Consider the following 144,179-nt stretch of genomic DNA (forward strand, 5'->3'; position numbering starts at 1 on the left):
ATAGCTTTTTGCGATTAAAACAACTGTAATTGTTAGCTAATGTTAGCCTTACACCACTACATCAAGAAGTAGGAATGTTGCCAATATCATGATATGCATTTTTTTAACCATGAAAAAAATATAGCGATATTATCGTGAACGATACGATATGGCACACCCCTACTACCGAGCTGTTGGATGATGGTGACTTTTTCCCTGAACTGCTGGGCCAGTTTCTGTTTCTTCTGTCTAAAAATATGAGGTTGTTGTCCACAGCAGCAAGTGATTGGGATGATCAGTCATTTTGGTTCAGTTTGAGCTAGCTATGTCACAATAATGTTGAATTCATCCATTAACTAATAGAATCATTATCAAGAATTCAGACAGGCCTGTTATAGCGTACACTGTAAAAAATGTTTGTAGAAATAACAGTAAAACACTGTCAAATACATCAGAAATAGGGCGTAAAATAAAACAAAAAATCATTAGACACTTTTAATTACCGTAAATCAAAGAATAGCACAAAAATTGTACTTTTTTCTGTCACAAACTGTAGGAAACACACAGTTTTGCTGTAGAAATATAACAATTTCATGCAAAATTTATGGAGAAATACCATGATGTGTGAATGAATGACACAGTTACCCTAAAAAATAACAGGACTACTCAGTCTAAATTACAGTTTTTGCTGATATTTGCATTTAAATTTAGAACAGAAAACCCTACTCACTGTATTTTTTATGGTGAAGTTCTGGCAACCAAAGCTGCCGGTATTTTTCCGTAAATTAAACAGATTATTTTTTTACAGTGTACTTTGTTATTGTAATTGCAGTAGCTTAAAATGAACACAAGGGGCAGCACTTCATGTGCTAGATTGTGTGGCAACTGGTGTATGCTTATGTGAAGGAATAAATGTTTTTGAGGCAGACAGAAAGGCATAATGCAGTACTAAAGAAGTGAACAATGTCATAAATGTAGTGAACATTTGTTTTTGCTTTTTCATTTACAATGTGTAATGTAAACATGAACATTTACACATCCAAGACCTCCTTATTTAGGTTAGTTTTTCTGAAATGATGGCAAAACATGACTGTTTTCAACATGTCCATACAGCACTAGATCTTATAGTAGTTTAATATCTTAAAATTCAGAAACGTATACTAATAAGGTATGTAATTAATAAGAAAAAAATATCTTTACATAGACCTATCTTACCCTGGGGTGATTTTTGATGTATCAATTTCAGTGACTGTAAGTTTATAGCAGCAATATAAATTTAAATAGAATTTAAAGAAAGGCTCTCTTAGCAGCCAAGGGTTGAGGTGCTTTAAACTAATTAGCGACTCGACACAGAGGAATTAAGGAGTCTGTCCTGTTAAGCCGGGAGACGATGTTGGAAGACGACCTTAAGAGGACAGGTATGTCCGTCTGTTGAGCGTTAGATGATGTTAGACTGATGAAGTGTTTTCTATCTGGTGCTTGTAGATCATAGTTAATGAAAACTCATGTAGAATATTTTAATTATAAGCAAGGAGGAACACATGCAGCACCACTTTTTTTTACCTCCGGTATCCAGCCCATTATAGATCAAACTTGGCAATTCTGGAAGGGCTTAACTGAAGCTGTATGCTTTGTTTCATTCTGAATAAAAAAAGGTAATACTTTTTAATATATGTACTGAGATTAATTAAAAATTGTTCATCTGTGTCTTGTGCTGCAAAGCTGTAAGGGAATTTTTTTATATTTTCTCAGTCAGTCGCTGTCAGAATTGTTTCTCAAATTTACCGTCCTCAGTATGGGATAAAAATTCTCCTGTTTGTTATCAGAGGCCTAAAACCTTTTGAGATTAGCTGGTTTGAAATGTATTCTAAGTTATTCATATCGTTTTTGTTGATACCTCAAAATTATATTTGTATGCAGCTCATATTCCTCTTCACCATGTGCTATTCCAAAGCAACAAATCGATGGTGCTATCACTGTTTAGGAGTATATTTGTGGATATATTTTTCCTTTTTTGATCTGCTTCGAAGTTTAAGTGTTTTCCAGTAAGTGACACTTACTAATGTGTATATGCGCAGCTCTCCTGCTTTTTATAACCTGCCACTTACTTAACTGGGAATGGCAGGGCCTTGCAGAAGCTGATAATGAATTAGGTGTTGAAACTGTACGGGCGAGACCATGTCGACGCGGCCGCTGTAGTCCGGAGTGGCTCATAGGTCAAAGTGTCGGTCTGTTTGAGTGTGAGTGTGTGTCAGTCGCTATAAAAATAGTTTTGCCCTGGTGCTTTAATGAGATCGTTCCTAAGCTGCTACTGTGTCATGTTGGTTTTAATTGTTTTTATAAATCATTCCTTAACATGCATAACTAAATAGAAGATGCTTGTCAAAGTCCTTCTTTAGTTTTAATGCTTGAGGGTTGTGATTCAGATATTCACATCCATCAAAATCCTGGAAGGATGTTTGCTCAGATGTTGATGGAGATCTTGTTCGTCATCTGTTGTAGAGTCTTATATGGGTTATATGAACATCTACGTCAACCCCAGTAATACTTTATTACCCGTGTCTTTTTTTATCTACTGCTGATTTTAATGAGTTTTCTCTTTATTGTTTCTGGTTTCTGTAGCACTTTGAGATTTCTGTATGAAAAGTGCTTTACAAATAAAATGTATTATTATTATTATTAGAGCAGCGGTTCCCAAACGTTTTTAGCCGCGCACCCTCTTCTATGTCCCAACCGTGTTGATTAACCCCCAATCCCCCACACCTTCAAAAAAACCCAAAATGCAATAAGCTTTTTTATAGCCATATTAAAGGCGGCATGTTCAATCATGCTCAAATGACCAGAACACACATATAATTAAATAATCACTATCACAACAATGCAGTCTTGCATTTGAATTAACCTGAACACAGTTTCAATATAATGCAACAAAGTTATGCGAAAACTTCCACTTTTAAGAGCAAAGAGGATGATGACAGGCTCAGGATCAGAGGCAGAAAGCACATAAGTTGGGAAAATGTTATAATATTTTGAGCCGCGTTGAACCAAAATTGCAGCAAGTTTAAATGAGCGTGGAGCTAAACAACCCGTCATCATAACACAGGCTGGAAACATGGAAGAAGAAAACTTCTTCTACGCTTCATTTTAAGATGAAGTGCATTTTGAATAGCCTGCATTTATTTATTAATTAATATTACAGTTTTTGATTTTACATTTTACAAAGGAAATGTTTATTTACACTTCTTTATTGTGTGGGGGGAAAAATGTCATTGTGTAATTATCAGACCGCCATTACATTTTTCATCTCGCGCACCCCCAAGGGTCCACGCACCACACTTTGGGAACCCCTGGGTTAGAGGATAATGTCTAAAGCAGGGGTCTCAAACTCAAATTACCTGGGGGCCGCTGGTGGCAGTATCAAAATGACCAAAAAAAGACACAAAATTACTAAAAAAAGACAAAATGACCCAAAAAAGACACAAAATTTTAAAAAAAGACATAAAATGACAGAAAAAAGACACAGAATTACCAAAAAACACAAAATGATTAAAAAAAGACACAAAATTACAAAAAAAAGACACAAAATGACCAAAAGGACACAAAATTACAAAAAAATACACAGAATTACCAATAAAGACACAAAATTACTTACTTTAAAGTAATAAAGAGACCTTCCACACACAACACGGTAAAGTGCCATTCATATAAACTCACATTAAACTTTCATATCAAGGTGGGGGCCACAAAATATCCTCACGAGGGCCGCAATTGGCCCGCGGGCCGCGAGTTTGAGACCCCTGGACTAAAGCAAAGAGATAACTATAATAGCGAACTAAACTCAGTTGCTTTGGCCTTTCAATACTTTAATGGTCTCCTGATACTTCCCTGATTCTGGCCCTGAGGTTTCATCATTAGCACCTGTCAGTTGTCAGCTTTTCACCATACCTCTGCAATCCTTCCTTGGCACGTGATCAGAAATGACTCGGGCCCAGCTGCTGTTTGATCATGTCTGCTGACACACCAATCACTGTCATGGACTGCGTAAACCCCAAGGTCTGAAGCTCAAGTGTTTGGGGGGCATAGTTACAGGAGTGCTACTTATCATTGGAGCCATCTGTGCCCGTGTAGCTGGGATTTTTACATTACCACTTCATCACTGGCACGATGACAGCTGACACTGATAGCGTAGATCCAGGACATCTCAACTAAGGCCATCCATGGTTGATTTAAAGGTTTGCAATGTGTTGACACTTGACTGAGCGTGTTCATGAGTTTTGTGTTTTACCCTTTTAGATTTCTATGCTATAAGCTTAAAATAATTGACCCAGCTAAACTATTTGTTATGATATTCTTGTAAAAATGCAACTTATCCTCATACGAAAATTTCGAAGATATCTTACAAAAAAAGTAGAACCAACAGTTTGTATGATATCTTGAACCTGGTCTCACAGAAATCCGTGAAATAGCCACGGATTTCGCTTAACTCAAAATCCGTGGAATAGCCACGGAATCGCTCAAACTTCCGTGAAACTGACACGGATTTCGCTACAATGCAAGTTAAAGACAGTCATATCCCGTGGCCATCCCATTGATATTTGTTCCTATTGGTTTGTTCCAAGTCACGTGACTTTCAAGGTCCCGGCGGTCAGAACAAAAAACATGGCGGACAGTTCTCTCACTTTTAGTGAAAAAAATCAATATTTTGACTTCTGCATAAAAATGGATTTTGATCACATTTCTAGCGAGAAATATATGTTTTATTTTCTAAATATTCACTCAGTGAATGTACATAATCACTTTGTATGTTGGAAAAGCCACGGGATATGACTGTCATTAACTTGCATCGTAGCGAAATCCGTGTCAGTTTCACGGAAATTTGAGCGATTCCGTGGCTATTCCACGGATTTTGAGTTAAGCGAAATCCGTGGCTATTTCACGGATTTCTGTGAGACCATGTTGGATATCTTAGTGTTATATTTTATTTGCACAATTGACAGTTACCCTTAAATAACAACCACTGACTTTCACAGGGGACATGAACACAAAGCGTGAAAAGTCCTGCATTCTATGACCCGTCCAACCAGCCAGACTTCTGTCTTTGCGGTCTTTGTCTGTCTTTATACTAGCCCTGGATTTGCAAGAGAAAATGGAGAAACGATGTGCATATGTAGCCTGCAAGTCAGACAGCACTCTCAGGGCTGCTTTTTGGAGAAATAAGGATTTGGGCAACTCTATGCTTTTTCATTGTCCTGCTGATCAGCACATCTGGGTAATTCTGTCAAATGTGAGTTAGCATATTGCTTGTGTTTCCATTCTCTGATTTCTGATTCACTGATTTGCACGCTAGCTCGCCAGGTTTGGGCTTACCTAAGCAGTTGCTAATGGTGTATGGCTGAAAGTTTTTTGATGCTACAGGGAGTCATAATTAAAAGTTTGCTTAAAATTAAACAATACATTGTCTTACCCTCCTGGACAACAACATTATTGTTCCTTTATATATCTGTCCTTCAAGTTGTTACGACCCAGCTTGATTTTGAGAGCTGTAACATGTGAAAAGGTATAGAAATGAGGGTGGAACGTAACACTGGGAGGTTCTGGTTAAATCAGGTGTTTATTTAACCAGTAAGAGAATGTTATACAACAAAATCTAACAAAAAGAGGCTGTATGGGGCTGACAATAGGCAATACAATATGCAAATAAAATAAATTACCAAACTCTTGGCTTAAACAAAACTCTAAGAAACAAAAGGAGATCAGCACCCATAAGCTTTCACAAAACCAACAACACAAACTAAGATTTAACAAAGGGTGTCCAAACTCTTGGTGTTCTTTATCTAACAAAGTGACAAACTACAACATTTACAAAGAGTCCAAGAAAACATATTGTTGATGCGAGGGGGACCTGCCCCTCAATCTGAATGTCCTCTTCTCTGCTGACATATTATGTGAATGCATCTCTCAAATTTCTCGACTTCTCTCTGATATTCTAGAGCTATTATTCCAGAAATGTCCTGCTATTTCCTTTTAGAATATCTCTCACTGACATAGTTGAAAACGCCATATTAGCACACAGCATGAACAGCCTGAATAAAGGGTCCATTTAAGATGCGGACCAACTCAAGTTCTTTTCAGTTATTAGTATGCCATTTTAAGAAAGGCTGTGGACTAAGAGAGATGATGTCACCTCAGGACTTCACAAGTAAATTGAGACTAGGCAGGAAAAGTCTCAACAGGATGATGACAGGCTCAGGATCAGAGGCAGAAAGCACATAAGTTGGGAAAATGTTATAATATTTTGAGCCGCGTTGAACAAAAATTGCAGCAAGTTTAAATGAGCGTGGAGCTAAAACAACCCGTTATCATAACACAGGCTGGAAACATGGAAGAAGATAACTTCTTCTACGCTTCATTTTAAGATGAAGTGCATTTTGAATAGCCTGCATTTATTTATTAATTAATATTACAGTTTTTGATTTTACATTTTACAAAGGAAATGTTTATTTACACGTCTTTATTGTGTGGGGGGGAACAAATGTGATTGTGTAATTATCAGACCGCCATTACATTTTTCATCTCGCGCACCCCCAGGGGTCCACGCACCACACTTTGGGAATCCCTGTGTGAGAGGATAATGTCTAAAGCGAAGAGATAACTATAATAGCGAACCAACTCAAGTTCTTTTTAGTTATTAGTATGCCATTTTAAGAAAGGCTGTGGACTAAGAGAGATGATGTCACCTCAGGACTTCACAAGTAAGTTGAGACTAGGCAGGAAACAACTCAACAGGAAGCAGCAGCAATAAGAGTCATAGCTTGAATCACAGTTGTTTTGTCTATTTGTTTTTGTCGAGAATAATGAGTCACCACTCAGCAGTCTTATCAGCATTAAGTTGCTCCTGATGGAGCCACATTACCATATGTTAATGTTACCCACTGTAGACACTGCTGAACTCCTCCTGAACCCTACTACACAGTCATTTGTTAGTTGGTGATTTTTTTGCCTGTTTTATTTATTGTCGAGTATGGGTGTGAAGTGATCCAAATAGCATATTGCACAGTAGCTGCCTGCTTGGTTTTAGGTATCCAGGCTCTAAATTTGAGATGCTAATAGCAGTAGTTACATCATCATTCTGGGAATAGCTGGGAGTCTGGGGTCTAGAGGTGCCTCTGGCTGACCTCTCTGCTGTGTATATTCAGCCTATGTGTGTATGTGTGTGGTCATTTCCAAATATACATTCCCATATGGATTACACAGCAGTGAGATTATTAATGACACAGGTGAGTGGACACATAATTAGTCTGTATATATTTACAGCCTGATATGAGTCTGACTGCACGTGATATTAGTGATAAAAAGAGAGAGTCGGTGTGTCTGCTTCTCTCTGTGCACTGTAAAAAAAATCTGTTTAATTTACGGTAAAATACCGGCAGCTGTGGTTGCCAGAACATCACTGTAAAAAATACAGTGAGCGTATGTAAATGTAAATATCAGCAAAAACTGTAATTTATACAGAATAATCCCATTACTTTTAGGATAATTGTTTCATCGTGGTATTTCTCCATTAACTTTACATGAACATTTTATATTTTTACAGCAAAACTGTGTGTTTTCTACAGTTTATGGCGGTAGAATTTAAAGTTTTATACTATTGTTTGATTTACAGTAATTAAAAGTATCTACTACGGTGATGTACAATGTTGAATTTTACGACCTATTTCTGATGCAATTTGACAGTTTTTTACTGTAATTTAAACAAACATTTTTTACAGTGTGTGTACATTTGCACATTTATGAGCAAGCCTCTTCACAGGCAATCAACGTGTCAGCAACAGGACAGTGAAAGAAAATCTCATGTGAGGACTATTTGACACTTCTGTCAGTTTCCGTGTGGAGTAGTTCACTTGACATAGCTCCACGCTGATGACATTGGCTGCTGTGTGACATTAAAGTCCTGGAGGAGAGATGGGCGTGTGGAGTAGGGGTGGGCAATATGGCCCTAAAAGAATATCACGATATTTCAGGCTATTTTTGTGATAACGATATTCTTGACGATATTAGGAAATACTTAAAAAGATATAGAAAACATGATTTTTTTTTTTAGTCTGTATAAATAATTAAAAATCTAAAATGTAGTTTGAAGTGCCAAATACAAAAAAATTTACTCTTGACTCTTGAGTATGAGCAAATAATAAAAATATCCATTTAGGGGTTTCGGGGGCATATTTTAATGACATTTTGTAAAGGAGAATAAAGGTTCTTGTATGTTTAATTTAAGGCATCTTATTTTGACAGTCTTCTTGTAAGTTCTGTGGTGGATTCTGTTAACACACCGTGCTCTTATTTTGAAAGCTGCATGTGTTTAGCGACAGAGAGTAAGTAGCTTTTTGTGATTAAAACAACTTTAATTGTTAGCTAATATTAACCTTACGCCACTACATCAAGAAGTAGGAATGTTGCCAATATCATGATATGCATTTTTTTTAACAATAAAAAAAATATACCGATATTATCGTGAACGATACAATATGGCACACCCCTATTTGACACTTCTGTCAGTTTCCGTGTGGAGTAGTTCACTTGACATAGCTCCACGCTGATGACATTGGCTGCTGTGTGACATTAAAGCCCTGGAGGAGCTGTGGAGGCGTGTGGAGGCTCCCTAACAGCCCTCTCACTCCCACAGCCATCCTGACCCTGGATCATAACCTGTCAGAGGTGTACCTACCTGATGCATTGTGAACTATCGGATTACAACGCGTGTGTGACTGTGCCGGTGATTGTGCAGTGTGTGAATGTGTGTATAGATATCTTTGTGTGCATGCTGTGCGGTATGCATGCATGCAAACATGTGTGCGTGTGGTAAAATAGAGATAGTCAACCCTGTCACTTAGCCCCCACCCATCTACACTGGTGGGGGTAACTTTCCAGTCTCATAGACGAGCATGCCTGCGTCTGAAAATAGCCGTATCTGATCACTGCTTCACCCAAACAGGGAACTCTCTCTTTCCTTGTCACTCCCACTCTTTGGCTCTCTAACTTTCTCCTCGTTCTGTTGTCTCTGTGCTTCCCAGGCATTAAACGGGGTAAGATCTGGGAATAAAGCTTGACTGGGACGAGAGACTATATCCTGAGCGGAGGGTAGAAGACGGAAAAAACAAAAAAAAATCAGAATATAAGAAGAGAAAAGGGGAGGAGAAGGCACTTGGGGTCACAGCTCACCTATACCTGACTCTTCTTAGCAACTCCAGTCTTTTGGTTTTATGACGGTAAGAGTTAAATTTCCTCTGCTTGATGGACTGCTGCACCTGCACTCTGCTGGTTGAGAGGTCAGGCTTTTAGGGTTAAATGTCATAAAAGATACTCAGACTGCAGGGTTGCATTTAATTAGTAAACAATTTGCTCATATGCAATTCCATGCCAAAACACACCACTTATTAGATTTAAGCTTTTGTAAGGAGATTGACTATTTAAATTATGGATTTTACAAATACTCCTGAAAAAACTATGTATGATTCACATAAATTTGTGTTACAAAAATGTGTTTAATGCCACGTTTCAGTACACACACAAACAGATCATAAAGAGTCGTCTCCTCCTTTGTGATGTGTTTATGAACACATTGATGCCTTAAAGGGAATGCAAATTAAAGAGATCTGAATAGATTTTACAACCCAAACACCAAAAGGGAATTGTATTTATCTGTTCTGCCAAAACCCACAATTATAGACCCGGAGTAGAATTTTTGTCTTTTGTGACAGTGGACAGGGAAAATGGTGTCAAATAAAACAGTAGTTGCTACCGCGGCCACCTCAGAAATAGCATCAGCAAATAGCTTAGATTGCAGTCTTGTGGATTGAAAAAGTTTTATTCAGAAGATTAATTTAGGCTTAACAAAAATGTTTGTGACTTTAAAACTAAAATGGGAAAGTTAAACTTAAATGTGCATGTAACAGAAATTCACCAGTCAAATTTTATTTTATTTTTGTGTAATTTGATTAACTAAATGTGGAGAAAGTTTTTATTTACTTCCTGTCCTCTTTCCCTTTACCTCTTACCTTCCCATAATTTGGCCCAGGAATCTCATTTTTGTCCCTCTGCCCCTTTTTTACATACTTCCATCTCTTGTTACACTCTTTTTCATGGTTTCTTCTTTCCCACCCAACAAAAGCCATGCTCCAATCCCTCCATTAGGCCAGTCTCAGAGGTGTTGTGGAATGTCACCTTGACCCCTTGGGTACACAGTAAGGGGTGGTTCCCAGTCTCGGTTGGTAGCACGGGTCTGCCTGCTTCCCTTTCTGCCCGACCTGTCATACAGTCAGACACTTTGTCTGGTCAGCATGGGCACCCCATTTTTTCATGGTAAATGTGACATTTATATATATATATACACTACTGGTCAAAAGTTTTAGAACACACCAACTTTTCCAGAATTTAATTGAAAATGATGCAGTTTAATGTCTCAGTGTACTCTGAAATGAATGCACATTTGCAACATTTAAAATTCTTGATTGAGCATGATAGTGTTTTGAAAGTAAAAAAAAGATTCAAAATCACATTTTATGATGGACTAAAGGACTAAAAAAAGACACAAAATGACCAAAAAAAGACACAAAATGATAAAAAATGACTTAAAAAAGACACAAAATGACTTACAAAGACATGAAAAGAATTCAAAAATGGACAAAATAGCCCAAGACTCCATAGAGTTAAGTTGTTAACCCATTTCTTGTTCCCTGAAAAAGGCCTACTTGTATAATTCTGAAATGTACATTATTTTCCAGTTTTGGTTAAGCTTACCTTTTTTTATTTACCTCTGGCAGTTCACCACTTACCTTTGTACCCTTTCAAGCTGTTCATTTGACTTGAACTGCTTGAATTTCAATAAAAAACTGGAAAAATTGGGGTCTTCTAAAACTTTTGACCGGTAGTGTATATATATACCTATATATGATCCATTACAGTCCCTTAAAACTGTATTTGTTTGCTTAACTGTACACTACTCCTTTAATACATTTTTGGTTAGACATAAGCTGCATTATTTGGGACAGAGATGGCTTGAATGCTTGACTGTATCTGTATAACCCATGATGTGGCCCTAGGAAGTTTTTTTTTCTCTGGAGAGAGACCAAAATAAATAATGTCTGAACACAGATTTATTTATGTGTGAGAATAAACTGCGAAATGTTTTGAGGTATGTGTGTCCAACAAATCGGGAAGCTTACCAGGCCTGTACAGAATTACTATTGTTTCACATTTAGCGGCTTGAAAACTTTAAATCCCCTGTTACTGCTACTCTGTTCTCCCCTCCTCTTCCTCATTCCTCCCTGATACTGGCTGTTTGTTTAAAACCTGCTGCATAAAAGGACAAAGACATTCAGAAGTTGCCTTTAAAGAATAACTGCAAACACAAAGGTCTTGAATTACACTCTCATGTGAACTTGTGATATTCTCCTTAAAAAGCCATTCCTCTGTCTGAAATGCAGAATAACGATGCTTGGTATTTAAACAAATATTTAATAGTATGTTGACTCATACTTACTGTCATTAGTATTTTTCTATGATTTATGAATATCAACAAAGCTCTATCAGTGAAAGAGGTTTTTTTGCTCCTAATTACAGCAGTAAATTAACCCATAAGAACCCAGACTCAGTTATCCATAAACGAAAGTTATGGGGGATATATCACAGACCAAGTGAACCACGCAGAACATATTCATGATGTGGGTTTTTTTGGTCATTCTGTGTCTTTTTTTTGGTAATTTTGTGGGGTTTTTTGTGTCTTTTTTAAGTAATTTAGTTTTTTTTCTGTCATTTTGTGTCTTTTTTTTGTCATTTTGTGTCTTTTTTTAAGTAATTTAGTGTTTTTCTGTCATTTTGTGTCTTTTTTTGGTCATTTTGTGTCTCTTTTTTAGTAATTTTGTGTCTTTTTTGTGTCTTTTTTAAGTAATTTAGTTTTTTTTCTGTCATTTTGTGTCTTTTTTAAGTAATTTAGATTTTTTGGTCATTTTGATACCGCCTCCAGCGGCCCCCAGGTAATTTGAGTTTGAGACCCCTGTTCTTGAATATTTAAAGTGTTTGTTACATGGGTGTCACCGTGGGTTCTTATGGGTTAAATCTCACATTAACAGAAAGTCTCAAAATTATACACGTGACTCAGCTGCTATTCCTCACTGTCAAACCTATGATGTCTTAAATTAAAGAGTCACTTCTCTGAGATACTTCCTGTTGTGTATCCAGGCAAAGTTTATAATTTCTCTTCAACCACCTGGTGAATTTTAAGAAATTGAAAATGTAAAATGATAACATTAGTCCCTGCCTTATCCCTAGAGTACATACAGATAACTCAGATGGGTTTTCCTCATGATCTGGACCACCGTAGAGGGTAAAAGGTCCTGCCTAATGTCAGTAAATATAGCGCCCTGCTAATCAAGTCCCTCTTATCTTCATGCTCGACACTTAACACTGCTACCTGGAGAATCCAGACTATGTAGGGAGAATGTAATCTTAGCCACAGCTGATAGCCATTCTGCTTTAGTCTAGCCCTTGCGTCAAATGAAAGACTATTTTTTTTTAAATGTTGGGGGAAAAAAAGGGAAAGTTTAGATGTAATTTGCTGTCAGTTTTGATATTGCATAATTCTTCAAGATACCTACATTGTTCTTCAGCCACTTATCTTTCCTGTTCACAAGGCTCCTTTGCTGTCATGCTGTAATTTGCACAGAACGACTAAAATGTCCCAACAAAACACTGATTTAGCAGTGTTTACCTCCCTCATTCTCTAGATAGGAGTTATAACTCTGCAAGTGTTTGAAGAAGCTAATTTCTGCATTCTCCTGAACACATTAGGCAAGCCTCTTAATTACCAGATAGTGCTACATTCAGTCGACATCTTAAGCCTTGTAAATTAGAACCAGATTGCATTCAAATTGGACATAACAACATTTTTCAGACTTGTTAAAGGGACTACCGTTCAATTTTGATACTCAGTCATGCTGTGCTGGTTTATGGGCAGATAAATGAGCATTATTTGTGGTGAAAATTCTTTCTCAAAGGTTTGAGCCTGATTTAGAAAACTCATTTAAAAGCAGACACGTACTCAGTGTCATCTACAATGTCTTTACTGTCTTTTTATGACCTCCTCTATGCTATGGTACTCATCTTACTGTTGATCCTCTACTCACTTGCATTAGTTGGTGCTTGTGGCATTTACCTAGCATGGATTCCTGCTGCCAAGAGGGGGAAGTGCTCATAAAGATCATCATTACTGAAGCATTTTAAGAAATGACTTCATTTGTTGCTTCGACAGAGCCTGCGCTTACGGTTTTGTGATTAAGTGTAAAATGTAGTGTTACAGTTTGTCTTCAGCTGAGAAAATTACAGTTTAATCATCACATTTTAAACTGAAAGTGTCTGAGATTCCGAGGTGACTAGCAGTTGTTCTCCCTTCACTCAAACATCTGAAAAAGCTGAAGCCATAACTGGGGCCCGGCTATAACACTAAGTCAAAATGTCCAGTCAGGAAGTAGAAGAAAAGCTCAAGCTCTTTGAAATTGCTTTGGCGTTCAGCACCATGTAACACCATGTCCCTCCATTTGCTCATCCTATCATTTCATTGTAACTCTGCTTTAGGCGTGTGCCATATCGTATCGTTCACAATAATATCGGTATATTTTTTTTATGGTTAAAAAAAATGCATATCATGATATTGGCAACGTTCCTACTTCTTGATGGAGTGGTTAAAGTTGTTTTAATCACAAAAAGCTACTTACTCCCTGTAGCTAAACACATGCAGCTTTCAAAATAAGAGCACAGTGTGTTAAGAGAATCCACCACAGAATTTACAAGAAGACTGTCAAAATAAGATGCCTTAAATGAAACATACAAGAACCTTTATTCTCCTTTACAAAATGTCATTAAAATATGCCCCCGGAACCCCTAAATGTTTTTTTAATTATTATTATTTGCTCATACTCAAGAGTCAAGAGTAAACGTTTTTGTATTTGGCAACTGTTGAGATTTGCACTTCAAACTACATTTTACATTTTTAATTATTTATACAGACTAAAAAAAATCGTATTTTCTATATCTTTTTTTATTTTTTTATTTTTTATTTTTTTAATAATTTAGACAAAACACAACACAAATCACCAATGAACAAACAGAGAAAAACAAGAACAAAACAAAAAACACAACAACAACAAAATCACAAAACCAACCCAAATAAATAAATAAAACCACAATAATAAACAAGAACCTTAACACATCAAAACTAAAACAAGACACAAACATACATCAAACATAATTACCACATAAAACACACAGTATATCAGTAAACTTGATAACCTAAGAAAAAATGTTCTATATCTTTTTAAGTATTTCCTAATATCGTCAAGAATCACAAAAATAGCCTGAAATATCGTGATATTCTTTTAGGGCCATATCGCCCAGCCCTACTCTGCTTACATTAGCTTGTGATGACTGTCTCAGTTTGTAGCCTGAGGCTCCACAGTGGTGTAATCACTGGCTCTTATTATTACACAGCTCTACATGTAGTCTACACATCTTGCAGAGGAGGAGATGAAACAGTGTCAGCTCTAGAGGTGTTGTTTACTGACGATGCTGTGTCCCTGGAAGGCTTTAGCCAGACAGCTTACATAATCCTACATGCTAATATTGGATCCTTTCCGTTTCCATTCTGCGTTTGCTTCTTCAAACTTTGCCTTTTCTCATCCTCTTTGCTTTGTTTGTTTGTTCCGTGTTCATATCTGTTTTTTTTTATTTGCCATTTTCTCCTATGTTTGTCCATCGTATATATTTTTTTTTCTCTCTGTGAACATCAGAGCAACGTGAATGTGTCTTCAGTTGTGTATAGATATGGTAAGATAACAAACCCACAAATTGTCACATGCAATTCATTCTTCTTCTTCCCCCATAGCCCGACTCACAGTAGCGGGGCTTGTGTTGCATAATTGCATTAGTGCTCTCAGGCCAATGGCTCTGCTCGTTAGTGGGGTTGTGATGCAATCTGCAGAACACACGGGCCTCTGTTGTTAGCAGTATGGGCAGTGAGTGGGCACGCAGGGTCAGTGTATTGACCTCCCCTATCCATTCATCCAGCCAGAGGGGGGTCTGCTAATGAGTGGCAAGGTTGAACAAACAAGGCTGATAACAGAGACTTTGTTGGACGTGGTTGTTGTTCAACTAGTGGCAGTAGTGTGGAGGTAGAACAGTTACATGGAGCTGATCAAATATCCCTTATGAAATGGCCTCAATCTTACTGCAAATAGCTTTGGATTTGTGTGAAAGAGATTGTTTGAATCTTTGCATGAAGACTTATTTGATGTAGACAATTAGTTCTGCACTTAGCTCTCAGAAAAGATGTTTCTCAATTTTTAGTAATTAGTTTAGTTTAGTTTATTATTAAGATCCCCATTAGCTGCAGCAAAGCCACAGCTATTCTTCCTGGGGTCCAACAGTATCAAATATACAGTTAAAAACACAAAACATAATAAAAATGAAACAAAACAAAAATTATTCACATATTAATCCATATTACACACATTTCTACATATATGTATACATCATTACAAAATCTACTAACACATAATACATATGTTGTATATACACCTTCGTTCTACAGCATATACATTATAATAACACATATCATATATCTATAGAAATATACTACATACATATAAATATACCATGTTTTCTTATTTTGATAAATACTGTTTTATTAATATTTTGAATTGCTTTATGTTAGTGGTGAGTTTTATATTTTTAGGCAGTGAAATTCCATTCTTTCATACCTCTATACAGAAACGTGCGCTTGATGGCATTAGATCTTGCTTTAGGTAATGTAAAGTTATGCATATGGTAATGCATATAGTTCTTTTATGTATACAGTAGTATTGATTTTGATTTAACCCATGGTTTGGTTGCGAGCATGGCCAAAACCTTTTAGTGCTCAGGGTTTTTTTCTCTGTTCAATATTCAATCACAGGGAACAAAGTTCTTGAAGTTACAGTGTGCTGAAACATAGCAACTCAAGCATAAGAAAGCTAACTTTTGCTTCATAACTTTTTTGCAAAACATGTTCAAAGCAATCATCCAAAAGTCTTGTGAATGTTCTTGATTAACATTTTTGGCAGGTAACCAGAGCAGGGTATAAGCAGGATAATCATTCTGATATGTGCATTACAGGATTTTAACACTGCAGCTAAGAAATACCCTTAGCAAGGATTTTAACACATGCAATAATACATACCTGTACTTTAAGCCCTTAAAGGGACAGTTCACCCCCAAATCTTTAAGATTAAGATTAATTACTTTATTAATCCCACAATGGGGAAATTCAACCTTTGCATTTTACACACAAGTGAACACACCATGCAAGGAGCAGTGGAAGCTGTGCAGGGGGGTTAGGTGCCTTGCTCAAGGGCACTTCAGTCCTTGACCTGTCAGTACCGGGATTCGAACCGGTGACTCTCCAGTTTCAAGCCTGATTCCTAACCTCTCACCTGTAGAGATATTTATACATCTAGATTGTTTTCTTGTGATTTGCTCCTTGTTGTGAGCAGTTTCATGTATGAAATTATTTATATTTAAATCTAAATTATTTATTGGATTATCTTGAGTATCCGATCATGATTTCTGGAAAGAGACATTGATGTTTATGTATTTTTTTGGTCCTTTAAGCCCCACAACCAAGGTGCCATATAGTCCTAGTAAAAATCAAAAGAAGACACACCAGTACATCTGATTTTTCCAACACTCTGCAACTTGCAATTGGATTATTATTTCCAAATTTTTCATTTACCGAATGATGAGACCAAAATGGTGGAAACTTTTTCTGTGTATGCATTTTTCAGGCTTTGATCAGGCTCTTATGCCAAGATAAACAAAACAAACAAACAAAAAAACCCAGAAAGATTTTGGCGTAATTATTCTTTTTGCTTGTATGGAAATACAAATCCAGTTGCTTATATTGTCCTACAGTGGATAGCTTGTATGCAAAACCAACCTTTGTTCCATCTGAAATTACAAAGCCCTGAAAAAATAAAAATCAGAAAAAGCCTCATTGTGCATTTAATGTATAGGCGAGATGAATAGGTCCACTGTTCCATATTGCCACGCTCCAGTAGGTTGGCTATCAGGCGAGCCAATATTATTTTATTAATTTGTCCAAAAAGGAGGTCTTGGAACGGGACACAATAAGCAATTAGCAGCAGCTAATGTGATGCTACTGCTACTGCTGCTGCTACTGCTGTAGGGTTTATAGATAAGATCAAGCTTCTGCTGCTTGTAGTTGCTTAGGTCAGCTATTCTCAACCTTGGGGTCCCGACCCCAATTGGGGTCGCGAGATGATTTCTGGGGGTCGCCAAATCATTTTGGAAGTCAGTGTTCATGTGTTAATGTGTTTTAGTCTTTTTTGGTCATTTCATGCATTTTTTGGGTCATTTTGTGTTTTATTTTTAGTTATTTGGTGTCTTTTTTGGTCATTTTGTGTCTTTTTTTGGTCATTTTGTGTCTTTTTTTGATAATTTTGTGGTCAATTTGTGTCTTTTTTGGTCATTTTGTTTCCTTTTTTTGGTAATTGTATGTCTTTTTTTGTCATTTTGTGTCTTTTTTTGGTTATTATGTTTCTTTTTAGGGCAATTTTGTGTCTTTTTTTGGTCATTTTGTGTCTTTTTTGGTCAATTTGTGTCTTTTTGTGGTCATTTTTTCTCATTTTGTGGTTAATTTGAGTCCTTTTTTGCTTAATTTTATGTACGTTTTTGGTAAGGACGGATATGAATGTAATTGACTTGATGCAATGGAAATGACTAGAGCAGTGAGTTATGTACTGTTAACATATTTGACTTGTTTGACTGATGTCTAACATGAATACTTGGGTCGTGGAAATTCCTGAAGCTGTAAAATACAGTGTTCACTTAAAGCACAATGGGTAATTACCTATATGTAGACTCTTATTTTGATTCCCAAGCCTTTCTCTTTTTCTTTTTTTTTATACCGCAACCCTGCACTCCCCACATTTTGACCACAAAAATGCACCACTAAAATAACTTGGCTCCAATTCAGCAATTGAGGAATGAAGAAATTCTAAATTCTGCCTTTTTAGGACGGGTCACTCTCCCTGTCAGTTGGGTTTCAGGCGAGCCATGTCCTGACTGAGATTTATGCTGGATCTCCAGGGACCTTCTACTCCCTCGTTGGAAAGGAATTTGTTCTCTTTGATTCAATAAGATTGAATGTTTCCCATTAATATTGCTCCTGATATCCTTTAATACTTCTGGCATGGTATGCATTATTAAGCTTTCAACGGCTGGTAATCTTCGCTATATGGAACAGCTGAACATAAAAGGTCTATCTGATGACTTTTTGGTTTGGTCTTTAAATAGATTTGCTAAGGAGCTTAATCTGTTGACATCCTGTGAGTATGTCTCAGTCTGAGTGACCACTCAGGGGTCAGGACCCTGGGCCATAGCCGGCTTATCTCCAGTGATTGTTCACTCTCTCCTGCCATCCTCCTACACACACACACACACACACACAAACACACACACACACACACACACACACACACACACACACACACGAGGGTCTTTTAAAGCTCTGTTAAAATGCCAGTGCAAAAGTGCGCAAATTAAATGGAAATATGGCATTTTTAACCCCTTAATGCCTGAATTTATATAGCTGTATATAAAAAAATGTTTTATGTGTGTTTTTGCCTTTAAGTAGATGGAAAATAATGTTGAGATTATTAATTTCACTTTTGCACAAAAAATAAATAGAAATTTTGGTATGTTGCAAATTTGCGACAACAGGCATAATGGTCAATAATAGGATAACAATAACACAGTAATATAACAGTGAAAAAACAATGTTTTATTTATTCACCCTCGTTTATTTATATAAACCTGCAACAGCAGGTATTCAACCGGCATTGGGGGAATGCAGACGCTATCTCGGCTGGTTGACTGAGTCAAACGGTTTGTCGCATATTTGCGACAGCAGGCGTTAAGGGGTTAAATAACATAGCTACACTGTACACTCAAAAGAATAACTTGTTCCCAGAACGAAATACAATTCTGGAAATAATTTCCACCTAAATAAAATGCTTTAATTTAGCGAGAAACAGGTTTGTTGAGTGAACAGAATGTCAATATTTCGGGTCAACATGATTTATTTGCATTACTGTTAATTAATTACCAGTGGTCAGTCCAACTTGATTTGTAAGGTTAATTGTAACATACTAACATAATTTTCACTCTCTCCTGCCATCCTCCTACACACACACACACACACACACACACGAGGGTCTTTTAAAGCTCTGTTAAAATGCCAGTGCAAAAGTGGGCAAATTAAATGGAAATATGGCATTTTTAAATAACATAGCTACACTGTACTGTTAATTAATTACCAGTGGTCAGTCCAACTAGATTTGTAAGGTTAATTGTAACATACTAACATAATTTTCTTGGGCCATTTAAACTTGCATGACATTATTAAGAGTTACTTTATTTAATAGTGTAGTTACAACTACTTTTTAAAATAGTGCAGGACATGAATTAATTGTGCTGAACCAACAAAACAAAGTTAGGTTGAAGTGGTTTAGCCTAAAAGATTACTTTTATCATATGAAAATGAACATAATAGTAATTATTCAGGAAATAAATCATTTTTAAACAGAGTATTATATTCAGTAATTTAATTAGGTTGTTTTAACATAAAGTATTCTAGTAAATTTTAAAGTGTTGCATTTTATGCTAAAACTACATGTTTTAAAACTGTTTGACCACAAACTACAACTTGTAACTACGTTACAAGTTGAGTTAATAACAACTTAATTCAAAATTCTCTTGATTTAGAATTACATACACATAAAGATCATATTTAATGTGATCAAAATAAGTAGATTCTATATCAACATTTTTATATTAAACTTACTTAAACAACTGCCTCAAAGTAAAGGACACATTTATATTTAATACATTTTATCAAATATATTAAGTGAAATGAAATGACTACAGAATAATTTATTACAGTGTACAACAAAGTAAATAAAACCTTGATACCAAAAGTTATAATTCCTCCAAATAGTTGAGTTTTGATATGTTTGTTTGATTTATTGGAATAATTGATATGTTTTTTTATGTTTTAATTCATAAGACATTCATTCATTTTATCTTTTTGACATTTATTTAGGGTTTACTATTTTCAAAGATATACTGGTAAGATAGTGAAGAAGGACTTAAATTATGAGAGAGAATTGGAAGACTTTGTTTTCTTTCAGCCATAGCCATGTTCAATAAGCACAAGATTGGAAAAAAAAGTTGTGGAAAATTCCTAAGTAATGCTTCAGTTTTACAATTTTTATTTATTTTCTGTTTTCATTGTAGTCATTTTTCTCATGGAAGGATGTTGACACGTTTGTTTTCAGACACTCGTTTTGTCTACACCAGGGCAAACTGCCAGTGACTAATGGCATCCCCACCAGAGCTCTTTGAAGATATTGTTTGTGTTTTTCTTTCCTTCCTTTTGTGTTTCCATTACACTGTCTGGGTTACATTTTTGTCCATGTTATTGTTTTTTCAGGACATTTTATTATAGTATAAGGACCTTCAAAAGATGTCTAAAAGCTCATTTAACGGCTGTTTTAAAATTCTAATTCACACACAAATACACTTTTTTAACATGTTCATTTTTGTTTTTAATTGTTTTTGTTATTGTCATTATAACTTGTTGATGTTATACATTTGTTTTTTCTATTATCAGTTTCTAATAACTATGACATTTTAGGTGGAGGCTTTAAATAAATAAGCCCATCTGGGTTTTCTGCCTCTCCCTGCACTTTACATTATATGTTATCTTTGTCATTTTATGTAATTCTAACTGTGCAAATAAATAAAACCTAAAGCCTAAAAACCTAAAAACTCACCAAATGACCATCTTTTGTTAACAAGGGCAAAGATAATATTCCATGACCTAGTCCTCTAGTACACTGTAAAAAAAAAACAACTGTTGTTTTTACAGTTAAAAACCGGCAGCTGTGGTTGCCAGAACTTTACCGTAATAAATATGGTAGGACTTTTTAAAATATTACGGTAAAACGATATTGGCACTGTTGATTTCACGTTTAAGATTGCAATTTTTTTTCCAATTTTTACCGTATAAATAAAACGTTTTTCCATCAAAAGAATTGCTGTTTTCCCATATAATTGACAAGAAAATACTTTATAAATGAAGCATAAATTAAATATTTTAGCATTAAATATTGCTGTCTATTTTTGTTAGAGATATGGTGTTTAGTACATTTAACAGTTAGAAAAATTATTTTTGCAAAATAAATGCAAACAATGATGGCTTGTGTGTGTATATATATATATATATATATATATATTACAGTATATTTTTGCTAAAACATGGTGCCAGTGAATTTTACAGTAGAGTAATGTATTTAAAAAAAAAAAACTGTATTAGAAAAATACTGGTTACAATACATGGTTTAGCAGCTTTTCACCGTAAAATGTACAGACATTTTTTACAGTGTAGCATTGATTAAGTTCTGCTCTGTCATCAGAGTTCTGTCTAGACAGACATTTTGAGAGATAATTCAAATGCTGCCACGATAGATTACTCATCGAAATTCCCATACACTCAAAGCAATTTATTTGAGGCTATGTCTCTATTATTGAAGTACAAGAGTTTGGTCAAGGTCAATGATTATTAAAACTCTTTTTGTGTGGAAAAATTCCCATGTTGGTGAAGGTAGGAAAATGGCCATGCCATTATTAAAACTGTTTCTGGTGATGAACTCAAATCAATGCTAATGCTCTTCTAATAAAGAAACAATGGGGGATTAGCTCGCTACCATAGCTACCCCAGTGTCTTATGTTTCTTATTTATTTTTTGTAAAAATATACTTTTTTTCACTGTTAAATGTACTAAATACCATATCTCCAACAGAAATAAACTGTAATATTGAATGGTAAAATCTGGCATTTATAAAGTATTTCTTGTCAATTATATGGCAGAGCAGCGTTTCTTTTGATGGAAAACCTTTTTTATTTTTACGCTAAAATATGGACTAAAATGGCATCTTAAACGGGAAATCAACAGTGGTAATACAATTTTACCGTAATATTACAAAAAGTTGCACCGTATTTATTACGGTAAAGTTCTGGCAACCACAGCTGCCGTTTTTTTACCGTAAAAACAGTGTACAGTACTACTTACCTGTTGTTGAATTCAGTATCAGTATTTTGTGTTGCCACGATAGATGACTCATCGAAATTCCCATACACTCAAAGCAATTTATTTCCGGCTATGTCTCTATTATTGAAGTACAAGAGTTTGGTCAAGGTCAGTGATTATTAAAACTCTTTTTGTGTGGAAAAATTCCCATGTTGAATAATAATTTCATCCACTGTAATTGTTTCGTATAGAATAATAATTTCATCCACTGTAATTGTTTCGTATAGAATAATAATTTCATCCACTGTAATTGTTTCGTCTAACAAATCGTGGTTATTGTGACGGCCGAGCAGGATGTTTTGTTTCTGATCTGCTGCTCGCCGTTTAACGTGAGCGGAACATGTCAGCGGACCAATCAGGACACGGTGTCACACACCGTAGGAAAATGGCCACGCCATTATTAAAACTGTTTCTGGTGATGGACTCAAATCAATGGTAATGCTCTTCTAATAAAGAAACAATGGGGGATTAGCTCGCTACCATAGCTACCCCAGTGTCTTATGTTTCAAAAGGATTCAAAGCTCAAACACTATTAGTCCAGTGATATGAAGCGAACGGGTCCCAGTAGGTCACTCAGCACACTAATGAGACTTGATGGGCCTGTGGTGTTGGACATCACTGCGTTTTGTGGCTTATAGCTCTGACTGACTTGGGTATTTGCAGTCCCACAGCTATTACACTCAGTAATTATATACACACTCGTCTCCAGAGTGGCCTACCGATGCCTAAATTACAGTCGGTGGATAAACCACGGCAATGTAAGAAAATAAATCACTAAAAAGAAACTTAACATAGCCAATGCCTTGGCCTGCAAAACTAGGACAAGAATTGAAAACAACTTTTTGGGAAGTCAATTCTTTGTTTGTTATCCATGTATTTAACACAGAAAGAGAAAAGTTCTGGGAATTGACTATCTGATTCATTATTAGAAATGTTAGGATATGATAAGTGTATATATTCCCACAGCTTATAAGTATTGCATTGCATTTAGATAGATAGAGAGATAGAGAGATAGATAGATAGATAGATTACTTTATTCATCCCCGAAGGGAAATTCGGTTGTCACAGCAGTCCGGTATTCAAGTACAATAAAATACAATAGAATAAGATACTGAGGTAGCATAAATAAAAACAACAATAGAAAAAAAAACAGACGGTATATAATAATAATAATTATAATAATAATAATAATAGTACAGTATATAAAATATATAATATAATATGTAATAATAAATAATAAACAATATAAAAATATAAATAAAGTAATTATAAGTAAAATAATATGATAAAATAATATGATATATAATATATAATAATAATAATAAGTAAGGCCGGTATAATAATAATAGTAGTATATTGCAGTATATAGTAATAATAGTAATGGCAGCAACAGTATATATAATAATAATAATAATAATAATAATAATAATAATAATAAATAAGGCTGGTATAATAATAATAGTAGTATATTGCAGTATATAGTAATAATAGTAATGGCAGCAACAGTATATATAAATATTAATAATAATTTATAAAAGCACTCCCTGAATATTAATGGGAACATTTGGTGCCCCTGCAGTGCTCTGTATACTGTGATATGCATTCTGAAATCGAGAGCAGCTAATGATCTTTTACCGGCTTTAGACATTATGTGATTAAAACTTAAAAAAGGTTTGAACAGACAGCCAGAGTTGTTTGGAGGTGTGGAGCCGGGCGGGTTTTCTTCAAGTGTGCAGCCATAACATTACACCATCACACTACAGCTGCTGTGTCGCCGCTGATCTGTCCCCAAGAAACATGATCCTGTTTATAATCTGACCATCATTTGGACGGCGACTGGCTGCGACGCCAGACCCATGATTTACCCCAGTGCATGTGTGTGTGTGTGTGTGTGTGTGTGTGTGTGTGTGTTTTTCAGAGATAGATTTACGAGGGCGTACTGTATGAGGCCGAGGGTTAGGTCTTCAGGGGCTGAAAGTATCCCACGGTGCAGGACTAGTCCCACAAGTAATAATATTTCCTTCTCACCAGTCCTAACTCTGTTTAGAATCCTTCACATGGTGGCAACAAAGTAATCGTATATGTGGGTAAGTTAGAGTTTAATAATGATGTGATTATTATTATTGGCTTATTATATAAGAGGGTGACATGCAGTACTACTTACCTGTTGTTTTTTTAGGGGTTTTTTTTAGGTTTAGGTTTTATTTTATTTGCACAGTTAGAATTACATAAAATGACAAAGATAACATATAATGTAAAGTGCAGGGAGAGGCAGAAAACCCACATGGGCTTATTTAAAGCATCCACCCAAAATGTCATAGTTATTAGAAAGTAACAAACTGATAATAGAAATAACATATATATAACATCAACAGTTATAATGACAATAACAAAAACAATTAAAAACAAAAATGAACATGATAAAAAAGTGTATTTGTGTGTGAACTAGAATTTCAAAACAGTAGTTAAATGAGCTTTAAGACATCTTTTGAAGCATTTTAAAGAGATGGAGTCCCTTGCCAGATGGGAAAAAGTATTCCATAATTTGGTCCCCCTATATTGAACAATAAATTGACCTCTACATGTCAGAAATCTTGGAGGATGAAGATCTAAAGATTGACGCCTTGAATAAGAGTGAATCTGAGAATTAAATTTAAAATAAGTCTTAAAGTGCTTTGGAAAGTTGTTGAATTCAGTATCGGTATTTTGTGCAAGAGAAATGGTTCCTTCTGTAACAAAGTCAGTTGTTTACTGTTGCCTATGCCTCTTTGGCAAAATAAAAGCCTACACCCCTTTATGAAATATGCAGTTAACTACTTTTATTAACTGCTTTTCCAGACAAAGCTTTAATCATCTGCACCCATTTTGAACTTTAGTACTGTGTCAGGACTGAGGTCAAGTTGTAGTTACCAATTAATTTTTACGCCTGTCAATTTATAGATTAATTGAACAGTTTAGTTTAATCCTGATATGGATTTTTTGATAGTTTAAACAATATTTTGGCCAATATTAATACTTCTGATTCACATTGAGCTGATGTACTGTAACTTTAAGCTGTTGTTATTTGCTTGTTGTATGAAAATCCAAAACTGCCTGTCACAATCAGAATTTTTCTCATAATAATGGAAAACTTTTCTTGATCCAACTAAACGATAAACATCATAAAAAAAACAATATTTTGTAACAATGACAATATCTATTGTAAGTTTTTAAACAGTTTGTAATAGTCAAAGAGGGATCCATTTTTAAAAGTCATCTTAAAACCTATTTTTCTTCCTTCGCTTTTAACCACGCATGAGACTCTGCTCTTGTTTTTAGTGTTTTATGGTTTGCTTTTATTTATTGTTTTTTAAATTGTCTTTTAAAAAGCAATGAATCTATTTATTTTAGTGTTTATTTCCTGTTTTATTTATTTTATTGTCTCTTGTTCTGTTTGTTTATGTACAGCACTTTGTTGTGGCTGTGGTTGTTTTAAAGTGCTTTACAAATAAAGTTGAGTTGAGTTGAATCTCATTAAAATGATTGTTCTCTATCTGGATGCTGTACAATTTTCAGTGTTGTCAAATACATGGTATGCCATTCATCTAGTGCCACTCAGCACCAGAGCCAGCTGCTGAGGCAGTTTACACATTCATGTGACAATATGGTTGCATACCTTTTCCAAAATAGCCACAATTATCAGGCCTTTACTTTACAACGTGCAAGACCCTCAGAGTGGCATAGTGTTGAAGCAAATGTATAATTCAGTCATGAATTGTCAGTTTTCTTTTGATACCTAGAGCTGTAACAGGATTCACCGATGTGTTCAAGCACAAATAGTGTTTTCCTCATTGCACAGCCTTTATATCTAGGGGAGATCCTGACTCAGAACACAGTTTGTGTACTATGCAAACACAAACTGTGTTTGCATAGAACTTTTTATGCACAGTAGTGTGACGTGATTTGTAGGGGTGTGCCATATCGTATCGTTCACGATAATATCGGTATATTTTTTTTATGGTTAAAAAAAATGCATATCATGATATTGGCAACATTTCTACTTCTTGATGAAGTGGTTAAAGTTGTTTTAATAACAAAAAGCTGCTTACTCTCTGTCGCTAAACACATGCAGCTTTCAAAATAAGAGCACAGTGCGTTAAGAGAATCCACCACAGAATTTACAAGAACACTGTCAAAATAAGATGCCTTAAATAAAACATACAAGAACCTTTATTCTCCTTTACAAAATGTTTTTAAAATATGCCCCCGGAACCCCTAAATGGTTATTTTTATTATTTTCTCATACTCTAGAGTCAATAGTAAATTTTTGTTGTATTTGGCAACTGTTGAGATTTGCACTTCACACTACATTTTAGATTTTTATTTATTTATACAGATAAAAAAAAAAAAATCATATTTTCTATATATTTTTAAGTATTTGGTAATATAGTCAAGAATATCGTTATCGCAAAAATAGCTTGAAATATCGTGATATTCTTTTAGGGCCATATCGCCCACCCCTAGTGATTTGCACAGATTTATTCAGCTGGCACACTGAAGAAGACACAGTCGTAACATCAGTGCATTTTACTCCTCTGTGCTGAACAAATAGACAGAAAGAATATAATTAAAAAGAGCATTCTGGTTCATCTCTGGTACATGCAGAGATTAATTAATACAGAATAATACATTTATTTATTTATTTGCAACCCAGTCCAACACAAACGCTCTGTTGCCAGGATAAGCGCATGTATATTATTAAAGTCACTCAACTTCATTTAGAGAAATAAATCTTTGCTGAAGCGGTATATTTTTACCGTATGTGTTGAGACAGTGACTTTTTCTTTGCCTCCTATTTTTTTACATTTCCTTTTCTTTCTGTTACATCTGCGATTATAAAGATACACATGTTTCAGTCGTTAAAATGTTCTGAAACCATCTACACCAGTGGTCATCAACTGGCGGCCCGCGGGCCAAATCCGGCCCGCCGAACTGTCCAATCCGGCCCGTGACTGGATTCCAAAATTGTAAATCAAGGAGAAAATATCATGTGGTCCACACTATTAAAGCAACTGAAAACAGCAACAACAACTGAGACTCTTAACTATCAGCATCCCCACCATATATGACTCCATTTAATGAGGACAAACTCGCTGCACTGTTTAAATGAACATTTATTGTTTCACATGGTACTTGTTTTTGTTTGGGTTTTTTAACGTAACTTTTCCTCATGCTATTACGTAACATGGTTGGTTTTTATTTCAAAGTCTCAACAACAAGCTTCAGACTAGACTTCTCAGTACAGGAAAAAAAAGGAAAACCAACTGGCATAACTTAAAATAGCATGGTATCAGAACAGAACAGGTCACAAATAATGATTGCACATCAAATAAAACGTGACTCATAAAGGCTAAAAATGCCTTCAGTTTTGTAATGACATCAATAATAAATAAACATTAAAATAATGTTTTGCCAAAATTTGTTTTTTTATTTCATTTTATTTGAAGGTCCGGCCCCCAAGGTGACTGTCCAGTAAAATTCTGGCCCTCCGACAAATGTACACTGCAAAAAAGCCAACTTGTATTTTTTGGCCTAAAACAGTGATTTCATTTAGTAAAACTTGGAAATATAAATTATTGACATTTAGGGCAATAATGTAAGTTAGCACAACAAAGGAAGCCAGTTGTCTGCTCAAAAACAAGTTGGTGAGTTGTTGTTACTTATATCTTTAAGTTGGGGTTCACAACAAGGGACAATAGTTCTGATAACTCTTATTTCTTTGTTGTGAAATTCGGCCATTAGCGAAAGCTAGCGGCTAACTGATGCTAGTGGCTAACGGATGCTAGCGGCTAACTGATGCTAGCAGCTAACGGATGCTAGCGGCGCTGCTTGTTACAGCTACAAGAGTAGCCATTAGCGTATTAATGCTAACTCAAAATTGTGGTTGCAACATTAGCTGACATAGAGTTGAGCAAAAACAAAACTTAAAATATTTAGTTTAATTGTCCAACTTAAAATTTTATTGAAGTTTGTTGCCTTGAAATTTTGAGTTCACCCAATTTTTCTTTTTTCGCAGTGTAGTTGGTGACCCCTAATCTACACTAACATTTAAACAACAGCTACTGTACATCACATTCCCAGAGCAATATCTACATGTATGTAAGGCAAGAGCAGCCATGTTTATGTCATAGTTATTTACATACCAGACATGTATGATCCCAACTGTAGGCTGTCACTATTACTGTCTGTCATACACACTAAGTCTTATGATGACACACATGTGCACGCATTCACGCAGCAGTGCAACAGTCCGTGTTGCTCCTTTGGCTTTTGATGTGTGCCCTCTTCATATCAATCATGCACCCTGCTGCTGCAGCAGTTCTAAGAAAAGGTCTCCATATAGAGAGGCAGGCATCGCATATGGGTACAGTTAAGTAAATATGGCATTCTGTATCATTTATCAGCGCCATTTACGTTATTTATGTTTCGTCTGTGTGCCGTGAAGCAGTTGTTAAGGTCATTAAGTCACTCAGCTGGAAGAAGTTATGTTCCCACATTTGGATTCCATGGGTTCAGGCTTTGGCTTCAATATTTTTTTTGAACATGACAGGCAGTAAGTGTTGATTTAATTTAAATGTTTGCTTTTATGTACAGTGCTGCCTAGTAACTCAAGTCAAAGACATCAGTCGAAAGTGTACAATTGACAAATCCTTTTCCACAGACAGTTAAATAGAGCAGGTATTCTCAACCTTGGGGTCGGGACCCCAATTGGTGTCGCAAGATGATTTCTGGGGGTCGCCAAATCATTTTGGATGTCAGCTCTGTCTCCACTGTGTTAAAGTGTTCATGTTTTAATGTGTTTTATTCCTTTGGTCATTTAATGTCTTTTTGGATCATTTTGTGTCTTTTTTGGATCATTTTGTGGTCAATTTATGTCTTTTTTGGTCATTTTGTTTCCTTTTTTTGGTCATTTTGTGTATTTTTTAAGACATTTTGTGTCTTTTGGTCATTTAATGTTTTATAGGGTCATTTTGTGTCTTTTTTGGCCATTTTGTTTCTTTTCTGGTCATTTTGTGTCTTTTTTGGTCATTTTGTTTCCTTTTTTGGTCATTTTGTGTCTTTTTTTAGACATTTTGTGTCTTTTTTTGGTCATTTTGTGCTTCATTATTTGTACAAAATGTGTTGTATCAACTGAGTTTGTATGATCTGAACTGTGCGTGTGAGATTCTGTTCAGTGAGCGGGGGTCGCGAACAACATGCATGTTAAATTGGGGGTCGCGACTCAAAAAGGTTGAGAACTACTGAAATAGACAGTGGCAACACAAGAATGGAGTTGTTGTTTAGAGGCCGCTATATGACTGGATCATTTTTGCATATGCATGAAAATCCTTTTTTTAAAAAGCCAATAAAATTGTTGTCAGATGATAGTCGATGGGTTCTGAGATTGCATATCAGACAACGCCTCACAGATTGTTTACCTGCATGTAACCAAAGCCCCTCAAACAAGACTGGTCAGAACTACTCGGACTACAAGTGGACTACAAACAACATGGTCTCACAGAAATCCGTGAAATAGCCACGGATTTCGCTTAACTCAAAATCCGTGGAATAGCCACGGAATCGCTAAAATTTCTGTGAAACTGACACGGATTTCGCTACAATGCAAGTTAATGACAGTCATATCCCGTGGCTATTGGTTTGTTCCAAGTCACGTGACTTTCAAGGTCCCGGCGGTCAGAACAAAAACCATGGCGGACAGTTCTCTCATTTTTAGTGAAAAATCAATATTTTGACTTAGTTTCTGCATAAAAATGGATTTTGATCAGATTTGTAGCGAGAAATATATGTTTTATTTTCTAAATATTCACTCAGTGAATGTACATAATCACTTTGTATGTTGGAATAGCCATGGGATATGACTGTCATTAACTTGCATTGTAGCGAAATCCGAAATTCGCTCAAGTTTCACGGAAATTTGAGCGAATCCGTGGCTATTCCACGGATTTCTGTGAGACCATGTTGACTACAAACTAGAACACTTCTGATACCAAAATGTCTCCTCTCATAATCTCATAAATAAGTTATTCCAAATCATCTGGATCAGTATCTGTTGGTGTTTCATATCCATGTATCGGTTTTCTTGCTCTCCTCTCCTCTCATGGTTCTTGGGGGCGTGGTCAGCTCACTTTGGCAACAACTTATATTGACAGTCAATCACAAGTCAGTGGCACCTCAACCTGCCAACACTGCAGCCTTCAGCCCAGGTTTTCTCAAGATTAGAAAAATGAAATGTGTGAATTGAGCTGACTTGCAGCAGATTGCAGTATGTCAGCAAACAGCATTCCTGCTTCTAAACATCATTAATCTCCCCCAAACTTTCCCTGCACAGAGATTTTGGCTCTTTAAATAGTTTGATTTGAATCAAAGTAAACCTAATGACCCAATGGGCAGTAGGAAACTGGCAGATTTCCAAAATAATTGCTTATATTTGTAGATTTAATTCAAAAGACTTTACAGAGAGAAATGAGTTTGGCTCCTATAATTGCAACAGTCTTGGGACGATCACTTTGTAAATCCCTGGAAAAGAAAAGAGCTTTGCTCTGTTTAGAGGGTCAATCAGCTGTTCTAGAAGACATTATTTGTTTTTCTGAAATCCTGTTCTGTTTTTGTTTTTGCAGGAAAAAAAGCCTACAACATAATAAATGGCAAATCAAAGTAGAACCCCTTTATGAAATATGCAGTTAACTTCTTTTATTAACTGCTTTTCCAGACAAAGCTTTAATCATCTGCACCCATTTTGAACTTTAGTATTGTGTCAGGACTGAGGTCAAGTTGGAGTTACCAAATCATTTTTACGCCTATCAATTTATAGATTAATTGACCAGTTGACCAATTTATATTGGGTTTTTAGTTTAATCCTGATATGGATTTTTTTTGATAGTTTAACCAATATTTTGGCCAATATTAATACTTCTGATTCACATTGAGCTGATGTACTGTAACTTTAAGCTGCTGTTATTTGCTTGTTGTATGAAAATCCAGAGCTGTCACAATCAGATTTTTTCTCATAATAATGGAAAACTTTTCTTGATCCAACTAAACGAAACCCTGGAAAAGAAAAGAGCTTTGCTCTGTTTAGAGGGTCAATCAGCTGTTCTAGAAGACATTTTTTTTTTTTTCTGAAATCCTGTTCTGTTTTTGTTTTTGCAGGAAAGTGTGTCCCCCTGCAGTAGACCAGTAAGAAGTGCTCTTCAATATGAATACAGGTATTTAAACACACACACACACAAACACAAGCTATACACTGTGTGTGAGATTGTTGAGAAATCATCCAACCAGTTTATTATTCATCATTCTTTTAATTCGGCAAAGCTGAATAATTACATTTTCGAAATCTGTCTTGTATTCAGTGGTGAAAAGTAACATTTACTCAAGTATTGTACTTGAGTACAATTTTGAGGTACTTGTACTTTACTTGAGTGTTTCTATTTTCTGTAAATTTATACTTCTACTCCACTACATTTTTAGGCAAATATTGTACTTTTTACTCCACTACATTTAGCTGACAGCTTTAGTTACTTTTCAGGTCAAGATTCAACATAAAACATATGATCAATTTAAGGTGATTAGACTTTTTTTATTTTATCAAATCTTATAACAGTATATTAAGTACTTAAATGAGCCATATCTTTACAAAAATAAAACCCTGCTTACATAAAATCATCAATACAAATCATGTAATAATATATTTAGAATATATAAAACAATCTGAGTGGGTCCATTCTGCATAACAAGCACTTTTACTTTTGATACTTTAAGTACATTTTGATGCTGATACTTTTGCACTTTTACTTCAGTAAGTTTTGAATGCAGGACTTTTACTGTAGTGGAGTAATTTCATAGTGTTGTATTTGTACTTTTACTTAAGTACTGAATACTTCTTCCACCACTGCTTGTATTACAAATGAGCTTAACATAAAACTATTGTTTACATGCAAAACAATAAATAATGTGTTGTCATTTCAGACCACAGAGCTAATTTAAAGGTGCTATGTGTGCTAGTTTTGCTCAACCACAGACATATAACAGTCTATAAATCTGACCCTGACCTTGTTTCACCACTTTGGTGACTGTCCATTTTGGGACGGCTTTATTGTGTCTGAAAGCATCAATAAATACAACGAGCCTGTTGCTTTTAACCACAGTGACGTTTCCCTCCCTTAATACATTCCCAAAGCTTTGTCCTGAAGTTGGCATTTGTCCCAAGCTAAAGTGTATATTGCAGCCAGAGAATCAATGATGAGTAATCCTTATTTTAGCCTTCACCACACACACACACACACACACACACACACACACACACACACCAGCCCTCTGTTTGGCTGCCAGTGTGAGCTTGACTCCTCTTGGTTGTTTGTCTGTATTTACAATAAGGGAGATAACAAAAAACTAGAAAGAAACCCAATAAAACTATCACAATGAGACCTGAGTTTGATGCACAGATGGTAAACCACCTGTGTTGTTGAGTAACTTCAATTGTAAAGAAGTGATTTAAGCGCTTGCGACAGGAGTCACAGACTTCACGTTTATGTGTGTAAGTGACTTCTGTGTGGAAACATTTGTGAAGAACACAAGTTTGATGATTAGAGTAGATGTAGTATTTGACGAAAGTTTAATTAATGAAGGTGTCAGTAGGACAGTAAGCAGAGATTTTATTACCTTTTTTTCAAATGTCCTCTATGGTCAATTCATGTCTTAGTCTTACTACTTACTACTTACTTAAGTCATGATAAGTTTGTGGTTTTGGAAACATTAAAGCCTTCACACACCTAGGCCAGTTTTTTCCCGTATGATTAATTTGCACGTAGCCGCAAATAAAGATACTTTTTTTGCGGAAAAAGGTACTTTGAATAACAACCAATCATGTTGTGTAGAACAAACGTACTGAAAATGTACAATATAGTGTCACCAAGGGTTATGAGTTGTACCTATACTTTATGAGGATTATAAAACAACAACACAGAGGCTCTGTAGTGTAAACCAAGATAAACTTTATTAATCCTTTCAATCATGGTAAAGGCAGAGCATTCCAGATCATCTCCTTCACTTCTCACCTTACATTAAAAACCTTGTACTGCCCTGGTTTATAGGATTCTTATAGTTGGTCCTATCCTATACTATATGATGCCTGTGCAGGTCTATTTGATTTATTTATTTTCAGTTTATTTAGGTGACCAAGTGCAGCAAAATGTCCACTTTAAAGGGATTGAAATCCTGCCGCCATTAGCATTGTGTCAGAAACGGTTAGCCTAGAGTAAACATGTAATCAACAACATCTTCAAACGCCTACTGTATCATTATATGTTGCTGTTATGCTGCAGCTTCCTCACATATCCTGAGCTCATGCAGTAAAAATCAGGCTCTTTAAATGCACGTTGCTTTGCCTCTGCTTGTTTCTGCCTGGGTGCATCTTGTGTTTATGCATGTGCATGTGTGCTGCTGCTGCTGCTGCTGCTGCTGCTGCTGCCTCTGTGATCACCTGCCTGGCTGTGATTCCTCAGATAGCGGAGGATGCTCTCGCAAAAGCGTGGCCTTGTCACTCATGCTCTCTCCCATGAAGAGGGTCCAGAGCTCACCAAATCTAGGCTCAGGTACTAACACTCACAAACACACTACAAATTAACACGTTTGAATAAGAAGGGTTACATAAGCAGCTGAAATACAGGCCACTTCCTGTACTGACTCGACTAAAACTCTCAAAGCACGAGGTAAGTCTTTAAAAAGTGGCTTGTTGTTTTGGCGTTCTTTTTTACCTGATATGGCTTGAGCATATTTGAAATACTTTCCGGCTGCCTCAGTGTGCATAAGCAATGTTTGGACTGCGGGATGCCATTTTTATCTAATCAGTTCATTTTATAATCCTTTTATTTCCTTTTGTTTAATCGCTCCCTTCTTTAGCTTGTTTTTGCTTCCTAAATCAGTCATAAGTTATATCTACATGTTGTTGAATCTTCCTTTCTTTTGGCAGCAATTATATGTCATGCTTTCACATTGCTCCATGCCATTTCGCCTTCTTTACTGGTTACTGGTTTTCAACTACTTGTTCTCTTCTGCATTACGTGGTTAGCCATGGCCCAGCTCCCTAGACCCTGAGCTCTTGGAGAATGTGGAAAAAGTTCTTGGATGGGCTTGTGTGGACTTAAATGGCACCACTCTGCCTAATTCTTCCTGATCAGTGTTTCCGTTTCATGCGAACGCTAGCAGCTATTCTCAACCTTAGGGTCGGGACCCCAATTGGGGTCGCGAGATGATTTCTGGGGGTCGCCAAATCATTTTGGAAGTCAGCTCTGTCTCCACTGTGTTAAAATGTTCATGTGTTCATGTGTTTTAGTCTTTTTGGTCATTTAATGTCTTTTTATGGCAATTTTGTGTATTTTTTTGGTAATTTTGTGTCTTTTTTTTTGGTAATTTTGTGTCTTTTTTTGGTCATTTTGTTTCTTTTCTGGTGAATTTGTCTTTTTTTGGTCATTTTGATTCCTTTTTTGGTCATTTTGTGTATTTTTTGGTCATTTTGTTTCTTTTTTTGGGCCATTTTGTTTCTTTTTTGGGTAATTTTGTGTCTTTTTTGGTCAATTTGTGTCTTTTTGTGGTCATTTTTTGTCATTTTGTGGTCAATTTGATTCTTTTTTGGGTAATTTTGTGTCTTTTCTGACAAATCCCAAAGTTTCAAGTTGTTACTTTCCAAGGAGTCTCTGGCTTGAAGCTGACTGTTACACACTCAGGAGGTCAGAATGGACCTTTAAACTGATAGCAAAGGACTTAGATTAAAAGTAACAATAAAATATAAAGTGAGCGGGGGTCACGGACAACATGCATGTTAAATTGGGGGTCGCGACTCAAAAAGGTTGAGAACTACTGAGCTCCAGCTGGTCGTCCCCAGCTGCCTGTTCCTTCACTCTGCTGAAGTAGCAGTGCTGGGACATGGACCATGTCAGCATCCAGGTTAATGGCTGCACCCATGTCCACATTCTAGCACCCTCAGCCTCTTTTTAACAATAACTGAAAACTGATGAAACTACTTTTTTAGATAGAGAAGGTTTAGGAGCATGGTAGGACTGATCAAAGCAGCACTCTGAGGACCTTAGGGCTTGCATGTGAAACCACTAGTACATATTGTGCAGCTGTCAGCTTTAGAGGGACTCGGTGTACAAAACACTTACCATTGCTGTTTAGGAAACTTCAACACTTCAAAGAATGTAATGCTGGTCCCTAGAAAGAAAGTTACCACTGTAGACTGGAGAGAGGATGATAGTCAGTTTTCTGTAGAGCAGGGATGGGCAACTTAAATGCTACAGGGGGCCACAATTTTTCATGTTCACTACCACAGGGCCACATATAGGAGCGTGCACTTAACCAGATATGATGAAACTGCAATTTTAAATATGTTTACAGTGCAGTAACTTAACATATTTCATGCTCAAATGCATGTTTAACAGTATAAATAGGAATACAAAAATACTGTACAAATGTACAGTTTGCTAATCTCAATATCCAATTTAGTATTTTTTTCATTGAACATGTGATTATCTATAGCAGGGATGGGCAACTTAAATGCTGGAGGGGGCCACAATTTTTCATCGACACTACCACAGGGCCACATATAGCAGTAGTTCTCAACCTTTTTGAGTCGCGACCCCCAATTTAACATGCATGTTGTCAGCGACCCCCGCTCACTGAACAGAATCTCACACGCACAGTTCAGATCACCCAAAAAAGACACAAAATTATAAAAAAAAATACACAAAATGACCAAAAAAGACACAAAATGACCAAAAAAGAAACAAAATGACCAGAAAAGACACAAAATGACCAAAAAAATGAAACAAAATGACCAAAAAAAAGACACAAAATGACCAGAAAAGACACAAAATGACCAAAAAAGACACAAAATGACCACAAAATGATTTTAAAAAAAAAGACACAAAATGACCAAAAAAGACACAAAGACACAAAATGACAAACAAAAACCCCCACAAAATGACCAAAAAAAGACATTAAGTGACCAAAAACACATTAACACTTTAACACAGTGGAGACAGAGCTGACTTCCAAAATGATTTGGCGACCCCCAGAAATCATCTCGTGACCCCAATTGGGGTCCCGACCCCAAGGTTGAGAATAGCTGACATATAGGACCTTGGACTTAACCAGATATGATGAAACTGTGTGTGTTAATAATTGTTAAATAATAGTTAAAGTGTTAATAATATGTTTACAGTGCAGTAACTTAACATATTTCATGCTCAAATGAAAGGCCCCCGGGCCTCCAGTTGCCCATCCCTGCTGTAGAGCATAGGGATGTGCCGATCCGATATTCAGTATCGGTATCGGAATGATATTGGCCAAAATGACTGGATGGGATAAGATAGATAGACTCTATTATAAAAGGCCAGCATACATTCTGGTGAGAGGGAAAAATATTTAGGTATTTCACCAAAGCATTTATTTGGTCTGTAGATTTGGTGAATCTAAGTATGTAATGTGTATGTGTTTTAAATAATGTGCATAAACCAAGTTGTGGTTTATCAAATGTAACTCTCCTTTAAATGACTGGTTTAACTGTAAAGAATCCAATCAGAATTTTTAAATGATAACAACTCCATTTTAACAAAGTTAGCCCCAGTAGCCCACAGTGATTGGAAATATGCCAGGTCAATATAAACAGGAATTATCCTTTAAGACTAATGGCTCCTTGAACGGTAGAAATTCTGCTGTGTAGATTTTAATCTTTATATTCAATAATGGGGCTAACATTAGTGTGCTCTGGAGGATCTTTCCCTTAATAGTCTTGGGTGTGAAGTGGTTTATCAAGTCTGAATGTGCATTAAATGCTGTAAGAACTCCTCTCCTCTTTCTACTGGACACAGTTAGTTTTATACTGGAGCCAGAATCTGATCTGAAAATTTGTGCCCATTGCACATAAAAAGCAGCATTCTAAAGAAGACTTATACAAATAATATGTTGATATATAATGTATTGATACTGGTAATGCTGTGTAAGACTATTGTCTTAAACCTGAACTTGAATTTGTGTAGTACTTATTTTCTATTTTCAAAAGATGATAGGGAAAACAGCTAGTGATTGTGTACCACATCAGGATAAGTCATTCAGTCCTTAAGAAAGTTTTTTCTGTTCTGGGCTTTGTCCTCTACAGCAGTAGTTCTCAACCTTTTTGAGTCGCGACCCCCAATTTAACATGCATGTTGTCCGTGACCCCCGCTCACTTTATATTTTATTTTTACTTTAGTCCTTTGCTATCAGTTTAAAGGTCCATTCTGACCTCCTGAGTGTGTAACAGTCAGCTTCAAGCCAGAGACTCCTTGGAAAGTAACAACTTGATACTTTGGGATTTGTCAGAAAAGACACAAAATGACCCAAAAAAGAATCAAATTGACCACAAAATGACACAAAATGACCAAAAAAGACACAAAATTACCCAAAAAAGAAACAAAATGGCCCAAAAAAGAAACAAAATGACCAAAACAGACACAAAATAACCAAAAAAAAGGAAACAAAATGACCAAAAAAGACACAAATTCACCAGAAAAGAAACAAAATGACCATAAAAGACTCAAAATTACAAAAAAATACACAAAATGACCAAAAAAAGACGTTAAATGACCAAAAAGACTAAAACACATGAACACTTTAACACAGTGGAGACAGAGCTGACTTCCAAAATGATTTGGCGACCCCCAGAAATCATCTCGCGACCCCAATTGGGGTCCCGACCCTAAGGTTGAGAATAGCTGCTCTACAGTTTGCGTGTTTTTTAAAGCTCTTTCTAATACTAAACACTACTTTAGATGCAGCCCTATGAAGTAGAGCTGACATTCTTTGCAGGGATGATTGTGATGGTGTATTCTCTCGTGTCTCTTATTGTTGCTGTGTCTTCTCTGTTCCTCAGGGAGTGATTCTCACTCATCAGACCTGGGTAAGTCCCTGTTCCTTCTGGTGGTTTGGAGTTGAGATGAGTTTTCTGGTCTCCTATGGGGGACAACCCCGTAGGAGACCAGAAAACTCAATCAAAACACTGTAGAGTGTGATGTTAATATTATTAACTTTACCTCCAGATTCTTGGCGGTCTCGCAGTGTAACAGATGGCCTTAAGAACGGAGACGCCAGCAGCTCATCTCTTGCTGCCAAAGGCTTCCGCAGTGTTAGACCCAACCTGCAGGACAAAAAGTCACCAACACAGGTAGAATGTCTCTCACATCACACTGACAGATGTTGCCATTGGCGTTTTTACATTTTTTTATGCTATTTAAAGTAGGGATGTCACTAGTGTTGATTTTAGATGCCCAGTTGGCCTCTTTACAGCAGCACATGGAGCTCCCCCCGCTCATCTGCCACAAAAAGTCCGGCAGATGAAGCGGGCTGCGTTAGCTGGAGCATCAAGGGATCAACCTGGTCTCACAGAAATCCGTGAAATAGCCACGGATTTCGCTTAACTCAAAATCCGTGGAATAGCCACGGAATCTCTCAAATTTCCGTGAAACTGACACGGATTTCGCTACAATGCAAGTTTATGACAGTCATATCCCGTGGCTTTTCGAACATACAAAGTGATTATGTACATTCACTGAGTGAATATTTAGAAAATAAAACATATATTTCTCGCTAGAAATGTGATCAAAATCCATTTTTATGCAGAAACTAAGTCAAAATATTGATTTTTCACTAAAAATGAGAGAACTGTCCGCCATGTTTTTTGTTCTGACCACTGGGACCTTGAAAGTCACGTGACTTGGAACAAACCAATAGGAACAAATATCCATGGAATAGCCACGGGATATGACTGTCATTAACTTGCATTGTAGCGAAATCCGTGTCAGTTTCACGGAAATTTGAGCGATTCCTTGGCTATTCCACGGATTTTGAGTTAAGCGAAATCCGTGGCTATTTCACGGATTTCTGTGAGACCAGGTTCCAAGGGATATAAGGCTGACTTTCACTTTTAATCCCGACAGAACACCACAGTTGAATTTTCATCCATCATATATTTTTTTCAGTCTGACATTGTTAAATTAATTAGGGCCCAAGCAGGCAATGACCTGCGAGGTCCCTATTGTATTTCGAATGATTATTCTTTTTTTTTTTTTCTTCTCCCCAAATGATCGCATTTTTCACTGCCTGAACATACCCCAAAACCCATGAAACTTTAAATATAAGTCACACCTGGTGAAAAATGTTATAATCTATTGTCATCCTGAATTTCCACCACTAGGTGGCGCTATAATAAAGGAAAGTGCGTTTTGGGTAATAACTCCCACATACTTCATCGCACATTCAAAAAACTTATATCCACACGTTCACTGAGTTGTGCTGAATCTCATGATATAGGCCACGCCCATTTTCGCCTGGAGTTTTTTTTTTTTGCGCAAATTCACGAAATGGCGCTCTTTAAATTGAAGTATTTTATATCTCCACATCGGTTGGTCGGATTAACACCAAATTTGGTATACTTATTGTCAATGCCCTCCTGAGGATAACCCTTTAAGGTTTTATTGATCGGCCCCTAGGTGGCGCTCTGGCGGCAGTTTAATTTAATAAGTGCCACTGTGCCCAGACCATGACACTTAAGGCAATGAAATTCATAGGGGTGGTATAGACTGGCCCCTGTAACGCACACACCCCGACGGCAGCATGCCCCGACACGCGTGTACTGCGAGGGCCCGTTCAGTACTGCTTGCAGTCCTAGTTAGTAATGGATTCTTCTGACCACCAGAGAAGGTCTGAAGTACCTGGATGCCACAAAGAATGAAGTAGAAGGAGAGTTACAGATGAAACTAAGGTTCTCACATTCTTTGACATCACATTATTTCATACCACTTCTGGCAGTCAAGAAGAATGAAATCTGTTTATTGTTTTTTTTTTTACATGGTTTCAAATTGGGTATCTTGAATAGTGGATATTTCACTGGTATTGGTATCTTCAACTGCATTTCTAGTATGGTGGCATCCCTATTTTAAAGTTTAATGAAAACAGGATAATTTACAGAGAACCATGTTCTATTTCTTTGTTTATATTTGGAGCAACTTGATTGTTTGTATGAAGCTTTGCACTGATGATTTCTCTTTGTTGTTGTTTTAACTTGCATTGGTTGTTGCTTTCTAATCGGCCAATAAGGACATTGATCACGTGCCATTGCCACCCCCCAGGAGAGAGAGTTTCCAGTTCTCCCCCACGGGCACTAATCCCCCAGACTACAGCTCCCTTGTTGCCCTGGCTAATGATTTTAGCCCTGGAATGCTAACATTCACACAGAAGGAGAAGGCAGTTTTGAAAGAGTCCTACACTATTCGTAGCTCATCTTCTTACTCTTACTCAGAGACAAATACAAACTCGGTCCAGCAGGCGGACCAGTCCACTGTCCTGAATGAAATTAGCAATGGCAGTGCATCCACTAATCCACAGTCCCAGGAGCGCAAGGTGTCCTCACTTAAACTAACCCCCGTCACCATCCCTGACCCCCCAGCTCACCTCAACTCCTACCTTGACCCCCAGACTAAGACCCAGACTGCGAGTCCCCCTACTTCCCCACATGGTCCCACCCTGTCTCCGCCCTCGACACAGGAAGCCTCGCTCTCCGTCAGCTCGGGCCCCGAGAATCAGAAACATCCAGAGCATCAGCCTTCAAACAATGCAGCGACACTCAAGGTCTCAGATCAATCCACAAATCAAACCAGTCCAGCTCCGTCCCAGGTGGAGATAACCAAGGCTCCTCCTGCAGTTCCACCGAGACCTTCTCCTGCACAACTGTTGGTACATAACTGACTCCATACTGTGATAACAGAACAAAAGAGAGCAATGGCTGTATCGATTTTAAAGCCCCTATTCTACAGCATCGCTGGGTTATTGTCTTTGTGACATTAAGAATGATTCAAGGGTTACACACTTGCTGCGTTACATCATTTGATGCCCACACACACACACTCAAGATGCTATAAAAACAGAAGAAGTAGTCAAGATTTAATAATCTCGAGGGAAAAATTTAGAGGCCAAAAAGTGATAGAACTGCTGTTGTTCTGGTGTTGTGGCGCATACGAACACTGTGAAGTCTGACTGCTGTTCCTTGTGTTTGACATTATAGAGAAAACTATGGAGTTATATTTGTGCCAAAATGTTCAAACAACACTTTTTCAAATTCAAACAAAAAATATTTAAATCAAAATATCAAATACGAAATTGAAACAAGAAAAAATAAAGTCAAAGACAAAATTCAAAACTTGCAATCAAATTATTTGTGTGATTGCAAAAAAAAAAAATGTCTTTAAATCTTTGAATAACTGTTTTTTTTTTGTTTGTTTGCTGCTGGTTTTGCTTTTGCGATTCCGTCTTTTTGTTCGCGATGCCAGCCTTTTTTGCTTGCGGTTCTGGCACAAATATCACGTGTGGGCGGGTTTCTCTGGGTGCATTCCTATTGGCTAATGCGTGTGTCAAAACACATTAGCCAATAGGAATGCACCCAGACAAACCCGCCCATACGAGAAATTTGTGCAAGAACCGCAAGCAAAAAGGCTAGCATCGCAAACACAAAGACGGAATCGCAAAACCAAAACCAGAATCGCATCTTTGACTTCATTTCTATTGTTTAAATTTTGTATTTGATATTTTGATTAATATTTTTTTGTTTTAATTTGAAAAAGTGTTGTTTTTTTTACATTTTGGCACAAATCTAACTCCATAGAAAACAAGAAGTGCTGGTGTTTTTATGCTCGCCATATGCTGCTTGTGTGCTTGAAGTTTGCTAGTCTTGGTGCTGCCATCCAACCAACCAAACTAACTAATGGTGGTTCTACATTATGTGTGAACTCATGCCGTATGTGTGATAACCAACTGTTTCATCTCTTTTATACCACTGTTACTGTCTGTATACTTCCACAGAGTTTGAACTAACAGAGCCTCTTCAGTTCACAGCATTAATCATGTTTCAGGAGACACTTCAGCAGCATTTCACCTTCTGTTAGGCTCACGTGTTACTTCCTCACTTCCTCTGTGACAACAAAGTGGCAAATGGGTGATATCACTAAGCACTCTCCTCCTTTCCTCCTTTTCCAATCAACTCCTTCTCCCTCCTCCAACACCAGGGGCCTCCCTCCCCCGACCCCTCAGCACGGCACTCCCCCTATCGCTGCCACAGCTCAGAGTCACTCGACTACCTGCCCGGCCTCATGCCCAAGGCCCTGTCGCCCACCCCGTACGTTCCTATGGGAGCCGGCGCAGCAGGCCGGCCGAGCCTTCCCACAATCAGCAGCATGAACAGCGGCGGCGGCTGCGCGTCGCCCTCGGCGTCCCCCGTGACGGTGTCAGCTCTCAGCCACTACTCCTCGTCCACTGCGGGTCTGCTGGACGAGCTGCAGATCTGCAGCCTGGACTCGCCCGGCGCCTCGCCCACGCCATCGCCCACGCTCAGCCATGTCTCCACCTACACATCCACTGCTGGCCCTGACGATGTGCTAACAACCTTTGCGGCCTCCACTGCTGCAGCAGCCACTGTCACTAACGTAATTATCCCAACAAGTCACTGCTGTAACACACATCATTACCATAAAACAAACGGTTCCCTCCTACCTCCACTCATTTGGATGGCTGAACCAAGCTTTCACAAAATGCAAAATGTGTTCCGATTTTTACCTTTTACTAACCATCAACTATAACCTAATGTTCCCTTATTTTGTTAATTTGTCTGTACTTGTTAGAGCTCTATGTCTATGTGCTTTTTCTCTTTGTTATGCCTTTATGCAATTACACCATCTCTTAAGGCCAGTTCACATCAAAAATTCACGACGAGACAAAACCATTTTTCAGAAAACTTGTAGCAGGGCAACGTTGGAAGCTGTTGGCTGCCAGTTTTCTGGTAATTTTTGAAAAACTGAACTTGTTCAAGGAGAAGTGGAGGGTTATATATATCGAGGACTGTTGTTACGTTTCCTCTCAGCTCATTATATTGACGTCGGAAAAGACGTACGGCCACAAAATGTGCACCTTGTTTTCCAACTTCCATTAAGTCTGAAATCTCACTTTGTTAGGGCTGCATTATTTAGTTGGACATTGGCTTGTTGTTAGCAAAATAAAATCAAAACAAAGTTGCATTGCATAGTCACTAGGGCTGGGGAACAGTCTTCTATACCTTTGAATGAATGAATGCTTTATATCGGTTACAAAAAACAACAACAAAAACAAACAAAACAAAGACAACAAAATAAAATCATGTTTTTTTACAAAAGAATCCATCAGACCAGCAACCGAAAAAGGAATAGGCTGAAGCCCCAAGGCTTATTTTTGCCTCTCCTGTACCATCTACATTATATACATTACATTAACTGAGTAATTCACATTGTTACAAAACACATGATACCTTAAACTGAAAAATCAAATTCAATCAAATTTCATTGTAACCCCTGATAATTTTAGATTTTAAAGTCTTCTTGAAAACTAACATAGAATTTTAAGGTATCTGGTGAACTAACCTAGCACCAGCTAGTATCAACATTTCTCGAAGCCAAATGATACCTGCATTTGATCCTTTTTGTACCTGTGCAGAGGAAAAAAAATACTATTTGTATATAGTTTTTGCAGCCAATCACTGCAAACGTGCCTTGATTTAATGTGCCATGTGATTGGATCGCTACCGCAGCAGCAACAATCCCTGGAGTCTGTGGTGTGCTGAAGATGGAGGGCGGTGTAGTTCAGTGTGTAATGTATTCATGTAAAAAGGATTTAAATGGGGGGTAGTGGTGGCACTTTTTGCAACTGAAGGCTACCATTCACACGAAGGGTATTGAATCAAGTAGAATATGAAAAAGCGATCAAGTGAAGAATTCTTTTGGTATCACTTCAAGGGCACTGGTATCATAATTTTTTAAACGACTGTCACTGTTTACTCCAAGCCTTGTGGCTTGTCTCTTGCATTAGTGCAATCTGAATTAGAGAAATATGTTGCTTCTCTACCACAGATGTCATTCCCATCCTTAGTCCCGCCCACAAAAGTGCTAATTGGCTTCATTGCTTCTCTAACCAAAAATTATCCATTCATAAGAGAATCACAGAACTGGAACACTGATCAGAATTTGGGATGTGGTCAGTGATTCAGAAGTCATTATAGCGTCCAGCTTCAAACCATTGGGTTTTTAAATTGCAAGCTGTGGCATTATAACCACAGCTTCGTTATCTGCCTACTGCATTGAATTATCCACGTTCTCTCGGCCTAAACACTAAACAAGGAAGAAGTTTGACAACATCATGACAACACTGAAGGCATATTGTGTGCAGCATGTTAGCAGCAGCAGCTCTGAGCCCAACACACAATCACTGATTTTGTTATTTAAGTTTTCATTCAATTTCTTATAGGTCAAACATCATACAAAAGAGATCAAACTTTCACACAAACAAATCGACCATATTAAACAAAAATACATAAATTAAAAACAAAAAATGCATATACATGCAAATACACATACAAACCCAAATCCCAGCCCATTAACAGCGCAGCAGAACATTTCCCAACACTAAACACTATGTTCGCAAAGTTAGTATATGATAACATACACTACTGGTCAAAAGTTTTAGAACACACCAACTTTTCCAGAATTTAATTGAAAATGATGCAGTTTAATGTCTCAGTGTACTCTGAAATGAATGCACATTTGCAACATTTAAAATTCTTTATTGAGCATGATAGTGTTTTGAAAGTAAAAAAAGATTTAAAATCACATTTTATGTTGAACTAAAGGACTAAAAAAAGACACAAAATGACCAAAAAAAGACACAAAATGACAAAAAAGACACCTAAAGACACAAAATGACTAAAAAAAAAGACACAAAATGACTTACAAAGACATGAAAAGAATTTAAATGGACAAAATAGCCCAAGACTCCATAGAGTTAAGTTATTATTTATTAATGCTAAACCGAATTCTGCTTTTGATATTCCTGGTGGTGACCCTGACCTGTCTCCCAGTAGGCAGAGCTGGGGGGATTCTGGCAGAGTTTTTCCAAGCCATTCACCCAGTTTTCCTATAACCTCTTTCCAGAAAGGAAAAACCAAAGAGCACTCCCACAGTGAGTGTAAGAAGGTCCCTGCCTGTGCATTACACTTCCCACACAATCACTGATTAAATGTGACGAGTCGCAAAAATACATTTGCAGTGATATAGTTTTTGCAATTGACCTATAGCTAAGCCACACCCCCAAACGCAATGAACCAATCACAGTGCGCATAGCTAACTCAATACACTCGGACACTCTCTGCTTCCACATCCATTGAAATGCATTGGAGTTAGTCCGTTTTCAGTCGTTTTTTTATGTGTTTTTTCTTGAGATTTTAAGTTTAAAATGGTCAAATGTTGACAGTTTGTCCGAGTGAGTGGAGGGGGCGGGGCTTAGCCATAGGTGAATTGTTTAAATGTGAGCCAATCACTTTTAAATTGGCATTTTTCGCTAGATAGTGACTGGTTTTATGCCATCATGGATCTTTGATCGAAACATACTGGCCTTAAAGTTAAAATACTGTGTTTTTATCCTTTGTCAGATGAGATTGTATGTTCCTGTGTCACGTTGAATGGGAGAGCGTTCTCCAGAAGAGCCACCCATTGTAACTCTATCGTGTCTGTTGTCTTGTGTGTCGCAACTAATTTCAAATGAAATGTATGTGAATCTGAAAGAGTTTTGTTGCTTACCGTCACTGTTTTAATCTCTTCTGTCTGTTTTGAAGTGAAGTGATTCAACACGTGGCCCTTCCCCTCACTAACTGTTCTTACATTGTGCAGTCACTTCAGATTCAGCTATTCCTGAATCTCATCAGCCCCAATATCTGTCCAAATGTACATTCATTTCATCATAGACTCCTATACCTCTTTAATATGAGGACTACTTACTAATGGATCTATAAAATTAATCATTTTTCTTGTTTTGTTTTTTTATATCTGCACTCATTATCTAATGTTGTAGGGCAGAACAGCAACATTCCCCACTATAAATGGAAATTTGCACATTTTGCTGCTGTTTGCGATGGGTAGTAACTGATTATTTCTGGCTTGTGGGTCCCTCATAGGGCCAGGTCCTCTCTCACGCTATGAATGGAAGTGCTCCCCAGAGGCCCCTCTCTCCTCCGGCCTACCCTCCTCCACCCACCTCACTCCACACCGGGCTCCAGAGACAGAGCAGGAGTTCAGGTGAGTCACTCCTCTTTTGTTCTTTCTATTTGAGACGAGGACACCTCCATGTTTTAATAGCAATTCTATGGAAATATCATATAAAATCATAAACATGCATGATAAGGGAGGTCATTGTGCATTGAGCTTTTAAAGCTAATCTACTATAATTTGGAATGACTTTCAAGTGCATATAAAATTTAATAAATGATTCTTCAATGTGATAATAAAGTATATTTTAGGGGCATTAGGGGAGCAAAATTCCAAATTCTAGTAGATTACCTCAAAATTTACTGTTCATACATTTACCAAGTATTCAATGTCAAGTTGTTGTATTTTACCACAACTAAGCACAATCACCTCCCTTATTATGCCATAACAAGCATAACTAAATATTAGTTTAGTGATTCACAGGATTGCTAAATCCTAGGAAAAAAAAAGTTTGTACAAAATAGTTTTGAGTTTGTAAAGTCAACGGCAGACTATTTTTTTGAACATACCCTTTTCAACTAATTGCCCAATTTCACAGCCTTAAGAGCTGCATATCATGCATGCTGGGTCTTGTTGGGTTTCTGAGAATCTACTGCACCTACTGGTACCTTGTTTACCATGTAGCAATAAAAAATATACTAAAAACCTGGATTAATCTGGTTAGTCACATTGGACTGCTATTTTATTGAACACTACTGTATATATTTTTTTTCCTTTTCTTTTTTTTCCTTCTTCATTTCTTCATTGTTGGTTTCTTATGTTTTTCATGAGTTTTATTCATGCTTGTTCTGTCAAAGCACTTTGTGAATGCTGTTTTTAAAGATGCTATATAAATAACGGTATTATTATTATTATTACTAGCTACAACACTGCAAAAAAGCCAACTTGTATTTTTTGGCCTAAAACAGTGATTTAAGTTGGTTTAACTTGGAAATATGAATTATTGACATTTAGGGCAATAATGTAAGTTAGCACAACAAAGGAAGCCAGTTGTCTGCTCAAAAACAAGTTGGTGAGTTGTTGTTACTTATATCTTTAAGTTGGGGTTCACAACAAGGGACAATAGTTCTGATAACTCTTATTTCTTTGTTGTGAAATGCGGGAAAGCGGCGAAATTTGGTCATTAGCGAAAGCTAGCAGCTAACTGATGCTAGTGGCTAACTGATGCTAGCGGCTAACTGATGCTAGCGGCTAACTGATGCTAGCGGCGCTGCTTGTTACAGCTACAAGAGTAGCCATTAGCGTATCAATGCTAACTCAAAATTGTGGTCGCAACATTAGCTGACATTTCATAGCGGCATTACAATCGTGCCAATTCAGCACATTGCAGAAGTTAGCAGAAGTAAGGATTAAAAGTTATTACAATGTAAAATTATAAGTTAGTACAACTTACAGTTGAGTTGACAAAAATCTGAATTAAGAGTTGAGCAAACTCAAAAACAAAACTTAAAATATTTAGTTTAATTGTCCAACTTAGAATTTTATCGAAGTTTGTTGCCTTGAAATTTTGAGTTCACCCAACTTTTCTTTTTTTGCAGTGAACTAACAGCGTTTCTTTCTCTTTTCTCCCCTTTTTCCCTCGTCACATCCAGAGGGCAGCGAGTCAGTAATCAGAGAGTCGGTGGTGTCTGGCCACACCAGCGTCAGCAGCACTGTGCCCATCGCCCGCTTCTCAGAAGAAGAGAAGAAGGTGTCCATTATTAAAGCTCCTCATTACGAGGGCATCGGCCCAGTGGACGACACTGGCATCCCTATCGCCATCCGCACGGTGAGCTCAAACACACACACACACACACACACACACAGCTGAACACGTCGGTGTGAGGTACTGTAGCGCTGCACAGGAGTTTCTTTTGACCCATTTTTTGTTGTCTTGATATGTGATCAGGCTCGTGAGAGGGGATTACTTTCGGCTGTCAGCAGCTTTTGACCCCATATTAAAAAGCCCTTTCTGTCTCGCTTTCACCATCTCTGTATCTCTTTTGACTCTCCCTCTGCGTGCCAGTTATAAAGATGAGCTCAGACAAGGTCTTTGCTTCAGCGCTGCAAGGTCCTCGCTGCTTACAAAGTGTCTGTCTAGTGTGTTATCTCTGTTAAGGCCTTTTTTTTTTCGCGTATTAACACTTCAGTTGGTTATCCGTTTCTTGAGGAGCGACACTTAAAGTCAAACATGTTCAACTACAGAATGAGAGAGCCAGAGAGAAAGTTACGGGAAAGAATGAGAGTCAGGCAATAAAAGTAAAAGAGAAAAGGTGGAAAGAAAAATGCTGGAAAGAAGAAAAACAGATGCTCCTAGCAAAATAAAATCAAAACAAAGTTGCATTGCATAGTATCAACATTCCTCCAGCCAAATGATACCTGCATTTGATCCTTTTTGTACCTGTGCAGAGGAAAAAAAATACTATCAGCGCTGCAAGGTCCTCGCTGCTTACAAAGTGTCTGTCTAGTGTGTTATCTCTGTTAAGGCCTTTTTTTTTCGAGTATTAACACTTCAGTTGGTTATCCGTTTCTTGAGGAGCGACATTTAAAGTCAAACATGTTCAACTACAGAATGAGAGAGCCAGAGAGAAAGTTACGGGAAAGAATGAGAGTCAGGCAATAAAAGTAAAAGAGAAAAGGTGGAAAGAAAAAATGCTGGAAAGAAGAAAAACAGATGCTCCTTGTTGTGAGCGGACAAACATTTTTGTGGGCACTTTATTTGGTAGCCATGGAGAATGAAGTGGTAATTGGCCCGTCTCTCGGCCGTGCCAATGTTACATGCTTGGTCACACACACTCCTTCACTGTGGAGCCAAAAATGCCTCTTCTCTGACCAGAGTCCAGACACAGTGTTTAGCGCAACTGAATAAAGGGAGGATTAAGTCTCTCTGCCATTTGATAGCTCTTTTTTGAAGTGGCTGTTAGATCTATACTGTGTACACAAAGACACACATACCAGGGTCCCTTCTGGATTTTCCAGGCAGAGCACCAGGAGCTCCCACTTTGGTTTTGTAGCAACATGGCTTGTGTATCCTCTGTGCTGCGAAACCAAACCTGCTGACATTGATTCCTGAAAGCAGACACAATCATCACAATCAATTCTGCAAAACACATTTGCAAACTAGTACCAAAACAAACTGCAATAGTAAAATATCAAGTATCTGATCTGTTATGCCATTTTCTTGCTTTGTTGACTACATGTTTGGATATTATGGCAATTTATATACACTGCAAAAAAGCCAACTTGTATTTTTTGGCCTAAAACAGTGATTTAATTTGGTAAAACTTGGAAATATAAATTACTGACATTTAGGGCAAAAGTTAGCACAACAAAGGAAGCCAGTTGTCTGCTCAAAAACAAGTTGGTGAGTTGTTGTTACTTATATCTTTAAGTTGGGGTTCACAACAAGGGACAATAGTTCTGATAACTCTTATTTCTTTGTTGTGAAATGCGGGAAAGCGGTGAAATTTGGTCATTAGCGAAAGCTAGCGGCTAACTGATGCTAGCGGCTAACGGATGCTAGCGGCTAACGGATGCTAGCGGCTTACTGATGCTAGCGGCGCTGCTTGTTACAGCTACAAGAGTAGCCATTAGTGTATCAATGCTAACTCAAAATTGTGGTCGCAACATTAGCTGACATAGAGTTGAGCAAAAACCAAACTTAAAATATTTAGTTTAATTGTCCAACTTAAAATTTTATCGAAGTTTGTTGCCTTGAAATTTTGAGTTCACCCGAATTTTCTTTTTTCGCAGTGTAGTAAGTATGTTTAAAGCTAAAACATCCACTGTACACACATTCAGATTGATGATGGATTATACTGTTTTGTTCACGTTGTTGTACTTTTTTTTGTTGTAAATTGATAAAATAGCCAAAAAGAATGGATTGATTGATGGGATAAGTCAGAGTGAAACAGACTCTTTATCTTCTGAAATGTGACCTATTCTCACGCAAAACAGGATATGTACATGAGGTAATAGTTATGAGAGGGACTTAAATCAAATTCTTTGATTTGATTAGATTGTCCAACAGTGGGCGTGGTCTAGAAAATAGGAGGTGAAACCCTCGTCTTTTGACATTATTTTGGAAAAAATATGTGCAGTAGTTAACAGCTAAAACAAATAAGATGAAAATATGATTCCGTTCGAGAGAGATTACAATGCCTGAATGCATCAATTAGACTGCAAGAAAATTTTTATTGTAGAAAAAGTAGATCTATGCAAGACATATGGAGGGTGTCTCATACGATGAGTCTTTGTAAATAATTTATTCATGCCTCAGCATAAGTTAAATTCTCTTTGATTGAAATGTGGATCTCTAGGAAGGCTGAGAGTGTGTTTTTCTCTCCTCAGTAAGTGCTCAGTCCCATAAAACAGCAGCAGCCCAGTCTAATCTCTAACTTCAGCTATGCAGTTTATGTTGCATTTCGCACTACATAAATCTTTATGATTATTTCTCTCTCCGCAGACGGTGGATAGACCGAAGGATTGGTACAAAACAATGTTCAAACAGATCCACAAGGTTCACAAAGCAGGTAAGTCTGTACTGAATCACACTGAAAGGCAGAAAAACCCCATCATTTTATGTGATTCGTCAGACATTATGAAAGGAATTGGCCAAGCATGCATACTTTGTGTGTGTGTGTGTGTGTGTGTGTGTGTGTGTTTGTGTGTATCTTTGTGTGTGTGTGCATGTCGGTTCTTGTTAAGCCAAAAGACCCAGAGAACCTCAGAGCCAGAACTCATTAGATGAGAGCAAGAGAGTCTGGAGAGGAGGCGGAATTGAGAGAAACCTTGAATAGACACAGAGCTGTCCTGGGAAATCTGCTCTAATTTTATGGGCTTGACAATATCACACAGTCAGTTCAAAGCTTGTTTGTTCTAAACTGCTCAGGCTTCTTCTACTGCAGCACAAACACACACAATCACACACTATTTCATGATTGAGTGTGCCTAAAAGCATCCACAGGCCTGTGATTATGTTTTTGATATATCTCGCAGAGTTCCCATGACTCTCTGAATATTCAGATATTCTCCAAAGCAATATGTCAGTTCCATCAAAGTCTTTCTTTTGAGTAACCCCTTGTAGGCTTGTAGAGTCTAAAAAACTGCAGTTTCGTCACAGAAAACAGCAGCTTTGAATTATAGCCAGAATCAAATACACAGTTATGACAAAATATGGTTAATGCACTGCGTCTGTGAGGTGCTACAACTGGGACAAAGTGAGGTGTTATATATTGTAGAGGTGGGGGAAAAATCAATACAGCATAGTATTGCAATTTTTTGCGTGGCAATATTATATCCATACATGGTCGGCAAGTATCGATATATAGCAATCCAATGGAATGTATCAGGCCCGCTTTTAGGAAGATACTGGAGATATTGGTATCATAGTCAAGACGGATTTCAGAATAAAGGCCTTCTATAAGAAGTGAGGAGCATTTATGGGTACAAGTCAGGAACCGGCCTACCTTACATATCTCAAGGGTGCTGAGTCTAAAAAAAATGGTTCCCAAAATGAACATTTGAGTTTTTGACCTTCTAATTTGTATCAAATGGCCACCAAATTGCCCATCTTGCTCAGTCATTGGACCATTTCCCCTTAGTTTTTTTGTAAGTAGGCAATCAAAGATGAGGAAATTATGTTTCTAGATCTATAGTCTAGGGTCAGAGCAAGAATATAGTGGAGGCTCAGTGTCTTTTTTTATGTATATATATATATATATGCAAAATACCAACTGGAACATTTAAAAGTGATATTGATGTAATATTTATGTCGGCCTTAAAAAATGACACAAATAATGCTTAATTTCACCTTAAAAGTTGGTATTTTGCAACTTTTTGCAACATAAAAAAGACACTGAGCCTCCACTATATTCTTGCTCTGACCCTAGACTATAGATCTAGAAACATAATTTCCTCATCTTTGATTGCCTACTTACAAAAAAACTAAGGGGAAATGGTCCAACGACTGAGCAAGATGGGCAAATTGGCCTCCATTATGATATGCAAATGAGAAGGTCAAAAACTCAAAATTTCGCTTGGGAACCATTTTTTTTTATTCAGCACCCTTGAAATAAGTAAAGTAGGCCGGTTCCTGACTTGTACCCATAAATGCTCCTCACTTTCACTTTTTGGACCATTCAGTCTAGACTATCATATGAAACTAGAAGATCTAAGGGATCTATAGGCAATAACCAAATATGTCTGGATATTGTGTTGGGAAGTCTCCGAAACAATGCTGGAAAGTTAGGCTGTTTTTGTGGTGTTCCATGGTGATTTTCAAAGTGGTCATGTGACCTGACGTCATGCTATCTCGATGAAAATAGTCTCGTTGGGTTCCCACAAGAATTTTCTGTATTCTATTTGACGAAACAATTCTTAATTTAATTTAATTTTGTGGACACAAAATGCAGTTTAATCGCAATATACTGTATCGCAAAATCAGTGGCGGTTCTAGACCATTTTTACTGTGGGGGCCAAGGAGGGGCCAGTGTTTAATCAGAGTTTAGTTCACATTAGCACATGAAAGAATGGCAAAGATGATATTTAAGCATTCAAAATCTTTGAATGTCTTGAAAAAGACACAAAATGACCAAAAAAGACACAAAATGAGAAGACAGAATAACCAAAAAAAACCCCACAGAAGACATAAAAATGACAAAAAAAGACAGAAAATAACTAAAAAAGACACAACAACAGACACAAAATTACCAAAAAAAGAAACAAAATGACTTACAAAGACATTAAAAGGATTCAAAAATGGACAAAATAGCCCTTTAAGACTCCATAGAGTTAAACTATTATACAATGTTCACATTCTAGGTTCCTTTTGTGTACAATGAGATATTGTTTGAACAAAAAAAAGGTTAGAATTGTTCCATTGTTTATCGTTATAAATTGACCATTTTATTATTAATTTGACACAGGGCCTGTGTAGAACCGCCACTGCGCAAAATGCTTAAAATCGCAATAATATTGTATGGTGACTTTGGTGATTCCCACCTCTAATATATCGTCAAAAGAAGAATGTAAAATGTCTGTCGTACACATTTATACATTTTACACACACGTATACTTTTCCTATATCATTTCTATTGCTGTGGTCGAAACCAGCTGCTGCAGTGAGTCACTGCAATATTTGTGCCTTTGGGCCGAACAGCATGCAGCAGGTAAAGCTCGCTCTCTGTTGACTACATTCAAGAAAATGAAAAAAAAGAGAGGTCAGAGGTGTTTATTTTGCTGTGAGCAAATAAAGTGTTTACTTGTTATACAGTGTCGAGTGTGTGGTTTGGATGAGCAGTTCTCGAGAAAGCTGCGAGCAAGAAAACTCAAAAGAAAGAGTTCTTGGAAAGACAATTGTAAACTGTTGTTAGAGTCATGCTGACCTTGTGGATGAACAGAGGGAAAGTGGTTTATGCTGCTTGGGTGGTTTCTATACAGTACTTCTCTCTGCTGTGAAAAATGGTCACTATTGGAAATTACTTTGTAACTGCCTGTATTAAAGCTGACTAAAGATGCTGTTCTCCCAGGAGACGAAGCTACACACTTGTTCCATCTTGTACCATATAGAGCAGTAGTTCTCAACCTTTTTGAGTCGCTACCCCCAATTTAACATGCATGTTGTCCGCGAACCCCGCTCACTTTATATTTTATTGTTACTTTTAATCTAAGTCCTTTGCTATCAGTTTAAAGGTCCATTCTGACCTCCTGAGTGTGTAACAGTCAGCTTCAAGCCAGAGACTCCTTGGAAAGTAACAACTTGATACTTTGGGATTTGTCAGAAAAGACACAAAATGACCCAAAAAAGAATCAAATTGACCACAAAATGACACAAAATGATCAAAAAATTACATAAAATTAAGCAAAAAAGGACTCAAATTGACCCCCAAATGACAAAAAATGTCCACAAAAAGACACAAATTGACCAAAAAGACACAAATTGACCATAAAAAGACACAAAATGGCCCAAAAAAGAAACAAAATGACCCAAAAAAAGGAAACAAAATGACACAAATTCACCAGAAAGGAAACAACATGACCCAAAAAAGACACAAATTGACAAAAAAAGAAACAAAATGACCAAAAAAGACACAAAATGACCAAAAAATACACAAAATTACCAAAAAAAAGACATTAAATGACCAAAAATACTAGAACACATGAACACTTCAACACAGTGGAGACAGAGCTGACTTCCAAAATGATTTGGCGACTCCCAGAAATCATCTCGCGACCCCAATTGGGGTCCCGACCCTAAGGTTGAGAATAGCTGCCATAAAGTATGTTTGCAGCCCAATCAGTCTTTGTTCCTTTCCTTCACAGATGATGACTATTCTGACACGTACAATGCAACATATGCTGTCATAAACAATGGTGAGAGATGTTGTACGTCTCATCCAATAATACATTTCTTTCCTCTTGTCCGGCTCGCTTTGCCTCATTACTTCTCGCTCCGTGTCTCCTCTGTCCTGTCCTTAACAGACGAGTACGGCCTGACCTCCAACCCCGCCACCATGGCCCACCCGGCGCCAAGGACACATACGTACAGGCCGCTCGCCAAAAGCCCCTCGGACAACGGAGGACACCCGGGCCCTCGGGAGCCTTCGCCGTCCCCGGTGCCGCCACCGCCTCCACCCATGCCATCCCTCCTCCAGCTGAGGGCCAGAGACAGCGACCGGGAGAGGGACTCGCCTGACACGTAAGAGGAGCTTTCTCATCTCTTTTCAAATCAAATCAAATCAACTTTATTTATAGAGCCCTTTAAGACAGTGTTAGCTGATACATAGTGCTGTACATGGCAGGACAAACCAACAATAAAAACAATAAAAACAAAGAACAAGCAAAAACAACTAAAACAAAGCGAGTCTCATGCTGGGTAAAACAAAAAACAGTAAATAAAAGTAGGTTTTAAAATTAATCTCAATTTTAAAATTAATCTTAATTTTAAAAAGCCACAAAGAACAAATAAAAACAAAACATAAAACAGAGCAAAGGCTCATATTTTATTAGATTAGATTAGATTTTTATCTGTCATTGCACAGAAATACAATGAAATTCAATGCACTCACGTACTGGACTCATAAAAAAAAGCATAATAAATAGTAAATAACAAGATACATCCTTATCATCTCATCTCAATAAATAGTAAATAGAAAAGATACATTCTCATTCTCTCAGCACTTAGTATATTCATGTCATTTTTTTTAAACATGTGTTTATTAGATTTTTGCTTGCAGATTACAGCTAGTCAAACAAGACATTATTACATGCAACAAAGCAAACTTTTTCTCCCTATTCTCCCTCCCATCCCCTCTTCCCCTCTCCAAATAAGTATAAGAAAAACACGGTAAACCTATAAAAAAAAAGATGTAAATAAAGCAAAAATTAAATAAAAATAAATAAATAAAAGTAAATAAAAAACATACATACATAAAAATAAAGAAAAAACAACAACAAAACATATATATATATATATATATATATATACATATATATATATATATATATATATATATATATACACACATTTAAATGTAGTTATATAGACAAATACTGAAAATAGTTATAACACTGACAGATTTCAAGGGTGTCTCTCAAAGCATCATCACCAAATAAACATTATACTCCCTCAGAGCCTATATTCATGTCATTTAATTATTAATTTACACCTTCTTTGTTATACAATCCTGGCTTTCAATTACGACTGTACAAGCAATCTAAATGAAATCGAATCCCGTTTTTCTTGTACATGAACTAATAAATGTGATGGATTATTCATTTTAGGGCCGTACCGAATGTCCTTTTTTTTCTCCCTTTTTTTTTTTTTTACATTTAAAGCTCCTGGTCAGGTTTTTTAATGAAGCTTCAATGCTCAAAACAGTCATGATTGGTCTTTCCATTGTCCTTCCACTCTTAGTTCAGAGGTTAGATGTGAAATATGCTGACTCTGCACAACATTTCTTTCCTCTGTGGTTGCTTGTGAAAACTGCTGCTCGGCCGGCAGTTCTTTCTTCATAGGCAGACAATAAAATTAGCAAAATAAAATGCTAAAAAGCTCTCAAAATAAAACTCTAAAAGGAGATGTTCTCAGCTTATAGCTGATATATTTGTTCAAATATATCAAAAACCCTGGTGCAGCTTTTAACCATTTGTTCTGAATTTGCCTCAAACCGCTTACGATCACATACATGTGATGATGGAACAGCAATCATTGTACAGAAACATATTCAGCAATAGCAGAATCAATACAATAACCTATTTACCTGAGACCTGGAATATTTGTTTAATAACTATTATGCCCAATTTTGCCTAATGTCGCTAATTTGCATAATAGCTACATTTATATCTATTGTGTGTGTGTGTGTGTGTGTGTGTGTGCGCGTGTGTGTGTGTGTGTGTGTGTGTGTGTGTGCATGTGTGTGTGTGTGTGTGTGTGTGTGTGTGTGTGTGTGTGTGTGTGTATGTGTGTGTGTGTGTGTGTGTGTGTGTGTGTGTGTGTGTATGTATGTGTGTATGTATGTATGTGTGTGTGCGTGTGTGTGTGTGTCTGTGTATGTATGTATGTATGTACGTGTGTGCGTGTGTGTGTATGTATGTATGTATGTGTGTATGTATGTGTGTGTGTGTGTGTGTGTGTGTGTGTGTGTGTATGTGTGTGTATGTATGTGTGTATGCATGTATATATGTATGTGTGTGTGTGTATGTGTGTGTGTGTATGTGTGTATGTGTGTGTGTATCTATGTATGTATGTATGTGTGTATGCTATATTGAAATTCACACTTTTTTATATAATTGTAAATAAATGTGGGCAGTAAGGGTTTAAATAATGGTTTAGAACTCAGATGACAATGTTATGAATGATGCTTCAGACAATTCGATTCATTTATTTATAATTTATGCGTATTTTGTCAACTGTGTTTTTTAGAGCCACCTTAAATTATATTAGCTTATAAAGTGCCATTTAATATTATATTAGTTTTAAATGTGGTTTAATATATCGTTGAATGATTTAACTTGGTGTCAGGCTCTTTTCTAACAAACCTGTTTTTATTTTTCTTGCACCAGGAATGAATGGGGACCTCCCAATAGGAAAGTGGACACACGAAAGTACCGTGCAGAGCCGAAGAGTATTTTTGAGTACGAGCCTGGGAAGTCCTCCATCCTGGAGCACGAAAGACCAGTAAGTATATTTAAAAATGTGCTCTCATTTCATTATAATCAGTTCTGACACTGACCTGTTAAAACCCACTTGGCAGCCATCACCACATTACTGCCGTCCATTACGTTTGATTAACCTGTGAGGTCGCTCTGGAATCAGCTCAGGCTGTTAAAATTTATTCTTTTTAACATTTAGAAGACGTGATGTGTGCTTCCCTAGCTGGCTTCTTCATATTTCTATAATACTGTGACAGGGAAGTGATTCCTGTAATTATTGTTGCTGTTATTGTTCAGGAAAACAATCATCATGCTGCTTTTCTTGCTTCACCTTGATGCTAAAAAAGAAGCTTAATTTCTATAAAAGGGAACAACAGCTTTTAATCGGGATGAATTTCTTTTTGGGCTTCTACATCCTCAAATAAAAACACAAAATACCTTTTTGGCATACTGAGTGTAGCTGCTAAAAAAGCTATAACAAGGAAATGGCTCAAGCCAGACAGCCCATCTATAGACGAGTGGTATGACATCATCTGTGAAATTTTTGTAATGGAAAGAATCACTTTCTCAGTGAGGCTTCAAAAAGCAAAATTTGAGGAAATCTGGGAGAAGTGGAGATTTTACATCGCCCCGAAACGCCCTTCTTTTGTTTAATATTGTGTAACTTTCTTTAAAAAAAATGTTTTAATCTTTTTTTTTTTTTTACTTCTTACTGTAGATCAGGGGTGTCAAACTCAAATACACAATGGGCCAAAATTTGAAACTTGAATAAAATCGCGGGCCAACATTGAACAAATAAACCTTTTAATATATACCAAACATGTTTTGCTCTAACATTAAATATGGAACCAGCAACGCTTATAAACATACAATATATAACTAAATAGTGCAGACATGCAAAATCAAATTTCAAATAAAAAGCACATCAATGTCATTAATTTACAGTAATAATATAATAACTTGGTATTGCCTCGCGGGCCAAATAAAATTACACTGCGGGCCAAATTTGGATCGCGGGCCAGAGTTTGACACCCCTGCTGTAGATGGAAACCGCCCCAAGTTCTGTTCGTTCGTTTGTTTATAAAAATCTGAAAATATTGATCACAGTGTCTATTATCAAAACGGTGATGACTGTTATAATAATAATAATATATAATAATGTGATATTGAAATGTGATTCTAAATAAAGACAAAATGTAAAAAATAAAAAAAAAGGGAACAACAAAACACTAACAACATGAAGGGGACTAACTCTGCAGAAATGGTGCAAAAAACGGTCAGCTTCAAGCCAGAGACTCTTTGGAAAGTAACAACTTGAAACTTAAAAATTACATAAAATTAAGCAAAAAAAGGACTCAAATTGACCCCCAAATGACAAAAAATGACCACAAAAAGACACAAATTGACCAAAAAAGACACAAAATTACCCAAGAAAGAATCAAATTGACCACAAAAGGACACAAAATGATAAAAAAAAAAATTACATAGAATTAAGCAAAAAAGGACTCAAATTGACCCCCAAATGACCAAAAATGACCAAAAAAGACACAAATTTACTAAAAAAGACACAAATTGACCAAAAAAAAGACACAAAATGACCCGAAAAAGAAACAAAATGACCAAAAAAAGACACAAAATGACCAAATAGAAATGGTGCAAAAAAAACCGACTAGATGTTCAAACTGAGGAAAGAGTCACAAGCAATTTTACCTTTCTTACTAATGTATTTTCATATTCTGTGCCTCTGCATAGACTTTCTGTCAGACACAGCGTTGGCGTTAAAAAGCGAAGGTTTACAGTGCTGCATCCTCTAGAGTCTGTACTGGCTGTTCACTCTGTGGGGTGAATGACAAAGCAGACAGCAGAGATAATTACTGTGTAGAGGGAGGGCAGAAAATAATAGACAAGAGGTATCTGAGATAAGAGCAGGATAATGGAGAATATGTAACAGACGAGGAGTCTGTTTTGTGGGAAAATCTTTATAAAAAAAACATTGTTTGTGAAGGTTTTGCAGATGTATATTGCGATGACTGCAGAGAGCTCTATCAGGGTAATAATGCATGAGTCAGTTCCTGATAAGGCAATAAAAGGAGAAAGCTGTAGAGTAGAAGTAAACCCACGCTGGCTAATCTGCTGTCTGAGGCTCCTTTTGGTCCATTAAGAGCCTTTTTTTTTCTTGACTCTCCAGGGTAAAAAAATGGCACCCAACAATCCAGTTTGTTTCAATTTTCCAATTTCACTTTGCCACCAAACTGGATTGTTGGGTGCCATTTTTTACCCTGGAGAGTCAAGAAAAAAAGGATCTTAATGGACCAAAAGGAGTCTCAGACAGCAGATTGAAATACTGTCTATCCTGCACTATTTTGCATGCATAAGTAAATGCTGGACAAACTGCCTTAACCCTTTATCAGGCAAAGAACTATATTTGGTAACTTCAGGTAATATTTCTAGAAAAAAGGTGCAAATTTGCTAGATTAAAGTGGCAAATCTGCACGAAAAAAGTTGCAGATTTACGAGAAAAAAGTGGGAAAAAAGCTACTTTTTTCTCCCAGATTCACCACTTTAACCCTTAATAGGACACTCATTGAAATACTTGCAAATTTCAACCCTAGAGAATATTGGAGGATATAACATACTGCCAGAATGTGTAAAAAAAAAAACATACGAAAATAATATTTTGAGAAAAAAAGTTTACGAGATTAAAGGGGCAAATCTACGAGAAAAAAATGCACAGATTCATGAGATTTAAAGTGGTGAATCTGGGAGAAAAAAGTAGCTTTTTTCACACTTTTTTCTTGTAAATCTGCGACTTTTTTCGTGCAGATTTGCCACTTTAAATCTCTTAAATCTGCAACTTTTTTCGTGCAGATTTGCCACTTTAAATCTCTTAAATCTGAGACTTTTTTTCTTGTAGATTTGCCACTTTAATCTCGCAAATTTGCACCTTTTTTCTTGAAATATTACCTGAAGTTACCAAATAGAGTTCTTTGCCTGATAAAGGGTTAAGGCAGTTTGTCCAGCATTTACTTATCATGCATGCAGGATAGACAGTATTTCAATCTGCTGTCTGAGGCTCCTTTTTGTCCATTAAGAGCCTTTTTTTCTTCACTCGCCAGGGTAAAAAATGGCACCCAACAATCCAGTTTGGTTCCAGTAAATCCAGTAAAATTTTGCTATCCAATTATGAGCTATAGAAAAAACAAACAAAAAATTCTGGCACTGTATTCCTTTTTTTTTCTCTGTGTCCACAGCACATGTGTGATTGGCAGCATCTGCTCCAGGCTCTCACTATTTTTTTCTACAGAGTGACTCATTTATCTCCAAGCTGAATTCTCTTTTTAGCAAAAGAGCTGGAGCTGTAACACTACCAACACCTGCAAAACATCTCCTGGCAGTGTTTAATTTGGCATGAAAACTCCGTTTGCATGTGGGATTAGGGTTAGAAAGAGCAGACAGAGTAGTAAACCAACGCATCATCTCCACAGTTAAAATAGCAGCCAAAATGAATAAGCCTCTTCACTGTAGTGCACGCTGAAGTGTGTAAAATAGAGAAAGCTGTTGGAGTTTAAACAGAAAAGAGTAGCTCATTAACCTGCTACACAGCACTCCCCATTGATTTGACTTCCCTTTCTAATGTTGTTGCATGTAAATATTTACAGCCCATCTGACAGTTTATTGCAGGTTGATTTGATATGGAAATGTGTCTCTCTGTGATACAAAGGAAGTGTTTGGTGTTATAATCCATCATGTCACATCAGCAGAGATAAACTTCTGCTTCCTTAACCCTTTATCAGGCAAAGAACTACACTACTGGTCAAAAGTTTAAGAACACACCAACTTTTCCAGAATTTAATTGAAAATCATGCAGTTTAATGTCTCAGTGTACTCTGATAGTGTTTTGAAAGTAAAAAAAAAAAATATTCAAAATCACATTTTATGTTGGACTAAAAAAAAGACACAAAATGACTAAAAAAAGAAACAAAATGACCAAAAAAAGACACAAATCTTACAAAGACATGAAAAGAATTGAAAAAAATGGACAAAATAGCCCAAGACTCCATAGAGTTAAGTTGTTAACCCATTTCTTGTTCCCTTAAAAATAGGCCTACTTGTATAATTCTGAAATGTACATTATTTTCAGTTTTGGTTAAGCTTACCTTTTTTTATTTACCTCTGGCAGTTCACCACTCACCTTTGTACCCTTTCAAGCTGTTCATTTGACTTGAACTGCTTGAATTTCAATAAAAAACTGGAAAAATTGGGGTGTTCTAAAACTTTTGACCGGTAGTGTATATTTGGTAACTTCAGGTAATATTTCGAGAAAAAAGTTGCAAATTTACTAGATTAAAGTGGCAAATCTACAAGAAAAAAAGTTGCAGATTTAAGAGATTTAAAGTGGCAAATCTGTGCGAAAAAAGTCGCAGATTTACGAGAAAAAAGTGGGGAAAAAGCAACTTTTTTCTCCCAGATTCACCACTTTGACCCTTAATAGGACACTCATTGAAATACTTGCAAATTCCAAATTTCAACCCTAGAGAATATTGGAGGATATTACATACTGCCAGAATGTGTAAAAAAAAAAAAAAACATACGAAAATAATATTTTGAGAATAAAAGTTTACGAGATTGAAGTGGCAAATCTACGAGAAAAAAATCCGCAGATTTATGAGATTTAAAGTGGTGAATCTGGTGATTGAGTTTTTATTACTATTTTAATCTATTTTATTTTGTTGTTTAACTGTTTTTAGTATTTTATTCTTTTTATTGTTTTTATTTATACCCAGTTGTGTATGATTTATTCTATTTTAATAACTGTACAGCACTTTGATCAACTGAGGTTGTTTTTAAATGTGCTCTATAAATAAACTTTGACTTGACTTGACTTAACTTAACCCCTTATGTCTCTTCCAAACAGCACTTCATTATGTGCACCTCCCCTTCTTAACCCTCCTATTATGTTTAAAAACAAAACAAAAACATAGTGTAAAGTATTTTTTCATAAAAAAATAAAATAAAATAAATAAATAAAAAATTGCTGTCATGTAAAACCATTGTAATTCATATGTAGGTCTTTCCAGTGTACATTAAAAAAAAGTTTTAGCATGCTTTTTTATGAAAAACGAGTGAGTTATCCTCATTGAACCATGAAATGGTTAGTAATGGAGTTATTAATGACATATAAACAATTTATTTATTTATTATTTATTATTTTTGGGATGTTTATTACACTTTTGGATAATTAAACATGCCCCGGGTCAAATTGACCCACGAACATTATTGCTGTTCCTGAGAAATTAACATAACAGGAGGGTTAAACATAATCCAGCCAGCCAGCAAGGTGTGGATAATGAGGTTGGGTGTTAAATATGTAATGCTCACAGTAACATGCTGATTTTCATTATCCGTCACCTGTGCTATGGCTTTGAATAAAGCAGATGTAATGTGATTCTGTCAGGGGATTCACAGCCATGTTAATTTTTATGCATATGAATTTAATGAATATCAATTCAAAAACGTCCATCGGGGACTGAAGAGGCTATTTCAACACCTTGGTGTCAAGAGTTGGACAGTGCATATCAGAATATTATTGTATACAAGTTTAATTATACTGTCTATGGCACTATTATGCACTGCCCAACAAATAGTTTGGATTCCCTAATGCAGGGGTGTCAAACTCTGGCCCACGGGCCAAATTTGGCCCACAGTGTAATTTTATTTGGCCCGCGAGGCAATACCAAATTATTATCTTATTATTGTACTATAAAAGCTGACCTGCCGGTATTATATGGCGCATTTACAGCTAATACTACAAATCCCACAATGCCCTGCTGTTGTTTTGGCGCGTCAATCAGGACAGGACCCAGAAACGCTCCTCTGTGACAGTCGTCATAGCAACCTCAAGCTAGAGCTGTCTCCCAGCTACCCCTTCCCAAAAATTCCCGAAAAGAAAGGCAGAATTTATTAACCTGTTGAAAAAGTTTATTTTGATATTTAAATCAGAAGGATGCAAATAGAAAAGAGGCATACGATTTTTATTTATTTTTTATTTAATAAATTAATGACATTGATGTGTTTTTTATTTGAAATTTGATTTTGCATGTCTGCACTATTTAGTTATATATTGTATGTTTATAAGCGTTGCTGGTTCCATATTTAATGTTAAAGCAAAACATGTTTGGTATATATTAAAAGGTTTATTTGTTCAATGTTGGCCCGCGATTTTATTCAAGTTTTAAATTTTGGCCCATTGTGTGTTTGAGTTTGACACCCCTGCCCTAATGTTTTTTAGAAAAGCTGTCAAAACCAGTTAAAGTAGTGAAGTGAAAAACATTTTCAGGAGGATTTTTCAGTAGTGAATTTGTTTTTCACTGCTCTCGTCTCCGTGAGCGAGTAAGTAAGTAAGTAAGTAAACTGTATTTATATAGCACCTTTCACAGACAGAAGTCACAAAGTGCTTCACATAAAAATCATACACATAACATAAAAATGTACATACAAGTTTTAAAAGACCAAAACAGCAATTTAAACAACCATAGCAGTCCCGAAACAATAAATCAAAAGCCTGAACAAATAAAAATGTGAGTCTAAATCTTCATCTTGTGCCCATCTCCCTGTGCCTCCTTTGCCCATTCCTAACCATGAGGTCCATGTCTCTCTTTGTGTGTGACTTCTTTCCACACTGTCTTTCTTCTACCTCCTCTCTCTGTCACTATCATGCTTTCCCAGACCTATGATGACATAGATTTAGAGAACGAGCCTTGGTATAAGTTCTTTTCCGAGCTGGAGTTTGGGCGGCCGGTAAGTCAGGGCCATAGCTACTCCCTCAACCACAACCCTGCCGTAGGCATACACCCACTCTCTCTACTCCACCCATGATGTCTCCACCAATAGACTGGGTGGGGCTAGTTGTTTGGGCATGTGGTACTTGTTGGGTGCTGTGACCCCCCTCCCCCCTCTCTCTCCCCACCCTTGTGACAGGCTGTGTTATGTCTCTGCGTTGCTGGGTTTTTTGGTCTGGTGGCTAGCAGGCACTGAAATGTTCACGCACAAACCCGGATAACTTTATTCCAGTTTGGTGTTGCAGCTTGCCCCAAAAAATAAGCAGGAAAATTAGTCAAACGGCAGTGTGCTCCAGATGCTTTAGACCAGTAGTTCTCAACCTTTTTGAGTCGCGACCCCCAATTTAACATGCATGTTGTCCCCCGCTCACTTTATATTTTATTGTTATTTTTAATCTAAGTACTTTGTTATCAGTTTAAAGGTCCATTCTGACCTCCTGAGTGTGTAACAGTCAGCTTCAAGCCAGAGACTCCTTGGAAAGTAACAACTTGATACTTTGGGATTTGTCAGAAAAGACACAAAATTACCCAAAAAAGAATCAAATTGACAACAAAATGATCAAAAAAGACACAAAAAAGACACAAAAAATGACCAAAAAATTACATAAAATTAAGCAAAAAAGGACTCAAATTGACCCCCAAATGACAAAAAATGACCACAAATTGACCAAAAAAGACACAAAATGTCCAAAAAAAGACACAAAATGACCCAAAAAAGAAACAAAATTACCAAAAAAGACACAAATTGACCAAAAAAAGGAAACAAAATGACCAAAAAGACACAAAATGACCAAAAAAGACACAAAATTACAAAAAAAAGACACAAAATGACCAAAAAATACACAAAATGACCAAAAAAAAAGACATTAAATGACCAAAAAGACTAAAACACATGAACACTTTAACACAGTGGAGACAGAGCTGACTTCCAAAATGATTTGGCGACCCCCAGAAATCATCTCACGACCCCAATTGGGGTCCCGACCCTAAGGTTGAGAATAGCTGCTTTATATGGCCTGACTTTCTCTATCTATAGTGGAGCTGCACAGAACAGTCAATCAATCAATCAACCAAAGCATTTAAATATATGTGCAAAAGATGACGTTTCCAACGATAAATAATATTATTTTGTTCTGCATACAAATCAGAGTTTGTGCTGTTTTCTTCAACAAGTCTTGCACATGCTAAAAATCAATTAATCCACCTTTTATTTAGCTTGTTCATTCATTTCTGCTAGTTTTCTTCTTAGTTATCTTCACTTTTGGTGGAGCATTGCTCTGCATATCTACAAGGTAGATGATGTAGCGCCCTCTGCTGGATGCAGGTGGTAATAGCGTCCTAGTGGCTCAGGGCAGGGGTTGCCTCTAGCCACACATCTGGGATCAAATTACCCCAACCTGACTGATTTACAAAGCGTCATGAGGACATACCTCTGTCTATGTCAGAGCATGACAACAGGTGAAGATGTTTTTGGGGGGGCTTATTCGAAATGTTCAGGTGAAAATGTCACATCTGGAGCTGGCAGAGTCCTGTCGGGCTGCGTGCTGAGATTTCTACCTGCAATATTTTGACTGTTTCACACCACTGAATAAGCCCTAGAGGGTGGATGGTTTTGCACTGACTGGTCCAGCTGGGACAGAATCTCACAGTATGTTCAGTGTTTGAGTGTTTATTGAGTTGACGAGTCACAAGAAGAAGTTTTGGCCCGACTGAATGAACAATAGTATATCTGCACTAGTAAACCAGCACGAAATCACAAAACATTTGACGGTGCAATTTATTGCACTCTCAAATAAACACAACACTGCAGCTTGTGCTTCACTTGGCTTTCTGCTTCACAGCTTGCTCTCACACTCTGCATGTGTGTGTGGTACATGGGCACATTTGTGTGTGTGTGTGTGTGTGTGTGTGTGTGTGTGTGTGTAGTAGGCCTTGTGTATTTTAGCACTGACATGCTGTAGTTTTAATGTTGCTATTTGAGATTAGAAATTAAGCTTCAATGGATGACATTCAAATGTGCATAGGAATGAATGTGTTTCATTTGTAGATTGTGTGTGTGTGTGTGTGTGTGTGTGTGTGTGTGTTAGTGTGTATTGAGTGTGTGCACATGTGTGCATTGTACATGCAAAGCACATGTGCAGCGTTTGTGAACTAGTCCATCTCTGGTTCCTCAGATTCTCTAATGGGTGTCACTCTCTCCACATGTTTCTTGTTTTTTTTGGTTTCTCCCCATGATGTCACCACTGCTTCTCCTCCTTCACCTCATTTTCACCTTCTACCTATTCCTCCTGCTCCTCCTCCTCCTCCTCCTCCTGCTCACTGCTGCTGCTTGGGGCTCAAGCCTCCTAAAAAACGGCTGGATTATAATCCAGACATCTCAGCTCGCCAGCGCATCGAGGTAATCTCACATTCACGAGTGTTCCAGTAGTGTCGTTAATCTCACAATTTCTAACCAATCGTAGAAATCTTATAAATCTATTTTGTTGATCTATATTGTTGTAGAAAATGTAAAATAAGATTTCTTAAAGTTTGTGCAATGTAGCGTAACACCAATTCAGTCTCATCTCATTTCAGCCATCCATCACAAGAAGAGTATGATCTTGCTTTGATTTAATTTGTTTGCTTGGGATTGTATAAAAAAAGTGCTTGCTAACATATTTTTCCAGTGACCTTTTTTATTTATTTTTTTATTTATTGTTGTTTGGACTTAAAAAACATACAATCGTTAGGAAATAACAGTACAAGAAACAGTAAAAGAAAATGCAGGAAAGATCAAAAATATATTATACGCGACCCTCCCTCTTAAACCTATAAGTAACTATACTTTACTTAAATTACATAGCTAGATGAAAATAAAAAATACAAACAAAATTTAAACTAAACAAATACAAAGGTGTAGAACATCTATAGGGATTTTTTGAACTTGGTCTTAAAAGTATTTAAAGAGGAACATGATTCTGTTAGATGTTTTATGTCATTCCACAGCACTGCACCTTGATAAACAAATGAGAATTTGGCAACAGAGGTCCTACAGAAAGGAATATGTAAATCATTCTTTCTTCTTGTAAGAAGATCTCTTTTTTGGTTTTTGGTTTTCTAGCTCAAAATATAATTCACAGGAAGTCTTTTTATTAACATTATTGTGTGATGGCACTTGATGGTTAGAGACCCAAAGCTAAAAACAATTAATCCACCTTTAATTTAGCTTGTTCATTCATTTCTGCTAGTTTTCTTTATCTTCACTTTTGGTGAAGCATTGCTCTGCATATCTACAAGGTAGATGATTCTTCTTGTAAGAAGATCTCTTTTTTGGTTTTTGGTTTTCTAGCTCAAAATATAATTCACAGGAAGTCTTTTTATTAACATTATTGTGTGATGGCACTTGATGGTTAGAGACCCTTTGAAGTGTATCAGCCGTTATTTGCCTCTAAGAGCCATTCCATCTGATCCATGCCAGATTTTGCAGGGTAACATTTACCCCCTGAGCTCAGCTCATAACATCCTTTGCTATATCACCTTTGCCATCATCCTCCAGAGGCTCCCAAAACAAAACAGAGCAGAAATTTATCTCCACCGCTTACATCGGTAGGCCTCTTTTTGCTCAGGTGTGCCATGTGGAACCAGCATCCGTCGCACCTTACGGTGGGGGAGTGTTTTGAGTGTGGCACAGCATCAACCGCATGCAGGCTGTGTATTGTGAGCTGCTCTGCCTCGGGTCTTTGTTCTTGCGGACCTCACTTTTCTCTCTCGTTGTCTGCCCTATTTCAGACGTCCCTGCACATCGCTCCTGCTGACAAGGCTCCGGAGAGACCTGCGAGGTAACCTCTGTTTCTTTTATTTTCCTCTGCATCACTCCCCTTCCTTCCCCCTCCCCCCATCCCTCTCAACACCACTGGTCCTTGTTGTGATTCAGCAGGGAATCAAAACTGCTCTTTCTTGCCTTGACTCTGGTGCAAATAGCCTCTGTGTCTGATAATTTTTCAAGGATTAGTGTTCGTCTTTATTTGCTCTCGCCACTGAATCAGGGCGCTTTTCTTCTCCCTTTCACTAACTGAGGCAGAATAAATTAACCCTGCAAACCTATTGATTCTGCCCTTCACCTCCTATCCTTCCCTCAACCCCCCCTCGTCCTACTCCCTTTCACCAATGGCCTGCTTATTCAGTCGCATTTTCCTCGGTGAACAGAAAGGGCAGAAATGGGATGAGATGAATGGGCCATGTAATTCATGTAAGTGACACTGAGTGTGTTTCTGACCTGAATAGAAAGCCCACTGGGGTTTTAGGTACGGTGAATAGGAGAAGTTACGGTAACTCTGTTGTCTCGTCTTTTCAGACAAAAAGATAATAGCCAGACTTTTAGGAGAATGAGCATCAATATACTCCAAAATGAGTTGAGTCATCATGACAGAGATTTTTGCCAAACAGTACCAGCTGATTTGAGTAAAGAAATGTTGGTAACACTTTCTATGAAGACTACATCTATAGTGCATTATGAGCACATTCATAGTGAATTATAATGCTCATTATAATCAATCATAATGCATTATGACTGCACTCATAAACACATATAAAGCTTCATGATGCACTATATCAACAGTTATAAATATATTATAATGACTTATAAATCCAAGTGTCTTATGAGTGCTCTTGACCGGTTATAAACTACAGGCTGACTGATGAGGCTTATAATACATTACAACTACTCATACCCCTCTATACACACACCTCAACAATCAATTGTTATAAGGACTCATAGGATGCCATAAGTATAAATATATGAACCTCACTTTACTTAAAGCATACATTGATCATTTATTTATACTTATGGCATCCTATGAGTCCTTATAACAATTGATTGTTGAGGTGTGTGTATAGAGGGGTATGAGTAGTTGTAATGTATTATAAGCCTCATCAGTCAGCCTGTAGTTTATAACCAGTCAAGAGCACTCATAAGACACTTGGATTTATAAGTCATTATAAGCTATATTTATAACTGTTGATATAGTGCATCATGAAGCTTTATATGTGTTTATGAGTTCAGTCATAATGCATTATGATTGATTATAATGAGCATTATAATTCACTATGAATGCGCTCATAATGCACTATAGATGTAGTCTTCATAGAAAGTGTTACCGAAATGTTTTATACTGTTTTCACATTGTCCACAGGGATTATTTAATCAATTTTAGTGAGGAAAATTATAGTTGGTTGCCCGAACATACATGAAACAATCAAATATTTAACAAGAGACACAAAGGGGAAGAAAATGTTGAACAAACATTACTTACAAGAAAGAAAAACTTTTTGGAATGGAGAAAACTGACAGAAAATAATGTGGTAAATGGTATTATTAATAATAATAATAATAATAATAATGTGAAGCACCTTTCACTTGCTCTTTATTTAATTTGTTTTGGTCTATATGAGGTTTGTATAAGGACGACACAATATATAAATGTCAACAGGAGCAATTATTTGATATTGCCAACATTTTTTGTCTTAATTAAGAGCACATATTGGTAGAAAATTTCCCTTTAAAATGTAAGTGTTGTTCTTTTTTTACTGGTGCCTTTTGTGTTCAGTTCAGTTTATGAAATAAAAGGATGTTGGAAATCATTTCACGTCACTTTTAATTCAACAAGCAATTTGTATTTTCAATCAGTATATTTATTGATATATTAGTATATAGCAGAAAGGCAGAACTGAATAATAATAATAATAATAATACATTTTATTTGTAAAGCACTTTTCATAAAGAAATCTCAAGGTGCTACAGAAACCAGAAACAAAATAGACAAAAGACTAAGAGAAAACTCAGACACATTACAACTGAGTACATAATATTATATACGTTTATATATTTCCAGTAATTTATTGCGATATTCAACAAAACGTTATTGCATATTGCATATTTTCCTCATATTGCGCAGCCCCAGTTTACAAGTACTGATGCTACAGGAAATATAGTAAATAGAATATACTCACAAGACGTGTATGGTATCTGAATTAACCTATTGAAGCCTGGAAAGCGGATACGTCGTTTTGTAGTATTTGTATAAGCTCTCAAATACTTTTTGAATTTCTATCTGCTACAGAGGCTGAAAAATCTATTATTTAGTAGAAGCGTTGACACTTCTGTTGAATTTCCAGAAAAACTTCAGGTTTTAGGGGCTTATTTTAAAATCGCCCAGAGGTTTTACAGCCGTTTTAGGCGTCAATGGGTTAAAAATTGTAAAACTGACTTTGTTGCAGTGCTGCCAGCGACTACAGGAAGAGAAGGAAGTCTGAACCGTCCAGTTCCCAGGTGAACGCCCAGTCTCAGAGCAGAGCTGCCACTTCCCCCAAACCAGTGGATGCCTACCGACCCAGCAGCAGCCTAAAGAAACCTGTGGTCCGTTCCTCACCATCCTCACCCTCCAGAGCCAAAGGTACACACACACATACACACAAACAAACACCTTCTTTTCACATTGTACCTCTTTTTTCCCCTCTCCCCACCCGGACTATCATATCTTTGTACTGTACTTTCCACATCACCAGAGAATCAAAGAGGATTTGTTGTCATTTGTTGTGTTTTTCACAATATAATGTCTGTCTGGTGGTCATAAGTTTCCTCGTGGAAGTCAGAAGAAAAAAAACATCAAAGCATCTTTTTTCCCACCTTTTCCTCCTTTCTCTCCTAAATCTTCTCCCTCTCCACAGCTCTTCCACCCTTTTGCTGGGTATTATTGCTTAACCTGCTTTCCTCCTTCTTCTCTTTCACCACGCTGCTCTGTATTGGACATCTGAAAGGTGGGGACGCATGCAACATGTATTCAAACAGTTTGACCTCCCCAGGTCCTTACCAGCGCCCCTACCTGCCCCCTCTCCCCTCTGACCCTGACCACTGCAACGAGGAGGACAGCCAGGAGGGCAGCTCCTCCTCCAAGCAGTCTGTCTGCTGTAAGAACAGTTGGCCGACTAAATGCCAGGACGCCGGGACGACGTGGAGCAGCGCAGAGGCGGTACCATCCGTCACTGGCAAGGTCAAGTCACGCAGCTGTGATGACTTACTCAACGACGGGCATTCTGGCTCAGCCGGGCGCAATGCGACCCGCTCAGAAAGTGCCGGGTCGCTAGTTTGTGATGGGAATCCCTCAGGTTCGACTGGATCCATGTCCACTCGCTCATTGCCTCGCCTCCACCGGCGGCGGGCGCACGATTCTCCGGGCTTTCTCCAGCTCTACCGTAAAATGCACCAGATTGACCGAGCTCAGCTCATCCCATCGGAGGTCATCAGATCAGTCCGCGCTCGCATCCTGGAGCTGGAGCGCCAACCTCACCTGCATCGCCACCGTCTCTCTCCTTGGGCGCCATCTTGGGGCATGGAGGTGCCGCGCGATATGGTGCCAACCCGCATTTCTGCATATGAGCGCCTTATTCAGAAGTCCAAATCCATGCCCAACCTGGGTGACAGCGAGGTGCCTTCAGGCACGACCACGCCAGGCGGCTCGTCATCTCGAGCCAGCAGCGGTGGTGGGGGCACGCCCAGTTTCCCAAAACGCCGGTTTTCTATAGAATCTTTATTAGAAGAAGACAACAACGGCAACAGTGGAGCGGTACCTCACAGCATGGACCATTTGCATCGACCTCGGAGCCCACCTGAGGGCCAGCCTCGCGTCGGGCCGGAGCCCGGCCGTGGACGCTCCTTCCCTGCTCCTCCTGTCCCCCAAGGCCCACAAGCCAACGCGGACTACTCTGACAGTGAACAGGACGCCATAGCGTCAGACCTCAGTGACTTCATCCAGGTGGAGGGCTCCTCATTTTGCAGTGAGAGTGACTTTGACCATTGCTCACTAACCTCTTCTGAGAGCTTGTACGGCTCCTCCACCCTTCACCACCATCACCACCTCCGCCACCACCACCATCATCACCACCACCACCCTGCCCACCAGAGTCTGGGTCAGAGCCAGGGCTACCAACACCGCCATCTCATCAGCTCCTGCAAAGGCCGCTGCCCGGCGTCCTACACCCGCTTCACAACTATGCTTCGCCACGAGAGAGAGCGTGCGCGCCAGGAGCACCAGAGACCTTCGCAGCCGAGCCGCGGCAGCCATTCCCAAATCCAGAGCTCACAATCCCAGCAAGCGATGTCCAAGCTGGCCTTCCTGGTCAGCCCAGTGCCTTTCCGCAGGAAAAAGGGCTCACCACCTACCTCTAGAAGAAGCAGTGGTGGCGGAGATCGAGGTAGCAGACCCAAGTCCAAACAGGCCATTTATGAAGCACTAGATGCAGCCTTGAGAGACATTTATGAGCACATTCAAGCAGAGAGAGGCCACAGAGTCACTAGGGCGCCGGATGATAGCATCCTAAAGAGAATACTGGCCGAACTGCTGCCAAATGTGCCTGAGCGAAGCTCCTCATTGCGCGGGAGGAGGGGTTGTTGGCATGGGGGTCACTCCTCTGCATCTCTGTACCCAGATGGGAGCCCCACTGGGTACGCCTCACATAGAGGGGACCCCTCCACACCGCGGCTACAGTCACCAGTCAGTGCCTGTTACGGACGCCACGCAGAAACCTCAAACAATAATGAATATGGAGAGGAGCAGGGCAATGGAAACGGTCTCTGTTATTCAGGTGGAGATACTCTATCACATATCACTCCTCAGATATGCATGTGCACACTTTGTCATGTAGTCCGACTTTCCTCTGTTTAGTTTTTTTCTGCACAAACATACACACATAGACAAGGTACATACTCCTCATACATTTACCTCAATGTCTCTTTCGGTATTGCATGGGCTCGTCGCTCTATTCCCCTCATCGGTCAGCCCATACATCCATTCCTTTGTTTTTGTTTTATTATTATATATATTATATTGTTATATTTATGACATTCAGTCAAAGTCACGAGACTTCAGTCAGATTATTTACTGTAAATTCTCAAGTTAAACTTGGTGATAAATCATAGTCTTCATTATTTCATTCTGTGTTAAGCTAATGTCAGTTTTTTTGCTTCAAAAATAGGATGATTATGCCCTTTGAGCTTCTGGAAACCTACTTTGAAACATTGCAGAAACTGCTGGCTTTGAGTGACGGTAGCATAATGTTGAACAAAATAATGGCAATGTAGGAACAACTGGGCTTTAATCCCAGTTGTTCCTACATTGCCATTATTTTATATTTCTGTTATAAAGAGAAAATGGTAAGTAAGAGCAGTTCAGGAAACAGGGAAGCCTCTTACAATACTAGAATTGGATAAAATGTACTTGTTTAAAATAAAGGCTTGGACTTCTCTGCAACTGAGGTAAATTATTATTATTTGAGAGTTTACATTATATTACTCTGGTTGGAGTAAATAAATGTGAATAATCCTCTGTTTGTTTATATTTTGCTTATTGTTTTGGTTGTATCATTTGTCTGTTTTGCAAATTTATTTATGGAGTCATAATCATTCTTTCCCTCCCTTGTATGTTTATGTTTGTAATGATATTATCATATTTAGACCGTTGTGGGTTGTATTCCCTTTGTGTCATTTTGTTTTTCAGCATGTGTCATATTGTGGGAATCAACTTGTTTTTCCAATTAAATGGAAATAAAACACATTTTTTGACCCTGAGCTTTCATTCCCTCATTCACTTGTTGGAATGGCGTCATCACTGAACCACTCAATACTTTTCCCAAAGCACGTTTTCGTATTGTGAGCATGCATGTGACATGATGGTGGTTTCTTTGGTAACTTCTGTGACCTTTCTTGTGTCTATGCTGACCACAGACCAGGATGTCTCCAGGTGTTATTCCACCATGGATGGACGCCACACACCCCAGAGTAGAAGACCTACTCCTGACAGAGAGGTACAGCAGTGGAACTGGTTGCTAGTATTCTCAACACTTCATTAGAAACACTAAATCGTTTGGAATATTTTTTTATCTTTAACCCATAAGAACCCAGACCCAGTTATCCTTAAAGGATGTGTTCTATAGAACCTGGTCTCACAGGAATCCGTGAAATAGCCACGGATTCACTTAACTCAAAATCCGTGGAATAGCCCCGGAATAACTCAAATTTCCGTGAAACTGACACGGATTTCGCTACAATGCAAGTTAATGACAGTCATATCCCGTGGCTATTGGTTTGTTCCAAGTCACGTGACTTTCAAGGTCCCGGCGGTAAGAACAAAAAACATGGCGGACACCCTGTAATTTTTAGTGAAAAAATCAATATGTTGACTTAGTTTCTGCATAAAAATGGATTTTGATCACATTCCTAGCGAGAAATATGTTTTATTTTCTAAATCTTCACTCAGTGAATGTACATAATCACTTTGTATGTTGGAATAGCCACGGGATATGACTGTCATTAACTTGCATTGTAGCGAAATCCGTGTCAGTTTCACGGAAATTTGAGTGATTCCGTGGCTATTCCACAGATTCCTGTGAGACCAGGTTGGTTCTATAAGTGGACCACATAGAACACAAATCTGATGTTTTTTTTTAAAAAAAATACTACCCCTAAATGTCAAAGATCTGTGATGTGACATAAATGTGACATTGAGCATTTATGATATTTATGTTTATGATATTCCTTATTTTAAAATAGAAAAAAACTAGACACATTTTCTGCTTACAGAGACACAAATGTACCTTTTCCTTTGCATCTCCATAATATATATCACATTTGTGACTTTAATTTGTTTAGGAAATATGGTCAGAACAACTTAAATGCAATACAGGACAAACTAGTAATGGATTAGAATTGTTAAATGGGTTGAAACTTAGCCAAGTAAGAAAAAATAAGCTTTTTAAAATTTTTCACATTTCTGTTTCCAGTCACAGCCACATTTTGGAGAAGTCACTTCTTATCACAGTCACATGACCACCACACCAGGGTGTTGAGTATAGTCACTTAGGGATTTAATGAGTTAAGGTGAAGCATAAAGCTGAATATGGGAGATTATAGAAGATTTAAAGTGTTTGTTACACGGGTGTCACCATGGGTTCTTATGGGTTAAAGTAATTCAGAAAGAATACCACAGTTTTTAGCTCACATCAAACCTAAATAATGTGGCTGCCACTATAAAATACAGTATTTCAGATTGAAATGAAACAGTTCTCTTTGTCTTTACCATCACAATACCACAGCACAGTTACATTTTCTCACACAAATTCAAAAAGCCTGTATTTTCTGTTTTGCCTGGTAATGCTTGCCGGATTTCTTTCTCTCACTCTCATCTCCTAGGTCTCCCATAAACAGATGACACAACTTATTCTGTTCTCTCTCCTCCATCAGAAACAGCCTGCGAGAGCCATTTATGATTTTAAGGCACAAACAGCTAAGTGAGTACAGTAAATGCACCGTGCACGCAGAAGAAAGCCGAGCTTTAAAGCATGAATGCCTAACTGCACGTCCACACATCTCGACTCATTGCTTTCAAATGTTATGATTTCAGATTCTTATGCATATCTGCATAAAGGTTTTTTTTTGCTTTCTAAGATAACTTCATCATCACATCTGATCACTAAACCTGGATGGCTTTATGGGATTTATTTCATACAGAATTTAATTTTATGCATTAATAAAGCTGATTTCTTCTGTACTTGTTCTTATTTCATCCTGCTTCATTGGCTGATTTTACATGAATGATCTGTGCTGGTTGAAGTGGTCAGTTCATCTCTTCTTCACAGCTGTGTGCTGGCACTTTGATGACATGAATGTGTTGCAGGGAGCTGACATTTAAGAAGGGTGATGCAGTGAACATCATCCGGCAGATAGACAACAACTGGTACGAAGGAGAGCACCGAGGACGGGTTGGGATATTACCCATATCATATGTAGAAGTAAGTGTGCAATTGAGAAACTGTATGTGAATACTACGGTGGCCCTTAAGTACAAAACACAACGGCAAATCAGAAAACACAACGACAAATCAGAAAACACAACGACAAATCAGAAAACACAACGACAAATCAGAAAACACAACGACAAATCAGAAAACACAACGACCAATCAGAAAACACAACGACAAATCAGAAAACACAACGACAAATCAGAAAACACAACGACAAATCAGAAAACACAACGACCAATCAGAAAACACAACGACCAATCAGAAAACACAACGACAAATCAGAAAACACAACGACAAATCAGAAAACACAACGACAAATCAAAAAACACGACAACAAATTAAAAAACACAACAACAAATCAAAAAACGCAACGGCAAATCAAAAAACACAACGACAAATCAGAAAACACAACAACAAATCAAAAAACACAACGACAAATCAAAAAACACAACAACAAATCAAAAAACACAACAACAAATCAGAAAACACAACGGCAAATAAAAAAACAAAACGACAAATCAGAAAACACAACGACAAATCAGAAAACACAATAAATCAGAAAACACAACAACAAATCAGAAAACACGACAAATCAAAAAACACAACGACAAATCAGAAAACACAACAACAAATCAGAAAACACAACGACAAATCAGAAAACACAACGACAAATCAGAAATCACAACGGCAAATCAAAAAACACAACGACAAATCCAAAAACACAACAACAAATCAAAAAACACAACAAACAGAAAACACATTTGCTGTTGTGTTTTCTGATTTGTCGTTGTGATTTGCACTTCAGGGCCACCGTAGAATACTGGAGGTGTGCACCATTTTTTGTCATAGGCTATAATTAAATTGTCTGTCTGATTATTCTCCCTTTTCAACACACACTAATGCACACATGAGCAGAAGATGCCGTCTTCAGAAAAGCAGCAGCCGATTCGTCCTCCTCCGCCAGCACACGTCAGAGAGATCGGAGAGGCGGTAGCTCGCTACAACTTCAATGCTGATACTAATGTGGAGCTGTCTCTCAGAAAGGTAGCCTCCTTGTTATTTGTGTCTGAGTAAAAAGCTGAAACAATGTTACAGGTTTTGTTTAGGGTGAAACCTTCCATCTCCTAAATAACTACTATTTTTGAGTTTATCTACACTGTAAACAATTGTCTTGTAAATTAACAGTAGAATACTGGCAGCAGGGTTGCCAGCATTCTACTGTTAATTTTACAGTTCCCTTACTGTTATTTACTTTACAGTATGTTACTTTGATAAAACCACATACTGAATTACAGTACAATCCTGTATCTCCTTGATTTGACAGTAAAATACTGATGCTGCAAACATCATCTAACAAATAAAACAGAGTTCAACTTACCCTGTGATTTGCTCAAGAAATGCAGGATTAAAGTGGATGTTCCAAGAAAGGAAAGACCAGAGTTGGCTGAATGTCTCCTCTAGAAATACAGTAGCTTTCCGTATTTTCTCAGCCTCACCACTGTTGATTCTACCATAACTCCCAGAATGCAATGCTATTTATGGTATATTACAATATTTTATGGGAAACGGCAAACTGCCTACAAATATTGCCCAGAATGCATTGTTTTCTACAGTATAATACCTTTTTAATGGAAAAAAGTATGTTACTGTCACAATTTGGCTTCTTACAGCAATTTGTTACAGTGTACTTGACTTTGAAGTGATTCTATAAACCCAAAAGATGCAAACTTTTCTCAAATTACTGGAGAAACAAGTTATCGTCCAAATGTATCTGAAGCTAATCTGTGTAGATTTTGAACATGTCCTGTGATAGGTATTACTGCGAGGTTCTGTTTATTAAAACGTTGCTGTATTGCAGTTAAAAACCATGTTTATATTTTGGGTGTGTTTCTTGTTTTTTTATAGGGTGAGAGAGTAATTGTGATAAGGCAGGTGGACCAGAACTGGTACGAGGGGAAGATCCCACACACAACCAAACAGGGCATTTTTCCTGTGTCATATGTTGACATCATGAAGCGATCTCCGTCCAAGAGCTCCGTCCATCACATAGACCCACATAGTTACCCTGGCAACAGGACACCAAGCTCTACACCCACAAAGGTAGGAACAGCGCAACATTGTGACAATAGAATATAATAAACCAATATAAAAAGAGCGACCATGTTCTAACCAGCAGTATTTTTATAAAATGCTGGTTAGAATAAAGCCCTTTGAGCTTATAAATTAATTGATAGATTGATTTATAATTTGGTAATATTTATTTATGTTTGTGAAGAGTAGTGTGGGTTATTTATCAGCATCACAAATGCCAATAAACATTTTACATCCTAAAGTTGGAAAAAATGTCTCCAGTTACGTAAATGAGTTTGTGTTAATATGTTTATATAAAATAGTAAATACATCATTTGCATAAAAGATTAAATACCGCTTCTAGACTCTGTTGAGCACTTAAATAAGTGAATGCATCATCTGTATAAAAGGGAATATACAGCGTTTTAGCTCTGATTAGCCCTCAAATAAATTAATACATCATCTGCATAAAAGAGTAAATACAGCTTATAGACTCTGTTGAGCACTTAAATAAGTGAATGCATCATCTGCATAAAAGCGAATATACAGCGTTTTAGCTCTGATTAGCCCTCAAATAAATTAGTACATCATCTGCATAAAAGAGTAAATACAGCTTTAAATAGTTGGTTTGTTCTGTTTAAACGAGTTGATACATCAGCTGTGTAAAAGATTAAATACAGCTTTTAAGCTGTTTAGTCTGGAAATGAATGAATACATTATCTCCATACGGGAGGAAATACAGCTTCTGAACTCTGTTTAGCCCTCAAATGACACACAAAAACACACTGTAACTCTCTGTTACAACTTAATAAATTACACTGTTCCTTCTTTTTCACTTCACGTTCATGGAGCCTTTCTACCATCTACCTCCATCCTCCACTCCTCGTGACCTCCCCTCCCCTCACCCCCCGTTGAGAAGGCCCGACCTGGAAGCTATCACCAACGAGTGGCTGTCCCTCACAATGGACCCATCGGCGTCCACTCCAACTCCCTCCCTCACAACCACCCCCGTACCCCCCACACCTCCACCTCTCCCCTCTGACCTCACACCTTTTCTGAAGGCTCAGGAGCCCAAAGCACACTCACCTGCACCGTCACAAAAAGGCTTCGCCCTGCCGCCCCAGAGGTTTCCTGTAACTCCTCCTTTAAAAGAGGGGAGACCAAGTTTAGGTCACACCCCAGCTGTGCTGCCGTTCCTCCAAACACCTCCTCCTCCTCCTCCTCCTCCTCCTCCTCCTCCTCCCCCTCCCCTTCCTCATTCCTCATTTACCTCTCCACTGTCTGACTCTTCAGTGCAGTTCAGTGGCAAAGGAATAGCTCAATCGTTACACATTTCTAAGCCAGAGGTTCTTTTCTGCACAGTGCCAGAACCAATAAAGTTACCCACGCAAGATCCTCTGCGGCACAATGTAGAAGTGAACCAAAGCAGTGAAATCCCTGATGTTGAGCTGAAAGTAAAAGACCCTTACGATGAACTGTTGTCCATGATCCTGGATGGTTCTACGAGTGCACAGGATGCTGACTTTTCAAGATTGTATCCGCTAGATTCCCCACCAGCTACGCTAACCAGTGAATCCCAGAGCAGGTTTACTCTAAAAGCAGAAGAATCCAGTCATCCAGCAGTGAAACCCCCAGCAATCAGTCCAGCAATCAGTCCAGCAATCAGTCCAGCAATCAGCAACTTGGCGGGCAGGGTTCGGTTAGAGGTGCAGTGTCACAAGCCGGTGACGATGGAGCCACTTTCTATTGGTTGGGGAGGACAGTCAAACAGTGTGACTGAGCAACCGGTCCAATCTCAAACACCACCGTTGGTGGAAGGAACGGGCTTTACTGAGTTGTTCATTGAGGAAGAAGATGAAGATAGAGTGAGCAAAGAGGAGGACATTAAAGGCTTTAATGAGAGACTCAGTCCACAGGTAGAGCATGGTGTGAGCTGCTTCTGCTGTGTTTGGAAACACTACAGGGCCCCGGAAGGGAGATGGGAGATCTTATATAAGTTTTGACAAATAAAGTAATATGTTAACTAAACGGTTGAAGGATCTAGGCATCTGACATTTCCATGGCGACAGACTAATGTAACGCAGTAAAGTTTACCTGTTGTTATATACGCTCATTCACAGACACGACTGTGACTTTTTGAATTAAAAAAAAACAAACATCAGAATTATACTTTTTAAAAAAACAGTTTTCGTGCCATAGACTTGCCTGGGTCCCGACCTTTGTATCCCTCCACTCCGCCAGTTAACTGATTCACTGCTGAGATCTGTGTTTTCTCGGTTAAAAAGCAATGAATCCAATGAACCGGGGGACTAACATTTAGCTAATCATACCACATGCTGTTGTAAAGCCGTTGTTAACCATTTTGAAGCTCTTGACCAGAGCCAAGGAGAGGAGAAATAACAACAACTTCCACCAAGATAGACGCTGCTATCGAGGCTTGTCATTTCTTCTGGCTTGTCTTCTCAATATCACCCGACTTCATAGATTGTTACACAAACCTACACATAACCAGTATGTTGGTATAGCTACACATCAGTGTCGACTTCGAAGGAGGTTAGCTTCAGGCAGATATGTTGATCTCTAGTGTCTTCAAAAATCAAGTCCTGTCCTCTTGGAAAATCGTTCAGAGTGGAGACACTACTGTTCATGTTCCATAGGCCGACTCTAACAGTAAACATTTTGACATAGTAGGAAAGTGCAAATTATCAAATAAATGGCTGTTGAATTCCATTTAGCTTCCATTTAGCCACTTAGCTTAGGACACACTTTTTTTTAAATCATGCAAGGTATTTTTCTCCATGACCCTTCTGGGGCTCCGTAGTGTTTCTCAGCATTTAGCTTCTATTGTTCAGCTTCAGAGTTGATGTGTGTGTCGTTTCCTCCATAGGCTGATGCTTCTCCTTCCAATCTGACACAACCTGGCCTCCCCTCACCCTACACACCACCTCCTCTGACCTCCTTACCTCCCCCTTCCTCATCTTCTACTTCTTCTTTTACTCCTATTTCGTCTCCTTTTACTCCTCTTCCTCCTCCTTCCTTTACTCCTATTATGTCTTCTTTTACACCTCCGTCTACTTCTTCTTTTACTCCTCCTGCTTCTTCTTCTTCTTCTTTTACTCCTCCTGCTTCTTCTTCTTCTTCTTTTACTCCAATTTTGTCTTCTTTTACACCTCCGTCTTCTTCTTCTTTTACTCCTCCTGCTTCTTCTTCTTCTTCTTCTTCTTTTACGCCAATCTTGTCTTCATTTACTCCTCCTCCTGCGTCTTCTTTTACTCCTTCTTCGCCTTCTTTCTCCCGTTCACAACAGCAGGAGCGTACCACCATCCCTCCTTCTCCCTGCGTCTCCCCTCGTCCTCCATCACTTCCTCGCCTCCTGACACCTCCTCTACCTTCAGTCTCTCCTTCTCCGCCCGTCTCACCTCCTCCCCTCCCCTCACAGCGCCCTGTCTCTCACCCCTCGGCCTCTCTCTGTCTGTCTCACCCTCTCACATCCTGCCCCGACTCCGAGTCGCCCATTCCCCTCTCCGCCATGATCCCCCCGAGACCTCCGTCTCCTCCCCTCGCCACCCCACGCTCCCCCCCCACTGTCCCCCCTGCAGGACGTAGGTCTCCCAAGGTGAAGGTAAAGCTGGAATGTGGGGGTGACGGCGTGGATTTAGATCATGCTTGTGGATCTGATGATGCCTTTCTCTAACTTTGGGCTCATTGACATTACTGGTTGAAGTGATTAGTTCACTAATCAAATGACAGAAAATGTTTTAACCCTTTATCAGGCGAAGAACCGTATTTGGTAACTTCAGCGGATATCCGAAATAAAAAATTTAAATATTTTGAGAAAAAAGTTGCAAATTTACTAGATTAAAGTGGCAGATCTACAAGAAAAAAGTTGCAGATTTAAGAGATTTAAAGTGGCAAATCTGCGTGGAAAAAGTCACAGATTTATGAGAAAGAAGGGGGGAAAAAAGCAACTTTTCTCGCAGATTCACCACTTTAAATCTCTTAAATCTGCGACTTTTTTGCACAGATTTGCCGCTTTAAATCTCTTAAATCTGCGACTTTTTTTGCACAGATTTGCCACTTTAAATCTCTTAAATCTGCAACTTTTTTTGCACAGATTTGCCGCTTTAAATCTCTTAAATCTGTGACTTTTTTTGCGCAGATTTGCCGCTTTTAATCTCTTAAATCTGCAACTTTTTTTGCACAGATTTGCCACTTTAAATCTCTTAAATCTGTGACTTTTTTTGCACAGATTTGCCACTTTAAATCTCTTAAATCTGCAACTTTTTTTGCACAGATTTGTCACTATAAATCTCTTAAATCTGCGACTTTTTTTGCACAGATTTGCCACTTTAAATCTCTTAAATCTGCGACTTTTTTTGCACAGATTTGCCACTTTAAATCTCTTAAATCTGCGACTTTTTTTGCACAGATTTGCCACTTTAAATCTCTTAAATCTGCGACTTTTTTGCACAGATTTGCCGCTTTAAATCTCTTAAATCTGCGACTTTTTTTGCACAAATTTGCCGCTTTAAATCTCTTAAATCTGCGACTTTTTTTGCACAGATTTGCCGCCTTAAATCTCTTAAATCTGCGACTTTTTTTGCACAGATTTGCCGCTTTAAATCTCTTAAATCTGCGACTTTTTTTGCATAGATTTCCCGCTTTAAATCACTTAAATCTGCCACTTTTTTTGCACAGATTTGCCGCTTTAAATCACTTAAATCTGCCACTTTTTTTGCACAGATTTGCCGCTTTAAATTTCTTAAATCTGCGACTTTTTTTGCACAGATTTGCCGCTTTAAATCTCTTAAATCTGCGACTTTTTTTGCACAGATTTGCCGCTTTAGATTTCTTAAATCTGCGACTTTTTTTGCACAGATTTGCCGCTTTAAATCTCTTAAATCTGCGACTTTTTTTTTTGTAGATTTGCCACTTTAATCTAGTAAATTTGCAACTTTTTTCTCGACCCCATTTTGATATCCACTGAAGTTACGAAATATAGTTCTTCGCCTGATAAAGGGTTAAATTTGATTAATTGGTTTTGTTATTTATACGGGGGAAGATGCTGTGACAATTTGATTATTTTCTTTGTTTAACATCTTGGAATCTATCTTGGACTATCTTTACCTTTTGGACTCTTCATTGGACAAATTGTGAAAGAGATTTCTACTATTTTTGGGAGTTTTTATAGACTATCCGATTTATCACGTGTCAACAAATTCACAGACATGGCAATTAATCGTTTGTAGCTGCTGTTATCAAAGCAGGCTTTTGCATAGTACTGTATAAATATATTTTATTTTGCCCATGTATGCATGTTTAATACATACTGGAGTATGTATAAAAACATATCGATTAATTGATTGTGGACGTTATAGATGCTGGAGTTGTAAACGCCCGTCCCTATTGTACACTAACATTCATTGTATCTGTCATGTTCAGTAATATTGTGATGATTCTTGGACAGCAGAAAACTTTCTTGTTCTTGCTTGTGTTGTTTGTTCTGCGGTATGTTGAGCAGGATTTTATTGGCATCGGCATGTTGGTGGATGTTTTACAGCATGTGATCAGCCCTTTGTGCTTGTTGTGTGTTGAGCTCAGAGTGAAGGCTGCTGACTCGTTTACAGTTGAAGATTATCAGTGTGTTGCTTCTGGTCTTTCTGCCTGTTAAGCAGGATCCAGTTGTTGGTGGTAAACCTCCTCGTAGCCCCATCTTGTCCCGGAGGTCCTATCTGTCCCCCATTAGAGGTCGAAGGGTAGGGGGCCATGTCTATTTTCAACCACGCTCTTACTTTACTCTAGTGTCTATGCAGGAAGTAAAACTTTAAACATAACCACATCATTCATGACTGACTGCTCACCACATAATCTATCACTAAAGTGTGCTGTTGTTTTTTTGTAATACAGTGTAATGTTCCTTTTTGTGATGGAGAACATTTTAGTATTCATGTTATTCATGTTTGTTTTCAAATGATTTGGTCACACCTCTGGGTTTAAAATTAAACCTTTTTCATCATAAGCTGCAACATTGGACAAGTCTTTCTGTTCAATCTCCTCCAACCCTAAATATAAGACTCACCAATACCAGATTGTGACTTCCTTTCTTTCTGTTTCTGTCTTTCTCACAGCGTTTAGTACAGGATGCACTCCATGGTGGAGGAGACCCGTAAGTTATATTTCCTGTTATTTCACTAATTTTCTGTTATCCAAGTAAAGAAAATATCTCTATTTGCTGCACTGAACACATACTGAGGTATTTAATATGTGTGCAGTAAGTGTGATCAAGAAATACTTGCTGAACCACAATATATATATATATATATATATATATATATATATATATATATATATCACAATATCAAGTTAAGCTTGTTTTTGTTTACATTGGTACGCATCAGTATAACATTTATGTATAAACAGACAGAAAAATTAGGGGCAACCCCAAATAGTCAATATAGGCTATATGGAGATGTTGTCTTTTCTGGTATACATATTAGCCAATGGTTCATCAAATTTTGAAGATTTTACTTATGTGCTTTCAATCTGTCTCCTTAGTGTCTTGGTATAAATCATTATGATGGACTAAGTTGTTGACTAAGACAGAAACAACTTAACCCTTTATCAGGCAAAGAACTATATTTGGTAACTTCAGGTAATATTTCGAGAAAAAAGTTGCAAATTTACTAGATTAAAGTGGCAAATCTACAAGAAAAAAAGTCGCAGATTTACGAGAAAAAAATGGGAAAAAAGCAACTTTTTTCTCCCAGATTCACCACTTTAAATCTCATAAAAAATTTTCTCAAAATATTATTTTCGCATGTTTTTTTTTTACACATTCTGGCAGTATGTAATATCCTCCAATATTCTCTAGGGTTGAAATTTGGAATTTGCAAGTATTTCAATGAGTGCCCTATTAAGGGTTAAAGTGGCAAATCTACGAGAAAAAAATGCGTAGATTTATGAGATTTAAAGTAGTGAATCTGGGAGAAAAAAGTTGCTTTTTTTCTCTTAAATCTGCGACTTTTTTTCTTGCAGATTTGCCACTTTTATCTAGTAAATTTGCAATTTATTTCTCTAAATATTACCTGAAGTTAGCAAATATAGTTCTTTGCCTGATAAAGGGTTAAGGCTCATTGGTTCAAAAGCAAAGAATACATTTATTGATCATATCACTCTATTTACAACCCCACACATCCTCTACACAGGGTGGGTTTGCTCATCCCTGACAAAACCAAGCAAAACTTTAATTTAAATGGAAACGGTGGTGTCCAGGAACTGTAAAAATGCACATGGTTTCCTGACTGATTGTGACCGGTTAAGCAATGACCAAATAATGGACTTCATCCAAAACGTTTGTGGTTTCTTCAGTTAACCGTCAGTTGTTGTGTTGCAGGTACCAGGCCGTGTACAACTACCTGCCTCGCAATGAGGACGAGCTGGAGCTGAAGGAGGGCGACATCGTAGACGTGATGGAGAAGTGTGATGATGGCTGGTTTGTTGGTAAGAGGAGGGAACGCAGGGATTCAGGGTCGTTCTTTTCTATGAAGAAAGTAGTTATGATACTGACGGTGGTGGTGGAGGTATTCAGATCCCTTACTTCAGTAAAAGTACTAATACCACACTGTGAAATTGCTCCTCCACAAGTAAAGTCCTCAATTCCAAAGTTACTTTAGTAAAAGTACAAAAGTATCAGCATCAAAATGTACTTATAGTATAAAAAGTACTCGTTCTGCAGAATGGATCCACTCAGATTGTTTTATATATTCTAAATATATATTTAGGGCCACGGGGCAATCGCACCGATCACTCTAGTTATGATACCGAGCACGACTGTTATACTGTGGATTTTTTCTTCTTCCTCTTCTGGACACAATTTCGTCCCGCTACTAGTCCTACACACGTTACACACACACACACACACACACTCCTCCAGATACACGTTTCACACACACCTTTTGAGGTTAAAGGTCATAGGTTGCTGTAGAAATAAATACTTGAAAAGGAATGCTTGTTGTAGGTGTGCTATAATATAGTATTAATAACATTACTAGTATTAATTGCTAGTATTACTAGTATTAATAACATTACTAGTATTAATTGTTATAAATCTCTGAAGAATCTCATCATAGTGCACACACACCGGCAGTAGCCCCCGTGGCCCTTTCACAATTTCTCCAGAGGAAATTTTCTAGTATTGTATCATTATTATTATTATTATTATTATTATTATTATAATCAGTGTTTTACTGTTGTCATGGTAGGGCTACCTTTAACTACGTAATATACTGTTATGTTGTTCAATTTATGTTAAATCTTGACCTGAGAAGCAACTTAAGCTTTCAGCTAAATGTAGCGGAGTAAAAATTACAATATCGGTTTCTTAAAATGCAGTGGAGTGAAAGCGTCATAAAATGGAAATACTCAAGTAAAGTACTCAAAAAAGTACCTCAAATTTGTATAGAATTACAGTACTAAAGCAAATGCACTTGGTTACATTCCATCACTGTGCACTGATATACACTACCGGTCAAAAGTTTTAGAACACCCCAATTTTTCCATTTTTTATTGAAATTCAAGCAGTTCAAGTCAAATGAACAGCTTGAAAGGGTACAAAGGTAAGTGGTGAACTGCCAGAGGTAAATAAAAAAAGGTAAGCTTAACCAAAACTGAAAGATAATTTACATTTCAGAATAATGCAACTAGGCCTCTTTTCAGGGAACAAGAAATGGGTTAACAACTTAACTCTATGGAGTCTTGGGCTATTTTGTCCGTTTTTGAATTCTTTTCATGTCTTTTTTTGGGTCATTTTGTGTCTTTTTTTAGTCCTTTAGTTCAACATAAAATGTGATTTTGAATCTTTTTTTTACTTTCAAAACACTATCATGCTCAATAAAGAATTTTAAATGTTGCAAATGTACACTGAGACATTAAACTGCATAATTTTCAATTAAATTCTGGAAAAGTTGGTGTGTTCTAAAACTTTTGACCGGTAGTGTAGATAAAGATATTTGTTACCTAGCAGCTGGGCAACAGATGAACACCATGTTTGTAGGTTTGTGGGCTGCTCTATGATGTAGCGTTACTAATCAACCACTAGGGGGCACTGTGACCCCACCACACAGTTATTACACCACTGTTGGCTCAACATGATCCTGTACAGCTGAGTGAGTCTGATGGCCCTGAGAACCTGTTTTTTCCGTGTTAATCTTTACATTCTTTCACCAACAACTTTGCCCTCTAAAGATGTTTTCATGTGATTTAGTCTGACCTCTATTTTGGCCCGTTTCCAGGCCGCACTGAGCTGAAATAACATTTGTGTCAGCTCCTGGTCCTGCCAGGCAGAGATCCAAGCGCTGACAATCTAATTCTACTGCTCTTTGTTTTTGAAGGGACCTCTCGACGGAGCAAGTTGTTTGGAACCTTCCCAGGAAACTACGTGAAGCAGCTATAATGATGATTCCAGACTGCCCCGCCCCCCTGCTGCCCTCTGGCTCCGCCCCCTTTCTGTGACATCACCCTCAGCACAGCACCCTGCAGGAGACCGGCTCCCAACCCCGGTCCCCTTAAGACCCGTCGCACAGTTATGTGTTTGCGTGTACGTGTGGCTCGTCAGCTCCACACAGACAGAACATTTAGCTCTAACTAGCCATCTTTAATGGAAGACTTCTTTAAGATAACGTTGTTTTTTTAATCTTTATCTTTTTATCCTTATTTTTCTATCATGGAGAACCCAAAACTTTGTGCTCCGGTCAGTGACCTTTAACTTTCGACTGTCGTTGGGAGGATATCAGAGGAACTTTGAAAAAAACAGTCAATGATAGAAAACAGGGCATCACAGTGATGCTTTTCTTTCTGTTAAAGGGCAGTAAGATCACCACGATCACCTTTTTTTTCTTTTTTTTCTGCTGTTTCTCAAACAAAAACACTTACATTTCATTTCAGTGTTCAATCACAAATATCCCCAAAGACATTGAGTGCAGAGAGTGTTGTACAAACAGTATTCTGTCAGCAGGGCTGTTGTAAACAAAGAGTTTGCAGCTGATATTTCAGGTGAACAGATGTGACTTGTTACATGTGGAACTGACTGTGCATGTATCCATGTCGTGTGTCGCCCAAGGTTCGGACCGATTGTTTGATTTGGGGATATGAAACACTAGCATTAATCATTTTTAAGCAATCATTTCAAATATTGCAAGTGTGAAAAGTATCATTGCACCTGCTGTCTAAATCTGATATAATAGATTTAAAGTATAAGAATAGAAAACAGTGAAATGTTTTCGACCTGTCGGTTCTTCATCTTCACACTAGGATTGATGCACTTTAACGAAAACTTTAACACACTTTTGTGTTTGTTTAATCTCAAAATTTCACTCCAGATTTGACACTCTAGACAATAATAATCATATGACTGCGGGGCTTCAGAGTATATTGGTCATGTTTGAGAAAGTGTATGCAAAAAAAAAAAGGTTACCGGCCTTTTTTTTAGGTATTATATTTATTAGAGGACAAGTGCTGGTCGAACTGTGTTATAAGACGATTTTAGAAACAACACGATGCTTTTTTTTAAAAACATCTTTCAAACCATATTTGAAGGCTTGTTGGTGACACTTTCTATGAAGCTCATGTCTATAATGCATGTTAATGAACTTTAATGCATTATAATCTGCCTACAGCACTGTGTAATTATAGTTATAAGCACTCAACATTTATTATGCCTTCTTACAAGAATCAAAGCACATTATAAAGCATTTTATCATGACTTCTTGCAGACCTGTGGCTATTATGCATTATTAATATACTTATATTGTATTATAGATTTAGGATTAGCAGTATAACAGTACAGTGATTATAACGCATTATAAATATATTATAATAAATTACCACTATGGCAATTACAAGACACTATGACCCTGCAAAAACAATGATTTTGTGAAGAATAATTCACTATTGGCATATTTTCCAAAATTACTAATAGTGTGTCTCTGCTCACATTATTGTTGTTATTATTATTATTATTATTATTATTATTATTATCATTATTTTCTCAGCACCAATTTTAGATTTTTCTTGTCATTATAAGGAAAAAGAACTACAGCTTCAACAAAAATATTTCTTAATAATACTCTTTATAATTTATTAACAACATTTCTAAATTTATATCACTATTTCAGGTATAATAATTCTCACTTTATGTACAGACAGTAGCACTAAAAAAAGGTGAAATTGCTATAAAGTGAGTAGTGAATGATTTCAGACAGTAAATGTCTGTATTGTGATACTTGTAATAAGTCATTATGAATTGCTTTATGATGTGTTTGTTGTTATAAAGCTTTGGGAATATTATAACAGTTACTAACTATACAGTGCTATAAGCAGATTATAATGCACTACAGGTGTGGTTATAACACTTTGGGCGGCATGGAAAGTGTTACCGGATCTGTATTTGTTAACCCTTTGATGCACAACATGGGTCTAAAGTGACCCGACTGAATTTTTAATTTTCTATAACTTTACAATAAATTAATTTCATCATTCAGTATTCCAGGTTTTCCTAAATCAACTTGTTTTTGATCATCATACATCCTAATATTTTGTTTTCATTTCTTACTTTTTGAATAAAAAACATTTTTGTATCACTACTCTTCCAATGCACAGCATGGGACAAAAATTTCATTATGGGGTAATGTGTGTATAATTTTAAGGAAAAATGAATTTAATCAATTTTGGAATAAGGCTGAAACATAAAAAAAAAATGTGGAAAAAGTGAAGCGCTGTGAAAACCTTCCAGCTACACTGTATGTGTGACAAAATGATACACTGCAAAAAAAGAAAAGTTGGGTGAACTCAAAATTTCAAGGCAACAAACTTCGATAAAATTTTAAGTTGGACAATTAAACTAAATATTTTAAGTTTTGTTTTTGAGTTTGCTCAACTCTGAATTTCTCTGGCACGATTGTAACGCCGCTATGAAATGTCAGCTAATGTTGTGACCACAATTTTGAGTTAGCATTGATACGCTAATGGCTACTCTTGTAGCTGTAACAAGCAGCGCTGCTAGCATCAGTTAGCCGCTAGCATCAGTTAGCCGCTAGCTTTCACTAATGACTGAATTTCACAACAAAGAAATAAGAGTTATCAGAACTATTGTCCCTTGTTGTGAACCCCAACTTAAAGATATAAGTAACAACAACTCACCAACTTGTTTTTGAGCGGACAACTGGCTTCCTTTGTTGTGCTAACTTACATTATTGCCCTAAATGTCAATAATTTATATTTCCAAGTTTTACCAAATTAAATCACTGTATTAGGCCAAAAAATACAAGTTGGCTTTTTTGCAGTGTGCACAAACATATTAAATATATGAGTGTGGAAAGTAACTATTTGAAACAAATTACTATTATTATAGTATTAGGTAATTTAATTTTAATCAAATTTGGATGAATGAGTCATTTTTGACCCATGTTGTGCATTAGAAGGGTTGTCCATATGTTGTGCATCAAAGGGTTAATTATCATTGTCCAGATAGAGACGGAGAACAATAAATAACAATAGAAAACAATAGTTGGTGCGCTGTGATGATGCCGGGTGTCATGTTGAATTGTTTTGTTGGATGCAGGAGGAGAGAGCGCTTTATCATGAACTTCAGTCATGTAACTGCAGTTTTTTTTTGGGTGGTAACCGTGTTGTCAGAGTGATTGGCTCACTGTTTCATGTATATGGATTTATCAGCAGTTTCCATCTTAGCCTGTCATGCTCAGTGAATATGATTTGTTTTTGTTTTTTTTCTCATTTTACGTGTTTCACATAGGATGGACACTGACAAGAAAACAATTCTTGAAGCACCTTAAGATATATTTTTGTTTTTATCATTCATTGTCCTTCACGTCACCCCCCTGTCACCCACTATTTCAGCTGGTGTGAGATCACTTTGTGTGTGTGTGTGTGTGTGTGTGTCTGTGTGTGTGTTTTTGTAAGTTTTTTTGTATGAGAGCTGTAATATGGCCAACATCCACTTGCTTTATAAAGTCAGCTTTTTCTCACCCACCATCATATTTGGTTTCCTCTCCTTCTTTCTTCACATTCTCCATCAGTGGTGCTAATTTCCACTTTTTCAGAGTAATTATTATTATTATTGTAGCCAGGCATGTAGGCCTTTTCTTTATCTCCCTTTATCTCTCCAGTTATTTGTTGTTTTAAGAGCCAGTGACGTATTTAATAAGCTGAAGTTACTGTAGTTAGAGTGAGTAGAGTTGGTGATTGCTGCCTTACATCCAACTCACTAATTTAATAGCCATGTATATGTAAACCTCTTCTGTGATGCAAAAAATTAATTTATGCATATATAGTGTAGAAAACATCAGGAACGTGTGCACAGAACGATCACAAACTACAGTGTTGAAACAAACGCTAGTTTATCTGCTTTTGATACATACATAGGAACAGATTTGGACTGAAGACATGAATTTGACGCCTGATATGTTTATACATGTAACGAAAATGTTAATCTCATATGTTATTCATGTTAATATCAAATTCGATGCACACTCTTGGACCTAAGTATTTCTACAATATCTTAGCATTTGTTTGGATGATTTTATGGGGCTGTATTGCTAATAAAATCCAGCTGGTAGATGCAATATTTCCAATTATTTTTTACTTTCAGCTTAACAGGACAGAACATTTGACGATGACTAAAAAGGAAATCTCATTTGTGATGTTTTAAAGGTACATTGCAACATTTTTGACCCTTTATTCCAAGCACAGAGGTGAGGTGGCATCATGTGTTTTATGTCCAATTTTGCATATACACAGTTGTTGGTGGTAATGTAATGAGAGTAAAAAGCACCAATTAAAAGAAAGGGCTTTTTGCAAATATAAATGGACAATGCACTGGGTGAGAAATGTTGAACAGTTTGGTTACTCCACAGGGTTTCTCTCTGAAAATGTATTATTGCTGACCTCTGGTGGTTAAGGCTGGTGGTGCATACTTTTCTATTATCCTATCATGAGTTTAATGAAAACACCAAAAACAGCCAGTGGCGGTTCTAGACCAGTTTTACTGTGGGGGCCAAGGAGGGGCCAGTGTTTAATCAGAGGGGCACATTAGCACATGAAAAAATGGCAAAGATGATATTTAAGCATTCAAAATCTTTGAATGTCTTGAAAAAGACACAAAATGAGAAGACAGAATAACCAAAAAAACCCCACAGAAGACATAAAAATGACAAAAAAAGACACAAAATTACCAAAAAAAGACACAAAAAGACATAAAATGACTTACAAAGACACGTAAAGACATGAAAAGGATTCAAATATGGACAAAATAGCCCTTTAAGACTCCATAGAGTTAAACTATTATATAATGTTCACATTCTGGGTTTCTTTTGTGTACAATGAGATATTGTTTGAACAAAAAAAAGGTTAGAATGGTTCCATTGTTCATTGTTATAAATTGATCATTTTATTATTAATTTGACACAGGGGCCACAGCAGGGGCCAAAGGCTTCTTCACAGGGGCAGTGGCCCCTGGAGGCCCCTGTGTAGAACTGACACTGAAAACAGCAGTTCATTGGTCAATTTCTCCTAACTTTATGATTTATCTTTATTATGTCTTTAGCAGGAGCTAGCAGGTCAACAGTAGAAGTGGTTTACACCATCTGGAAGCTTGTGTGATGTTTTTCTCGTCATAAATCTTTAATAAACTGTGTTTTGGTTAGGAAGAAGAAGAAGTGGAAGAAGTATTCAGATCCCTTACTCAAGTAAAAGTACTAATACCAAACTGTGAAATTACTCCACTACAAGTAAAAGTCCTGCATTCAAAACTTACTGAAGTAAAAGTACAAAAGTATCAGCATCAAAATGTACTTAAAGTATCAAAAGTAAAAGTACTCCTTATGCAGAATGGACTCACTCAGATTGTCCAAATATATTATTGTATTATTATTTTTGATGCATTTATGTAAGCTTTAAATTTACTGTTGTCAAGGTAGGGCTAATTTTAACTACTTAATATACCTTTGTGTGGTTTAATTAGTACAAATTTTAAATCTATTATGTTTTATGTTAAATCTCAACCTGAAAAGTAACTAAAGCTGGCAGCTAAATGTAGTGGAGTAAAAAGTACAAGAGTTGCCTAAAAATGAAATGAAGTACAAGTAAAAAGTGACATAAAATGGAAATACTCAAGTAAAGTACAAGTTCCTCAAGTACTGTACTTAAGTACAGTACTTAAGTACAGTACTTGAGTAAATGTACTTAGTTACTTTCCACCACTGGTAATAACCATTAATAATCAAGTAATAAGGCCCTTGTAAGTCCTTACAAGATGCTTATTACTTATTACTTTATTAATCTTATTTTGTTTGCTTATTGATATTAAAATATACTTTATTGCTCATCTATTATAAGTTAACTATAAGTTAACTATACTTTTTGCAACTACCGGATCTAAAGCGAGAACAATGCCTTATTACTTGTTAATTAATGGTTTATTAAGTACCTTATTATAAAGCGTTACCAAATTACTAATACCACACTGTGAAATTACTCCATTACAAGTAAAAATCCTGCATTCAAAACTTACTGAAGTAATAGTACAAAAGTATCAGCATCAATATGTACTTAAAGTATCAAAAGTAAAAGTACACTTTATGCAGAATGACCTTACTTAGATATATAGTCTAAATATAGTATTAAATCTGTTGTGATGTATTTATGTAAGCAGTGTTTTAATTTTGTAAAGGTAGAGCTTCTTTTAACTATACAGATGCATCTCAATAAAATTAAAATGTCTTAGAAAAGTGTATTTATGTCAGGAATTCAATTCAAAAAGTAGTATAATAACACATTGTATAGATCCATTACACACAGAATGAAACATTTTATGTCTTAATGTATTTAATTTCTTCTAATTATAATGATTATGGCTTACATTTTATAAAGACCTAAAATTCAGTGTCTCAAAAAATGTTAATATTACTTATTATATATAATAATGACTTCAACTACTGTAAATAGGCTTCTCCATGATATTCTAATTTATTGAGATGCACCTGTATATACTATTAGAAGGTTTAATTTATAAATACACAAAATCAATTTAAATTTATCATGTTTTTTATGTTAAATCTCGACCTGAAAAGTAACTAAAGCTGGCAGCTAAATGTAGTGGAGGAAAACAAATACTTGCCTCAAAATGTAGTGGAGTAGAAGTATAAAGTTACATAAAATGTAAATACTCAAGTAAAGTACAAGTACCTCAAAATGTACTTCAGTACAGTACTTGAATAAATGTAATTAGTTACATTCCAACACTGTTTAGGCTATTATAAGTGGTTAAAACATCATGGAACTATATGAAGACCAGTTTAATGCTCAATTAAGTCTCATGAGTTGTTGCAGCAATTTTGGGGTTGATGTTACTTTTTACACACATTTGGTGTTAAATGTATTTATTATTTTTTTATCACTCAAGAATTGATAAGAATGGTCAAAAAATCCCTCTAAATGACCACATAAAGACACCAAGATCTTGGGGGACAAGTCAATGCTTTGATTTGGTGTCTAAAATGTGAGATATTTTGGAGAATTCTGCAAGAATTGCATTTCTTTGTGATTGGATGGTGAGCATGTCTAGTCAAGAAACTGCTTTTTTTCTTGTTTATAGTTTGGTGAGGCTGTGATTATCCTAGAGCTCACAGCAGGTAATTTTCCACAGTGAGGTCAAGTTTAAAAAAAAAAAATGCTCTCACGTCAATGAAATGTCTACTATGGGGACTAACATCATCCCACATGAATAAGATTGGCTCATTGAATCCACAAGAGTCTCAGCTTTCCAGTGTTACCCAATTTATCCAATTTAATAGGTGAAAATAACACATTTATACTGAAAACGGCATGGCTTCAGCCCCAAGCCACACTGCAAAAAAGCCAACTTGTGTTTTTTGGCCTAAAACAGTGATTTAAGTTGGTAAAACTTGGAAATATAAATTATTGACATTTAGGGCAATAATGTAAGTTAGCACAACAAAGGAAGCCAGTTGTCTGCTCAAAAACAAGTTGGTGAGTTGTTGTTACTTATATCTTTAAGTTGGGGTTCACAACAAGGGACAATAGTTCTGATAACTCTTATTTCTTTGTTGGGAAATGCGGGAAAGTGGTGAAATTCGGTCATTAGCGAAAGCTAGCGGCTAATTGATGCTAGCGGCTAACTGACCCTATCGGCTAACTGACGCTAGCGGCTACGTTTTTACTTAGTGGAGTAGAAAGTACAATATTTGCCTCAAAATGTAGTGAAGCAGAAGTATAAAGTTACATAAAATAGAAATACTCAAGTACAGTACTTGATCAATCTACTTACTGACTAAAGGTACATTTGTGTTTCAACGTTTTTTTATAAAATGTTCCAAGTGTGTGCAGCAGAAAAACTAAAAGCAGTCTCCAAGGAAGGTGCATTGGCCGTCTTATAACTTTTTCAGTTGATATACAGAAATGTTACATCAGTCAGTTTAATGTGCATGCCTGGTTTAACGAGTAAAGCATAAACAAGGGGACAGTATATACATTGCACAGAGCACTCTTTATATATGCTCTAAACCAGGGGTCTCAAACTCAAATTACCTGGGGGCCGCTGGAGGCAGTATCAAAATGACCAAAAAAAGACACAAAATGACCAAAAAAAGACTCAAATTGACAGAAAAAAACGAAATCACTTAAAAAGACACAAAATGACTGAAAAAACACTAAATTACTTTAAAAAGACACAAAATGACCCCAAAATACACTAAATTACTAAGAAAAGACATAAAATTATTAGAAAAATACACAAAATTTCTAGAAAAAGAAATACACAAAATTACTAAAAAAAAGACAGAAAATTACATTACATAACATTTCCACTTTTTCCGGTAAAAACTGCAGATAATAAACGGACTTTCCACACACAACACGGTAAAGTGCCATTCATATAAAACTCATTGATATGAAACATTAAACTTTCATATCAAGGTGAGGGCCACAAAATATCGTCACGAGGGCCACAATTGGCCCGCGGGCCGCGACTTTGAGACCCCCTGCTCTAAACTGTATGCTTACATGTTTTTGTTGCAGGTGTATATATACATATGTTTAAATGAGAAAATAAGGGAACTTAATGCAAGCAGCCTCCTATTTATCTGCTCCGAAAGAGAAAGAGATTTTAAAGTATGAATGCTTCATCATCAACTTGTACAATTGCATGGTAACTGTAAAAAACAAACTATTTCTCTGGTCCAGTTTGAAATACTTTTATAGAACAACGTTTTAACGCTCCTCACAGTGGGTGGATCTTGTGTTGGATTGATTTACATGATGGAAAAAACCCTCCAAAGCCTATCAGTGCTGACACAGATTAACTCAGTTTGTTGAGAAAGTGCTCGAGTCGCCACACGAAGCCTTTGGTGTTTTTATAATTTTGTACATAAAGCAGACATGAAGGGCATTTGGCAGCGGGAGAAAAATATCCTCAGCTGGCTAGAATAAAACTCTGTGATCATAAACAACCAGCACAGTAAATAAGGTTTTTGTAGGTGAGAGGAAATCTTTTTAGGGATGAAAAATAAGCAGACAAAAACGTAATATAATAACACATTGTATAGATCCATTAGATATATAGTCTAAATATAGTATTAAATCTGTTGTGATGTATTTATGTAAGCAGTGTTTTAATTTTGTAAAGGTAGAGCTTCTTTTAACTACACAGATGCATCTCAATAAATTAAAATGTCTTAGAAAAGTGTATTTATGTCAGTAATTAAATTCAAAAAGTAGTATAATAACACATTGTATAGATCCATTGCACACAGAATGAAACATTTTATGTCTTAATTTATTTAATTTCTTCTAATTATAATGATGATGGCTTACATTTTATAAAGACCTAAAATTCAGTGTCTCAAAAAATGTTAATATTACAAAAGACCAATTTTAAAAAGTATGTTTAATATGGAAATGCTGGCCTCTGAAAAGTATGTCCATCTATATGACTCAATACTTGGTTGGGGCTATTTCACTTCAACTACTGTAAATAGTCTTCTCCATGATATTCTAATTTATTGAGATGCACCTGTATATAGTATTAGAAGGTTTAATTTATAGAATAAAACTCTGTGATCATAAACAACCAGCACAGTAAATAAGGTTTTTGTAGGTGAGAGGAAATCTTTTTAGGGATAAAAAAAAAAAAAAGCAGAGAAGACGGGCTCTGTTTCTCAAATATAGACAGAAATAGAAAGATGATGTGTTGAATCTGGATTGTTGACAGGCTCAGGGTGAGAGTCCTGCTGGGTCCCGTCCAGATCAATAGTGGCTGGAATGTGTCTGTGGGACCTCCAGGGCCTCAGAGCGGAGCTGCGCCTCCAGACCAAATAAGGACAGGAGCAGCAAGACCCGTCAACCAGAGAGAGAGAGAGAGAGAGAGAGAGAGAGGGAGGGAGAGAGAGGAAGAGAGAGAGAGAGGGAGAGAGAGAGAGAGGGAGGGAGAGAGAGGAAGAGAGAGAGAGAGGGAGAGAGAGAGAGAGTGGGAGATAGAGAGAGAGGAAGAGAGAGAGAGGAAGATAGAGGGAGAGAGGGAGTGGGAGAGAGGAAGAGAGAGAGAGAGTGAGAGTGGGAGAGAGAGAGAGAGGGAGAGGGGGAAAGAAGGGAAAGAGAGAGAGAGAGGGAGATAGAGAGAGAGGGAGAGAGAGGGAGAAAGAAGGGAAAGCGAGAGGGAAAGAAGGGAAAGAGAGAGAGAGGGAAAGAAGGGAAGAGAGAGGGAGAGGGGGAAAGAAGGGAAAGAGAGAGAGAGGGGGAAAGAAGGGAAGAGAGAGAGAGAGAGAGGGAGGGAAAGAAGGGAGAGAGAGGGAAAGAAGGGAAAGAGAGGGAGAGAGAGAGAGAGAGGGAAAGAAGGGAAAGAGAGAGAGAGGGAAAGAGAGAGAGAGAGAGTGGGAGATAGAGAGAGAGGAAGATAGAGGGAGAGAGGGAGTGGGAGAGAGGAAGAGAGAGAGAGAGTGAGAGTGGGAGAGAGAGAGAGAGGGAGAGGGGGAAAGAAGGGAAAGAGAGAGAGAGAGGGAGATAGAGAGAGAGGGAGAGAGAGGGAGAAAGAAGGGAAAGCGAGAGGGAAAGAAGGGAAAGAGAGAGAGAGGGAAAGAAGGGAAAGAGAGAGAGAGGGAAAGAAGGGAAGAGAGAGAGGGAGAGGGGGAAAGAAGGGAAAGAGAGAGAGAGGGGGAAAGAAGGGAAGAGAGAGAGAGAGAGAGAGAGGGAGGGAAAGAAGGGAGAGAGAGGGAAAGAAGGGAAAGAGAGGGAGAGAGGGAGAGAGAGAGAGAGAGGGAAAGAAGGGAAAGAGAGAGAGAGGGAAAGAGAGAGAGAGAGGGAAAGAAGGGAAGAGAGAGAGAGAGAGAGGGAGAGGGAGAGGGAGGGAGGGAGAGAGAGAGAGAGAGAGGAAAGAGAGAGAGAGAGGGAGAGAGTGGGAGAGAGAGTGGGAGAGGGAGATAGAGAAAGAGAGAGAGAGAGGGAGAGAGAGACTGTGAGCTGCCCAGGGATGAGAAGTGATGAGGGTTTAGGGAGGTGGGAGGAGGAGGGAGGAGGGAGGAGGTGCTGGTTTACCTCCTCTCTCTGTCTAAGTGTCCATGTAGGAACTTTCAGACTTTGAGCCAAAACTGGATGTGTTTATGATGACTGCAGTTTCAGCAGCTCCTGGTTTAAGAGGCAGAATACTGGGAGAGAGAAGAAGAAAACAGTAAAACTGTAGAGCGAGTCCTCCTGCTGGTCCAGCCCCGAGGAGCAGCTCCTAAAAACCTGACCAATGACATCACTCCTGGGGGGGGGGGGGCGGGGTCTGTCCACTCTCCTCCCCCCTGCCCCCACCCACCCACATGGGTCAAAATCTCCATCACTTTGATACTCCTTGGCTCTTTAACTGTGGTCCCCGCAGCGTGCTGTCCGTGCTGCTGTCCTCTAAACGCTGGGGGGGGGAGACACTAACGGGGACATGCCAGTCACGGTGGTGTTGGACGGTCCGGCCCCCTGGGGGTTCCGCCTGACGGGAGGAAAGGACTTCAACCAGCCACTCTCCATCTCCAGGGTGAGTGAGTTTTTTTATTTTTTTATTTAACCAGGGAATATCCCATTGAGATTAAGAACCTCTTCTTTAAGGGAGCCCTGGCCAAGAGGCAGCAAACACAGAATACAGTTACATATTTACATAACAAACAGACCTTAAACACATCATGAGCAACAAGTGCATGTTATGGAATTGGCCTCAATAACTCTTAGTTTGGATTTAAAAGTGCTCAAAGAAACAAAGTCAGTTAATTTCCATTCTTTCTGGCAGATATTCCAGCATAAGGTGCAGAGTTTTACCCAACTCTGTAGAGCAACATTTGATCTTGTGAACGAAGAGAAGAAGATCCTGCATTTCTCACAGTAATTAAAGTGCAAATGTACCAAGGCAGCAGTCCCAATATTGCCTTATAAATGAAAGAGTGACAACTCTATTGTAAGAAAGGTTGTTCCTTTATTCATTCCCCCATGGGGGACATTCAGGTGTACAGAGTAAAGACAGATTAAGGTTTAAAAAAATTGAAGGTAACGCTTTATAATAAGGTCCTTAATAACCATTAATTAACAAGTAATAAGGCATTGTTCTCGCTTTAGACCCGGTAGTTGCAAGTTAACTTATAGTTAACTTATAATAGATCTACTATCATTTATCTACTTATACACTGCAAAAAAAAAGAAAAGTAGGGTGAACTCAAAATTTCAAGGCAACAAACTTCGATAAAATTTTAAGTTTGGACAATTAAACTAAATATTTTAAGTTTTGTTTTTGAGTTTGCTCAACTCTGAATTTCTCTGGCACGATTGTAACGCCGCTATGAAATGTCAGCTAATGTTGTGACCACAATTTTGAGTTAGCATTGATACGCTAATGGCTACTCTTGTAGCTGTAACAAGCAGCGCCGCTAGCATCAGTTAGCCGCTAGCATCAGTTAGCCGCTAGCTTTCGCTAATGACCAAATTTCACAACAAAGAAATAAGAGTTAGCAGAACTATTGTCCCTTGTTGTGAACCCCAACTTAAAGATATAAGTAACAACAACTCACCAACTTGTTTTTGAGCAGACAACTGGCTTCCTTTGTTGTGCTAACTTACATTAATGCTCTAAATGTCAATAATTTATATTTCCAAGTTTTACCAAATTAAATCACTGTTTTAGGCCAAAAAATACAAGTTGACTTTTTTGCAGTGTATACCTTATCGTTTATTTTAACTTTACAATTGTAGGTTACAAATAAAAAATATAAAATTGCAGGAATGCTACAGGCATGAAAACCATGATATGTAAACAAATGCTAATTTCTATGAACTCCTGCAGTAAAGTTTTGGTTTTTTTTAAACAGCAGCTTTTTACGAGTGTTTCAGAAATTACTCCACATATATTAAACATTATGGTCGCCACTTTCACATCATTATCTCACTGACGTACTGTGCAGAGGTGTGGGGTTACACATATAATACTACAATATATCAAGTATACATAAGACAAAAAAATGTTGGTAATGCTTTAAGGTCCTTGTAATAACCATTAATTAACAAGTTATAAGTTTGTCATTGTTCTCACTTTAGATCCCTTTAGCTGCAAAAAGCATAGTTAACTGTTAACAAGTGCATAGTTAACTTATAATAGATGAGCAATAAAGTATATTTTAATATCAATAAGCAAACAAAATAAGATTAATAAAGGCATGGCAAAGACATAATGGGTGGGTCATGGGTGTTTGTAATGCTATCATGAAGAATTATAAGATACTCATGACATACATCACATCAGATTTAATACTATATTTAGACTATATATATCTAAGTAAGGTCATTCTGCATAAAGTGTACTTTTACTTTTGATACTTTAAGTACATATTGATGCTGATACTTTTGTACTTTTACTTCAGTAAGTTTTGAATGCAGGATTTTTACTTGTTATGAAGTAATTTCACAGTGTGGTATTAGTCATTTGGTAACGCTTTATAATAAGGTCCTTAATAACCATTAATTAACAAGTAATAAGGCATTGTTCTCGCTTTAGATCTGCTAGTTGCAAAAAGCATAGTTAACTTATAGTTAACTTATAATAGATGAGCAATAAAGTATATTTTAATATCAATAAGCAAACAAAATAAGATTAATAAAGGCATGGCAAAGACATAATGGGTGGGTCATGGGTGTTTGTAATGCCATTATTAACACTTATATAAGCTTATAAACACACAATCATGTTAATAAGCATCTTGTAAGGACTTACAAGGGCCTTATTACTTGTTAATTAATGGTTATTACAAGGACCTTAATATAAAGCGTTACCAAATAGTTTAAAATAAACATACAAACAAACAACCAAGACAAAACTAAAAAAATAGTGCAAACATGTTGAAGTGGCAGTGAATTGGTGAACATACAGTCATGGGAAATTAGACCATTGTTTTTCTTCAATTTCCATTTTCCATGGTTTTCTTGATAATAACCAAATTCATTATCAAGAAAACCATGGAACATGTCTAGATATCAGCTCTTAAATTAAACTCTTATGAGCTATTTTTTTGTTGTTATCATTATATTTGTCCAAACAAATATACCTCTAGTTGTACCAGGCATTAAAAATGAACAAGAACGTGAAGAAAACAATGGTCTAATATTTTTTCCATGACTGTATGTGCAGTGTTTCAGTCCTGTGCAGTGTTTTAAATGTTATTTAATGAAGAGGTGGAGGATGACAGACTGTGGAAGAACAGAAGTAAGGATTCAGCATGTTTCCCTCTTGATTAAAACACTTTTATTGTGTTTATTGGTAGTTGATCATTTGAGCTAAAAATGTCTATAATGTGCTTTAATCTCCTGCTGGTCCAGTCAGAAGGGTCAGGGTTGGTTTCCACAACGGTTCCTTCTAGAGAGTCTGTCTGGACTGTATGGGGCTTGCACCTGTGCCACAGTAAATGCAAGAGGCTTAGATACAAATAGCAGCTTCTATTGTACTCCGAAATGTGCACACACACACACACACACATTCTTGTACTTCTATCTTTGTGGGGACCCTCATTGTAATAGTGAATTCCCTAGCAAGGTTATAATAGTTTTGGATTTTTCATTAGTTTTAGTTTTAATTTCATTGGGATTTTTTGTTTTCAAATTCAGTTAGTTCTAAATAGTTTTTAGAGTGAGTTTCATAGTTTTAGGTTGGTTAGGTGTTTTTTTTTAAATGCTTAGTTTTAGTTTAGTTTATATTAGTTTTAGTTTTTTGTAATGGGGTATTTCTTGGGTGGGAGATTAAAAGAGGTCACAGTAAATTTTGCCTTCATTTCCTTTGTCTGATCCATAATCATTATGTATGAAAAACGGTGATAAAGACGAAAATGAAGGACATTTTCACTATAATTTTAGTTAGTTTTAGTAACTTTAACCCTTGAAACAAAGTCTGAAATCTCAAAAAAGCCTTTCAAGAAGTGAGGACTGGCCGAAATGTCCTCACTTTGCAAAAATGTCCTCACTGTGTTGGTTAAAAACGTGTTGTGGTCCTCACTATGTTGGAAGTACAAGAACAGACACACACACACACACACACACACTCAGGACATCAGCACTGACAGCCAAGTCAACACGTGGAGGAATGAACTCATCGTGAGTGGGAGAAGATGAGCTCAGTGCCACTGTTTTGGTGATATGTCTAGTTTAACACTGCAGCTGTTCAGGAGCCAGTAAACGTCAGCGTGAGCATCATGACATCACAGGCAGAGCTGGAAGATGACACATTATATGTGAGGAACTAAAAATAACTCACTGTAACCACATTACAGAATAAAGGTTTTATTGGACATATGTCGTTTTGAAGCAGTGGCGGTTCTAGACCAGTTTTACTGTGGGGGCCAAGGAGGGGCCAGTGTTTAATCAGAGGGGCACATTAAAACATGAAAAAATGGCAAAGATGATATTTAAGCATTCAAAATCTTTGAATGTCTTGAAAAATACACAAAATGAGAAGACAGAATAACCAAAAAAAACCCACAGAAGACATAAAAATGACAAAAAAAGACACAAAATGACCAAAAAAGACACAAAATAACTAAAACAGACACAACAACAGATACAAAATTACCAAAAAAAGACACAAAATGACTTACAAAGTCATGTAAATACATGAAAAGGATTCAAAAATGGGCAAAATAGCCCAATAAGACTCCATAGAGTTAAACTATTATACAATGTAACATTCTGGGTTTCTTTTGTGTACAATGAGATATTGTTTGAACAAAAAAAGGTTAGAATTGTTCCATTGTTCATCGTTATAAATTGATCATTTTATTATTAATTTGACACAGGGGCCACAGCAGGGGCCAAAGGCTTCTTCACAGGGGCAGTGGCCCCTGGAGGCCCCTGTGGAGAACCGCCACTGTTTTAAAGGTCATAGCTGCTGATTGAGATTGGTGAATCTGAATTTATCTTCATCTGAGGATGAACATAATCATTTCCTGAAGATAATATGGCATTTCCTGTTTATGAGTCCAACCAAGCAAGAGAAACACATGAAAACAGTAGAAGGGCAAACAGAGAGTGAAAACCTCCACTGAGGCCATGACCCATCTCCTAATATTATCGAAAAAGACAAATAATTTGTGCCGTTCTGTGATTTGGATCCATTCCAAAGTTCAAGTGATTCTTCCTTTTCAGATGCTACACACTTCCACAAAGTTTGTTGAAAATATGGCGAGTAGATTTGTGTATTCCTGCTGACAAACAATAGTGATTTAAGTTGGTAAAACTTGGAAATATAAATTACTGACATTTAGGGCAATAATGTAAGTTAGCACAACAAAGGAAGCCAGTTGTCTGCTCAAAAACAAGTTGGTGAGTTGTTGTTACTTATATCTTTAAGTTGGGGTTCACAACAAGGGACAATAGTTCTGATAACTCTTATTTCTTTGTTGTGAAATTTGGTCATTAGTGAAAGCTAGCGGCTAACTGATGCTAGCGGCTAACTGATGCTAGCGGCGCTGCTTGTTACAGCTAGTAGCCATTAGCGTATCAATGCTAACTCAAAATTGGGGTCACAACATTAGCTTTAGCATTAGCATTAACAATCGTGCCAGAGAAATTCAGAGACTCAAAAACAAAACTTAGTTTTATTGTCCAAGTTAAAATTTTATCGAAGTTTGTTGCCTTGAAATTTTGAGTTCACCCAACGTTTCTTTTTCTGCAGTGTACATTTTGATGCTGATACTTTTGTATTTTTACTTCAGTACGTTTTGAATGCAGTCCTTTTACTTTTAGTGGAGTAAATTCACAGTGTGGGATTAGTACTTTTACTGAAGTAAGGGATCTGAATACTTCCTCCATCACTGTCTACAAATATACGTCTAAACATGCAGAAAATGAACAGTTGTGTCTCAATCAGCTGTCAGACTCTGTGTGCTGTATCCCCGAAGTCACCCAGGATCAGATGAGAAGAGTCCCAATAATCCCGCTGTGTGTGTGTCTATATTTAGAGAAAGACCTCAGGAAGTAATGACTAAAAGCATAGTTACGTCTCCAAACCGCTGGTCCTGTCCAATAAGCCCACACCTGTTGTGTCAGTGGACACTGTGGTGAAAGAAGACGAGGCAGGGCAGGAATCTGGGAGGGTCAACAATACGAGAGCAGTAACACTAGAAGGGGTGTGTTAAGATGTTTCTGTGAGGGAGAGGTCAGAAAAGAAGCTCTGATAAAAGACCCTTAACCCTTTATCAGGCAAGGAACTCTATTTGGTCAGTTCAGGTAATATTTCGAGAAAAAAGTTGCAAATTTACTAGATTGAAGTGGCAAATCTACAAGAAAAAAAGCCGCCGATTTAAGAGATTTAAAGTGGCAAATCTGCATGAAAAAAGGTGCAGATTTACGAGAAAAAAGTGGGGAAAAAGCAACTTTTTTCTCACAGATTCACCACTTTAAATCTCATAAATCTGTGCATTTTTTCCTCGTAGATTTGCCACTTTAATCTCGTAAACTTTTTTCTCGAAATATTATTTTTGTACGTTTTTTTTTTTACACATTCTGGCAGCATGTAATATCCTCCAATATTCTCTAGGGTGTAAGCTTATATAAGTATTTCAATGAGTACCCTATTAAGGGTTAAAGTGGGTCATATTTGACCCACAACATAAGAGGAGGGTTAGGTAAAAAAAAAAAAGTAATGTTATGCATCCTTAGATGAATACCCTTAACCCTTTATCAAAGAACAAAGGCAAAGAACTATATTTGGTTACATCAGGTAATATTTCAAGAAAAAAGTCGCAGATTTACGAGAAAAAAGTGGGAAAAAAGCAACTTTTTTCTCCCAGATTCACCACTTTAATCCTTAATAGGACACTCATTGAAATACTTGCAAATTCCAAATTTCAACCCTAGAGAATACTGGAGGATATTACATACTGCCAGAATGTGTAAAAAAAAAACATACGAAAATAATATTTTGAGAAAAAAGTTCACGAGATTAAAGTGGCAAATCTACGAGAGAAAAAATGCGCAGATTTATGAGATTTAAAGTGGTGAATCTGGGAGAAAAAAGTTGTTTTTTCCACTTTTTTCTTGTAAATCTGCAACTTTTTTCTTGTAGATTTGCCACTTTAATCTAGTAAATTTGCAATTTCTTCTCGAAATATTACCTGAAGTTACCAAATATAGTTCTTTGCCTGATAAAGGGTTAAACACACTCACTGCTGAGACAGTTTGTTTCTGCAGTGAAGCCTCAGTGTCTCCCTTCACTGCCATGTTTGGTCAGGAACATCCTCCTCCTCCTCGTGACCCGCCGCTGTTCCCAGCTGCTCCAGGAAAGTAAACACAAATGATAACCATCTTTTTTTCTGCAGCAGACAGCAGCCTTAAAGGGGCACGCTGCCGAATTTACACATCACGATCAGTTTACTTGATCTTCATGTCATGTCAAGTGTACTGAGCCTGTGGAAACAGATGTGAACTGTCCTCCGTGGCTCTGGGAAAATAACCGGTGATGTCAGCAGAGTTATTTTAGTTAGAGCGTGGAGACCACAAATTTATAAAAGTAAGCCGGCATTAAAACACTTGGAAGCTGATAGACACACAGGCATTTTCTGGAGTAGCAATTGAGCTGCGTGCTCAAAAGTTTGGGATCACCCAGAAAACGTCTGTGTTGTTTTCCATGAAAACAAACCGTTTAATTCATGAAATGAGTTACGAAATGAATCGAAAATATAGTAAAGACATTGACAAGGTTAGAAATAATGATTTTAACTTGTACAAATCTCCAACTTTACCTCTAGATACTCAACCAGCCTGAGGAAGGATCATTTTACTGCTTCTCAAATCAGCACAAAACAGTTTTCAGCTGTGCTAACATAATGCTCAGGTGTTTTAATGATAAATGAGCCTTTCAGCACTTTAAAAGTGGATTAACACAATGTGCCACTGGAACACAGGAGAGATAGTTGCTGATGATCACAGAGAAAAAAATAATGAGAGGAGGATTTTTTTTTTCATTATGCAGTTCAAGAAAAAATTTGAAATGACGAGAATAAAGTCAAGATGTTGAGAATAAAGTTGAAATACGATTTCGAGAAAAAAGTCGAAATGATGAGTACAAAGTAAACTGTTTATTTTCGGCAAAGTTGTAAATATGTTCATAGATTTGTGTCAATAAGTCATCAGAGTAACATTGTTTTCAAAAAAACGCCTATCCGAACAGTTAGGTGGTCTGCAAGCTACAACCTGATTTTCATCAATGTTATAAAATGAGCAATAACTACAATATTTGATGGTGTAGAAATATCAAAATCCCCCGACACATAAATGAGCTATTCTTGGTAGTAGGCTACCATAACTATTGTTTTAGCGAAAATCAGCTTTTATGTTATTTATGTGAATTTCTTTTATATACAGTATATTGTAATATGTTATATATACGTATTTTCTCAAAATTGTATTTCAACTTTATTCTTGACATTTCCACCTTTTTCTCAAACTTAATGATTTATTTTCTTCTCCTACCTGGCCCCAATCCTCTTCCATACAGTGTTTTCATTGGCAGTCTATATATATATATTTTTTTTTTGCAACCGGCATGCATGTGCATTGTCAATATTCATATACAAATTATCGCTCTATTGAACCGAACAATGCTGGATCATGCTTCCCAGAATGCAGCTCAATTGCTACACCAGAAAATGCCTGTGTGTCTATCAGCTTCCAAGTTTTTAATGCCGGCTTACTTTTATAAATTTGTGGTCTCCACGCTGTAACTAAAATAACTCTGCTGACATCACTGGTTATTTTCCCAGAGCCACGGAGGACAGTTCACATCTGTTTCCACAGGCTCAGAACACTTGACATGACATGAAGATCAAGTAAACTGGTCAATGTCTTTACTATATTTTCGATTCATTTTGTAACTCATTTCATAAATAAAATGGTTTGTTTTCATGGAAAAGAACACAGACGTTTTCTGGGTGATCGCAAACTTTTGAGCACTAGTGTACATTACATTATTATGTTAAATATTTACATTTAACAGTTTTTTATTCTTGCCTATCCCAGAGTGACAAGTTGTTATAATATTGAGACAGTCTTATAACAGTAAAATAAAGAAAAAGTCAGTGAGAAAGTAATCTTTTTTGCCAGCTGGTTTTCTTTGCAATCACAGTGTTTTTATTGCAGTCCATATTTTTCTTTTGGTAACCGAATGAATATTGAAACCGTGTTTCAATATTCATATACCAATAATTGGTCTCTTGAGCTGAACAATGCTGGATGAGGCTTCCCATAATGCAGCTCAATTGCTACTTGTCCAAAAAATGCCTGTGTGTCTATAAGCTTCCAAGTTTTTAATGCCGGCTTACTTTTATAAATTTTCGGTCTCCACGCGTGACCCCAACTTTTGAGCGTTAGTGTCCTTTTGTTTCCTCTCTTTTACTTTTCATACATATGTACAAACAGTGAAAGAGAACAGCCTGAGCAAATACAGACAAAAATTCATTTGGAGTTGGGTTTCTCGGCATTCAACGAATGTTAAGTCCAGTCTCATTTTAGCTCTGTTTTGGTCTCCACCAACTCCTGAGGGAAACGTCTGGCTCTTTAGCTGCTAAATGCTCCGCTGTGTTCATGAGCGAGTTGCTAAATTTGTCTGGCTGCAACGTCAGGTCATAATTCTGTGAGTCACTACAAGCAACCTCCTTTACTTCAAACATAGTAGAAACACATTTATTCTTAATTTAAAATCACTGATGATTGCAGGTGGAATTCTCCTTTAAATTGCAACGATTTAAGTCACATCAGCAAACAATGACCCACCCAGTTGATGATGTACTTCGTAGACAGCTTATTACTGTAACTGGAAACTCTTTTTCCTTTTTTAATTCTTCAATTCATTCATCTAAGGATGCATAACATTACTTTTTTTTTTTACTTAACCCTCCTCTTATGTTGTGGGTCAAATATGACCCACTTTAACCCTTAATAGGGCACTCATTGAAATACTTGCAAATTCCAAATTTCAACCCCAGAGAATATTGGAGGATATTACATACTGCCAGAATGTGTAAAAAAAAACATATGAAAATAATATTTTGAGAAAAAAGTTTACGAGATTAAAGCGGCATATCTACAAGAAAAAAATGTGCATATTTATGAGATTTAAAGTGGTGAATCTGGGACTTTTTTTGCGCAGATTTGCCACTTTAAATCTCTTAAATCTGCAACTTTTTTTCTCATAGATTTGCCACTTTAATCTAGTAAATTTGCAACTTTCTTCTTGAAATATTACCTGAAGTTACCAAATATAGTTCTTTGCCTGATAAAGGGTTAAAGTTTAAAAAAAACATTTAAAAATTAAGTGAAGAAGTGTGTTCAGCAGGTGCAATATGGGCTAATGTAGCCAGTAACTGTGCAGAAAATATTGCCAGTTTTAAGACAGAGAGTCTGTGCATTAAATCAGTAGTTCTCAACCTTTTTGAGTCGCGACCCCCAATTTAACATGCATGTTGTCCGTGACCCCCACTCACTTTATATTTTGTTGTTTCTTTTAATCTAAGTCCTTTGCTATCAGTTTAAAGGTCCATTCTGACCTCCTGAGTGTGTAACAGTCAGCTTCAAGCCAGAGACTCCTTGGAAAGTAACAACTTGATACTTTGGGATTTGTCAGAAAAGACACAAAATTACCCAAAAAAGAATCAAATTGACCACAAAATGACCAAAAAAGACACAAAATGACTAAAAAAAGACACAAAATGACCAAAAAAGACACAAATTCACCAGAAAAGAAACAAAATGACCAAAAAAAGACACAAAATTACCAAAAAAGACACAAAATTACAAAAAAATACATAAAATTGCCCCAAAAAAAGACACAAAATGATCAAAAAAGACATTAAATGACCAAAAAAGACATTAAATGACCAAAAAGACTAAAACACTTTAACACAGTGGAGACAGAGCTGACTTCCAAAATGATTTGGCGACCCCCAGAAATCATCTCGCGACCCCAACTGGGGTCCCGACCCCAAGGTTGAGAATAGCTGCATTAAAGAGCTGTATGGCTCGGGGGACAAATGACTTCCTCAGTCGGTCCGTTGTTCTAATAACGAGTTACTGACATTCGAGTGAATCCTAGAACACAACCTTCTTTTCTGGTCAGCTAGAAAACAAGAAACTGGACTGCTGGAATAAGATTTTTAGAGAAAAAGACAGAGTTTTATGTTGAGGTGGGGCGGCCTTGTGAAAAGCTCTGGTCTGTTCTCCATCACCAGCACTTTATCCCTTAAAACTCAACCTCGAGGCCTCTGGTTTATGCTCCCCTGCTGGGATCACAGCTTTATATGATTTTTCCTTTCTGAGTCTCACCTGGCCTAAATACTCCTGCGAGAAACAAAAGACAGACTCCACTAAGAAGCCAAAGTATTCAGTCAGAGCAGAAAAGATTCAGGCCACTCATGACCTAAATCTGCAAAAAAAAAAACTTTTGCACCCCATGCACATATGAACCACACAGACATCAGAGAGATGCTGATCTTCTCATCTAACTCTTACCAAGAAAAAGCAAATACATGTGTTGAATAACTCCTTAAATTGAATATAATCTTTTGAATAACCAGCTGGTTACTTCTTCCAAAGTGGCTTGGTTATGGTTGTGTTTTTGGTTTGTTTAGTCTGTTTGTCAGCAGGATTAGAGAAAATCTACTGGCTCAATTTTCATGAAACTTTGTGGAAATATGTAGCAAAGTATTCAGTCAGAGCAGAAAAGATTCAGGCCACTCATGACCTAAATCTGCAAACTTTTGCACCCCATGCACTTATGAACCACACAGAAATCAGAGAGGTGCTGATCTGAACTCTCACCAAGAAAAAGAATAAAAGTGTTGAATAACTCCTTTAACCCTCCTGTTATGTTGCAGGTCAAATTGACGCATTTCAAAGTTTAAAAATCTAAAAAATAAAATAAAATAAAAAAGTTAAAAGTGTTTTTTCACAAAAAGAAAATATTAAAAAATGTAAAGTACATTTTTTTTAAATCAATGTCATGTAAAACCATTGTATTTTATATGTAGGTATTTCCAATGTACATTAAAAAAAAAGTTTTAACATGCATTTTTGATGAAAAACAAGTAAATTATCCCCATTGAACCATGATCTCTGAGAGGTAAAGAACACCATTGCACTAAATATTGATTGAAATGATTAGTAATGGAGTTATGAATGAAATATAAGCAATGTTTATTGGGATTTTTTAGTTTATGACACATTTGGATAATTAAACATGCAGGTCGAATTCACCCACAAACATTATTGCTGTCCCCGAGGAACGAACATAACAGGAGGGTTAAATTGAATAAAATCTTATGAATAACCACACTGCAAAAAAGCCAACTTGTATTTTTTGGCCTAAAACAGTGATTTAAGTTGGTAAAACTTGGAAATATAAATTACTGACATTTAGGGCAATAATGTAAGTTAGCACAACAAAGGAAGCCAGTTGTCTGCTCAAAAACAAGTTGGTGAGTTGTTGTTACTTATATCTTTAAGTTGGGGTTCACAACAAGGGACAATAGTTCTGATAACTCTTATTTCTTTGTTGTGAAATTCGGTCATTAGCGAAAGCTAGCGGCTAACTGATGCTAGCGGCTAACTGATGCTAGCGGTGCAGCTTGTTACAGCTACAAGAGTAGCCATTAGCGTATCAATGCTAACTCAAAATTGTGGTCACAACATTAGCTGACATTTCATAGCGCCGTTACAATCGTACCAGAGAAATTCAGAGTTGAGCAAACTCAAAAACAAAACTTAAAATATTTCGTTTAATTGTCCAACTTAAAATTTTATCGAAGTTTGTTGCCTTGAGATTTTGAGTTCACCCAACTTTTCTTTTTTTTTGCAGTGCAGCTGGTTACTTCTTCCAAAGAGGCTTGGTTATGGTTGTGTTTTTGGTTTGTTTTCTCTGTTTGTCAGCAGGATTAGAGAAAATCTACTGGCTCAATTTTCATGAAACTTCGTGGAAATATGTAGCAAAGTATTCAGTCAGAGCAGAAAAGATTCAGGCCACTCATGACCTAAATCTGCAAACTTTTGCACCTTCACACACTCGCTGCAAAACCCCGTCTGCTCTCAGATGCAGATTGCCCTCGTTGGTATGCACACGTGTAAACCGCCCGTCCCTTGTCATGGAGATACAGTAAACATACGCTGCTTCGCATTAAGTGACAGCATCCAGATGGAATATGTATTCAGCTGGCCAGGAAGTGATCAAGATGAATAAGAACTCCCAGAGAGACTTCAGGGTCACAGAAAATAGCTCAGGAGGCAGCTTCAAACCAGGCCGAACATTCCCACTTACACTACACGGGCCGTGACCTATCCTCGGACAGATAGCGTTACCGGACATAGGAAACTTAGCTACACTGGGATGTTGCATTGAAACTTCAATTAGGTCATCAGCTTATAAATAACTGTGGATGAAAGTGCTGAGGAGATGTCTCATGCTGCCAAAGAGGGAGCAGTAAGTTACAGTGGAGCAGTTGTTGGAGTGCTGCTGTCCAACTGGATGTTTTACTGCTCCGTGGTCTGCTACCTGAACCTCTAGCTCCACTCTCTGCTTTTTACTGGCTTCTTTTGTTTCCATGCAGCTCCGCTGTCATAACACTGATAACACTTTACAATAACCATGATTTATAAATGGTAAACAGATAGTTTATTAATGTTTAATCATCATTTATAAACTGTTTATAAGCCATTAAGAATGGTAAAAACATAATTTATTACTGTTTAACTAACAAATATACCATCCATTTAGCCTGGGTATACCCAGACTGCCTTGCGCGCTCGAATTTAATTTCGAACCTCCAGGCGGTCTGGAAACCACAGCAGTTTCTTAGCCCTGTTTTAGGGATCCAATCACAGAGCGGGGAGGGACGGTGAGACGATGACGCGTACTACTCGGCACTTGGAAGCTTTCCGGATCCAACATGGCTGCTGCAGACGCGAAACTCTCTTTAGCTGCAGATGGTGTTTTAAATAGTTTAGAGCGAAAGTTGAAAGGCGAAAGGTCTCTCGGCGGCTCCGCTGTCCCCCGGCTCGGATCGAGATCACCGGTAGCGGGGCTATTAGCGCCGCACCGGCGGTCTCGGCGGCTCGTTGCGCCAATCCGGCGAGACCGCCGGTCACCGCGGGTGATCTCGCTCCGAGCCGGGGGACGGCGGAGCCGCCGTGAGGCCCGCAGCAGCTTGTTTATTGCCCATAAAATCAGTGGATGTGTGTGGCTGAATGACATGAGGGGGAATAAAGCGTGAAAATAAATAATCTTGCAGAAAGCGAGAACTGGAGAAGCAAAGCAGCAAGCAACACTCTCTCACAGACACACACACAACAAACATCCATTTCTGTTGCTCTACTACGTCATCTGGTATAACTGATCTGATTGGCTAAGAGCTACCTACAGACGCTTTGATAGACATTCTAAGCGCCCAATAAACGGCTCTGGAGGATCGTAAACCACACCTCCTCTACGGAGAAAAGCATTGTAGGTGTCCAGACCTAATCTCAAATGAGATTTGGTCTGGTGTTAGCCAGGCTACCATCCATTAGCCATTTATAAATGATTTAATGTAAGTTTATAATTAATTTACCATTAACTAACAATTAAAATATAATTAATAGTTTATTAATAGTTTTAGTTGCACTCATTATTACATTTTTAACACCATATTAAGTATTTTAATGATTTTGAAATGATTCATATACTTTTAAGAAATTGGTTGAAAACATTTAAAGATTAAATGTGTATAGCACTTTGTAAATGTTAATAATTGGTTTATAAACCATCTATAAACATTACTTAGCTGGTTATTGTAAAGTGTTACCCAAACCCTTTGTTTATGTTACTGACATCTTTTCTGTCTGTTTGTCGATGCTGCTTATTTACTCCTTTGTTTGCTGTCTTTCCTTCCCTTTTTCCCCTTCGTAAAAGCATTAAAACCTCTGAAAATAATTAAGGAAAAGATAAAGCTAAATTGTTCTGTTCTTCCTTGTGGGCAGATACTTTGATACTTGAGTACATTATAAAAATATTTGTCTATTTAGCTGTTCAACCCTTCTGTTATGTTCGTTTTTTCAACAGCAATAAGCCGAGGCATGTTAAATCATCCAAAAGTGTCAGAAAAAACAACAATAAACATTGTTTATATTTCATTAAAAACTCTAACTTACTAACCATTTCAATCAATATTTAGTGCAATTGTGTTCTTTAAAGAACAATGGTTTATGCATACAACCTTTCAACAGTAAGGTGGTTCAATGGTTCAATGAGGTGAATTAATTAATTAATTAATTAAAGGTTAATTCACTTGTTTTTCTTTTTTTTTTAAATGCATGTTAAAAACTTTTTCATGCTTATTGGAAAGACTTACATATAAAATACAGTGGTTTAACATGGCATTGATTCTTTTAAAAAATGTATTTCATATTTTAATTTTTGAGCTCTACAGTATTATAGATATGCATTTTATTTTATTTTTTACTTCTTTGCTATACAGTTTTGTGGACGGTATGTTCTATCCATCCATCCACGATTTAAATTCAGTTTGCACTTAAATTGCACGACTGAATGCATTGAAGCCACTGATAGCATCATTCCCAACCGCTGTCTGTCCCATCTTTAGGGCCTATTCACACAAGATAAAAATTGCACTCAGTCACCACCAACTCCATGAAAGCACTAAGAATTTCACTGTTACTGCATTTACTGTTACTGATTGTGAACTGGACTGTTTTTGTGATGAGGCTCATTTGCATAGAAATAGAAATTTTGCACCAAATTTATGCACATTACCTCATTCAAACATGCAAATAGCGGGCGATATTTGTTTTTTCAGTGTCGTTAGAGGTGCATTCACCCTTTGCAGATGAGAATGAGATGGTCTGTTTTTGTCTCATTTGCACACGTTCAGCAGCTACAATCCTTTTGTAAATTGGGCCCTGAGTCTTCACTTCACTTCTTGTCTTGAATCTCATTCAGTACCTTTTTCTGTATCTTGTCATGTACACCTTATGTTTTTCTTTTTATACACTGTGAATGTAAAACAGAATTCATCCCTCTATTGACTCTACTTCAGCCTTTCAAGTCTTTCCTGTTATCTTTTACCTCTTGTCTCTGATCTTTATCTGATTTGTTCTTAAGGGATTAAAGTTAAAGATTCTCTCTTCTTTTTGTTGTTCCTCTGCTTTCTCAATGTATAACTGGGTGATAAAATAGCAAAGCAATCATTTTACATTTACATTTACAATTAGTCATTTAGCAGACGCTTTTATCCAAAGCGACTTACAGGAAGAATAAAAGCAAACAATCAAGGTATACTGCAATAAGAGCTATTAGTGCATCAATAAGTGCTAGTGACAATTCTTTGAGGAGTAGAATTATTGTCTGGTGCTAGGAGAGAAGATGCTCTCTGAAGGTCTTCAGGAGGTTTTAAAGGTAGAGAGGGACGCCCCTGCTCTGGTTGGAACTGGTAGTGCGTTCCACCAGCGGGGAACAAGAAATGCAAAGAGTCTGGATTGCCTTGGACCAACGGGGGGCAGAGCCAGGCGCCGTTCATTGGAAGAGCGCAACGGTCGTGAGGTAGCATATGTCTGAATCAGGGCGTTCAGGTAGGTAGGAGCAGTACCGGAGTCAACTCTGTAGGCAGCATTAGAGATTTGAATTTGATGCGGGCTGCAACAGGTAGCCAGTGGAGCTCAATGAGCAGCGGAGTGACATGTGACCTTTTTGGCTGGTTGTAGACCAGGACCGCCGCGTTCTGGATCATCTGAAGCGGTTTTACTGTGCTGGCTGGCAGGCCCTTCAGGAGGGTGTTACAGTAGTCAAGTTTTGAGATGACAACAGCTTGTGTCAAGAGTTGAGTGGCATGTTGAGTTAGGTAAGGTCTGATTTTTCTGATGTTGTAAAGTGCAAAGCGGCATGACCGGGAAACTGAGGCGACATGACTGGAAAAGGTGAGTTGGTCATCAATCATCACCCCAAAGTTTCGCACCACCTTGGTGGGTGAAAGACACAGGGAGTCAATCTTGATGTTGATGTTGTGGTGTATTGTGGGTTTAGCAGGGAGGACCAGCAGTTCAGTTTTTGAGAGGTTCAGCTGGAGGTGATGTGCCTTCATCCAAGTGGCTCCATGTCAGAGAGGCATCAGAGACCGATGGGTCATCAAGAGGAAATGACAGATAGAGCTGAGTGTCATCTGCATAGCAGTGATAGGAAAAGCCATGTGAGCGGATAACCTGACCCATACTAAAGTGTCTTTATTTCTTTTTCTACTCACTTCCAGATCACTCCCGGCAGCAAGGCGGCCATTGCCAACCTGTGTGCTGGTGATGTCATCCTGGCCATCGAGGGCGTCCCGGCCACCGACATGCTGCACTGTGAAGCCCAGAACAAGATAAAGGAGTCGATCTATCAGCTCAGTCTTACTGTTGAAAGGTTATTTCAATGTTTATTTTTAATCCAATTCAATTTTATTGCACCCCCTTTTTTTTTTTACTTCTTTGCTATACGGTTTTGTGGACGGTATGTTCTATCCATCCATCCACGATTTAAATTCAGTTTGCACTTAATTTGCATCTGCCTCAGTTTTGATGTTTTATAGCGTGGGATTATAGACGACTCACACACACTCACAGACTCTAAGAAGAGCTCAGCAGTCGCTTCGTCTGTCGTCTCGTGCTGACCTTCTGACCAGAGTCTGTTTTTTATTTCCAGGAATGAATCAAGACTGTGGTCCCCACGTGTGGTGGAGGAAGGAAAAACTCACCCGTATAAAATGAACCTGGAAGCTCAGCAGCAGGTTTGTGTCCTGAAATTTCAGTTTTTAAATTTTTATTATTGTTATTATTTTTTAAGATGCAGGGTGCAGATGTACTGGTGAATCTCAATAAATTCTCAATATCATGGAAAATTGTCTATTTCCAGTAGTTCAAGTCAAATAGCACCAACCAAGTATTGAGTCCATATAGATGAAGATACTTTTCGGAGGCCAACATTTCCATATTAACCCTTTATCAGGCAAAGAACTATATTTGGTAACTTCAGGTAGTATTTCGAAAAAAAAGTTGCACATTTACTAGATTAAAGTGGCAAATCTATAAGAAAAAAAGTTGCAGATTTAAGAGATTTAAAGTGGCAAATCTGCGCGAAAAAAGTTCAGATTAGTATTTTTTCCTTTTGTGTCTGTTTTTTTAAATCTTGGTATCGTGTCATGTCTGTGAAATAAAATTGTATTTATAAATACAAATAAATAAAATGCTTGCTTGCTCCCTCCGTCTTCCCACAGGAGTTTAAACCGATTGGCACTGGTCATAACCGGAAAGCTCAGCCGTTTGTGGCAGCGGCGAACCTCGACGACACTCATCAGGTGGTCAGCGCCGCCTACAACACCCCCATCGGCCTCTACTCCTCCGGAAACATCCAGGACGCCATGGAGGGACAGATCCGAGGCCTGGTGCTGCCCAAACCTGCCAGGTGATGATTCCTACTGCAGCTACAGCATAAACAAGTGTTTCCCAACCTCTTTTGCGTCACGGCACATATTTTGCATTAGAAAAATCACACGGCATACCACCAAACAAAAATTTCAAAAAGACAGTAAAAAACACCCTAAATATGTTTAGAACTGCATGTGTCATCTGTCACAATTCCAGCCCTCCTCCTTTATCTGCCTAGGAACCGGCAGAAGTGACCCAAAACAGACTGTAAGCCAGCCAGTGGCCACTTTGCACATGCACGATTCATTTGCAGACTATTTTTGTCGGACGACGGAGCACAGCGCATCAATTCGGCACAGAGCAGATCGTTCGGGGCAGGAAGTCGTGCACAGACACAAAATAAAACACCCGGTATATTTTCAAAATAAAGTACCTCAGGTTAACGGCAGATCGTATTTCACAACTTGAAGACTTGATGATGGGCGGGGACAGACCTGAAGTCAACAGGTTAGAGGTTCTCACCGTCTTTTCACCCCACTGACAACGATCACTGGGGTGCTTGTTGTAAACAAACAGATCGCTAAGTGAACACCTCCTGCAGCAGCAGCACATACACACTGTACAGCTACAGAGCTAACTGTTAGCCTGTTAGCACATACACACTGTACAGCTACAGAGCTAACTGTTAGCCTGTTAGCACATTCACACTGTACTGCTACAGAGCTAACTGTAGCTAACTGCCGATATATATATATATATATATATATATATATATATATATATAAATCATTCTGACTGTACTGCACTTTCAAAATAAAAAAAAGTGATTGTGCACAAAAATGGGTAATGCCATTGTCATACAAAAAAATAAATAATGGTTATTGTTGGCGAGTCTCATTATTTAAATCAATGTATTTGTATCTTCCAAGTATACTTAAATGAGATGTTTAGATAAGCTAAAATAAAGATTTTAAATGCTTAAATATTATCTTTGCCATTTGTTAATGTGTTAATGTGCCCCTCTGATTAAACACTGGCCCCTCCTTGGCCCCCACAGTAAAACTGGTCTAGAACCGCCACTGCTCTCGTCCACTTGCTCGTTACACGACTCACTCAGTCTGTTGGGAGGCTTCAGCTGAGCAGCTTAACGTGGTCACAGATGTGCTGCAGTACGTCAGCCATCAGCCTTCAGCCCTCAGCCTTCAGCCTCCCCCTCATGTGTGTTTCATTAGGCTACCTGATATACGGTGTGTCACGCTGAGAATATACGACCACAGCCCGCAGGAATGAATCTGTCCGAGGCTTCACCACAAATTCAGAATAAGACATTTATCACCTGCAGTCATGTCCACTGACTCACTCTGCTGCACTTTACATGGAGATTTCACTGTAATGTATTCCACTACAACCCACAGACTAGAACATGATTATAAAAGAAATATACAACATGCATGAAAAGGTGCGTGTTGTAGAGTCCACTTTCATTAATCAGCATCCTCTTTCCACAACACAGTTTCTCCTTTTAAGGAAGACTCAGCATGTCGTAGCTCTTTAATCTCCAGCTGGTTGATCTCACCTGAAAGAACTCAGAGTAATGCAGTTATTAAGGTTGCAATGCCACTAACATGACTGAATCCGATTTACTAGAGGTGATCTGGGAAAGACGGCGGTGGAACATTTTATTTCCATTTCATGCAACTTTATTCTTTTAAGGAAAATACTGTCCTTTTAACAACCTTTGTCTCTCAGTTTTAGTTTCACCCAAGCTTTATTACTGTCCCTTTTATTGATCGCTTTCTCTGCTGATGAACCACTAAACATAACATAAAAAAATCTAATTATCTAAAGAAAACTCTTCTCCTGCTTCTTTTTAAATGGCTTAATCACTGCAAACTGCTAAACTTTGCCTGCTAAATTTTTATTCTGGCCTATAGCTATAATAACTATAAAGTGGCCACTCATTTTTTTTATGTAGGTCAAATAGAGGCATTAGTACACTGCAAAAAAGCCAACTTGTATTTTTGGGCCTAAAACAGTGATTTAAGTTGGTAAAACTTGGAAATTGTTGGGGGTTCAAAACAAGGGTCAATAGTTCTGCTAACTCTTATTTCTTTGTTGTGAAATTCTGTCATTAGCGAAAGCTAGCGGCTAACTGATGCTAGCAGCTAACTGATGCTAGCGGTGCTGCTTGTTACAGCTACAAGAGTAGCCATTAGCGTATCAATGCTAACTCAAAATTGTGGTCACAACAGATTTGCTCTTTTAAATCTCTTAAATCTGCAACTTCTTTTCTTGTAGATCGGCCACTTTAATCTAGTAAATTTGCAACTTTTTTCTCAAAAAAATTTTATTTTTTATTTTGGATATCAGCTGAAGTTACCAAATACGGTTCTTCGCCTGATAAAGGGTTGAATAAGGTTTTGAACACAGGACTGTTACTTGTAGTATTTTCACAGAGTGGCATTGCTGCTTTTATCCTGACCAGATATTGTTCTCTCTGTGTGTGTGTGTGTGTGTGTGTGTGTGTGTGTGTGCAGCCCCCGGACTCTGACCAGCATCGAGGACTCTGACGTATACCAGATGCTGCAGAAAGACCAGGAGGAGCCCCAGGAGCCCCGGCAGTCTGGCTCATTCAAAGCCCTGCAGGACTTTATTGACAGTGATGGTGAGCGCTTCATCTTTCCCAGACAATAACCTCCACAACACAAAAACATCTTACAGGTTGAAATGATTACCGGTGCAGAGAAATATTTGTACTTTTGCTGACAGCCAAAGTCATGTAAAACCATATACAGATGTTTTAAAAGATAGTTAAATATTTTCTAAATCAGCCTTTTTACTTTGAGTTATGGGTTTTTACATGAACTCACCAAAGTTAGAACAGTGTTGGCTCATTTATATTGGAGATTTTTTGTACTTCAGTTGGGAAAAAAAAGTGGCGTCATGTACTCCTGATAAACAAGATTTTGACGAGTTTTTTATTACTTTGTTGCTTATTTGCTCATGAGTATGAATCTGTAAAGACATAGTGGAGGAATGGTGTCCTGAGCAGAGAATAAAGTCACGCTTCCTCTAATTGTGCTGTTCTATTCTTTGTTTTGTTAGCCAGTCTGGATGCACGTGCATGATGATAAATATAAGTATAATTCCTCCCTGAACCATAGACTGAATAAATAATTGACAATGCATCTTCACTTCTTCTCACTGTAAGAAGGTAAAGTAAAAATATCCCGAATACGACTGAATAAGGCCTCTAAAGCAACTACAATGAACTTAGATTTTGTGTTGATTTGGCGCCCCCTTGTGGACACAAGTGGCATGAAATGTTACCTGATAAGCCAGTTGTGTTATCAATCAATCAATCAATCGGACTTTATTTGTATAGCACTTTTCATACAAGAGAGATTAAAGTGGTTAATCTACAAGAAAAAAAGTTGCAGATTTAAGAGATTTAAAGTGGTAAATCTGTGTGAAAAAAGCTGCAGATTTACGAGAAAAAAAAGTGAAAAAAAAAAAACTTTTTTTCTTGCAGATTCACCACTTTAAATCTCATAAATCTGCACATTTTTTCTCGTTGATTTGCAACTTTAATCTAGTAAACTTTTTTCTCAAAATATTTTTTACACATTCTGGCAGTATGTAATATCCTGTTGTTATCGTGTTGATTCCATAAATTCCCATGAATTCCCGTTAATTTCCATAAATTTCCATTAATTCCCATAACTTCCCGTTGATTCTCTACCTGGTTACAGGCACTAAGAATAACTATACAGTGGCACTTGTCTTCACTTGTCAACTCTTGTTGCTGATGGCCTCATTATTTTTATGTAGGTCATATAGAGGCGTTAGTATTACATTTAGACAATTTCATAACTAGCAGAAAGAGCGCTTTTTAGTTTCTTTAAATCATTTATGCATTATGTTGACCCTGTATGACTCACCGGCCTCATAACATAAACAATCTGCAACATAATATGTAATTAAACCACACCCCCGTGAGTTCCCTGTAGTGTTAATCTACGCAATATGTCATCACAAAGCAGTCCTCCATGTGTTTCCTTTATTGATTATGTGGTAATAATGTTATGTGCATTTAGGATTCAAGGGGTGATAAGAGACCCTGACCCATTTCTCTTGAGTGTTTTGTTGTTATTGTTGTTGAGTGGTCTCTCTTTGTGTCCAGGCACTCGTCCCATTGTGACCAGGACAGTGAAAGCCCCCACAACCAGACCGACCCCGCCCACAGGAAACCTGCAGAAACTGCCCGTCTGCGACAAGTGTGGGAATGGGATTGTGTGAGTAAAAATAGGAACAAATCATCTGTGATTTGCATTTAGAGCTTCCATGAGTCAACACAAGAGGGTGGAGAGTACACAGCAGGAACACCACAAACTATAGCTCCTGTAGAGATTAATTAACAGCCCTTTTGTCTGAGCATACGCAGGCTTACTGGAAAAGTCCTCCAACCCATATGACCACATAGGTTGTTTGTTCTTACCCTTTAATTTGAACCACATCAGTGTTCTGACTGGTAGCAGATCATTCCTAAACGTGCATGTTTTCCGCGACCCCCGCTCACTGAACAGAATCTCACACGCACAGTTCAGATCATACAAACTCAGTTGATACGGCGAATTTTGCAACTAAAACATCTCTCTGTCTGTGCATTTATATATTTTTTATATTGTATTGTTACTTTTAACAAAATGACCAAAAAATGACATAAAATTAAGCAAAAAAGGACTCAAATTGACCACAAAATTACAAAAAATTACCACAAAAAGACACAAATTGACAAAAAAAAGACACAAAATTCCCATTAATTCCCATAACTTCCCGTTGATTCTCATAAATTCTGGATAATTCCCATTAATTCCCATAAATTCCCGTTAATTACTATTACCCTGTCCAATCTATCTATTGTATTGTTATTAATTCTGTGTATTTTATCGTATTTTATTGCTGTATCTTTTCTGTCTTTTTTGTACGGTGTCCTTGAGTGCCAAGAAAGGCGCCTCCAAATAAAATGTATTATTATTATTATTATTATTTATTATTATTATTATTATTATTAATAATACTAATAATAATTTCCATAAATTCCCGTTAATTCCAATAAATTCCTGTTCATTTCCATACATTTTTGTTGATTCCATAAACTCCCATGAATTCCCATTAATTTCCATGAATTCCTGTTAATTCCCATTAATTTCCATAAATTCCCATTAATTCCCATGGAAATTTTCCAACTTTGAAAATACACCAAATTTGCAACCCTATATACCATGTACTACCTTTTGACTAACTTCACTATTACTGCTACACACCTTGTACAAACCAAATATGTGAGAAATAAACAGTTATTGACACCAGACAGACAGAATAATAGACTGTGGCAGTATTTTATTTAAAAACAAATCTATATTAAAATACACAAGTGATGCAAACACCCGTAATATTTATTTGTTTATTGAATGGATCCCCATTAGCTGACGCCTTGGCGACTGCTAGTCTTCCTGGGGTCCCTAAAAAGACACAGAACATGACATACAAACAACATAAACAAAAACAGTACATACAAGAAAAACAATAACAAACTCAATTAATACATACATGCAATACTGTTAAAAAAATTCTACATTCATATTTACCTGACAAATGTTATACTGTAAAAATCATTAATTCAGATGTCTATAGTGTTAATATCAGCTGTTTACACTTATAATTTACCATTTCATTAGAGAACATTAAAAAAGGAAGAATCATCCGGCTACAGATATAGCAGAGAAAAAGAAATAAAATAAGAAAACAAAATAAATTGCAACATATTAGTAATTATTCATTTGGTGGGCTTAATTATTACAGAGTCTGCCGTTGACGTCTCTCTCTGTCTCTTCTGCCTTAGCGGGACGGTGGTGAAGGCGCGAGATAAATACCGTCACCCCGGCTGCTTCGTGTGCTCCGACTGTGACGTCAACCTCAAACAGAAGGGCTACTTCTTCGTGGAGGGGCAGCTGTACTGTGAGACTCACGCTCGCTCTAGAATGAGACCACCGGAGGGACACGACCTCGTCACTACTTACCCCAACGCATAGATTAACAACACACACTCAGACACACAGACACATGCTCCATTGTCCTTCAGCTGCTGTGTGTGTGTGTTATATCTGCACTTGTTTATCTCATGTTGTCTGTGTGCAATAATATTTCAAAAAGCTTTACTTTGTTTCTGTTTAGGAACATTTCAGTCAGGTTATAAGTGACTACAAAACACAGTTTCTACAACCCCGAAATGTAAAAAATGTTGTGACGCTGTTTAAAATAAACACCCAAATAAAAACATGCAATCAAATTCAGAATTCACCTATTGGATGGATCAGCATGCGATTTAGTGAACACATTCATGTCCCCCTCAGAATGACTTGTAGTATCTTTGGTATCAGTGGCGGTTCTAGACTAATTTTACTGTGGGGGCCAAGGAGGGGCCAGTGTTTAATCAGAGGGGCACATTAGCACATGAAAAAATGGCAAAGATGATACTGAAGCATTTAAAGTCTTTATTTTAGCTCGTTTAAACATCTCATTTAAGTATATTTGGAAGATACAAATACATTGATTTGAATAATGAGACTTGCCAGCAATAACAGTTATTTTTTGTATGACAATGACATTTCTCATTTTTGTGCACAATCACTTCTCTTATTTTGAAAGTGCAGTACAGTCAGAATGATCTTTATATATATTTTGTGTACAATGAGACCTGGCCAAGGAAGGGCCAGTGTTTAATCAGAGGGGCACATTAGCACATTAAAAAAATGGCAAAGATGATATTTAAGCATTCAAAATCTTTGAATGTCTTGAAAAAGACACAAAATGACCAAAAACGACACAAAATGAGAAGACAGAATAACCAAAAAAAAACCCACAGAAGACATAAAAATGACCAAAAAAGACACAAAATAACTAAAAAAGACACAATATAACTAAAAAAGACACAATATAAATAAAAAAAGACACAACAACAGACACAAAATTACCAAAAAAAGACACAAAATTACTTAGAAAGACATGTAAAGACATGAAAAGGATTCAAAAATGGACAAAATAGCCCAATAAGACTCCATAGAGTTAAACTATTATACAATGTAACATTCTGGGTTTCTTTTGTGTACAATGAGATATTGTTTGAACAAAAAAAAGGTTAGAATTGTTCCATTGTTCATCATTATAAATTGATCATTTTATTATTAATTTGACACAGGGGCCACAGCAGGGGCCAAAGGCTTCTTCACAGGGGCAGTGGCCCCTGGAGGCCCCTGTGTAGAACCGCCACTGTTTGGTATTTTAGATGCTAGATAATAAAATTAGCCTAATGTTTTTAAATTTTGCTGCTTCAGCTCCAGGGTCCTGGTGATATGGTGGGCCTGCTGGCTCACTGTCACATTGTCACGGGTTACAGGGACACTTGAGCAGAGTTTGATATAATGGTATTAGTAACATTTGAGCTCAAAATGTCAGCTGTGAAAATGGCTTTTTGGAATCAAATTGAATTGAATTGAATTGAATTGATCACCGATGCTGCTATCCAACTTTTAGATTAGGCTGATTTTCATTCTGTTTGATTGACATCTCCCTGACTCTCCTTTTAGCTTTGTTGCACCTGAAAGGGCGGGGCAAATTACACCTGCTTCATTCCTATTGGTTCACAGCAGCCTGGTGACTTCATCCTCAGCTGAGGTTTAATCAGCCAGACAAGTGAAAACACCTGTGTGGTTGTTCACACATACAGTTTCACACATACTGGTGACTCTGACTGTATGTTGCAGCCTCTTCTTGTCACCTACTTAGAGATTACCAAACCAAAAAGTCAAAAACTGATAGTAGAAGAGCGTCCTGGGTTTTTACTTCACACCATAAATGAGTTGAGCTTCCAGCAGTGGTGGAAGAAGTAATAAGATCACACTGAGGAAATACTCCACTACAAGTAAGAGTCCTGCATTCAAAACTTACTTACTAAGTAAAAGTACAAAATATCAGCAACAAAATGTACTAAAAGTATTAACCGGTTACTGTTCTGATATCCCGCAAAGTTAGACTATTTTGGCGATTTTCAAAGCGGTCATGTGACCTCTGACATCATGCTATCTGAATGAAAACAGGCTCTCTGTGTTCCCACATTTCTCCTTTCATGCCTACTTTATGCTGATAACATGCAGTTTAAGGCAAAAACCACATAGTTTTTCTCATGTAGCACTAATTTGCCATTTACGCTTACTGTATTTGAATATTTGTGCATACTGAGGTCCCTAAATAGGCTTTGAATCACATAAACTGGGTATCACTGGAAAGCTGAGACTCTTGTGGATTCAATGAGCCCAGTTTTTTTCACGTGGGATGATGTCAGTCACCAGTAGTAGCCAGTTCATTGCAGTGAGGGCATTTCTTGAGTCTCAACCTCAGTGTATAAAATGAGCTGCTCTGACCTCTAGCATAATCCCAGCCTCATGAAACTTTACAACCACAAACTAGAGACCTAGATCAGTCAGACGATATGCAGCTTCCCTAGGTATATTAACAGTAAGGGTGTTTCTCAGCAGATTGTAGAACAGAAGGGCTCATCATCCAATCGCTGAAAATACAGAAATCTCCAAAATGACCAAAGTTTTTGAAACGAAATCACAGCATGTATTCTTTTATGTTGCTCCAAAGGTCTTGGCATATTTATGTAATATTCTGGAGGTTATTTCTGACCATTTCTATCCATTCTCAGTATGAATAAAATTGCATTATTGAGCACCAAATGTGTGTAGCAAATGATATCAACCCAAAAATTGCTGCAAGAACTCAGTTGAACGTGGACTGGACATACCCTAATGTTATGACCCTTTATTTACCATAAAAGGCTTGAATAAATAAATAATTCATTAAGTCATTTTAATTAGATATTTTTGACTAGAACAACTTAGCTTCATCTCAAATTAATCTTCAGGTTCAAAGCTTTCAGATGATGTTCCCCACCTTTATGTGGCATTTATTGTTGACCTGCTATCTCCCCCTAAACAAAAAGGTATTTGAATAATAAGAGGTTAAAAGTAAAATTACTCGTTATGCAGAATGGACCCACTCACAGATTGTTTTATATTAACAAAATATATTATTGGATTATTATTATTATTGATGCATTTATGTAAGCAGTGTTTTAATTTTCTCAAGGTAGGGCTCAATTTAACTACTTAATATACTGTTATGAGGTTTAATTGAAAAAAAAAAAAAAAAGAAAGTCTAATCACTTCAAATTTATCCTGTTTTTTATGTTAAATCTTGACATGAAAAGTAACTAAAGCTGCAGTGGAGTAAAAGTATAAAGTTACATAACCTCAAAGTACCTCAAAATTGTACTTAAGTACAGTACTTAAGTAAATGCACTTCCACCACTGACTTCCAGACAATGTTTCAATCATTGCTGGGCTTATTATCTTAGTATCACAGAAGGTAGTCTGATATTTGTAGCACTAGATGTGCACTGCAAAAAAAGAAAAGTTGGGTGAACTCAAAATTCCAATGCAACAAACTTCGATAAAATTTTAAGTTGGACAATTAAACTAAATATTTTAAGTAAATATTTAACTCTGAATTTCTCTGACACGATTGTAACGCCGCTATGAAATGTCAGCTAATGTTGTGATCACAATTTTGAGTTAGTATTGATACGCTAATGGCAACTCTTGTAGCTGTAACAAGCAACGCCGCTAGCATCAGTTAGCCGCTCGCATCAGTTAGCCGCTAGCTTTCGCTAATGACCAAATTTCGCAACAAAGAAATAAGAGTTATCAGAACTATTGTCCCTTGTTGTGAACCCCAACTTAAAGATATAAGTAACAACAACTCACCAACTTGTTTTTGAGCAGACAACTGGCTTCCTTTGTTGTGCTAACTTACATTATTGCCCTAAATGTCAGTAATTTATATTTCCAAGTTTTACCAAATTAAGTCACTGTTTTAGGCCAAAAAAATACAAGTTGGCCTTTTTTGCAGTGTATCTGAATCACACCACTGAATGAAATCTTCAGGCATATTGCACCATAAGTGGAATCATTCCTCTGTAACAGGCTCACAGGATGGAAAATTCTGCAGTGTTCAGTTTGTATATGAAGTCAGACAGCCCTGCAAAAATCCAGAAAAAGAGTATAACACATCATACAGTGCAATTAAATCCGACTCACTGGGATCCGTCCACCAGAAAATCTATAAAAAACAAATACATTTCTCTTCTACCTTTAACACAATCCAGCCCCACATTACTTTCAGCTTAACTTTATCAGAAAGCCAACATGCTTACAGTGAGAGGGGGCACATCTGTACGCCTGGTCTTCATCATCTGTTCTTTTTGAGGAAAAATACATCAGCGCTGGCCAGCAGCCACCCTGTGAGACCGCCCACGGTGATGTATTTGACCGCTGCTGCCGAACAGACCGCCAGACCAGGACCCGAGGATCTGAGAACGGGAACTCTGATGAAGTGACGTAATGTCAAGGAGCTTTCAAGCAACAAGAAACAGACAAAAAAGGAAAATGAGGTGATGTAATATGTCTTCTTTTAGAACATATTCTCATGAACAAATCGTAAATGAGAATTTGTTCTAAAAGTGTGAGTTTTCAAAGACACAAAATGTCTTGACTGAAGTACACAAAAACACAAAGAACACGTTGGCCAGGGGTCCTTATACATTTTCCAATGAGGATCTGCTGCTAGATCCCTTTTTCCAACACTTTTGGAGTGCTGGAGTTTGCATTTCTTTGTATTTAAAAAACTAGTCGGAGTCCTGTGATCAATGATGGAAAAAGTATTCAAATCCCTAACTTAAGTAAAAGTACTGACACCACACTGAAATTACTCCACTACAAGTAAAAGTCCTACATTCAAAACTTAATGAAGTAAAAGTACTAAAGTATCAGCATCAAATTGTACTTTAACCCTTAATAGGGCACTCATTGAAATACTTGCAAATTCCAAATTTCAACCCTAGAGAATATTGGAGGATATTACATACAGCCAGAATGTGTAAAAAAAAAAAACATATGAAAATAATATTTTGAGAAAAAAGTTTACGAGATTAAAGTGGCAAATCTACGAGGAAAAAATGTGCAGATTTATGAGATTCAAAGTGGTGAATCTGGGAGAAAACTGTTGCTTTTTTCCCACTTTTTTCTCGTAAATCTGCAACTTTTTTCGCGCAGATTTGCCACTTTAAATCTCTTAAATCTCCGACTTTTTTTCTTGTAGATTTGCCACTTTAATCTAGTAAATTTGCAACTTTTTTCTCGAAATATTACCTGAAGTTACCAAATATAGTTCTTTGCCTGATAAAGGGTTAAGTATCAAAGGGAAAAGTACTCATTATGCAGAATGGACCCACTCAGATAAGTATAAATATATTATTAGATTATTTGTATTGCCCGTGTTTTAATTTTGTAAAGATAGGGCTCATTTTAACTAATAATATACTGTTAAAAGTCTAATCACTTGAAATGTATCATGGTATTTTATTTAAAATCTCTAAACCTAAAGCTGGCAGCTGGAGTAAAAAGTACAATATTTGTCTCAAAATGTAGTGAAGTAGAAGTATAACGTTACATGAAATGGAAATACTCAAATAAATGCACTTAGTTATTGTATAACTATGAATAGTATATAACAAAATCTGCCTGACAACACCAGTATTAATCCTGTGACCAAAAGGCAGCTTCTTAACAAGCATCCATCAGTATTCAGAGAGTTCTGGATGCAGACTTATGATTTTTCTTTGGTTTTCTTTGTTTTTGGGTTCAGCATACATTACATAACTCAATAATTTGTACTGCAATGCTGTAACACACAGTGGGGATAAAAATGTGATTGGTGTGGTTAAAACAGTTTCACTTCTGAGTCTGCTGATAATAAAGTACTCCAAGTCAATGGGCTCATCATTACTCTCTCCTGGTGTGTTTTTAAGAACTTTTTACAGAACTTTATTTCAGATTCCAGTGTTCAGTATGTCAGGCTGAAACTAAATAATAAAAACCAAAAAAAACCAACAGAATATTTTCATTTCATGTCATGGTGCAGTCATTACAAACTTGTCCTCAGGGTTCGTTTGCAATCCGCTACAACAAAGTGTTGTAACTGTCAAAAAACAGAATGTATATGAAGTGACAGTACTATACTGTAGGTAGTAGTTTAATAGTTTATAGTTTAATAATAATAACAAGCCTCAACAGCAGTCTCAACAGGCTTACATCACTGATTGATTCTGCTGCACACACTGTACTGCTGTTAGGAGCCTGCTGAGACAGCGGGGGGAGCTAAAGTATCATTTTTAGCTCTTAACACAGCCAACAGTCCTCTATACCAGCTATTCTCAACCTTGGGGTCGGGACCCCAATTGGAGTCGCGAGATGATTTCTGGGGGTCGCCAAATCATTTTGGAAGTCAGCTCTGTCTCCACTGTGTTAAAGTGTTCATGTGTTAATGTGTTTTATTCCTTTGGTCATTTAATGTGTCTGTCTTGGTAATTTTGTGTCTTTTTTGGTCATTTTTATGTCTTCTGTGGGTTTTTTTTGTTATTCTGTCTTCTCATTTTTTGTCTTTTTTGGTCATTTTGTGCCTTGTCTGGTCATTTTGTGTCTGTCTTGGTCATTTTGTGTCTTTTTTTGGTAATTTAATGTATTTTTTGGTCATTTTGTGTCTTTTTTGGTCATATTGTGTCTTTTCTGGTCATTCTGTGTCTTTTTTTTGATCATTTTGTGTCTTTTTTGGTCATTTTGTGTCTTTTTCTAGACATTTTGTGTCTTTTTTTGGTCATTTTGGGGTCATTTTGTTTCTTTTTTGGGTCATTTTGTTTCTTTTTTGGGTCATTTTGTGCTTCATTATTTGTCCAAAATGTGTTGTATCAACTGAGTTTGTATGATCTGAACTGTGCGTGTGAGATTCTGTTCAGTGAGTGGGGGTCGCGGACAACATGCATGTTAAATTGGGGATCACGACTCAAAAAGGTTGAGAACTACTGCTCTATATGGTACATTTAAGGGCCTGTGGTGCTGAGTGCACTCTGGTGTTGCAAATTAGTATTTTGATTATCATTTGAATGCTAAATTCAGTCTGAAGTGATGTCTTGAAGGTGCACAAATCTCTTTATTAAAATTGAAGTTGAACCTGATCTTTGAAGGATGATCTTCTTTTTATCTTTCCTTTTTTGTTCCATGGTTCATATAATTCATGGCCGATTCTCTGCAGCACAAATATCTGTTTCTATTAAGAAAGTGATGATAAACCCACTTTGTGCTACCTGACCAGGGAAGAGAGTCCATGTCTGCTGCATGTGTAAAAGTATAACTAACTAGCTAATATGTTGGCTTTTATTACAGTTATTTCCACAAAAATAATGCAGCTTTATATCTACCATTTTATATGTTGTTTTTAGGAAAAGTACACAAATTTAAAAAGATAAAATGCTGTGCCGTTTTTCTTTCGGTAATTTTTTTTTTTTTTTTTGCATAACCAAATAAATGATTAGCATGGCTAATCTTTGCAGAATTAGTGTACCCTTAGAAATATTTTTTGGGCATTTTGTGTCTTTTTTGGGCATTTTGTGCCTTTTTTGGTCATTTTGTGTCTTTTTTGGGGCATTTTGTCGTCAATTTCTGTCTTTTTGGTCATTTTGTTCCCTTTTTAGTCATTTTGTGTCTTTTTTTAGACATTTTGTGTCTTTTTGGTCATTTTGTCTTTTGGTCATTTTTATGTATTGTTTTGGTAATTGTGTGTCTTTTTTGGTCATTTTGTGTCTTTTATGGTCATTTTGTGTTTTTTTTTTTAATATGTTGGCTTTTATTACAGTTATTTCCACAAACATAATGCAGCTTTATATCTACCATTTTATATGTTGTTTTTAGGAAAAGTACACAAATTTAAAAAGATAAAATGCTGTGCTGTTTTTCTTTCGGTAATTTTTTTTTTTTTTTTTGCATAACCAAATAAATGATTAGCATGACTAATCTTTCCAGAATTAGTGTACCCTTAAATATATAAATATATATAACATAAATATTCAGCATCTTAAATATGCTCTGACCCACCATTGAATTTGCGGCCACTCTGTGTTTCACTACCAGCTCCACTTAATTATTTCACAATAGGATTTAATTAATTGACATAATCAATACTCTGGCCTCTGATAGGATGCCATAAATCAAATATTAATACATATGGATGGGAAGCCAAGATACGGACAGTGGGAGTAATGTAAGTGCTTTCTCTTTGGAAAGCCAAAAGACATCAGCAAACAAGCTTAAATCTAATTAGTTCCAAAGCTATTGTTCATTTTACATGATTAGCAAGTGTGCTCCTCCTGAGGGTACACTTTGTGGCAGCAGCTGCTGCTCAATAACATCAGACAGTTAAAGAAACAATTATTGATTTCGTGCTGAATACACCATGAATAGCTTACTAAAAATGGACATGTGGAGCTAATACATCAGTCCCTCGGCTCCTCACGTACGCACAAAGTAAATCAGTGAGGCCCTGGTCAACAGGAAGGGCTCTTCAGACTCTGAGCACCGGTGTAATCACTGCAGAGGCAAATAGCGGTAATTAGCATGCCCAGTGCAAACAAAGACAAGTCTGGGAGGGGGAGGAACTCCTCTCATCTGTATAATAAGAAAACATATATCAGTTTCCTGCTGAACCCTTAATGCAAACATCTGCATCTCTCTGCGGCTGTAACTCAGACCCCAAAACAAAGACCCCAATAAACGTCAAGGCTGAAACAATAATACACTGTAAAAAAAAAATCTGTTTAATTTACGGTAAAATACCGGCAGCTGTGGTTGCCAGAACTTCACCGTAAGAAATACAGTGAGCGTATGTAAATGTAAATATCAGCCAAAAAACTGTTATTTACATTACATTACATGTCATTTAGCAGACGCTTTTGTCCAAAGCGACTTACAATAAGTGATAAATTAATGATAAATAAATTTATACTGAATAATCCCATTACTTTCAGGATAATTGTGTCATCATGGTATTTCTCCATTCATTTTACATGAAAATTGTTTAATTTTACAGCACAACTGTGTGTTTTCTACAGTTTATGACAGTAGAATTTAAAGTTGTATGCTATTCTTTGATTTACAGTAATTAAAAGTATCTACTACGGTGATGTACAATGTTCAATTTTACGACCTATTTCTGATGCAATTTGACAGTGTTTTACTGTAATTTCTACAAACATTTTTTACAGTGTACATTCATTAGCAGTATGTACTTCACATGTCACTTTCTTCATTTAACACGTGCCATGAATTCACATGCATTTTATGTTAATTTGTCCATTTATTTGTATATTTTAGCATGCACAATAAGCTGACTGCTGACAGTTAACAAGATATTATTATTATTATTATTATTATTACAGTGTGTCCAACCAGGCTGATAAAACAGGACATTAAATTGTTAATGTTAATTTGTCCATTTATTTTTATATTTTAGCATGCACCATAAGCTGACTGCTGACAGTTAACAAGATATTATTATAATTATTATTATTATTACAGTGTGTCCAACCAGGCTGATAAAACAGGACATTAAACATCCATAATAACACCTAATCCACTGAATATCGACATTTTTTTTGTTTTTGTTCCTTTTTATGAGGTTATAAAGTTTATATACATGTCACCCATGAAGTTGGAATTACATTTTTTTTTTTTTACCTCTTTCCATGAAATGATTGTGAAAATGTGATTTATTATTGACAGAAGTGTATATCTTCTCAAAACTGAATTAATCAATCTCTTCCAATGAAAATGACACCACAATTATCAGAGGATTGTGTCTGAAAACAAAATTATTCCAACTTTAAGGGGCGACAATGTATGTTAATGCGCCTTAGCTTGATGAATTTAAATAATTTATCTTTTCATAAATGCAGTAAATTCATGCATTCTCATGTAGCTTGGTCAGAGACGTTACACTTCAAACTAACTTCTACCTTACTAACGTCAGTTTTGCACGAGTCAGTTTCTGCATGTTACATGCATACACTGTCTTTTCAAAATAAACCTTCCTGCATACAGAAAACAACTTTTCAGTGTAAGAAAAGATTATGGTTTTGGTTAAAATAAATACATTTTCATTTGGTTAGGTTTAGGCAACAAAGCTTCTTGGTTAGGTTTAGGAAAAGATCATGGTTTGTGTAGCTGGGTTAAGTTACTGAAGTTACAGAGCATTATGTAACTTATGTAATGTAAAAGACAAAGGTGAATTTTGACCACACCAACCTTTACTTCAGTTTTGGATGTCAAGGACTTTTTTTGCAATAAAACCACTTGACCCTATCCATCCATCCTGGTTTCCTGACTTCCTCCTTTACTCCCACCAAAACTATGGTCATGTAAATCATCGTAGTTTAAAGTGTTTGTCATATTTGAAAACTTTGGGGTGAGAATGGGTTGTATGCAACATATAATTAGGCAATTAAGTATGCTGATCATTGATTACACAGTGATATTTTCCAAATATCTACAAAATCTCCACTTCTGACTTAACTTTCCAGTTATAAATTGTTTTAAAATGGAGCACATCTTCTTATTGTTACTTATACTTTCCCAAAAAAAACACTCATACCTCCCATTATTCTGCAAAACCCTATTTCAAAAAACTTGAAAATGTAAATAAAACTGAATGGGATAATTTGGTAATCCTTTTTTACATAAATTCAATTGAAAACTGTACAAATTACAATGTATTTTATGTTCAAACCGATAAACTTAAATCTAAACTTTTTTGGAATCAGGGTTGTACCTGTTGTGACTTTCATTGATACCACTGATAGTAATAATATTACAATGATATAATCAGGTAGGTCAGGTCAGCTGAGCTACCTACACTGCAAAAAAGCCAACTTGTATTTTTTGGCCTAAAACAGTAATTTAATTGAGTAAACTTGGAAATATAAATTACTGACATTAAGGGCAATAATGTAAGTTAGCACAACAAAGGAAGCCAGTTGTCTGCTCAAAAACAAGTTGTGAGTTGTTGTTACTTATATCTTTAAGTTGGGGTTCACAACAAGGGACAATAGTTCTGATAACTCTTATTTCTTTGTTGTGAAATTTGGTCATCAGCGAAAGCTAGCGGCTAACTGATGCTAGCGGCTAACTGATGCTAGCGGCGTTGCTTGTTACAACTACAAGAGTAGCCATTAGCGTATCAATGCTAACTCAAAATTGTGGTCTCAACATTAGCTGACATTTCACAGCGCCGTTACAATCGTGCCAGAGAAATTCAGAGTTGAGCTAATTCAAAAACAAAACTTAGTGTTTAGTTTAATTGTCCAACTTAAAATTTTATCGAACTTTGTTGCCTTGAAATTTTGAGTTCACCCAACTTTTCTTTTTTTGCAGTGTATGAATATAGAACAACTAAGAGACGTTATGTAGAGCTATACAATGCAAACTTGTACAATATAAAAGTGAAAATACTGAGACTTTGACACAGTTTGTTCAATTTGTTCAAGCTTTACCAAGGCAATTTATATGAGCTCTCCTCCTGTGTCACTTGCTAAATTGCTAATTAATTATTATAATGAATTCCGCGAAGAGTTTATTAGATATGATCTTCAATCATTGCCAGGTATCATAGTCACAAGTTCCCCTTATTCATATGTTGTAAGATGCCCCAAAGATGATCAATCAGTTCAATCTGGTAAATCTCAATACATATTCCTAGGATAATTAGTGCGTTTAATAAACCACAATGGTTAATTAGAATAGTCAGACATCAGGTTAGACAAAAAGTGTATTACCACCATTCTTATTTCACTTGTGTAAGGATGACTTGTGCTCAGGGTTTTTTTTTGTAATGATGGATCTAAAAGGTCCTTTTGTTGAATTCAAGGTAAAAGCAGAGAGTTATATGATGTTATGACAATGGCATTGACTGGCATTGAGACATTCAAATATTAATTACCATAAGAGGCGAACATATCAGACAGTAAAGAGGAAGCTTCATGTTCATACAGAATAGAGACTACAAATATTTTTTGTGGTTTGTACTGTATGTGATATATTTATTTTATTATATGGTTCTTTATTGTTGTTGTTTTTTCCTTTACTGCCATGGTTCAGACTTTCACTGAAATTCATTATATCTGTTACAGCTCATAGATAAGGACTTTAATCCTTAAAGTGACTCAATAAAAGCTACAAACACTGCAACACAAGTGGGTCATGTTGTGTTGAATGTGTGTCACATTTGTCGGAAAGTTTAGCTTTATAACTGTGCAGATATTAGCATTTTTATTATACCTTATTATACCTTTATATACCTTGATTGTTTGTTTTTATTCTTCCTGTAAGTCGCTTTGGATAAAAGCGTCTGCTAAATGACTAAATGTAAATGTATTATTCTAATAAGTACTTAAAATTATGTTTGTTTTTTGGTTTGTTTGTTTGTTTGTTTGTTTATATAAGGGTCTAGTGGTTAGCATTCTTGACTCACAGCAAGAGGGTCGCCGGTTCGACTCCGGCCTGCGGCTCTTCTGTGTGGAGTTTGTATGTTCTTCCTCCCACAGTCCAAAAACATGCACTTAGGTTTAATTGGTGACTCTAAATTGTCCGTAGGAGTGAATGAGAGCGTGAATGGTTGTCTGTCTCTATATGTCAGCCCTGTGATAGTCTGCTGACCTGAGTGCGGATAAGTGGTTATGGATAATGAATGAATGAATGATTTTTATTTTTGCATCTCACTGCAAGAAGGATCTTATTTTTGACCAGTATTAACTGTTTTTAACTTTTAATTCACCATTTTAATCTTTCAATGATTCTCTGAAAAACATAGCTGGCAGTGCTTTTTAATCTCTGGCTGCAGGTATTTCTTTCAGGCTGTATAAACAAGTCTTCACCATTGAGGTTCGGCAGGCTGTAAGTAGTCCGAGAGCCAAATCAAGGCCAAAAAATGTTTGAAAGGCAGTCATGGAGGCTCATTAGCCTCATTGCTCTGAGTGCAAGGTAATAACCATAGACTGTATAGACTGTGTGGTGGCTTTTGTCGGTAACCATGGTGGCAGTGCCTGACTCCTCCCAACTCCTGGCAAAACCAAAAATTGGCAAAGACGTCCTTAAATATGTGTAACTTTAAGCCTTATTATAAGGATAGCATATAGGTTATCATGAACAGGGAAATTAGCTGTAGAGGCCCAAACCATTTTTGTATGAGGCTGTTTATTTCTGCTGTAAAGTTGGGCATTTTAACATTGGTATCTATGGGGATTGACTCGCTTTTTTGAGCTTGCCTCAAGCGGCTGGTCAAGGAACTGCAGTTTTTGGCCCTACAGCATATTTTTTAGCTCGAGTGGTTGCTGCTTGGCTGAAGGCAAGCTACATTTTTAGCAGCTTAGATCTCCTCTCATCTGGACTGTGGTGGCTGTACGGTTGCGAGAACATAGAAAATCTATCTGAAACGATAAAAGTAATCATAACCGAACTCCAAAAGTTGAATCATCTGTGCCCAAATTTAAGAGTCAAATCATTTAATACATCAGAGGAAACTACATCAACAAAGAGGAATATCCATCATACTTTTACTCTCATAAATACTTGTGAGTTGATGAGTATTGGTTGTATTGAACAAGTAATTCCAATTTATAGCACTGTTAGTAATGTTAATTTGGTCACTTCACCACAACTTGGTCAAGTTGAGGCCCTTTTTTAAATGTTTAAGTACTTTCTCCAAACCCATATATAGTTTTCATCGTCCCTCAAAATGCCCACACAAAACCAAATACAAATTTTACATTTCCACTAAAGATTATCAATGAGCCATCTTTAACCATGCAACTTAGACATTTGTTGATTTTATATATGTACAAACCCTCACTCCATTCTTTGGTGTCTCTTTGTCTTTGGAGCTACTTGGCCCCAAACTGAAGGGCGGGACGCACTTACACACGGAGAAAAACGCCGTCCTGTAGTTGTTGTTCATCCACCCGTACAGGATGGGGTTGACAAACGTCGAGCACATTGCCACAATGTGGAACACGGTGAAAAGCAGCTTAAAGTCCTTCATGTACAACACGCTGCTGTCGATGTCGACGGCCAGCTGGAACGCATGGAAAGGCAACCAGCTGACGGCGAAGACCACCACCATGGTCAGCAGCATCTTTGTGGTCTTCTTCCTGCGCTGATGGCGGTCGTTTCGGCCCCCGTAAGTCATGTGATTCTTCAGCTTACTCCAGATGCGAATGTAGGCGACGCAGTTGATGGCCAGAGGTAAACCGTACTGAATCAGAAGTGCTGATATGCTGTAGATGCTTCCGTTCATGCTGGTTCCCGGCCACTTCTCCGTACACACCTGAATGGACTCGTCCGGCGAGAGGTCGAACGTTCCGTACTCCCTGAAGATGGCGAGCGGGCTGGCCAACAGGGCGCTGACGGCCCAGGTGATGATAATGACCACAGCGCACATGTCTTTGGACATCTTGGTCTCCGTGTGGTAGATGATGCTGCGGTGGCGGTCCAGGGCGATGACGTTCATGGTGATGGTGGACACGTGCACCGCCATGCCCTGAGCGCACGGCAGCATGAAGCACAACACCTGACCAAACTTCCACTCGCCGTACAGTGTGTAGACGAGCGTGAACGGCAAACACAGCGTGTTCACCAGCAAGTCTGCCACCGCCAAGTTCACTATGAAGAAATTAGTCACAGTCCGTAAGTTTTTAAACTTGTAGACGACATATATCACCAAAGAGTTTCCGATGACTCCAAACAGTATGATGGTGCTGTAAGCGAGGATGAGAATAACTTGAACTCCGACCAGCTTCGTGCTGTCGTCCAGCTTCAAGAAGTTCTCATCGTATGTCGAGCTGGTGGTCGAGCAGCAGTTTGAGGATTTAAATTCAAGCAGTGAGTCTATCACTTGAGTCGTGTTGAGTTGATCCGCAGTATCCATGGCTAACAGTCCCCATAAGTCACTCTGTGAAGAGATGGACATCACTTTTAGCAATGGACACACATGTTGTCACCCAGACAAAGTCTACGAGTCTCAATATTATATTAGTTTCTGGAAAATGTTGTCATGTATTCTCCAAAAACAATAGGGTGTCATCTGCAAAATATTTAACATATTTTCAATCGTGTAGTATCCCAGCGCTGTTATCTGTGGTCAAAGCAATTATGCTAAAAATTATTTTATGAGTGTGGGGAACAGAGGTGATCAAATCAAACAGACCATTGGCTGAATAAAAATGACAGATTTCTCTGGGTTTGAACGTTGTTGGAAACATTTGGAATACTGTAAGAAAACAATTCAACGAAATATATATCATCTAGTCTAGTCTAGTCATTTTGGGCATTTTAACGCAGCATGTTAAATATAATTAAAATATACCTTTTAAATATATCTTTTAAGAATGCATTATTGTGTACTACTAGCATCCAACTGCAACAATGTTAAAAACACATAAGATGAGATGGCTGTATTGAAAATGTTTGGTATTGTCAGTGCCATACTACATTTTTTAGATTTGACCAGCCGTATTAAAATGAGCTGAACACGCTGCAGATGAGTCTTTAGAAGACTGAGCCTGCATGCAGCAAGAAGGAGAATAAGAGATGACAGAAAATAAGGCTCTGACAGCAGCCGTCTGATCCTGCTGTAATATGGACAAACGGATGTATAACTATCTACAGATATGACTCTCTTTCAGTCACTCCAAACTCCACAAGTGTCATCTGATGACTTCATTAATTCAAGTCTTGATGTTTTGTTTTCCAGCTTAACTGATATGTATTCTACTATGAAAAAAACACAAAATATATTCTTTTTAGGGTGTTTTTTCCCTTAAAAAGATCAGTTTTCCCCTTAAACAATTAATTCTACAGTGATATTTGGTAATATTTGCTCTCTCTCTCTCTCTCTCTCTCTCTCTGTCTCTCTCTCTGTCTATATATATATATATATATATATATATATATATATAGCTCATGGTGGACTGGCAATCTTAAATTAATATCCCTTAATATTGTGGATTAATGGGACCTCCCAGCCTTGATACTTGTCTTATTACGCAGAGAAAGTGGCTTTAAAAGTTAAAATGAAGTTGTCACTGCAGTCACTAAGGCCCGTAGCAGTTTTTGGTATTCATTTATAAAGAAACATACATTTAAAGTGAGAAGAAGGTCAGAATATACGCTCATCTACAGTGAAACAGCAGGCTACTAGAAAAGTATCCGGATCAGAACATCAAATCCAAGATTAATACGCGTTTCACTCACCTCCATCTGCGGAGAGATTTTTTTCTGCCTCCAGGAAAGTTGCGTGAAAGCTTCCTACATGCTTCTTCTCCGCGTCCCTGTGATATCCAGACAACCAAACCAACAAAACACGCTCAAACACCGACGGGTTTATCTTCTTCAGCATGCGCTTCTACAGCAAAGCGCGCAGCCAGTGCGCACTGCAGCCCGTGTGGCATTGAGTGCGCAGATTACCTGCCCTGCGTGACTGAGAGAGAGAGAGAGAGACCGACAGATAAGGCGGGTCGAGTAACAGAGAGGAAACCAACATCAACCGGAGAGATGATGTCTCTTTGCCTCACAATGGCTCGTTGTTGGTGCACCGATGTGCGTCTGCTGCTCGTGCTGGAATGGTGTTTCTTCTGCCAAATGCAGAATTATATATTGCATAATATACATGGAGCATTTGTGCTTAATTCTCAGTTGTGTAAATGTAAAAAAAAAAAAATAGGAGAAGAAGAAAGAAAAATTAATCAAATCAAATCGAGATGTTTTAAATGTTTCAAACCAATCTTTTGTTTTTTTTCATATCTGTTTTATATGAATGTCAGTTATAGCTCTGCCTGGGTGTGCCTCTGCAGAATAATTCATCTTTAAGGAGCAACCAGGGTTGGATCATACATTTCCTGCTGATTTGAACTGAAAACACAAACAGCTCCAAAGGTCAGGCTCAAGTTGGAATTAAAAACAAAAAAAATGTTGAAGAAATGGCTTAATTGCTGCAGAAAATGACTGCTGGAGAGGGGTTGTATGCATGAGTGCACACATGTTTATGTTTGCTTCTTTCCAACTCTATGAGCAAGACTCAAAATATTACTTTGAGATAATTATCATGTGCAGGGCCACAGAGGGCTGCAGCCTGTCGCAGGACAAATTAAAGCGAGGTAGTGCGATCTGTGATAACTGGTTTCCACCATCACCCTTTAATGAGAGATACAATCACTATTAATGAGGGGAAAGTGAACGTGCCATTTTAAGTTGATTGAAGAAAAATGAAAACGATCCCTCGAGAAGTGTTTTAGAGATTAAAACAAACTTTATTTAATGAAGTAATTATGAAGCTTCATTGACTTTTACTCCACAAACTGCATCATCATTAGAGACCGCACTTGAAGTAACATTTTATATATTATGGTCAATGAAAGTGAGTGTTTGCCATTTAAGTTGTAAGTCAATGGAGCTGACCCATTTCAAACTGTTAAGGCACTGGCTGGTAATTGTGCTCATAATTTGATTACCACTGTTACAAACCAAGACACCATGTGGCCATTGGAAATTGAGTTACTGTCAAGCAGCCTCCTTGGCAAAAGCCCACTTAGCCCATAGTGCAACTACACAGATGGGGAAGTAATGAGAAAAACCAGGAAACCCTGAATAGAAAGACATGTTAGGAGTTTCTCCTGTGTTGAGGTGGAGCGGACGGTAAATAATGACCTTGTTGTAATGTGAATGTCAGCACTAGAAAATATTATTCAAAGCTCTTTTATACAGTATTTGGGCCATTTTATCTGACTATTCTACACAATGTTTCATCTTTTATGTATGTTTCCTGCAGTGGCGGTTCTAGACCATTTTTACTGTGGGGGGCCAATCAGGGGCCAGTGTTTAATCAGAGGGGCACATTAGCACATAAAAAAATGGCAAAGATGATATTTAAGCATTCAAAATCTTTGAATGTCTTGAAAAAGACACAAAAACGACACAAAATGAGAAGACAGAGTAACCAAAAAAAAAACCCACAGAAGACATAGAAATGACAAAAAAAGACACAAAATAACTTAAACAGACACAAAAAAGACACATAGATGACATCAATGACAAAAAAAGACACAAAATGACAAAAAAAAGACACAACATAAATAAAAAGACACAACAACAGACTAAAAAAATACCAAAAAAAGACACAAAAAAGACACAAATGACCAAAAAAAACACAAAATGACGTAAAAAGACACGTAAAGACATGAAAAGGATTCAAAAATGGACAAAATAGCCCAATAAGACTATATGACTATAGAATTGTTCCATTGTTCATCATTATAAATTGACCATTTTATTATTAATTTGACACAGGGGCCACAGCAGGGGCCAAAGGCTTCTTTGTGGCCCCTGTGTAGAACCACCACTGTAACCAAGGTGTTATGTAATTAAGCTTCACCTGTTGAGCCTTTCTGCAAGTGCAGGCCCGACTTCACTGACATGTGTTTTACCCCAAGGATATGAGGTCATGTGACCCCGTGTCTTCTCCTATTTCTAAACTCCTTGGGTGACCGGGAGATTTTGGATAGCTGCATGTCTGAACTTCAGCCGTTGACAAACTGCTAATGGAGGCGCTAATTTCCAAACTCAGCGTGGATTAACACTGAACTGGGATAAAGGATGAGCCAACAATGCTTGAACACTCTATCAACGCTGGAAATACAGCTTAAACTGGACTTTACCAATGTGTTGGAGGAGTTTTTACACGAGAACAGGCAAAAGGAAGACATCACATAAGGTCAGTGTTTTCTCAATGGGTTTTTATAGCAACTCGCTGTTGTTCATTGATTTTTTTGTTGTTTTTAATGTTAATAGTTTATTTTTTATCAGTTAACAAAATGCAAAGTCAGTGAACAGAAGAAAAATGTAAATCAAATCAATATTTTGTGTGACCACCTTTTGCCTTCAAATCAGCCTTTGCCTTCAATGTTTTTTTAAACAATTTTTATTATTATTATTATTATTATTATTATCTTATGATGATAAAATAAGAGGACGTCTAAAGGTATGACCAGTGGCGAAAGAAGTATTCAGATAAGTAAAAGTAGCAAACCCACAAAATACTCCCTTGCAAGTGAAAGTCCTGCATTTAAAGTAAAAGTACAAAAGTTTAACATCAAAATATACTAAAAGTTTAAAAAAAAGTAATAATTATGCAGAATGTGACTGGACTATAATTATTTTATTATGCCTTAATGTGCTTGTCACCTACATGTTGCTACTGCTAAAGGTGAAGCTCACTTTAAGTATTTTCTATACCACTGCATAGCTAAATCTATAATAGTATATCATAATGTATGTATTTATTTATATTTTGTATTAATAATCTATTACGGTAAAGTAAACAACACAGTTTAATAAATACAGTAAAGTAAAAAAAAATGCAATGCTTAAAAATATAGTGGAAAAATAAATAGTAGAAAGTAGCAGAAAATGGAAATCGCTGTTTATTGTTTTTTAATGATTTTGTGAGTGATTGACACTGTCACTGTTACAGTTACAGTTACTCATCCTCAAAGTGGAGAGAAAGTTTGCAGGTGCAATTTCATGCTATGGGGGACAGCGGAGCCGCCCAGAGACCCGCAGCAGCTTGTTTATTGCCCATAAAATTTTTAGTGGGGGGGAATAAGGCGTAAAAATTAATAATCTTGCAGAAAGCGAGAACTGGAGAAGCAAAGCAGCAAGCAACACTCTCTCACAGACACACACACAACAAACATCCATTTCTGTTGCTCTACATACGTCATCTGGTATAACTGATCTGATTGGCTAAGAGCTACCTACAGACGCTTTTGATAGACATTCTAAGCGTCCAATAAACGGCTCCGGAGGATCGTAAACCACACCTCCTCTACGGAGAAATGAACGGCTGGTTTCCAGACTAATCTCATTTGTGATTAGTCTGGCGTTAGCCAGGCTAAATCCAGGCCTGAGTTTAGGCAAAAGAACTACTTGGTTAAGTTAAACGTGACATAGTGTTAGTTAAGTTAGTTAAGGTACCTTAAAATAACGTTTACTTTTGGTTTCCCAGTCGACACATACATCGGTTTACTGGGTGAAAAAGTATTTGCGGACTTTCTCACTCTTTATACTATGTACCTAACTTCCTCCTTTGCGCCTCCTAACTCCCGATTATGCAGGTAATCCCCAAATTCTAGTGCATTACTTTTCATAGCACAAACGAGAATGAGGACAGCTCTCAGCAGATACTACAGTAATAGATAGATACAGCAATACTCAGTCTCCTTTTAGCTCAGCTATGGTCAGCTCCAGAGAGAAATCAAGCAGTAATGAGCAATGAGTTTAAAGGTGCTTAAGAAAAGGTCGTAATTCTGTCAGTTCATTACTACAAGCAATACTTGTATAAGCCTTTGTTTATATTAAAGTATTGATTAGGGCAGCTTTAATACATTCTCCTTATTATTGTTGTAAAGCCATTGGTGCTTCAAATTTAATTGCAGGAGCTTTAAGAATAAGACATTGTGACTTTCATCTAAATTAAACCAAGTAGGTTCACTTATATGTCTTCTACCTCATTCTGCATTTTAATTTGTAATTTGCATTTTCATTTCCATTTTCTAATCAAATTTAGTAATTGCTTGATGTGATTAATGAGAATTTCGCCTCATTAATAAAGAGGATTATATTAATATCTATCTGTAATGAGAAATAAAGCCATTTAATGCTCATACAATGTGTATGTTCTTTCCAGTGAAAAGATATTTCAAGGATATGAATGTGAATGTCTAAATTGATTTTCTCATGGTTAT

General features: G+C 37.3%; 3 protein-coding genes across 3 annotated transcripts; 2 read left to right on the plus strand and 1 right to left on the minus strand.

Moving 5' to 3' along the window:
- The first annotated feature begins 8,915 nt into the window (after positions 1-8,915).
- Positions 8,916-91,932, plus strand: sorbs2a (sorbin and SH3 domain containing 2a). The gene is made up of 23 exons (XM_059343060.1): positions 8,916-9,245; positions 31,427-31,482; positions 33,778-33,867; positions 38,184-38,210; positions 38,350-38,474; positions 42,367-42,783; positions 46,332-46,452; positions 48,015-48,190; positions 50,867-50,933; positions 54,724-54,774; positions 54,883-55,099; positions 57,466-57,580; positions 68,163-68,212; positions 70,650-70,825; positions 71,190-73,013; positions 74,152-74,231; positions 75,667-75,713; positions 76,100-76,214; positions 77,141-77,269; positions 78,131-78,325; positions 84,424-84,461; positions 85,689-85,795; positions 87,685-91,932. Exons 2-23 carry the CDS (start codon positions 31,473-31,475, stop codon positions 87,744-87,746), a joined length of 4,239 nt encoding a protein of 1,412 aa, XP_059199043.1. The 5' UTR covers positions 8,916-9,245; positions 31,427-31,472; the 3' UTR covers positions 87,747-91,932.
- A 7,337-nt stretch (positions 91,933-99,269) lies between these two features.
- LOC131979265 (PDZ and LIM domain protein 3-like) lies at positions 99,270-123,806 on the plus strand. Its single transcript, XM_059343212.1, has 7 exons — positions 99,270-99,392; positions 116,167-116,318; positions 116,598-116,682; positions 117,169-117,356; positions 119,857-119,984; positions 121,503-121,614; positions 123,225-123,806. Exons 1-7 carry the CDS (start codon positions 99,300-99,302, stop codon positions 123,412-123,414), a joined length of 948 nt encoding a protein of 315 aa, XP_059199195.1. The 5' UTR covers positions 99,270-99,299; the 3' UTR covers positions 123,415-123,806.
- A 13,338-nt stretch (positions 123,807-137,144) lies between these two features.
- npy2r (neuropeptide Y receptor Y2) lies at positions 137,145-139,846 on the minus strand. The gene is made up of 2 exons (XM_059343203.1): positions 139,633-139,846; positions 137,145-138,331 (listed from the first exon to the last, which is right to left on the minus strand). Exons 1-2 carry the CDS (start codon positions 139,636-139,638, stop codon positions 137,195-137,197), a joined length of 1,143 nt encoding a protein of 380 aa, XP_059199186.1. The 5' UTR covers positions 139,639-139,846; the 3' UTR covers positions 137,145-137,194.
- Between the last annotated feature and the right edge of the window lie 4,333 nt (positions 139,847-144,179).

The sequence above is a fragment of the Centropristis striata genome, chromosome 1 (genome assembly GCF_030273125.1).
Source record: "Centropristis striata isolate RG_2023a ecotype Rhode Island chromosome 1, C.striata_1.0, whole genome shotgun sequence".
Lineage (NCBI taxonomy): Eukaryota > Metazoa > Chordata > Actinopteri > Perciformes > Serranidae > Centropristis > Centropristis striata.

Coding starts and splice junctions, on each gene's coding strand:
- sorbs2a (XM_059343060.1), top strand. Junction 33,868..38,183: donor CTCACCAAATCTAGGCTCAG/GTACTAACACTC, acceptor TCTGTTCCTCAG/GGAGTGATTCTCACTCATCA. Junction 42,784..46,331: donor CAGCAGCCACTGTCACTAAC/GTAATTATCCCA, acceptor GGTCCCTCATAG/GGCCAGGTCCTCTCTCACGC.
- LOC131979265 (XM_059343212.1), top strand. CDS start 99,300: ATGCCAGTCACGGTGGTGTTGGACGGTCCGGCCCCCTGGGGGTTCCGC. Junction 116,319..116,597: donor CTCAGTCTTACTGTTGAAAG/GTTATTTCAATG, acceptor TTTTATTTCCAG/GAATGAATCAAGACTGTGGT. Junction 119,985..121,502: donor GGACTTTATTGACAGTGATG/GTGAGCGCTTCA, acceptor CTTTGTGTCCAG/GCACTCGTCCCATTGTGACC.